Below are 144,179 nucleotides of genomic sequence, written 5' to 3' on the forward strand. Positions count from 1 at the left end.
GCAGTAAAACACTTCCTGCAAGAACCAATTGCTTTTGCTCCCATGATACCAACTCTGTAAACATGGCAACTAACCTTTAAAAATAAATCACTTCTCTGGTCCATTAAGTCCCCTCTTGAGAGGGCATAAGCCCTTGCTTGGGGTGGTTTTGTGGCCAGTAATGCTGGAGGAGTCATTATTTTGACCAATGAGGTGAAAATTGCTTCACTTATTTCCAGGTGACACAGACAAATGAGGTGAGCCTGATTCAATTGGGAACCACAATGTAGGCTGTCTAAGGCAAACCAATGGGTCAGAAAGAAGAGGGCAGAGGGACAACGCGTTCCTCCCCTTCTTGGGCAGCATCTGAATATACCAGATACTTCACAAGGTGGCCTCTGTCTTTGGAAAGACCTGGGAAATGTCCCCTGGGAACAGGGTGGGAAGCTGCAGAGGACATTTGTGTGTTTTTCCAGTCTTTGGGGAATTAGTTGGCAGTTTCTATACCTTGAGAATTTTGGGGGAAAGGGAGCAAAGATGGCCATTTCTCTTGCAATTATGCTTAGCCCTGGGAATAGGTTTGACCTCTTGGTGGAGGTCACACTTTTACCTAGAAAACAGAGATAACTTCTTGTGGGGAAATCAGCCTCCGGGGTGTCAGCTCAAATCCAGGCCCAGAAGGTGAAGCTGTTGATGTGGAAGCAGCAGTTTTCAAACCTAGGTGCACAAGAGTCACCTGGGGCTTTTATTAAAATTGCAGTTTCCCGGATCCCACCTGGTAACATTTTGGTTTATTAGGTTGGAGGTAGTGCCTAGGAATCTGCATTTTAACAAGTACCAGGTAATTCTGTTGCAAGTGCTCTTCAGATCACACTTTTGCAGAACTCCAGCTCAGTCTTTCCCAGAAGCCACTTCATAAATTTTTTTCAACTAGTAAGAAAAGTGCTTAAGGATTTATGAGTATGTCCTCAAAGCGTGGACTTCAGCACTGCTTCAACAGACAGGCTTATTATTGTGAATTTAACACAATGGAATTATAAATTATTCATCCGCGGTTGAAAAAAGGAACTTGACTCAACATCTGGGAGCTGAATGCAGCGTGGTGCAAATCACTTATGCTATTTCTATAAAAATAAAATTGTTTCAATCAAGGCACATGTACGACTCCCTTTTCCCTTACCTTGCAGGTTGCTCTGCTCTCTGAGTGCCCGCAGAGGGGCTGTTATATGGGGGGAGACTGGCAATCGAGGTTCCCATCGGCTTCTTCCAGCCATTCCTACTTTCCCTGTCCAGGGGCCCTAGATCATGGATTCCCAAATGCTGAAATGCAAGCAATCCTCTGGGGAGCTTGTAGAAAAAAAAAAAAAACACATAGATTCCTGAGAAGCACCACCAAAAATTCTAGTTCACGAGGTGTAGGATGAAGCCTGAGAATCTGCATTTTAATCAGCATCCCTGGTAGGCACTGCTCTACACATCTCTAAGGGCACTCTTGGGGCACCTAGTAACCTAGGCATTCTAGGCAGAGTATCTGGGGCCTACAAGCTTTTCTGAGGCTGACAGAAATATTTGAGACCTGAAAAATTGTGTTGGCTCCAAACTAGGAATAGACAACTGCAAAATCAAAACCGTCTACCAAACATAACATGCCAGCTCTATCCATTATTAAATGTAGTATTCATAAAGATTTCATTACATTTGAAAATAATTGGTAGGCTAGATTTTTTTTGCACTTCCCAAGAGTTTCTGAATATGTACGATAATCATTAGAAAACCATAATCAATTGTATCCAGATTTCAAAGACAAAGTTATAAAGTTGTGCTTCAAGATATTTTTACAGTGAATACTTATTTATATTCACATGTATATTTGTATCTATTATGGGATGTAGCTATGATTTAATATGTTTGATGCCATGTTGGGGTAGGTGTTTGGGCCTTATGAACTGAAGGTGTTTGGGGCTTATGAGGGATTTAAAATGCCCCTCAGGGAACATTTAAGATTTTCTTGGTCCTCGGTCAATGAGTTCATAGTACTCCATTTACCTGTGAAGTAGAGGGTGTTGTAATTCCTATTTTACAGAGGAGGAAGCTGAGTAGTTTATTGATTTACCAAAGAACCAGCAGCCAGTAAATAACAGAGTCAGAATTCAAACTCAAGTCTTAGGACTTGAAATGTGTTATATCGTGTACTTCTGTGTCAGGAACCGTACCAACAAAGACCACATGTATACTGATACCTTGGGTGGGCCAGATCTTTGTAACAGCCATGAATCATTCATATTAGTATGAGGAAATTTGAAGATTTTTGATCAGAGTAGAAATAATTTTCATATTTTGGGTCAAAAAGCAACATATTGACAATAATCATCATGTGAAGGTAAAGCCAGCTAGCAGAGAGCCGGCTTCTGGGTCTGCAAAGACAGCACAGCTATTTTAGCTGAAGATATGGAGGGCAGGGAGTGGACTAGTGCTTGATCTATCTCTAGTTCTGCTTCTCCAGCACATTAAAATCCCAGCGATATTGAGGGGTTATTCCAATAAAGCCTGAGCAAGATATTAATAGTATATGGGCCTTGTCACAAAGGCACACCTGTGCTCAGAGGACATAGGGGTCTGAAAACACAAAAGACCCATCCAGGCTGTGTCTGGAGAGCTTTTTCTTCTGAGCAGACCACAGACTCTGCCTGAGAGCCTGGGCTCTTCATGTTAACCCACGGTGACCTGCCTACAATTACTGCTCATGTGTGTCCTACTACCATTCCCTCAGGGCTACGAAAACTTTTAAAAAGCGGCTGAGGGAAGACCTATTGAACAGGTTATTTTTCTCTACCTGTGAACAACAAGAAATACATATTCATTGCAGAAAAATGAGGAAACACAGGTAAGCCAAAAGGGAGAAAAAAAATCTCTGAAATTCCCCCATCCAGAACATATACTATTAATTTCTTTGCATAGATCATTCTGATATATTTTTTTCTAAGTAAAATATCTTAAATGCTCCCTGAGAAGTCATCCTGGCCAGTCCCCTGCCTTCACATCCAGTACATTTTCCACTGATTGTTCCCTTACCAGTGCCAGTTTGTGAGATGTCGTGCCAGGTCACACTTCAGGAATAATAAAGAATGAGAACACATCTTACTCCCAAACATACAATATCAGTGCTGAGATTATTCTTAAACTTGGTCCAGCAGTGAAGTCTCTGAATTTATTGTATTCTTTGGAACACCATGAAATACACCATTTTGTGATATATTAAGCCTGGTAAGTCAGGTATCTTAAAGTCGTAAAAGGTACCCATGGCTTAAGAAATTTAATGGGAAAAATATCATTAATTGAGAAAAGACCATACATTAACTTAATCTTACATAACCTGGAAGACTGTCATTTGGTTTTAGTAGAGGAATACCACTATGTACTCATGGAATATTGGTGCCCCATGGGTCCTTAGTTTGAGAAACTCTGATTCTTGGGATCATCTCTGGCAATTTACTTCTTCTTTCTGGGCTCCAGTGTTCTCATCTGTGTCAGCGTGCCACCTTGATTAAGACTTAGGTCCCTGACTCCCAGTGCAGCACAGTAATGCAGGTGTCAGGCTCCTGAGAGGATCCCCAATCCGTCTCCATCACCCCTTCTCATATGAAAATTCTTATTTCTCTCAGTTAATCACTTAAGTCTTAGCAAAGTTTTTTTTTTTCCTCTAGGATTATAGGATGAAACCTTCCTTGCATAGAACTATACACACAAACACACACCCAGACTATTTTTGTGATGTTTTTCTCTTTAAAGCTGAAGATTCATGACACTTGCATACTTACATGACTCTCTCTTCCTCCTTCCTTCCCTCCCTCCTTTCCTCCCTTTCTCCCTGACCCTCCCCTCCCTCTCATTGTGGGTGGTACATCTTTTGATTAAATGCAGTCTTATGTTTTTGGAAACTGTCTTTCCGTGATTTTTTTCTCTTGAGTTTTCTTTTTGAATTTTATTTCAGATTCAGGGCGTACATGTGCAGGTTTGTTACATGGATATTTTGTGTAATGATGAGGTTTGGGCTTCTAGTGAACCCATTATCCAAATAGTGAACACTGTACCTGATAAATAGTTTTTCAACCCTCATTCCCGTCCCATTCTTCCCTCTTTTGAAGTTCCAAGTATCTATTATTTCCATCTTTATGTCTATCTTTATGTCCATGTGTACCAGTTGTTTAGCTTTCACTTACAATTGAGAATATATAGTGTTTGATTTTCTGTCTCTGAGTTATTTCAGTTAGAATAACGGCCTCCAGCTCCATCCATGTTGCTGCAAATGACATGATTTCATTATTTTTATGGTTGCATAGTATTTTACGGTGTATATATATATAAAGTGGTACAGTATTTATACATATAATGTGATATATAATCACATTTTCTTTATCCAATCAACCACTAATAAACATTTGGGTTGATTACATGACTTTGCTAGTGCAAATAGTGCTGTGATGAACATATGAGTGCAGGTGTCTTTTGATAAAATGGTTTTTTTTCCTTTGGGTAGATACCTAGTAGTGGGATTCCTGATTCCCTAGTAGTGGGATTAATGGTAGTTCTAATTTTAGTTCTTTGAGAAGTCTCCAAACTGTTTCCTTAGGGGTTGAACTAATTTACATTGCTGCCAACAGTGTATAAGCGTTCCCTGTTCCCTTTTCTCCACATCCTTGCCAACATCTGTTATTTTTTGACTTTTTAATAAAGCCATTCTGACTTATTTTAGATGGCATCTCACTGTGATTTTAATTTGCATTTCTCTTATGATTAGCAATGTTGAGCATTTTTTCATAAGCTTATTGGCTGTGTGTATGGTTTCTTTTGAGAAGTGTCTATTCATGTCCTTTTCCCACCTTTTAGTGGATTATTTTTTTCCTTGTTGATTTAATTTCCTTATAGACTTTGGATATTAGTACTTTGTTAGATGCATAGTTTACAAATATTTCCTCCCATTCTTTAGGTTGTCTGTTTACTCTGTTGATTGTTTCTTTTCCTGTGCAGAAGCTCTTTAGTTTAATTAAGACCCATTTGTTGATTTTCATTTTTACTGTATTTGCTTTTAAGGTCTTAGTCATAAATTCCTTGCCCAGATCAATGTCCAGAAAAGTTTGTCTTAGGTTTTCCTCTATGATTTTTATAGTTTTGGGTCTTACATTTAAGTCTGTACTCCATCTTGAGTTAATTTTTATATGTGGTGATAGATAGGAGTCCAATTTCATTCTTCTGCATATGGCTAGCCAGTTTTCCCAGTACCATTTATTGAATAGAAAGTCCTTTCCCCATTGTCTGTTGACTTTATTGAATATCAATTAGTTGTAGATATGTGTATTTATTTCTGGATTCTCTATTCTGTTTCACTTAGCTATGTGTCTATTTTTTTATACTGATACCATGTTGTTTTGGTTGCTATAGTTAAGACTTCTTTTGGTTTCTGCCTCTGTGGGAGAAAGATTTATTTATGCCCATTAGATTCCTTGGATTTGGTCCCATATCTCTTCAGATGGGTAATAAACTTTTCATAAACTATTCAAGGAGTCTTTTCATTCCAAATTCTTCATCTTTGTTGCTGACTGCACATTTGGCAATAAATGCTATTAGAAGCTTTAAAACATGGTTGCAAATCTTGTGACACCTTTCTGATTGAGAGTCTGTGTCCCTTCTCAAATATGGGCATGTCTGCTTAGACAATAGAATACACTGGAAGTGAAGCTGTGGGACTTCTGAGGCTAGGTCATAACAGGCTTTAATTGCTGGGAATACTTGTTCTTGAAGTTTTGAACTGCCATGGAAAAGGTCCAGCATCCTTGAGACTGTCATGCTGGAGATGTCACAAGTGGGTTTTCTGGTAGACAGTCCCAGTCAAGTCTGCCTTCCATTATTCCAGACCGACAGCCAATCATTTGAGTGAGAAAGCTCTCTTGGAATTGGATTCTCCAAACCAGCTGTTCTAGCCTTCAGCTTCCTGAGTCATGTGAGTCATCCCAGCTAAGGGCTCAGACACTGGAGCAGAGAAAATCCAGCCCTACTGTGCCATTTCCCCATTCCTGACCCACAGTATCCACAGGCATAAAAAATTAGTGTTGTTTGACACCAGTAAGTTTTAAGGTGGTTTGTTATGCAACAATAATTATAACTTAATATGATACCTGGAATTGGAGTGTTACCATTGCAAAACCTAAAACAAATAGCTCTGGCTTTGGGACAGGATAGTAGGTGGACACAGAAAGCAGTATTTAGGAGGCTGCTGTGAGGGCTTGAAGAGAAATGAGGGCAGTGTTGTCAGAAGCTAGAGAAAAGGCGAATTCTGTTTTGTAGTGGTGGGACATTGGTTAATACTGTGACCTACAGGGAAATCAAGAATATGTTTAATGGAATGAATGATATAACTGAAAATGTCATACACAGTGTAGAATAAGGCATGGTGCTGAAAGGGCCACTTGGCATCTCCATTATGCCCCTGATCAAATGTGAGTAAAGAAACACACATTAAAGAATATATTGTTTGATTATTATTATTATTATTATTATTTTTGAGACAGAGTCTCACTCTGGTCTCCCAGGCTGGAGTGCAGTGGTACAATCTCGGCTCACTGCAACCTCCACCTCCCAGGTTCAAGAGATTCTCCTGCTTCAGCCTCCCAGTAGCTGGGATTACTGGTGTGCAGCACCATGCCTAGCTTTTTTTTTTTTTTTTTTTTTGTATTTTTAGTAGAGATGGGGTTTCACCATGTTGGTCAGGCTGGTCTCGAGCTCCTGACCTCAGGTGATCCACCCACCTCAGCCTCCCAAAGTGTTGGGATTGCAGGCATGAACCACCATGCCTGGCCCTGTTTGACTTTTTGAATGGAATTTGGAGCAAACATAAAGATCTCTGGACAGTCATTTACCCATTAAAATATTCTCATACTAACAAAGAGCCTCAGGGGAAAAATTAAATCAAGGGCACTGTCAGGAAAAAGTGGTCTCAAGGTAGAGATGAAGGCAGGGATGTGACTGTAACCCTGGCCTCCCTACCTTTTTCTTTTTTCTTTTTTCTTTTTTTTTTTTTTGAGACAGAGTCTCACTCTGTTGCCCAGGCTGGAGTGCAGTGGTGCGATCTCGCTCACTGCAAGCAAGCTCCGCCTCCCAGGTTCAAGCCATTCTCCTGCCTCAGCCTCCTGAGTAGCTGGGACTACAGGCGCCCACCACCATGCCCGGCTAATTTTTTTTTTGTATTTTTAGTAGAGACAGGGTTTCACCGTGTTAGCCAGGATGGTCTCGATCTCCTGACCTCGAGATCTGCCCGCCTCAGCCTCCCAAAGTGCTGGGATTACATGCGCGAGCCACCGCGCCCGGCCCCTACCCTTTTCTTTGGTAAAACCTCAGAATGGTTTAAGATGATGCCTCATAGACACTTTCAAATAGACAAAAATCTAAGAATCCTAAGAATGTGCCTCACAGACCCTAAGAATCTTAATGGTTTTGTCCCATAGTGACCTCATAGGGAGCCCAGGGAAGAGGAAGAGAGGGTTTATCTTGAAAAGATTTGTGGGTGTAGCTTCTGTCTAAAGGAGTAGATTTTAAATTGATCATAAGAGGCCCACAAAGTTCTTAAAGGAACTATAACAGATTGAACGGAATGGGAAAGAGACAGTACAAAATGAAAAGAGGTCTTTGAAATCTCCCCAACTCTCCCAGGAGGCAGGTGGAGAAACTACTCAGCTGCAGACAGGGGCTGCCTTAGTGAAAAAGGATGACTCAGAGGGCAGAGCCCAGAGCTCTCTAGAAAATCACTCCCAAAGGGCAGAAATAAGCCTTAAAGAAGAGACTGGTATGTCCCAGCTGGATTTCAGAACAGCCATGATCCATGACTGCTGTGTGTCTCTGGTTTCCCCAACTTTGAACGAGAACATCTATATTCATTATCTTATGCCTGTTCCACCAGTCTAAATTGTGTGTGTTTTGCCAGGTGGTACAGAAAAATAGTGTTTTTTGTTAACAGGTTTTCAAATCAAGAGAAACTATAGACTGGGAACTGAACTTGAAGAGCCTCATTTTGCACCTTGCCCTGATTTAGAAGATGATATTCAGAACCTTGGGCCTGAGCCTGATGCTGTAATGGGATGAAACTCTGAGAGAGTCTTGGAAGGGGGCTGAGTGTATTTTGCCTGTGGGAAGGATGTAAATGATTTGTGGCCACAGCAAGGACTGCAGTAGTTTTTAAGTGGCTGCAAATTCTTTGTCACTTTTATTCCTTTCTCTGAATCTGGGTGGACTGTGACAGCTTTGACAAATAGAGTACAGAAGAAGTTGTGGCTTCTGAGGTCAGGTCATAAGTGTCCATGCAGTTTCCTCCTCGTGCTGCTGGGAACACTTGCTTTTGGAGCCGTCAGCTTCTACATAAAACTTCCAATTACCCTGAGATGTCTGGCCATGCTGGTAAGGCCACATATGGGTGCTCTGATCAACAGCTCAGCTAAGTGAGCCATTCCACCATGCCAGCCCAGGTTTCAGATGTGTGAATGAAAAAGCCATCATGGAGGGGGATCCTCCTGCTCCAACTGGTCTAGTCCTGACTGTTCCAGACTCCTCTAGCCATGAGAGTCATCCCAGCTTAAGGCTCAAATGTTATGGAGCGAGAAGAGCTTTTTTCTCTGTTCCCTTTCTGAATTCCCAACTCACAGAATCTGTGAGAGTCATATAATTATTATTGTCTGCCACTAAACTTTGGTGTGATTTATTATGCAGCAATAGAGAACTGGAACAATGCTGTATCATTTAATTTCTTGCTCCGATTCCTGAAACATATCAGAGGCATAAGAGTCCAAGTGTTTTACTTGAAGAGAAGGGGTCTGACCACAGAAATTTCTTGGAGGAAGTTAGAGCAAAATCCTTTGCTTGGCTCATGGATGGATAAAAAGATGTGCCCATCCAGAGGGATTGCAAAGTACCAAAGGAGAGGAGAGAGTCTCTATATTGTGGGCAAAGAGCGGTGATATGGTTTGGTTTTGTGTCCCCACCCAAATCTCATCTCCAATGGTAACCCCCACATGTTGAGTGAAGGACCTAGTGAGAGGTGACTGGATCATGAGGGTGGTTTCCCCTGATGCTGTTCTCATGATAGTGAGTGAGTTCTCATGAGATCTGATGGTTTAACAGTGTGGCATTTCCACTCCACCCTCTGCCACCATGTAAGACATGCCTTGGTTCCTTAGCCCTCCCCAGCTGTGCGGAACTGAGTCAGTGAAACTTCTGTTTTTATAAATTACCCAGTCTCAGGTAGTTCTTTATAGCAGTGTGAAAATGGACTATTACTAGCATTGAGCCAGGAAAGGCTTAGTGCTACCTTCAACTCCAGATTTAGTGTGATGCTGAGGAGGAGGAGGAGAACAGGTTTTTGGGTGAATGGTGGCCTTAGCAGAGAAATTCTTTAATGTGGGACTGAGAGGGACAGTTCATGGTAGGAAACCTGGTGCTAAGATTTTGCTGGGGCACAAGTAGTGTGGGCAAAGTTCTTGATCCTGAACAGAAAAGAGATCATGAGGACAATAAGCCCAGACCTTCCTTATCAGGAATCTGGGACATTTGTTTGTTGGATCCATGTCTTCGTATATCTTTAATTTTTTTCACAGTGACTTAAATGTCCTTAAGTAGAATGACTTTTGGTGTCACTGTTGAAAGTCTACTATTCTCAGATATAAAAGTGTCCTCTTCTGAATTTCTTGGAACATTAAATGGGCATCTCAGTATTTTAGGCTTGATGGTATGCAGCCATTCCTACAGGACAGCTGGATGTGTTAGGCTTTCCTTGATTGCTGAATGTTCTAGAAATCTTTTGGAACAAATGTATTATCTCTGGATTTCAGAGTAGGGACTTGTTCTTGAGTTGTTTGATGGGATAGTTTGAACAGACATTTGATTAGACAAAGGGCATGGGGAAATTGGTTCTATTACATTGACTTGGCCAATATTTGAGAAGCTTTTATTCTATGTTAGGCATTGTGCAAGACTCTGCCTTAAAAAAAGAAGTGGTTTGAATCCTAGTTAAACCATTACATCATAGAAATTTTAAAATATTTCTCTAAGCTTTGCTTCTGATTTGTTTGTAATAATATCCCTTTTATAGGTTTGTTGTAAAGATCACTTGAAATCAAAGGAGGATAAATGGCATAAGATTCACAAAATGCTTTCACATTTCTTAACTCATCAGGATCAGGGTGGTATCTCATTCAGTCATTTATTAATTCAGTAAACCTTTGTTGTGGCCTACCTTGTACCTAGCACAGAGCAGAAGCTCAGTTGACATTTGCTAAATGAATGAATGAATACAAGAGTAATAACTATTATTATTTACCTGTAAGATTTAATTCCATACCTTGCAGTCCTAATGGGCTGATATGTTTTGACTCTGTGTCTCTAACCAAATCTTATCTTGTAGCTCTCATAATTCACACGTGTTGTGAGAGGGACCTGGTGGGAGATGATTGAATTATAGGGGTGTGTCTTTCCCGTGCTGTTCTCATGGTAGTGAATGGTCTCTGATGGTCTTAAAAATGGGAGTTTCTCTGCACAAGCTCTCTCCCTTTACCTGCTGCCATCCAGGTAAGACGTAACTTGCTCTTCCTTGCCTTCCACCATGATTGTGAGGCTTCCCCAGCCAGGTGGAACTGTGAGACCAATTAAACGTCTTTATTTTGTAAATTGCCCAGTCTCAGGTATGTCTTTATCAGCAGTGTGAAAATGGACTAATACACGGGGTTAGCCAGTCTCTCAATTATTTCCCTGTTGAGGGTTTTCCGGCTGGAATAGTGGCCAGTTTGAGATTTCTTTGCTGTTGTTGCAGTGCTGAGGTGAGTGAAATGATTGGGGACCGTGATGCCTTCCTGTGTTGTCAGGGTTCTTTAGAGAGATGGAACCAATAGGATATAGCTATATATATCTAGATATAGATACATAGACATATAGATGTGTATACACACACACACACACACACACAGATGTAGATATATGAGAGGGGATTTATTAGGGGAATTGTCTCATGTGATTATGGAGGCTGAGGAGTCTCATGATGGTCTGTCTACAAGCTGAGGACCCTGAAATGCTGATAGCATGGCTCAATCCAAGTCCAAAGGCCTAAGAACCAAGGAAGCCAATGGTATAACTCTCAGTCTAAGGCCAAAGTCCCTGAGAACCCAGTAATAGGGCAGGGGCACTGATGTAAAAATAGAAAGGGGACATATGTTGGGGAAGGAAAAGAGAAGGTGAGAGTTTTGCTCAAGGGAGTGTGTGATTCAAGTAATCTTGAAGTTGGCTGTTGCCCTCAGTCTCTCAGAGATCTGGGTAAACATTAGCCCCAAGGTAGCTAAAACCATTCCTTTGGATTTTTGAGAGCCTGATATGGTTGTAGTTTTTGTCCCCACCCAAATCTCATCTTGAATTGTAATCCCCATGTGTCAAAGGAGAGACCGGGTGGAGGTAATTGAATCATGAGGGCAGTTTCTCCCATGCTGTTCTCATGATAGTGATTGCATTCTCATGAGATCTGATGGTTTTATAAGGAGCTTATCCTTCCTGCTGTCTTGTGAAGAATGTGCCTTGCTTCCCCTTTGCCTTCTGCCATGATTGTAAGTTTCCTGAGGTGTCTCCTGCAATGCTGAACTGTGAGTCAATTAAGCCTCTTTCCTTTAGAAATTACACAGTCTTGGGCAGTTCTTTACAGCAGTGTGAAAATGGACTAACACAGAGCCCCACTCCTTGCTTCTGCAGGCTTCCCTCTGCTGTGCAGCATCTGTTCCCAAATACACAGACTCATCTTGGTGCCTGCAAATTCCCATTTTTACCACATGCCGCAGGTGGAGGTGCTGCCTTCTGGCCTGTTCCGAGCATCCTAGAACATCACAGGTAGAACATCTCACAGTGCCATATACCAAGGCCCTGCCACTCCCTGGTTGCGTCCGCCTCTGCCTCACTGCTCCATGCCCCTTCCAAAGCCCGCATTCTGACCAAGTTAACTTCCCTGCTGCTCCCACCTCTGCATGAGGGAGTTAGGCCTCTAATTGAAATGCCTCTCTTGTAGAAAACAGCCCCACAGTCTGCCTTCCCTGTCTCCCCTTGTGAATCTGGAAAATGTAATCATCTCCAGAACTGGGATTAGTCAAATCAAGAGGGAGATTTGGTGTCATTAAGTATAGCTCTATGCTAGTAATAGCAAATTCTGTCTTTCCTTTTTAATACCTGGAGCATGGTGGGCCCCAGGAAAGCCACCCTACTCCACCCCCAGGCTTCATTGAGCACTTCCTCTGGGACAGACTCCAGGGACAAAGAGAAGTTAGGACGGGACACACATGTCAAGTGAGTTAATGCTGCAGACCCCAGAGTGCCATTTCCAGGGGTCCCTGCAAGCCTGAGAAGCTTGCCCCAGAATCTTCTGCCACCTCCTCCCCATGTGGTTGCCCCCTCTTTGCTGGGCAGATATGGCTAAAGAAATCTCCAGCTGGGGCCAGGAGGGCCTCATAGTCATCAAAGGCCTCAAGTTTAGACATTGATGTTATTGCGACCCTTTCATCCTTTCATGGAGTCCCTGAGAGCCTCTGACAAGATTGAAAGAAAAAATCATCATATGATATTAAACTGTGTCTCTTTATTAGATGACAGTTTGTGAAATTTAAGCATTTAAAATATGTTATAATTTTGAAACAATGATACAGCTTTTCTTCATTTTTCAACTTTCTGGGGGCAGCAAACAAAACAAAACAAAAAATAGACATGGATTAGTCCTCTCTTGTCTCTGAAAGACCCTGGTAAGTGGCAACCTCTGTGTGTTCAGAGTCTTAAGAGGAGCCTAAGAAGGTCTCAGGGCAAGTAATTTGCTTTAAGTTAATCTGCTCAGTGGTTGTGCCTACAGCAGCCACAAAAGCAAAGGCAGACCTAGTGTCTCTGAAATGAAGTTTGTAAGGGCTCATCGGTGTATCAAAAAGGCTGAAACGGCAGGCAAGTAGTGCTTTGATATTATTTTTGGCTATCACCATGGCAGCCCCTTTAGGGACTGCTGGAAATGAAAACCAAGCTGAGAGAATGTGGGGGATAAGTGGTCAGCTCCTGTTGCCTGGGTCTGGCTTGAGAACAGAGACATGGCTGCCCTTTAACGGTCATTCCACTCAGGATGTCATGTTCTTGTAGTCTTGGCCAATGGTCCCCTTGTTGTTGTAATTTCTGCTTTAAGAGGCCACTCTGCAACCTTGTTTTTTTCTTCCTTTTCCAAGTTTTGCAAGCTGTACCAACCCACCATTGCAAAACCATTTATACACTTTGCCTTATATCTGCAAATAAAAAAAAAATGCCTGACAGGAAAAGTAGGATGGTAAATGATCTGGTCCTCTCAGTGTGACCAAAAGAGGAATTAATAAAACCCTAAAAGTTTGCATGTTGACAAAGCCAAAGGTGAAACAGATACCACCAAGCATGGGCAGCTCCGTGTTACCCCATTATTAATGCTCCCCCATCAGAGAAGTACATCTTACCAACAGTACATCCCTTTTGGTGACACCAGGAGGAAAAATGATTTTAAAAAATCATGTTCAAGTTTCTCTAAAGGGGGGAGTGTAAAAGTGTCTACTGAAATTGCCCTTTCTTCCAATATGTGCTGGCCACTGCTCAAATGGACATGTGCCTTCCCGCTGGAGTTGGCAGTGATGATGCCTCTGCCCCACTCTGCTAGGGGTTCCCTTGGGGCAGTGGCTGCATCTATTTCTTTACATCCCCAGTGCCTAGCACAGTTCCTGGAGTTTGGTAAGCACTCACTTCCATGTTTGTGGATTGGATGAGTGACTAAATAGAAGGAAGACATAAATGCATGCTGTTTAGGGCAAAAGAAAGCATGGCCTGCTCCTCATTCCTCCAAAGCTGACCAGCTGTCTCCTGATTTTTCCAATGAGGTCATTTAAGTCAAACATTCAGCAGATGCTACTTGATCAAGTTTTTTGTGCTTGTTGAACAGATGTAGAGCTGTAGTCAATGGCATCAGTCAGCCTTCCTGGGAGATAATGCAGAACAATGAACGTGTGTGGTTCCTTTGAAGTGTATAACCAATGGCTTCATTAGCCATAGGCATTTGAAGCCTTACCTGGAACAGTCTCGGAAGTTAATTTGTTTCTGCAGAACATTTGAGAGTTTACTACATGTCAAGTACTCGTCTAAGCATTCTGGCCACAAATGCTTATTTCATCCTTGTGTTTGTATGAGGTAGAGTCTAATGTTATTCTCAGTTGTACCAATGAGGCTAAGGGATTTGTCCCAGCTGACAGGTTTTGTAAATGGCACAGCTGGGATTTGAACCAACTTATGGTGTCTCAAAACCTCAGGCTGTGCTGGAAAGAGCTATTATGCCACGAAATATTCTAGGACATTCCCATCAAAGATGGCGAGTGAGCGGAATAGAGAGAGGCTTGTCAGTGTGTGGTCCTGGGGGTTCTGAGGTTCTGGGAAGGCTTTGTTCATTCATTGAACTTAGTAAGTAAAGTGCAAATAATGGTGAGCCTTCTGGAATAGACCACTTTGGTTGAAAAAGGGGAACTCTAGGGTGAAGCAGAAGAAGTGAAAGTTTAAGAGGACTCATCAAATGAGAAAAATCAGATCCCAGAAAGAACACTATATAATATAAGGTCTTGAAGGGATGCCTGAGATCATCTAGTTCAGTGGTTCCTAGACATTTTGATTTCATAGGCCATAGAAATATTTGGGCTGAGTGAGTTGACAGCTTTTTGTTTGGTAGGTAAGTACATTTTTACAAAGCAACCATTGACTAGTACCAGCATTTCTTAAATAGAAATATACTTTAACAATAAAAAAAATAGAAAGGGATAGAGATTCAGAATAAAACAGTCTCTATTTAGAAAAGACAAGTTGGAAACTTTACATTGGTATTTAAAAAGAAATGCTATTCAGTATTTCCTCAGTTCTAAGGTGCTCTGTTATAAAGCATATCGTCAATTCAAATGACAGTCACCTTAAATCTATGTAGTTGAAGATGTATCCTGATTTTAGAAACACTAAAGTATGTTTTGGATTTTCTGTATTTGAAAAAAATGGTATATTTTCTTAATTATTGGAAATTATATGACATGTATTTGTTTTCTTGATGTAGGTATGCTGTGTATTGGGGGAGGGGCAGGTGGGAGGTGTTCTATGTTCATTGATGTCCTGGGGAAGTGGATCTTGAATGCCAACTTATTTAGGTACCTTGTTGAAATCCAGTTTCACATACGGATAGTTCGGAATGTTCTGAGTGATGTGCAGCAGCCACAGGCCTCCCTCCAGTCTGTCTGTCCTTCCCTTGCAGGTGTGTAGAGGGAGTCTCTGTGCAGGACTTCTGGACTGTGGGAAGGTCTGCAGAGGTGGGGACTGTCTTGCTCACAATCCTGCTGGCCAGCATGGCATAGTCCGAAATTGATCTTAGATACCATTGACCAGGGACTTATTTTATTTTAATTGACTAATTAATGTCTTAATATCCAGAATGGGCAATGGGAACCACAAATTCGATCTAATCCCCTTTTATCAATACAGAAGCCGAGGCCAGAGAGCCTCACTGAGGCCTATGGTGACCCAGAGCATGCTTGGTTGGTCATCCTGGTTCTTTAACCATCTCGCGCAGTCACTGTACTGAAAACGTTTGTATTTCAGGTCCAGGAGGCAACTTTCTGTGGGTGCAGCTTTTTGTTTCCCAGGTGATGGGCACCGCTATGCTTTGCACCCAAACACATCCATAACTGAAGACAGACCCAAATATTCCTGGGAAACAGGCAGGCAGAGGACAGGAGGTGACCAGGTCACACATGTCTGTCGAAGCCACCACCTTCTCCTGAGCTCTGGCCTATTGCTGCCAAGAGGAAAAGGGGGGCCCTGTATTCTCAGACCTTCTGATCATTTAAGAGAAATAGGAAGTCCAGATTTGAAATGAAATTTCTCACTTTTTAGATTTTGGCAATTCAAAAAAAAAAAAAACAAACAAACACACACACAGAAAACAAAAGCATTGTGCAAACCAAAGAAAACATGTCTGATTTGATGCCTGATTTGACATCTGCTTCCAATGTGCAACCTCTGTTCTACAGAATCATTGAGAGTTGTGGTCTTGACCTTCTGAGGTTTGGCTTGTAGAAGGCTTTGGAGGAGTAAATTGCGTTTAGCCATACGGCAGAAGGTTGTCGTGCCATTATTTAAGAACAGTTTACAATGATGAGAAAATAGGTAAGGCATAATTAGTGGATAAAGCAGCATACAGCATTTTTGATATACCACAGTCCCCATCCATACAAAACTGTGCCTCAGAGACCTATGACAAATGGTCAAAAGCTGCTATGTAACTCTTCTCCTCCTTCTTCATACTCTAAACTTTCCAAGTTGCCCATAATAAATATGTGTTCCTTTTTAAACCAGAAACAAAATAAACAAAAATGTTAATTTATAGTTATGCCACTCTCAGGAACATATCCTAAGATGATTGAATAAATATACAAAGGATTTTATGCACAAAGTTACTCTGGTGATTTTATTTATAATAGTGAAAAATTGGTAGCATGTCCAATAATCGGGCAATATTTGAGTAATATATGGAATCCTTATGCAATGGAGTATTTTGCAATCATTGTTTCTGATATTATTAAGTATCAAATAGAGTACTGATTATAATATAAAGTGAAAAAATAGGACATAAAATTGCATAAGCACTTGGATTAAAATGGAGCTTAAAGACACCTCATACGCAGGAAAAAGGCTAAAGAAAAATGCCAAAATGTATGATAATAAGGTTTGTGACTGGCTGTTAGGTTCATGGGTAACATTTTATTTTTGGATTTTTACTTTTTTTGGTCTTTTCCAGATTTTCTTTATTAAGTGTAATTCTTCAAAAAAAAAAAAAAAAAAAGAAAAAGCAGGGTGGGGGGTGCTGCCATTAACTCACCTTAGATATGCACTAATATATTAAATACACAAAAAAGTTATCTTTCCAATACAGTTATAGATATTTTTTTCTAATGTGATTATATACTTTATTCTCTAGAAATATACTTCAAATTATTACCTTTATGTCTTGGCTGACAGGAAGCTCAGAGTTTAATTTATTGTTTGATCAAAGTAATTATATTTGGCATGGGTTTTTATTAATTTATGTTTCTTCTCTCTTCTAGTTTTAAAAGTTATATGTAATGATCTAAATATTATTTTTTCTATTTATACGATGGTACTATTTTATTATAAACTACTTCAAATTCTCTTGCAAAGTAGATTGAGTGTCCATTTTAATAAAGAATAAGTCTACAATCTTCCTATGATTTTACAGCAGTGAGGGAAGTGTTAAACTTTTAAATCTCTATATAAATACATATGTATAAATATATGTGTATCTGTCTGTATACATCTGTGTACATATACATATGTAAGAATTCTCGAATGCCTATGAATCTTCAATAATCCAAATGTGTTGACTACTTTTCTTTTTATTACTTTAAAACATTGTTTTAATAGCTTGGGCCCTTATAAATCATAGACAGTATTAATGAGAGACTTCAACTCTTCAGTATTTAAAATAAGCTTTACAGAAATAGTCTGTAAAATCTGTGGATAAAGATTCAAACTAAAATTTTTCTTTGCTTTTCACTGAAATCATATCAACTCAGTGTGGTAATACTTCCGTCTCATGCTGAGTAGATTGTTTACTTTGAATTCAGAAATGTTTTTTATGCATAAAAACCCAGAAAATAAATTGTTAATTTATAATTACAGTATATTTGGAAATTTAAACTCTCAAAGCCTACTGTTTAGGGAGGGAAAAAATGGAAGGGTCTTGTTGCAGTGGAGAGATTGGGCATGTGGGTGTTTGCTCTGCCTCTGGTCATCGTGGGAGCACCTGGTGATATCACTGAATGGATTCCTCCTTGGTGGCTCCTACGGAAGCTGCTTCGATTATCAGTCTAAATTGAAATCATTTTTATTTTAAATGCTGCAGCAGTTTTGTCCCTTAATCTAATGGAGCTCCCCATTTTTGAGATTTATTATTCTGCCTTCCTACTGTTTTCTTACTCCTCAGCGTTGCCAATGGTGTTGGAGCTATTATTAATACATTAGGCCGATGGATCCCATTCATTAGCACGAGGGCCTGGGGCTGGAGGACAGCATGATGCTGGCCATGTGCATCGGCCATTGGCTAAGAGGCTGCATCAGCTGCCGCTCTTCTTTCTACAGAGCAACTGTTATTGGACTGAACAACTGCCTCCTCATCCCAGGACTCTCTTTAGGGGGAAGAGCACTGGACATAGATTTGGATAGGTTCGATTTGAGCCCTGGCTTGGCACATAATTACTCTGAGACCTTAGGAAAGACTAGAAACCTCTCAGCCCCAGTTTCGTTATTAGTAAAAGCAGAATAATATTTGATCTTGTAACATCATTGGACCATTGTGAAAATTCAACCAAAATATATACCAATTGTAAAGTGCTGTAGAATGATAGTAGGCATTTATTTGTCCTCCCAGACCCACCCTCCTTGCTTTAGGGATAACATCACCCTTCTTCTGGGGGAGTCGCCTTGCCTTGTTCCTCATTCTCACCTGGGCTCAATGGGACCTGACATCTTGGAAGACAATCTTGCCCTTCTGGGCACAGTAATTGGTCTAAATTAAATTTTCCCTGTATCTGTTTTTACAGCTTTGCTATGTAAAAAACCACCCCATAACTTAGTGACTTAAAACAGTAATGACATTATTTTCATGGTTCTTTGGTCACTGGGTGGTTCTTGTGATGCTTTCAGATGTGTTCCTTTATGTTGCTGCAGTCAGCTGATGGCTTGAGTGGGGCTGGAGCATCTGGGATGTCCTCACTGACATATTTAGGGCCTTGGTGTTGGTCTAGGCCTCTCTTTCCATGTAAATTCACCCTGGGCTCTTGTCACACAGTGGACGCACACCATGATGGCAAAAATAGAAGTGCGAGGCCTCTTAGGCTGAGGGTTAGATGTCAAAAAACATGACTTCTATTACATTTTGGTTAAAATAAAACACAAGGTCAGCTCGGATTTAAGACAAAGAGGAATATACTGCACCTCTTGATGGAGGGAGCAGCAAAATCACATTTCAAAAGGTCACATGTGTGGAGACAGAAGGAATTACTGCATTAATATTTGCAAATAATCTGCCATATTACTAATGCTGGAAAGCTTTTGGGCCGAGATCCATTAGCAGCCCTTGTTCCAGCCTTGTGGAAGGAGTTGGTGTGCAGTACAAGAGAATGCAACTGACTTCTGGAGAGAATCAAGGACAAGTGCTAGAGAGCTCTGAATCAGCCTTTAAAGCAGCTCTGTGCCTGCTCTTATTGCAGTTTGAATTATGCCAGCAAGTTTTCCTGCCCCTTCTCCCATAATCTAGCTTAAGTGTGATTTCTGTCACGTGCTCTCCAGGAGCAAGCTCAATATATGCTTATTACTTTTCCCTTTGTTTGCCTTTCCTGGAGAATGGATGAAAGGATTGGGAGTAGAGATCTATGAGTTTTAAATTAGTTATGTAGACTGGCACAGCAGCCCTGTCTTTCTCCATCTCATCCTCAGCCAGCTCAAAACTGAATAGGCTGGCAACTTCCTTGCTACCATTATTCACTCTTATTCTGAGGGTAAAAATGACTATGAGCTCCCAGTGTGCAGCATCTTGTGAAAGATCAGAACTTGAATGATAGCATCAGAAGAATATGAGAGTATGCACGTGCAAGTTCCTTCATTTCTTCTCAAGAACATTTTTAAAGTTTGCACCTGGAGAAGCTCCTGAAACATCTGTCAGCAGTTTGGTAGAATCTACAGTCTTGTTACCATTTTAGATTAATTTGTTATGGCAATGAATACATCAGACTTGATCTCCAAGGGCTCTCTGTAAATCATTTCTAAACCCTCATTCTCTGGGGTCATCTTTTTGGGATAAATGGGATCAAGAGAGGTTGGTAGTCTTTTGAGACTGTAGACTTTAAAACCTTGAAATTCAGTGCTTCAGAAATAAAAAGCAAACTCTAAAATATTTAAAAATCAAAAGAGGAGATGATAATCATTTTCTGCAGTTAGCCACTCAGGCTGTCACCCATGCCTTTTATCTTCAGATTTCTCTAGTTTTATGTAGAATGTCATTATGCAATTATCTTAGAAAACTTCTTCCCAAGAATTTGACTTTTTCAGTATTCTGTCATTTAATTCTCTAACTGCATTACCTTCCCAAAGCATTTCTTTAGTCCAACTCACAAACAATAAATGTTTTTAAGGATAGGTCCTACACCCACCCTTGGAATGTGCTCCTTTTGTTGGAAGAAAATAGAGAATTTGGCCTGGATTAGGGTCACCCTTTGGTGATCATCTCCAGTGCAGTGGAGTTGACGCTGATGCTGATGCCGCCTCTTGGGTTGCCCTTTGGGAAGCCCTTTTCTGGGGCCCTTCTCTTAGGAAGACAGAGGAAAATGGTCATGTAGGATGTTTTATATTCCCGTTTATGAGCCTTTTCTTGTGAACACTTTTTTTCTATGCTACTTCCTGCTGGATTAGAAGACACAAAATGTGGTTGGGGAAGAAATGTAGTGGTTAAGAGTTTAATCTCTGGAATCAGACAGACTCAAGTTTGAGTTCTAATCTTGTCTTTTACTGTTCTTGTAACAATAAGCAAGTTGCTTAGCTTCTCGGATCCCATTTCTTCATCTGTAAAGTGGGGATAACAATAACCTCCTAGGCTTGTTGTGAGAATTAAATGACAAAATATAAGTAAAGTATCCAGCACTGTGCCTGGAACATAGTAAGTGTTCAATAAATGTTATCTGTTATTACAGTATTTATGTAACTTAACTAACTGCAATTTAATTTATCTATGGGGGTTGGAATACTGTTGTCCTAGTCAATGTGGGCTGCTATAACAAAGTACCATAGACTGGGCAGCTTAACAACAGCAGAACTTTATTTCTTACAGCTCTGGAGACTGGAAGTTGAATCAGGATAGCAGCATACTCAGGTCCTGGTGAGGGCCCTCTTCTGGGATCCAAGAATGAGGACTCCTTGGATCCTCCCATGGTGGAAAGCAGGTAAGAGAGCTCTCTGGGGTCCTTTTTGTAAGCACGATCTAATTACCTTCCAAAGGCCCCTATCCCAATACCATCACATTGAGGGTTTGGATGTCAACATTTGAATTTCTGGGCATGTAAACGCTTCATGCATTGCAGCAGTCATGGGGCAGAAGAATCACCTTGGATTTTAAGTGTAATTCCTAAATCTTAAGGCAGTCTCTCCTTTCCCAGAATGGGTTGCAATGTGACTCTCAGAAGCAATGTATTTGCAGGATCTTCACATTGAGAAACTGAAGACAATTGCCCTAATGTTGAGATTTAAACCTGGAGAAAAGTGTTTCTAAATCTCTTCAAGAGGAAATGGCACTTGAGAAAGGCCCAGCCATTTTTTACTTTAAATCAAAATAGACAGGGATATTTATGCGTTCCTGATTAGGTATCTGGAGTCACCTGAATTGGCCTTCACGCTGGATAGACATCTGTATTCTTAAGATGACTATTTAAGAACAAATAAAACTTCTCTGTCTTCTGAGGTAAGGGTCTAAAAGGTTTTTATGGGAAGTATAGCAGTGCTTCTGGAGTTTGCAGCTAACTTTGAGAATGTCTCTGGAAAGGAAATATCATGTGCTGTGGAGCTCAATTGGACCCAACATTATCACATGCCCAAGAGCTGGGCTAGCATATTATCGCAGTTTTCCTGCGATAATGGGACCAACATCATTGTCCCAACATCATTATTAATAGTACCTCATTTTACTCAAAAGTGTCCTGGTTTAGGTGACAAATTATATGGTCACCCTGTCTAAAACCTCGTGTTCTATCTTTATTTAAAAATTTTAAAATATTTAGGGCCGGGCATGGTGGCTCACACCTATAATACCAGCACTTTGGGATGGAGGGCAGATCACTTGAGGCCAGAAGTTTGAGACCAGCCTGGCCAACATAGTGAAACCAGATTTCTACTAAAAATACAAAACATTAACTGGGTGTCGGGGTGCTCATGTATGTAATCCCAGCTAGTCAGGAGGCTGAAGCAAGAGAATCTCTTGAACCTGGGAGGTGGAGGTTGCAGTCAGCTGAGATCGCGCCACTGCACTCCAGCCTGGGTGACAGAGCGAGACTTTGTCTCAAAAAAATAAAAATATTTATTTGTAATAGACCATTTATTACAAATAAAATATTTATTTGTAATAGAGTATTATCACAGTAACATTCTCAGCTCTTAGTGGTAGAAAAATGTTCCTCTATCTCAATGAAGTGGAGTTTGTCCTTTTATGAGACACTGCAGACAATGAGAAATACATAAGCCATTGGGTTTCCCTTTTTGCTTTGGCTGCCAGGAAGCTCAAGGCTAATTTGGAGCTCAATTACAGGATCATCTATAGTTTCAGATTTCTAAAGCAAATTATTTCCTTACCTGTCATTGTTACTTGGTTTCTGTTTCAATTTTTATTGTGAGATCATTTTCCTGGGATGATTTCAAATTATTTTTAAAAATAAGTAGAATATAAAAATGGAAAAGGTTGTGAATATTTTAGTTTTAGCATCTAAAGCCAACGAACTGACCAAACACAAGGTATTTCTTGTGGATATCTAGAGATCCCTCTTCTACATGGTCACTCTTGATAATGATGCGATGGTTAATTCTGGTGCTGTGGTAGGCTACATCATTTGGCCTCCCTCTATTCATGACCAGATAACTTTGTAGTGCCACTGGGTGTGGGACAATTGTCTTGGCTCAGTCATTCTTAGACTGGTTGATTTTTTTTCTCTGGGTATGGACAAAACTGAATAGTAAAAGCTACAAACTTGGAAATCTTGACCATGTTTAGCTGTGAGGCAGGGATTTCTCCTCTTTCAGAGAACCACAACAGCCTGTCTGGAATGTCTACCACAGCACCTTAGCAGCATTGGGCAAGTACTGGACTGCATAGGTCTAGTTTCCATCAAGGACTTCTTGTGGCAACAAGCCATGAAAAATAGTGGCTCAAATAGATTTCAGTGGTCGACATTTAGACAAAGACTCTAGGAAGATCATCTTTGTGTATGAAGAAGAGCTGGTACCATTCCTACTAAAACTATTTCAAAAAATTCAGAAAAAGGGAATCCTCCCTAATTCATTCTATGAGGCCAGCATCACCCTAATAGCAAAACCTGGCAGAGATACAGCAAAAAAGAAAACTACAGGCCAATATCCTTGATGAACATAGATGCAAAAATCCTAACAAAATACTAGCAAAATGAACCTAGCAGCACATCAAAAAGCTAATCCACCAGGATCAAGTAAGCTATATGCCTGGGATTCAAGGTTGGTTCAACGTATGCAAATTGATAAATGTGATTCACCACATAAATAGAACTTAAGGACCACATGATCATCTCAATAGATGCAGAAAAGGCTCTTGATAAAGTTCAGCACCCCTTCATGTTAAAACCTGCAACAAGCTAGGCACTGAAGGAACATACCTCAAAGTAATTAAGAACCATCTGTCAAAAATCCACAGCTGACATCATATTGATTGGGCAAAAGCTAGAGAACCCCTTGAGAACCAGAACAAGACAAAGATGCCCTCTCTTACCACTCTTATTTAACATACTACTGGCAGTCCCAGCCAGAGCAATCAGGCAAGAGAAAGAAAGGAAAGACATCCAAATAGGAAGAGAAGAAGTCAAGCTATCTGCTCGCAGATGATATGATTCTATACATAGGAAACCCTGTAGTACCTGCCGAAAAGCTCCTAGATCTGATAAACAACTTCAGCAAAGTTTCAGGAACAAAATCAATGTACAAAAATCAGTAGCATTTCTATACACCAACAACATCCAGGTTGAGAGACAAATGAAGAATGTAATCCCATTCACAACAGCCACAAATTGAATAAAATGCCTAGGAATGCAGCTAACCAAGGAGATGAAAGATTTCTACAATGAGAATTACAAAATGCTGCTCAAAAAAATCAGAGATGACAAAAACAAATGGTAAAAAATTTCATGCTCATGGATAGAAGAATCAATATTAGTTAAAATGGCCATACTGCCCAAAGCAATTTATAGATTAAATGCTATTCCTATCAAACTACCAATGACATTCTTCACAGAATTAGAAAAAAAAAAAAGATTCTGAAATTCATACGAAACCAGAACAAAGAGCTCAAATAGCCAAGGTAATCCTAAACAAAAAGAACAAAGCTGGAGGCATTACATTACTAGACTTCAAACTATACTGCAGGGCTACAGTAACCAACACAGCATGGCACTTATACAAAAACAGACACATAGACCAATGGATCAGAATAGAGAGCCCAGAAATAATGCTGCACACTTACAACCATCTGATTTTCAACACAATTGACAAAAATAAGCAATGGGGAGAGGACTCCTTATTCAATAAATGGTGCTGGGATAACTAGTTAACTATGTATGCAGAAAATTTAAACTGGACCACTTCCTTACACTAGATACAAAAATCAAGTCAAGATGAATTAAAGACTTAAATGTAAAACCTAAAACTATAAAAACCCTGGAAGATAACTTAGAAAATACCATTCTGAGCATAGGGCTATGCAAAGATTTTGTGATGAAGACTTCAAAAGCAATTGCAATAAAAACAAAAACTGACAAATGGGAGTTAAACTAAGGAGCTTCTACACAGCAAAATAAACTATCAACAGAGTAAACAGACAACTTACAGAACGGGAGTAAATGTTTGCAAACTATGCATCTGACAAAGGTCTAGTATCCAGAATTGATAAGAAACCTAAACGAATTTACAAGGAAAAACAACCAACTCTATTAAAAAGTGGGCAGAGGACATGAACAGATACTTTTCAAAAGAAAACATACGCATGGCCAACAAGCATATGAAAAACTGCTCAATATCACTAATTATTATATAAATGCAAATCAAAACCACAATGAGTTACCATCTCACACCAGTTAGGATGGCCGTTTTTAAAATTTTTTTCTTTCATCTTTTTGTTTTTTAACTTTTACTTTAGATTCAGGGGTACACGTGCAGGGTTGTTATATAGGTAAATGCATGTCATAGGGGTTTGTTGTACAGATTATTTCATCACCCAGGTACTAAACCTAGTACCCAATAGTTATTTTTTCTGCTCCTCTCCCTCCTCCCCCACTTCATTGTCAAGTAGGCCCCAGTGTCTGTTGTTCCCTTCTTTGTGTTCATGAGTTCTCATCATTTAGCTCCCATTTGTAAGTCAGAACACGCAGTATTTGGTTTTCTGTTCTTGTGTTAATTTCCTAAGGATAATGGCCTCCAGCTCTATCCATGTTCCTGCAAAAGACGTGATCTTATTGTTTTTCATGGCTGCATAGTTTTTTATGATGTGTATGTACTGCATTTTCTTTATCCCAAGTGTCATTGATGAGCGTATAAGTTAATTCTATGCCTTTGCTATGGTGAATAGTGCTGCAATGAACATTTGTGTGCATGTGTCTTTATAGCAGAGCAATTTATATTGCTCTGTAAAATCACAGCACCGTAATTTTTGGACTTTAACAATAGCTATCATTTTAATAGCCATTCTATTATTAAAAAGTCAAAAAATGACAGATGCTGGCAAGGTTGTGAAGAAAAGGAACTTCTTACACACTGCTGGTGGGAGTGTAAATTCATTCAGCCATTGTGGAAAGCAGTTTGGTGATTTCTTAAAGAACTTAGAACTACCATTGACCAAACAATCCCATTATTAGGTATATACCCAGAGGAGTATAAGTCATCCTGCCATAAAGACATGTCACTGCAGCACTATTCACAATAGCAAAGACATGGAATCAATCTAAATACCATCAGAAATAGACTGGATAAAGAAAATGTTTTGTAGTACATATACACCATGGAATACTATGCAGCCATAAAAAGAATGAGATCATGTCCTTTGCAGCAACATGGATGGATCTGGAGGCCATTATCCTTAGCCAACTAACACAGGAACAGAAAACTAAATATTGCATGTTCTCATTTATGAGTGGAAGCTAAACTCTGAGTATGCATGGACACCAAGAGGGGTACAATAGACACCAGGGCCTACGTGAGGGTGGACAGTGGAAGGAGATTGAGGATTGAAAAACTACCTATCAGGTACTATGCTTATTACCTGAGTGATGAAATAATCTTTACACCAAACCCCCATGAGATGCAATTTACCTATATAACAAACCTGCACATGTACCCCCTGAGCCTAAAACAAAGGTTAAAAACAAACAATTTGAGAACTACAAAAAAAAAAAAAAAAAAAAGGAAGATCATCTTTGGGTTGTGTGAATGCCAAAGGGGCACATCTTAATGGAAGAAGACATGCACATCTTATCTCCTGTTAATAAGACAGGTAGGGGGTCAAATTGTTAATTGTAAAAATGAGAGCCACGTGATACCTGCCTGCTTGTGGAGCAGTTCAGTCGTCACTTTCAATGTGTAGGAGATGGAGAAGGACATGGAGGGAATGTGCCTCTCCATTTATGATACGCATTGGAGACTAGATGGGGTCCATAAGGAGGTGCTTTAGGAAAGGGGTGACCTCTGACTTCCTATGTAGGGTCCTAAGTTGAGAATGAATGTAATCTAGACCCAGGTGACATTTATGAAGGTGCCCAGCCTGCTGTGCTGACTTGCACAATGAGTTGCAGTGGCTGGAGCTGCCTAATGAGGCGTGAAATGGAGTGTAATGCAAAGGGGGAGACAGTAACAAATTAGTCACGCAGATGGCTTTGAAAGGTGACCTGCAGCCACACAAACTCACAGCCTGGATTTCTGGCCCGAAGTGTTGTGTTGCAAAGCAGTTGCCTTCCATGTATTCTTTAAAAAAGAAAAAAGAAACAGTTATCCCCTAGAGGGCATTTCAGATTCTTGCTTCTTGTTTCACTTGCCAGAAAATAGAGATACAGAGGAAAAATTCCCTGGGAGGAAAATATAATTTGAGGGGTGATCGTCATTTATTTGCTTCACTTAAGATTCAGCAAAACCAGGACTAATCCAGCTCTTCCCTGTCCTCCAGCAAATTTGCTTTCCTTCTATTGCTGCATCAATTTCCCCATGTTTTCCTTCTGCAGTAGAGAAAGCACTAAGTTTGCTTTCGTTTTTTTGCTGTCTTATGCTTTGCGCTGACATCAATCATGCGCTCGACGGAATATTTATTTTACCAGTTTTCTCTGAGCTGAGCATCTTCTTTTTCTTTACTTTTTTCAGTTTAATGGCATCTCAAAGCCATTGTGAATTTATCTACTCCGACATAAACTGAACACTGGAAAAGCTGCTCTTTGGCAATCTGTTAAGAACAACAGTTATCTATGTCCAATATCTAGTTTCTTAAAGAAACATTTCTCTATAATTTCAATGTCTGACGTCAATTCCAGGCCCCTTGGAAAGCATCTCTAGCTATAATAATCATTAATGGAGAAAAATTGGCATGCAAATACAATACTGAAGCACCAATGAAACCAAATGTATCTCTACGGTTACACTTACTGATCAACAACAGTAACAGCAAACATAGCTTTTGTGCAATATCAGTTTTCCTTCAGCAAGGAAGGAGACTGTGTATGTAGTAGTTAATTTCACTGTTGCTCTACTGTTTACTAAATGAGTGACCTTGGACAAATTCCTTAGCCTTTCTTGTGCCTCAAGTATAATGGGGAGCCACTAATGATGGTTCACATTTATTGGGCTCTTTACCAAGTGTCAGGCTATGTTTCAAGCTCTTTATCTTTAACTTACTAATTCTCCCAACAACACCTGAATTATGTGTAATTGCATCCATCCCCATGTTACCAAAGGAAAAACTAAGGGACAAAAAAAGCTAACCAACTTGCCTAGTGTCACAGAGCTGGAAAGTGGTAGAACCGGGGTCTCAGGCCAGGAGGTCTGACTCTGGGGTTGTGCTTTTTACCTCTACACTGGACTGCTTTGATGATCATTGTAATAATATATCCTCATTGGATTGTTGAGAGGAGTTAGAGACTGGTTCACTAAAGTACATAGCACTATGTCCAGCATGTGGCACAATCTCATTGAAATGTTCACCAGTGTTGTTAAGGCTTAATCACTCAAACTCTTAAAGAATGACCGGTTGCCCAAATTTAAACTTGAACTTTTGAACTTGAGGTTAGTTCAAATGGCTCTGATTATTCCAGTCATTTCTATTACTATCCTTTAGAAAAATAATTTTGGAACAAAACCAGAATTACCTAATGTAATCCCAACATCATGGCAACTGGTATGAACAAGAGTAGGATGACTATCAAGGTTAGTTCATAAGCAATGGTCAGCTTCTGGACCACTTTGTGACTTTCAGGAAGTGGACTTCTACTTCTCTTCCCAATATTTGAACTCATGCCCACCCCTCCTTTGCCCTGTTTGTCTTGATAGTCCTTTCTACTCTATTCATGGTGTCTACTTCACATTGATGGAGTGCTGGAAATCATACTTTATTTCATTTTGTCCTCTGGTGCTCTTTTTGCAAGGAAGCACTGCAGCCCCAGCAGAGAGGTAATTTAATTCGTTTTTATTAACAAAGTCAAGTCATATGCAAACGAATTTGTTCAAGAGCTGTTTAATTAGAAAAGGGTTTTTTCCTTCCATTAGGTGATTCCCTGATGGAGGAAGATCTCACTCAAAGATGTACCATACCTCTATTAAATGTCCCAAATGTTAGATTTAGGAGTGTCTCCATTTTGGAATGAAAATTGCAATTTGGGTTTGGCGTAATTCCACACAAGTGAGTCTGTCTGAATGAGATAGAAGATTAGAGCTGAAGGGACTTTTGAGGTCAGTTATTCTAACTTCCTTAATATGGCAGATGTGGAAAGTGAGGCACATGTCTTCTGAGAAGATTCCTCACCAATGTTTGTCTCTGGCATTGTTAGTCTTAAGGAATTGATGTAAAGGTTTATTAATTTGATGCAATTTGCCATCTTCTTTTTCTCTCTCTCTCTCCCCCTGTTTCTCTCTCTGTCTCTCTCTCTCTCTCTGTGTGTGTGTGTGTTTGTGTTTGCAGGTATTTCAGGCTACTGGTACTTGATGAATAGGATGAATTTATTATTGACTTAACATGTCTTAAAAGTGTTGTTATTACAGAAACTCTTTGTAGGCAACAATGATTGCCTTATGTGCCTAGCACTCGTGGACTCCATTTCTCCTGACTAGTGGTCCTCTCATCCCCCAGACACCCACTATTCTCCCATTTTATCTGCATAATTCCCACAGGAGCTGTCATTTTCTTAGCTGGTTGCATCCTTCCATGCACAGCTTATTGATCTAGTGGTGGACACAATAACCCAAGTTGGTCCAATAAATTATTTCCTTGGGACTTTTAATGTTAAGACTGGAAAGAGCAACAAAATAGGGTCTGTTGTAGTTAGAATTATGTGTAAAACATTTGGATGCCATTGGCTTCATGTATTCCATCAGGTGCAGAAAGTTGATCTGAAGGAAAGAGAAGAAGCCGAGACGTAACAGAGAGAAGCAAAAAGCAGAGATGGTCATGAGGATGTAGGATTCCAACTCCGGACTGTCTTAGGTCCTAGCTGCATTCCTGTTCTTCTGTCACGTAGCTCACTGCCTGTGGATTCCTTGAGGCAACCAGTCCTCTCTTTTTGGCTTGATTTAATTTAACAACACTGTGAACAAAAGAATACTAAAATTCCCAGAGAAGCAAGGGCGAGTGTCATTTTATCCAGTGTGCACCAGCTAGGCCAGATGCTGGAGGAGAAGTATTGAGGGGACAGGAAAATAACTCCCAGAAGAAATAGCCTTTGAATGATGTAGAACAGGCATTTATCCAGCTCAGCACAGAAGAGATCCTAATGCTTACCCAGGAAGGAGGATTAGAACCCCACCCCACTAGTACAGGGCAGAGGGCATTCAAAGGCATCTCCAGAGGAAAGTGATGTCTCTGGATGTGCAGGCACAGTTCCTTACAACAAATCCTTATTTCTCATAAAATTCCAAAGAAAATGCTTTGTGTATTGCTCAGGAATGTTGTCCATAGTGGATGGGCCCCACATTGTTACTGTCACTCTCTGAATTTCCACATTAGGCCAACCACATAAGCATACATTTATACCAAAATATTGTATCTGAACAAGGCTAGTGGATGTTTGGAAAAGTGCTACTATGTAAAGATTGATTTTAAGTTTAATTCCCAAACCCAACTTGCTCATTTCTAGATCTTCAGTACCTACATAACCAGTATAGGTCACAAGTCTTGGAAAGATTCTGAGAACCATAGAATTTAAGATTATAATTTTTTTTTCCTAAAGCAACTTCAGTCCAACTCTTCTACTGAATTTCCCTCTGTACCAAAGCTGGTAGAGTGGAGATTTATTCATTCATCCAGTTTCTACCCCTTTCCTGAGGATATGTAGGAATCTAGGAGACTTGGTGCCTTTGGACGAGGGTGGATCCCCTAATCTTGATCCATCGGGCTCACTCTTGATTTCCTTATTGTCCCAGCTTGCCTAACTCTCTGAGGCCCCACAACTTGTAATTTCTAGGCCAGGTCAAGTATTCAGGAAGCCTTGTAAAGCTGAGAATCTAGGATCCTGGAACCAACCTCCTTAGATAGACTACAGGACCCTTTCCCCTCTGAAGTCTTACCAGCTCCACCAGGAAGCAGCAGGAGGGATTCTGCTGTTCCTGGGATCCATGTTCTCTTCCCACTTTCCAGTCTGGGGAAAGCATTTCTCTCTCCCTTTCTGTTGGTCTCCTTCCTCACCTCTCTGTCCATGCACTCACTTTTCTTCAATGGATTTAGGCTTTTACAAAAGATATGAACAACTGACTTTACGTATCTTACACTTTTTCCCCAGGAAATACATTTTCCAGAAATATTGGAAGAGGACTTAATGACTGACTTGAAATGTAAAATGAGGCGGGATAGGAAATATGGGAAGAGCAAACAGTAACTCATATCTTAAATAATCTATCCAATGATACATGTTTATCAAATAATTGAAAGTATGAGAGAGAGCACTTCAGCCCTAAATGAAAAACTGTTGAGTGTTGAGATTTTTTTCTGGCATGCTGTTAAGTCACTTGTGGATCAGCTTGATGTTTACAAGGTTGGCTTTTAAGCTTTCTTAAGATATATCCTGAGGGGTCTTTTGGGTTAATGTAGCCCCACTACTAAGGTGTGATGAAGAGTGTCTAATCTATAACATAATAGTTACAGACTCAATGATTTCTCTCTAAATTTGAGAATAAGAGAAGTGTCAACTCTTACCATATCTATTCAGTATTTTACTGGAGCTCTTGACCAGCACAATAAGTCAAGAAAAATAAATAAGGTCATATCTATTGGAAAGGGAGAAGTAAAACTGCTTTTATCCCCACAGTTGTCTGTGTAGAAAATGCGAAGGTATTTACAAACAATAAATAAAACAGAAGTACTAGAACTAATAAGTGAGTTTAGCAAGGTCACAGAAAGCAATAGAAAAAAATCAATTACATTTCTATATTCTAATAATGAAAAAACTGGATATTGAAATTTTAAAAATAGCAGCATTTGTAATATCCAAACCATAAAATACTTGGGAAATTTTTTAATAAAATACGTATAAGAGCTGTTTGCTAATAACTCTAAAGTGTTAATGAAATTAAAGAAGACCTAAACAAATCTGGCATATGAACATGATGAATCTCCATAAGTCTCAACGTTGTTATGGTGTCATCTCTACTAAATTAGTGTATGGACTCAACACAATTATAATAGAAATATCAACAGGATTTTTATCTGTGTAGGAATTAACAAAATGATTCAAAAACTAAATGGAAACTCAGAACAGACAAAATAATTTTGAAAAAGAACAAAGCTATAGGATACACACTACCAGATTTTAAGACTTACCAATAGTTAAAGTAATTAAGTCAATGTCAAATTGACAAATAGATATATAGCACAATGGACCAGAAGAGAATCAGATGATTAACCCCCATATGTAGATAGCTGACAGGTTTGTGACAAAGGTGCTGAAGTATATTCAAAAGGGGAGGAGCAGGTTTTCAACAAATAATTGAAATAGTTGAAAAAATTGGATATTCATATGGAAAAATCAGCATCAACCTTTCTCTCACACTATACACAAAGTTTAACACAAAGTGTATTATAAACATAACAGCTAAAAGCTGTTAGGTTTATTATTAAAAGCTAAAATCATAAAACTTCAAGAAGAAAATCTGTGGCTTTGAGTCAGGTAAAGATTTCTTAGATATGATATAAAAAGTACAAACTATAAAATAATTGCTAAATTTTATTTCAACAAAACTAAAAACAGATGGTTTTTGAGGGAATGGTTTAAAATATGCAGTGCTCCCTCTAGGAATCAAAATGGCACTGAGGGGAACCTGGAGCAGTCCCAGAGCCTGAGCCACTGATGGGAGAGGAGAGGGCCTTGGCAGCAGCAGTAGGAGGATGGCTGTGGATGCAGGTGCTGGTGTGGACAGTGGTGCTTCTGGTGGCAGCAGTGGAGGCATGGCCATGGGGGTGATGGTAGTGGTCCTAATAGTGGCAGCAGGAGCAGCAGCAGTGAGAGGAGCCTCCAGGAAATGGATGAAAAAACACTGGACCCAAGGTTGAAGGTTTGTAAAGACCTCTGGGATTACACTCCGAAGAAACCGCAGATGGAATGCCTCATTGACTGAAGAAAATGGGTGTGAGTGCATCTAACTATCCTCATTCATGTTCCCTGAGAATAGGAGGAAATTCACATGTCCACGAGACTTTTATAGAAACATCATTCTATTCTCAGCAAGGCTATGGTTGTGAATCAAAATTGTATAGCCTCGCCCAAGGCCATGAGAAACCGTGACAGGAGAAAAAAAAAAAGGAATTTCTGAACTTGCCACCCTCAAAAAAAAGTTTATTAAATGCTAAAAATCTAATTGATCTGCTGATCAAGAAGAACTGATCAGCCAAGAACTGTTGCAAGAATTGTTTTCTGTTTGGGATGTTACAGATGTCAATGCATTAGTAGAGGAATATGAGAGAACTTCAGCCTTAAAGGAGTTTTCTCTATAAGTCAATTTGACTAGACCAGAAGCTGAGACATTGCAGAATAATATGGCTGATCTTTATGCGAAGCTATATGTACTGATATAGACCTGATATTTCATGAAACTTGTTTTACTGTTCATTGTGCCATTTTTGGCAGCAAGATTTCCATTTTTAAAAACACTGCTTTGTTTCTCACCTAAATGTGGGGCAAAAATAATAATGGACATCAATACAGTTTGTATTAATATGCCCATGTTTTCTGCTTTATTACTGGAAGAGATTAGGGGCTCATTTTTAAACTCCTTAAAGGAGAAAAAAAGCTAGGCAAGAAGTTGCCTTTCCCAGACAAACACTAAGGGAATTCATCACCACTAGACCTGTCCTACAAGAAATACTCAAAGGAGTTCTAAACACGGAAATGAGAGGACAATATTCATCATCATTACGTACGTACAAAGCTCACGGATCTTATAAAGCAATTACACAATTGAAACTCCAAGGCAACTAGCTATCAACACTATGACAGGAACAAAACCTCACATATCCATATTAACCTTGAATGTAAATGGCCTAAATGCTCCACTTAAAAGATACAGAGTGGCAAATGGGATTAAAAAGTCTCTTACTGACTACAAGAGACCCACCTACTGGCTAAAGACAGCTATAGACTCAAAGGAGTAGAAAAGATATATCACACAAATGGAAAACAAAAATGAGCAGGAATAGCCATCTTCATGTCAGATAAGACAGACTTCAAACTAACGATGGTTAAAAAAAAGCAAAGAAGGGCATTATATAATGATTAAAGGTTCAATACAACAAGAAAATTGGATTGTTGTAAATGTATATATACCCAACACTGGAGCACCCAGATTCATAAAACAAGTACTACTAGACCTAAGAAAACAGATGATAGCAAAACAATAATAGTGGGGCACTTCACCTCTTCACTAACATCACTAGACAGATCACTGAGGCAGAAAATCAAAGAAACTCAAGTTAAACTGGACTATAGTCTAAATGGACCAATAGACATTTATAGAACATTTCATCCAACAACTACAGAATTCTACAACTAAGAATGCTTGACCACAAAGCAAGTCTCAATAAATTCAAATATATTGAAATGATAAGAAGGATATTCTCAGAGAACAGTGGAATAAAATTATAAATTAATACCCAGAAGAAATCTCAAAACTACACAAGTACATGGAAACTAAACAATTTGCTCCTGAATGGCCTTTAGGTAAAAGACAAAATTAAGGAAAAAAAACCAAACCATTTGATACAAATAAAAATAGCAATACAACATACCAAAGTCTCTGGAATTTAGCAAAAGCAGTGGTTAGAGGACAGTTTATAGCATTAAATGTCCACATCATAAAGATTAAAAGATCTCAAATTAACTACCTAATGTTATTCCTCAAGAAACTAGAAAAATAAGAACAAACCAAATCCAAAACTAGCAGAAGAAAAGGGATAAAAATCAGAGAATAATGAGATTGAGACAAAAAAAAAATACAAAGGATCAATGAAATAAGAAGTTTGTTCTTTGAAAGGATAAACAAAACTGACAGACCACAAGCTAGTTTAACCAAGAAAAAAAGAGAAAAGATTCCAAATAAGTACAATCATAAATGATAAATGTGACATTACAACTGATACTACAGAAATGCAAAAGACCATCAGATACTATGAACATCTCTAGCCACACAAATTAGAAAACCTAGAGGAAATGGATAAATCCTGGAAACAAACAACTGCCCAAGATTGAACCAGGAAAAAAAAGAAATCCTGAACAAACCAATAATGATTAATGAAATCAAATCAGTAGTAAAAAAATCATCAACAATAACAGCAAAAGCCCAGGACTAGATGGATTCACAGATGAATTTTACCAGACATACAAAGACGAGCTGATGCCAGTGTTACTGAAACCATTCCAGAAAATCAAGAAGGATGGATTCCTTCCTAACTCATTCTATGAAACCAGTATCAGCTTAGTACCAAAATCAGGGAAGGACATAACAACAACAACAAAAAACTAAGGCCAATATCCTTGATAAACATAGCTGCAAAAATTCTCAACAGAATACCAGCAAACTGAATGCAACAGCACATTAAAAAGATCACAATCAAGTGGGTTTTACTCCACGCTTGCAAGGATGGTTCAACATATGCAAATTAATAAACATGATTCACTGCATAAACAGAACTAGAAACAAAAATCATATCCCAATAAATTCAGAAGACATTCAGTAAAATCCAACATCTCTTTATAACAAAAAAATCCTCGGCCAGGCGCGGTGGCTCACACCTGTAATCCCAGCACTTTGGGAGGCTGAGGCAGATGGATCATGAGGTCAGGAGATCGAGACCATCCTGGGTAACACAGTGAAACCCTGTCTCTACTAAGAATACAAAAAATTAGCCAGGCATGGTGGCGGGTGCCTATAGTCCCAGCTACTCGGGAGGCTGAGGCAGGAGAATGGCGTGAACCCGGGAGGCAGAGCTTGCAGTGAGCCGAGGTTGTGCCACTGTACTCCAGCCTGGGCAACAGTGCAAGACTCCGTCTCAAAAAAAAAAAAATCCTCAACAAACTAGGCATCAAAGGAACATACTTCAGAGTAATAAACCCACAGCCAACATCATACTGATGGGTAAAAGTTGAAAGCATTCTCCCTAAGAATTCAAACAAGACAAGGATGTCCTCTTTGACCACTGCTATTCAACATGGTACAGAGGTATTGAAAATCTTAGCTAGAGCAATCAGTCAAAAGAAAGAAATAAAAGGCATCCAAATTGGAAAAGAGGAAGTCAAATGATCTCTGTTTGTTGATGATATAATTGTATACCTAGAAAACCCTAAAGACTCCCAAAAGATCCCCAAATTTGATAAGCAACTTAAGTAAAGTTGCAGGATATAAAATGAACATAGGAAAGTCAGTAACATTTCTATACATCAATAACATTCAAGCTGAGAAACAAATTAAGAACTCAGTTTCATTTATGACAGCCATAAAAAATGTAAAACCTAAGAATATATTTAACCAACTAGGTAAAAGTTCTCCACAAAGAAAACTATGTAACACTAATGAAAGAAATGGTAGATGGCATGAAAAAATGGAAAAACATCCCATACTCATGGATTGGGAGAATTAATATTGTTAAAATGACCATAATGTCCAAAGCAATCTACAGACTCACTGTAATACCTATCAAATTACCAGCATTGTTTTCCACGGAATTAGAAAAAACAATCCTACAGTTCATATGGAACCAAAAAAGAACCTGAATAGAGAAAGCAATCCTAAGCAATAAGAACAAAACTGGAAGCATCAAGTTGCCTGACTTCAAATTATACTACAAGCTTATAGTAACTAAAATACAGTATTGGTACAAAAATTGACACATATATCAATGGAACAGAACAGAGAACCTAGAAATAAAGCTACATACCTACAACCAACTGATCTTGTACCCAGCATTTCTTTATGTGTTTACTGGATGCTTGTGTGTTGTATTTTGAGAAATATCTGTTCATATCCTTTGTCCAGTTTTTAATGGAGTTGTTTGCTTTTTGTTTGAAAATTTAAGTTTCTTACAGATTCTGGATATTAAACCCTTGTCAGATGCATAGTTTGCAAATATTTTGTTTACAAAATAAAATACCGAGAAAGGACAAAAAAAAAAAAAAAAAAAAAAACAGAAAGGAAACCCTGTTCAATAAATGGTGCTGGGAAAATTGGCTAGCCAAACGCAAAAGAATGAAACTGGACTCCTATCTCTTAGTATATATGAAAATTAAGATGGATAAAAGACTTACATGTATGACCTGAAACTATAAAAATCATAGAGATAAGCCTAGGAAAAACTCTTCTGGACATTGGCCTAGGCAAAGAAGTTATGATGAAGACCCCAAAAGCAAATACAACAAAACAAAAATATACAAACAGGACTTAATTAAATTTCAAAGCTTCTGCACAGCAAAAGAAACAATCAACAGAACAGACAGAATGGTAGAAAATATTTACAAACTATGCATCTGACAAGGGTCTAATATCCAGAATGTATAAGAAACTTAAACAAATTTTCAAGCAAAAAGCAAACTCCATTAAAAACTGTGCAAAGGATATGAATAGATATTTCTCAAAAGAAGACACACAAGCAGCCAACAAACACGTAAAGAAATGCCCAACATCACTAATCATTAGAAAAAAGGCAAATTATAGCCACAATGAGATATCTTACACCAGTCAGAATGGCTATTATTAAAAAGTCAAAAAACAACAGATGTTGGTGAGGATGTGGAGAAAAGAGAACACTGATACACTATTGGTGGAAATGTAAATTAGTTTAACCTCTATGGAAAACAGTATGGAGATTTCTCAATGAACTAAAAATAGAACTACCATTCTACCTGGCAATCCTACTACCAGGTGTCTACCCAAAGGAAAAGAAATCATTGTATCAAAAAGACACCCGCACTTGTATGTTCACCCCAACACTACTCACAATGGTACAGTCATATAACCAACTTAAGTGTCCATCAAGAGTTGACTGGATAAAGAAAAGGTGGAGGCCACGCGTGGTGGTTCACACCTGTAATCCCAGCACTTTGGGAGGCCGAGGCGGGAGGATCACTTGAAGTCAGGAGTTTGAGACCAGCTTGGCCAACATGGTGAAACGCTGTCTGTACTAAAAATACAAAAATTAGCTGGGTGTGGTGGTGCATGCCTGTAATCCCAGCTACTTGGGAGGCTGAGGCAGAAGAATCACTTGAACCTGGGAGGTGGAGGTTGCAGTGAGCCAAGATTGTACCACTGCACTCCACCCTGGGAGACCAGAGTGAGACTCTGTCTCAAAAAAAAAAAAAAGTGTGTGTGTGTGTGTGTGTGTGTGTGTATTTATATATATATTTTTTTATGTATATATTTATGTGTATATATATATTTATATAATGGAATATTACACAGCCATAAAAAATGAATTAATGACATTTGCAGCAATGTGGATGCAGCTGGAGGCCATTATCCTAAGTAAACTAACGCAGAAACAGAAAATCAAGTACTGCAAGTTGTCACTTATAAGTGGGAGCTAAACAATAGGTACATATGAACATAAAGATGGAAATAGTAGACACTGGAGACTCCAAAGGGAGTGGGGAGAGCTGAAAAAATATCTACTGTGTACTGTGTTCACTATTTGAGTAATGGTTACACCAGAAGCCAAATTGCCACCAGTATGGAATGTACCCATGTAAAAAACCTGCACTTGTACCCCCAAATCTACAATAAAATAAAATTAAAGGAAAACAAAGTACATGTAACTGAAAGGTATCAATATTCATTTTAATGTGGGCTTCATGTTCCCAGGAGCAGATGACTCATGGAAAATAATAATTAAAAAACCTTTCCCTCGCTCTCAAAAAAAAAATTAAAAAAAAACACTTTCCCTTTTGTTACAGAATGTAAAGCATAGATTATGTTTTATTAACACTCATAAATATTTTAAGAAACTGCTTGAGCAATAACAGCAACCTGAAACCAATTACTTGCAATATTCATTTTGCAAACTATCTTTGTTAAGTGTTCCAAATTCCTACTGTACAAGGTGGTCAGGGCCTCGGTTGATAATAGTCCCAGACTTTGCTGTACTATAAGTCCCAAATAAGCATGACTTCTGCAGTGGATAATGCATGGCCAACCCTCATTAACAGTAATAATATGAATGACCATAAGTCATTAATTTTGATAAGATGAAATTTGTATCACCTCAAAGATTCAATGGAAGTCACAGAAGACATAGAAGTATTCCAACTTTGGTTTCTTTAATGAATAAAAATGTTAACACACTTACAGTCCAGCTGACAACCAGGCACCACAGACCTAAGAAAAAAATAATAAAATATTCAAATTTCAAGCCATAGATAGGGAGAAAATGCTTGAAAACATACATCTGATAAAGAACTGTGTCTAAAATATATAGAGATCTTTTACAACTCATTAATGAAATGGAAAACAACTGTATTGAAATGGGAATACAATAACAGAAATTTCCTCAAAAGACTGTATATGAAAGTCTAAGAAGCGCATGAAAAGATGCTCAACATCATAAGTCATTGCAGAAAGGCATTGTGAATCCATGTTGAGGCACTATTATGCACTCACCAGGAGGGCTAAAATTTTAGCAGATGGACAATACCAAGTGTTAACTATGCTTTAGAGCAACTAGAACTCTCCTACATTGCTGGTGCTTATGGTACAGTAATTGCTTATGGTGTTTGTGGTACAGTTATTGGTACAGTAACCTTGAGAAAGAGTTTGGCAGTTTTTTTAAATAATACTAAACATATACATTTGTTACATGATCCAACAATCCTATGTCTATATATTCACCCAAGAGAAATAACAATATATGTCCATAGAAAGACTTTACTTAGATGTTCCTTGCAACTTTATTCATTATCATAAAAAACTGGAAAAACTAAAATATCCATTAATAGTTAAATGTATAGACAGATTATCATATACCCATACTGCGATATACTATTCAGCAATAAAAAGGGCAAAAAGTTATACATTTAACAACATAGATATCCCTTAATATTCATTATAAATTTAGAAAAAAATAGATAAAAAAGACTGTGTACCAAATGATCCCATTTATATGAATGTCTGTAAAAGGCAAAACTATACCAATAGAAAGAAAATCAATGGTTACCCGGGGCCTGGGTTGGCCTGAGAGAATTGATTCAAATGGGTATGACGGAGCTTCTTGGGGGTGATGGAACTCTTCTGTATCTTGACGATTCATAACTCTAGACACCTTTAAAAATTCATCAAACTATATACTAAAAATTTTGAATTTTAAATAAAGTACCTCAGTATATCCAATCTGAAATAAATTATTGGCGTTGCCTAAGTGGTGTCTGGTTTGGGGCCCTCTCTTCACAGTATTACCTTCTGACTCTTCTTTATCTCAGTTTTTCAGGAGAAATGCTGTAGTTTCCTTTCAGCCCTTGGCTTAAGTTTATGGAGACCTTCATTGTTTGTAGAATAAATTATTTAGGAGCATAAGTACCTGGGGGATGTGGGTGGTGAGTTCAGAAGTGTAAGAACAAAGACAGGAGTACATTTAAGAATATTCTTATATTTTATTTTAAATGTTTATTAAAATCCAATAATAATTGCACACTAAAGAATATATCAGTGACATTTTATATATCCTGAATGGTTAATGAATTTCCCTTCATTATCATTTGCTTAATAGGAACATATCAAGATCCTCTTCTCTTATAGTTTGACAAGATATTTGCAAAATTATCTTGCTTTGTTGCAGAAAACATTCATGTTATGTGATTTTTAGGAGTCTAGTTCTTCATGTGGTTGTGCATTTCTATAGGATCTTATGATTTGGAGGCATTAATTCCTACTTCTTAGAAGCTCCCTCCTAGAGTTCAACAGTCCCATGAAGACAGTCACATGGATTCTTGAGACAAAAAATCTTTGGCTATTTATGTCAGTTTTACTAGGTAGGTCTTTCTACAACTGCTCCCTAAAGCAGTTAGGGAGATTATTGAGATCTTTTTGTCTTAGTTTTTCTTATTCATTTATTTTTCCATCCATTTATTCTTTTAAAATACATCAAGTGCCTACCTTGAGTCAGGCACTGAGCTAGGACTATGGTGGTGAGTGAAACAGACAAGGACCATGACTTCATGAAAGTCACATGGCAAGAAGAAAATCACACCTTAAATAACGATTTGCACAATTTAAAAAATGTGGCAAGAATGACAACAAAGATGCTTTGAGATCACACCAGGGAATTGGACCAAGTCTGGGGTGCCATGAAAGTCATGGATAGGATGTTAAATTTGAGATAAAATGTGGAAGAAGGAAAGGATCTGCTCCCTTTCCTTCTTCCCTTCTTCCCTTCCTACCTCCCGTTAGGCCCCACAGCCCAACAATTGGGGATCAAATTTAACATGAGTTTTGGCAGTGACAAATCACAGCCAAACCACAGCGCCAACCAAAACTCAGGGGTCTTTTTCAGAGTGAAAATGTTTCTGCTAAAATATAGACATACCTTGTTTTATTTAGCTTTGTTTTATTTTGCTTTGGAGATACTGCAATTTTTGCAAATTGAAGGTTTGTGGCAACCCTGCGTCCAGCCTATCAGCACCATTTTTCTAACAGCATGTGCGCATTTCATGTCTCTGCCACATTTTGATAACTCTCACAATATTTTAAACTTTTTCATTACTGTTATATCTTTTATAGTAATCTGAATCTTTAATGTTAGTATTGTGATTGTTTTGGGGCACCATGAACTACACCCATATAAGACAGTGAACTTAATGGATAAATGTGTGTGTCTGACTGCTCCATCAACGAGCTGTTCCCCTGTCTCCCTCCATCTCCTCAGACCTTGCTATTCCCAGAGACACAGAATATTGAAATTAGGTCAACTAATAATCCTACAATGGCCTCTGAGTGTTCAAGTGAAAGGAAGAATTGCACATCTCTTTAAATCAAAAGCTAAAAATGATTAAGCTTAGTGAGGAAGGTATGTTGAAAGCTGAGACAGGCCAAAAGCAAGGCCTCTTGTGCCAAACAGCCAAGTTGTGAATACAAAGGAGAAGTTCCTGAAGGAAATTTCAAGTGCTGCTGCGGTGAATACACCAATGATAAGAAAGAAAATCAGCCTTAATGTTGATAAGGAGAAAGTTTGAGTGGTCTGGATAAAAGATCAAACTAGTCCCAACATTCCCTTAAGACAAAGCCTAATCCAGAGTAAGACCCTGACTCTTTCCAATTCTATGAAGGCTGAGAGAGGTAGGAAGCTGAGAAAGGAAAGAATGAAGTTAGCAGAGGTTGTTTCATGGGGCTAAGGGAAAGAAGTCATCTTCATAACATAAAAGTACAAGGTGAAGTAGCAAGTGCTAATATAGAAGCTGCAGCAAGTTATCCAGAGGATTGAGCTAAAATAATTGATGGAGGTGGCTACAATAAACAACAGATGTTCAACATATGTGAAACAGTCTTCCGTTGGAAGAAGAGGATTTTCCCAGCTAGAGATAAGTAAATGTCTGACAGCAAAGCTTCAAAGGACAGGCTGACTCTTGTTAGGGGCTAATGCAGCTGGTGACTTTGAGTTAAAGCCATTGTTCATTTACCATTTCAAAAATCCTAGGGCCCTTGAACATTATGCTAAATCTTCCCTGCCTGTGCTCTATAAATGGAACAACAAAGCCTGGATGACAGCACATCTGTTTATAGCATGGTTTACTGAATATTTTAAGTCCTACTCAGAAAAAAAAGATTCCTCTCAAAATATTACTTCTCATTGACAATGTGCCTGGTCACCCAAGAGCTCTGATGAAGATGTACAAGGAGATGAATGTTGTTTTCATGCCTGTTAATACAACATCCATTCTGCAGTCTATGGATCAAGGAGTAATTTTGACTTTCAAGTCTTAATGAAAAAACACATTTTGTAAGGCTATAGCTGCCACAGATAGTCCTTTGATGGATCTGGGCAAAGAAAATTGAAAACCTTCTGAAAAGGATTCTCTGTCCTAGATGACATTATAAACATTCATGATTTATGGGAGGAGGTCAAATGGTCAATGTTAACAGAAGTTTGGAAGAATTTTGATTCCAGCCCTAATGGATGACTCCAAGGGGTTTAAGACTTCAGTAGAGAAAGTAATTGTAGATGTGGTGGAAATAGAGGGAGATAGAGAAATAGAAGTGAAGCCTGAAATTGTGACTGAATTGCTACAATCTCATGACAAAACTTGAACAGACGAGGTGTTGCTTTTTAAGAATGAGCAAAGAAAGTAGTTTCTTGAAAGTGAGTCTACTCCTGGTGAAGATGCTGTGAATATTGAAATGACAGCAAAAGACATGGAATATAACATAAACTTACTTGATAAAGCAGTGGCAGGATTTAAGAGGATTGACTTCAGTTTTGAAACAAGTTCTACGGTGGGTCAAATGTTATCAAACAGAATCAGTTGCTACAGAGAAATCTTTCATGAAAGGAAGAGTCAATCAGTGTTTCAGATTTTATTTTTGTCTTATTTTAAGGACTTTCCACAGCTATAGCAACCTTGGCAATGACCACCCCAATCAGTCCGTAGTCATCAACCTTGATGCAAGATGCTCCACTGGAAAAAGATTATGACTCAATGAAGGCTCAAATAATCTTTAGAATTTTTTAACATTTAAAGTACTTTGAAAATTAATGTATATATGGCTTTTTTTTTTAGACGTAATGCTATTGAACATTTACTAGACTACAGTATAATACAAATGTTACTTTTATATCCACTGGAGAACCAAAAAACTTGTGTGATTTGCTTTATTGCAATCTTCACTTTATTGCAGTGGTCTGGAACAGAACTCACAATATCATCGAGGTATGCCTGTATCTACTCAGACTCCCTTGCAGCTAGAGATTGCCATGTGACACGGATCTGACCAATGAGACATAAGCTGAAATATGCTAAAGATTTCTGATCAAGTTTTGCCTCTCCTAATGTAGATGCCACCTATTCTTTCTTTATGTCCCCCTTTTTTTGTGAATAAAAGAACATGACTAAGACTATAGGTAGAGCAAGCATCTTACATCCACAATGGAGCAAGAACAAAGAAAAATCCCCACATGGAAGCACCCAGAGGGTTCCTGGAGCACTGAGAACATTGCAGTTTGTGTCTCACCCTACACAGCTTACCTCTAGACTCCTTATTTATTGGAAAATACAGACCTTTGTTTGGTTAAGCCACATAGTTGTGTTTCTGTGGCAAGGAACCAAATGCTGTAGGTTAAAGCAGTTTAGGAGAGAGAAAATGGTATCCTGGGGTAGGATGGCCACTGTGGAGATGGGGAGAAGCAAAGAAGTTCCACAGCTATTCAGGAGACAAAATTCACACCTTCACAGGAGACCTCTGCTTTGCTCCTTCACTTATAGAAATTTCTGGAAGGCTAGTTTAGGGCCCGCTTCACTCTCCCCACCTTAATTGATTTCTCACAAGGCTTTATTTCCCAAACTTCTACATCTGCTATGCTTCATTTTCTTTTTTGATTCCCAATCCCTAATTCCCTCTTTTTCTAAATATCTCCAACAGGGATATTTACATACTTCCACTGGGGACAGATATCTAAATACCTCCAGAGCAAAAAGACTCTGGTTTGCATCTTTTTTTTTATGTTACTCACATAGTAGGTGAATAACTTTGGAAAAATATCTTAACCATCAATATATTAGCTTCTCATCTGTAAATTGGGATTTAGAATATTTACCTTATATGATTTGAATGAGATAACAACATTTTTCCTGATGCCAAGGCCATACCCCAGATTCGTTAAGTCAGAGTCTTTGAAGGTGAGATCCAGTCATCAGTATTTTAAAAGCTCCCAGGTAATTCAAAAGTGCAACTGGAATTAAGATCCACTGGTCCATAGAGGGTTTGGTTCATGACAGACCTTGTGTAAGCATTTTATACATATAATTATTATTCATTTGGACTGGCAGTTCACATAGCCTGAATCCAAAATCCTCCTAAAATATTCATAAGTGAAACCACATGTGCTCAGATTTCCTTTACCTGCACAGACACTACCAGATTGCCACTCTTCTTTTGAATTTAACTGTCACATGAAATATTTCCTTGGTTTTTCCCTTCTTCCCTTGGTATGGAGATCTGTTAGGACAGCTTTCAAGGAGAAATCATTTTCCTGCCATTTTTCATGAGTTAGTTGTGACGCGAACCTCAAAGCAAAAAAGAGAGAGTGGTTTGATCCAGTGAATTGATGGAGACTTAGAAGACGGCTGCTGGAGACCTCGGGAGTCATCTTGGCATCCCTCTAAACTTCTCTGCCTCTCCCAGAGCCTGTGGAGAACTTCCACTGTTGTTCCCACCATTACATGAGCCTCCTGGGGACTTCTCTCATTTAAAGCCAAAACCCAAGAGGCACTCCATACAGCAGCAAACCAACGGTGGCATCTGCTAACCACAGACTTGCCCTATGGGGCTTCCACTTGGCCTCTGGCTTGGCTATCATGTTCCTAGTGCAAATGTTTTCTTAGCTGCAGGCTCAGGGACTGACCTTTCCCATATCACAGGACATCTTCATCAAAGCGATGAGACTGGGGACTTGAATGTTTAAATTGGTGGAAATGAGAACGGAGGCTGGGGGAGATGTTTTCTTGTTTCCTTATGATGACAGGTCCTCTGGTTTGTTTTATTTGCTTTATTAAGAGAAACACTTCTAAGTTACCCTTATGGTGCTTGGCCTTTTTACATGACCTTCTCAGATCATTCTTGGCAGTAGTCCTCTTGCATGAAGAAGCACTCGTGCGTGGATGGTCACAAACGTGGTCTGAGGACCATTAGCATCAGAATTACTGGCATGGGCAGGAAGCTTGTTAAAAATGCAGATTCTTAGGGTAGACCCCAGGCATACAGATGCAGAACTTCTGTGTGTAGGTCAGGGGAGGCCCAGGAGTTTCAATTTTTAATCATCACCCTGAGTGATTCTGAAGTACAATACAGCTTTGGAACCATTGGTTTTAAACTCAATATTCTGACCTTGGTGAGGAATTTTACCTCTTGGGTTAATATCATCTTTCATTGTTTTCTCTTTGGAGAAAAGTATTCCAGGCATGAGGCAAGAAGTGGATAAAGTTCTTGAGGGCTTGTATCTCGCACTGCCCCCAGCTCATCACCAACCCATGAAAGATGCTAGATGGATACTCTCCTGCGTTGACTATAGGTGCAGCCTATCTCACACATGCTTAGTGCCAGTTTCCACTTGGGAGCCTAGTGTTTGTAAAGTGCTGGGCTGAGGCCAGGTCAAGGGACTGGCACAATCTAATGATGCCAAGAACAAAGTTTCCTTTGAAAAGGAGATTTTTAAAAAACAGATTAAGGGCATCAGGCCTATTGGGCTGCAGCCAAGGTCTAGCTTAGCCTTATTTTAGCTGAAATGGTTGAATTATTTCTCATAATTTTTGATACATTTTAAACAGTGAATGGTAATAAGGGGCTCTTTTTTTCCTTCTTTTTCTCTGCTGACTTTGAATTCAAATTACCGCAAATAAAAATAGCTTCAGTTGTCCTGAGATGGAAAAAGAAATCTATTTGCTCAGAAGATTTTCTTGGTATTTGTTGTTGACCGTGATAAGTTACAGCTTATAGTCAAGGCAAAGTTCTAGTTCTGGGCTTGTCAGCTGGATGAATATGGGGCTAATGGTAGCAGAAGACTGTCCTGTGTGGCTGTGTGCACTGCTGCCTGATTCATTCACCAGATTCTGCTCTGTGACTGCCCAGGGTGGATGGGGCAAAAGGCCTTGTTTTACCCAAATCTTTGACTGATTTTGAATATCGCCTCTTCTTGCCAGCTATAACCTCTGCAGCTGGGTCCCTTGAAAGTTGAGCTCTGACCTCTCCCAGGAGTCGTTAATCCCTTTGAGCCTCTGTTGTGCAAGACAAAGCCCATCTGAAAAGATTTCCATACGGTTTTTTTGAGTATGGCTTCTTTCACCTGGCATGATGCATCTGAGATTCATCCATGCTGTTATGTGTATCAGTACTGCCTGCCTTCTTACTGCTGAGTAGGATTCCATGGTAAGGATGTAATGTAGTGTACTTTTTCACCAGTTCGAGCTAATTGGATTTCTTTTTTTATTTTTTTCTTTGACAGAGTCTCAATCTCACCCAGGCTGGAGTGCAATGGCACAATCTCAGCTCACTGCAACCTCCACTTCCTAGGTTCAGGTGGTTCTCCTGCCTCAGCCTCCCGAGTAGCTGGGATTATAGGCACACACCACGATGCCTGGCTAATTTTTTTCTTTTTTTTTTTTTGTATTTTTAGTAGAGACAGGGTTTCACCATGTTGGCCAGGCTGGTCTCGAACTCCTGACCTTAAGTGTTTTGCCTGCGTCAGCCTCCCAATGTGCTGGGATTACAGGCAAGAGCCATCGCTCCCAGCCTTTTTTGGTTTTTGTTGCTAAATATTTGTCATAAATTTTTTGTGAGCTGCATTTTCATTTGAGAGTAGGATTCCTGAGGAGCATTTGTGAGGATGTTCTTGATTGAGTGCTTCTTCCATTAACTGAAGTGGAAAGAAAGTAGGGCTTCAGCAGGACCAGTCGGAGAATTTGATATGTGTCTCTGTGGCTGGGGGAACACAGTGGTGTTTAGTGGAAGTAATTGGCTCATATATGGATGAGAAAAGATATGGTAAGGTCCTTTGGTTGTTAGTGTTTCTTAGAATGCCATTGCCCTCTTTCTGTGTGCAAAGCAAATTCTGGTTCAAATGGGAAGTGTAGGTTCTCAGGGTTGTCAGTGCCTCTGCTTACTTTGTTGTAGGTGCAGCAAACTTCCCTTGTGCTTGTTTTTATTCTTGCTAAACTACTGTACAGTCCACTGGAATCTGTGCTCATGAGGTCTGTGTGCATTGAGATGCTGCATTGAGATGCTGTATGTATGTGGGGCAGTAGGAATGGTGGATGAGTGTATTACACATGTCTCCTCTGCTCACTCGCATGCTCCTTGGTCCCATTGAATGGAAGAAACAGCATTTCCAACTCTGGGGATAGCCAATGCTGAGATAGGACTTTCTGGCTCCCGCAGCTGCCGTGTTTTAGAGGAAATAAATCAGGTTTGGGTACATGCTCTCAATATTTTTTTCTTCCATGTGTCTTTTACAATTTTCATTATAGACTTGACTAGAAGTTATAAAGTAGAGCATCCTCTTGGTTTCTTGGAACAAAAATGAAATTTCTGGCATAAATATGGTGTAGAAAACCCAAGATCTGAGCTCACACACTGCTCGTACATTGTGTGGTTTCAGGCAAATCACTTCACTCTGAGGCTCAGTTTTCTTCCCCTTAGTATAGAAATTAAACGGTATTTACTCACAGGGCAATTATGAGGATTCTGACAAGGTGAATGAACCTGGCACAGAGGAAACATGATGATTGTTAAAACCCTGGAGAAGCCTGCATGACACACTCCTGCCATCTGCTCCTTTATCTTGCCGGGATCTCCTTGCCTGCCTGTCCTCCCCAGTGGGCCTAGTACTTAGTGGTGCCTCAGGGTCCCATCCCCTATTGGATGTCATCTCCTCAGAAGGCTGGAGGTGGGTGTGTGGGTTCTTGACACAGCAGGTGCAAAACACTTCATCTACAATTAAAAAAACCTTTAGATCAGAGAAGTGTTGGTTGACATCATTTAGTGAGCTGAAGACCCACTCCCAAGCCCATGTCCCCTTTGGCTCTGCCATTACTGCCACCTCTAGGTACCAGGGGACCTGCTTCTGCTTTATCTCTGCACCAGCTTGTTTCATATCTCTGTGCAAGTCATATGACCCCTTTGAACTTCAATTTCCATATGTGTAAAATGTGAATAAATGGTACTTATTCTACCCACTTACCAGGGAATTTGGAAGCTACAATATACTATATCAACATAAAACATTATGATTACTATTATTGAACACTATGACTGTAGTGTTTCATTTCGTTGAAAATGACACCTCCTTCATCCTTTTAAAAATAGATTAGAGAAAATAAATCCAAAGGATTGAATTTCTAATTGTGAAATTTCTAGTGCTTCAGCACGAGGATAATCTAGCTACTTGAGAGTGGGGAGAACTTCTTGATTTCCTAAAAGGGTATAATTTAGACTGTTGAGTATTTTGCTTATGTCTCAGCCTGTCTCTGAATCACACTCCTGGAGGCTCGCTTCAGGCCTGTGGGCGGCTTAGAAATTTGTTTTAGAAATAAGGTTTATGTGTCGATTGCACTTCCTCTGTGGCTCTCGCATTGTCTATTTCTGACAATATTTGCATGAAACCAGATATTTGATTTTGAGAACATCTGTTCTCACAATTCATTTCCCACCTGAATCAACGCTCTTCCGCCTGGGCTGAAAGAGCTGCTTCACTCAGCAGTATTGGTGCTGCAGGGCAGAGAGAGGGGAGTGGCATGGTAGGACAAGAGGCTTTGTGAATACAAACAATTTTGCTGGGGCTTGGAGTCTTAGAGGAAGGCTGACAAGTGTGGAAGCCTTGGGGAATAAGTGTTGTTTGGCCAAAATTTTAAAATAGGCTTTTATTCTTTTGAACATCCAGACTTAAGATGATTTAGCTGTTTTGATTAAAAACCTTTCTGAAATGTGGCATTCTTCCTGGCTCCCTAAATGAGAGTGTATGAAATTTATTGAGTGCCTTTTGTATGCCAGGCTTTGTTTTTATTTTTTGCCTTCTGAAAAGGAAGCTTGGGAACACAGAGGCTGATACCTAAACTTGAACACTTGTACTGCATTATGCTGTTTGTGATGCTTTTGGGGTTTGTCAAGGGCAAGTAGCTTTATCCTAATACTCAATGTCCTGTCCCAAGGCCCTTAACTACAGGGAGCTGGCTATGGAGGAGTAGCTGAAAAAGAGGCACTCTGGCATTTGCTGGGCCATACACAGGCTGGGGCATTCCTCACAGGGTTCCATAGCCTGGACAGAAGTCCCCACAGCAATAGGAAATCACTCAAGGGTTTTAAGCAGCAGTGTGACATGATCAGATATACATTTTGAAGGATCACTCAGACTGCGGGTAAAGAAGGTGGGGGTGGGGGGATACAGAGGTGGCTGCTGCTGCTCTGACGTAGCCAGGAGGATGCGTGAACGTCCTTGTGACCTTGTGTCTGCCCTGTCCGGCTTTCATAATTATTGTTTGCCCTTTTTCCCCTGGTGGCTGACTATGTGTGTGCCTGTCCAGGCCCTGCTGAGACCTTTCAGTCAGATGCTGGTCTTCTGCTTTTCCATGGAAACTCCCTTTTACCTTTATGAGGCACTTTCCCATCTTGCTTTGAGTCAGGGTCAGTAGTTGACAATCCCGCGTTCCCAGTGGATTACCGTTTCCTCGAGGGGATGGGGGCAGTCTGACTTATCTTTGTCTTTCCCATAGAAGTCACAAGTATGTGGCAGTATTAATTAGATTGTGAATGGTTCTATAGATGTCGAGTGGCATTTTAAAACACAGGAGTCAATGGGTAAATTTGGGGTGTGTAATTAGTCCATTTTCACTGCTATAAAAAACTACCTGAGATTGAGTAATTTATGAAGAAAAGAGGTTTAATTGAGTCACAGTTCTGCATGGTTGGGGAGGCCTCAGGAAACTTGCAATCACAGAGGAGGGTGAAGGGGAAACAAGGCACATCTTACATGGTGGCAGGAGTGAGAGTAGTGAGGGGGAACTGCCAAACACTTTTAACCCATCGGATCTTGTGAGAACTCACTATCATGAGAACAGCATGGAGGAAATTGTCCCCATGATCCAATCACCTCCCATCAGTTCCCTCTCTCGACATGTGGGGATTGCAATTTAAGATGAGATTTGGGTGGGGACACAGAGCCAAACCATATCAGGGTGAAATGAATAAATGTGTGAATATATGATAAACGAATGGGTAAAGTTAATGAGAACTTTTTTTTGTAAATTAGTTATTAATAAGATACTATAAGCCAGATAGAATTGTGTGTAAATTTAGAGTAAATTGCCTAGATGTAACTTCCTTATACTCTAGCATATTGGATTAGTAATACCAGTTTGTAGCTCCCTGGAAGTCTTGGTTTACCTCCTGCCTTTTAGCTATGTTCTTGGTTAATGAAACTGTTAGATAACTGCATGCTTCCATTTTGGGGGTAGACTGGTGAGATATTGAAGGACACCTGTTAGTAAGTTACTGCTAGGACTGATCTTGTATGCAGAATTAAAGCAGCCATCTGCATGACATAACATGAGGGGAACCCTGGAGGGAACTCTACCTTCTCTGCAAAACAATACCTCCACCTTTTTACTACTGCATTCTTTAGGGAGGTCTCTGATTTTAAAGGCATGGCCTAATTTTTTCCTGGAAGAGGTCACACTGCACCTCAAATGTTTCCCATCAAGGTACAAATGACTGATGGAAAATCATTTCTTGACAGAACTGAGGGCCCACTGGAGGGGGGAGTATCGGGGGAAACAGCCCCCAATATTTCAGCGTTGGTTCTTTCTATTTTCCCTAAGTGTCAGCCGGTCTGAGAAATAAAGAGAAAGAGTAAAAAGAGAGGAATTTTACAGCTGGGCCTCCAGGGGTGACATCGCATGTTGGTAGGACCGTGATGCCCCTGAGCCGCAAAACCAGCAAGCTTTTATTAGGGATTTTAAAAGGGGAGGGGCTTTATGAACAGGGAGTAGGTCACAAAGTCCACATGCTTCAAAGGGCAATAAAGATCACAAGGCAAAGGCAAAATTAGAACTACTGATGAGGGTCTATGTCCCGCTGTGCATGTATTGTCTTGATAAACATCTTAACAGGAAACAGGGTTCGAGAGCAGAGAACCAGTCTGACCAAAATTTACCAGGCTGGAATTTCCCAATCCTAGTAAGCCTGAGAGTACTGGAGGAGACCAGGGCGTATTTCAGTCCTTATCTCAACCACATAAGACAGACACTTCCAGAGCGGCCATTTATAGACCTCCCCCCAGGAATGCATTCCTTCCCCAGGGTATTCCTTGCTGGGAAAAGAATTCAGCAATATCTCTCTTACTTGCACGTCTGTTTATAGGCTCTCTGCAAGAAGAAAAATATGGCTCTATTCTGCCTGACCCCACAGGCAGTCAGACCTTATGGTTGTCTTCCCTTGTTCCCTGAAAATCACTGTTGTTCTGTTCTTTTTCAAGGTGCATTAATTTCATATTGTTCAAACACACATGTTTTACAATCAATTTATACAATAGCGGTCCTGAGGTGATGTATATTCTCAGTTTATGAAGATAATGGGATTCAGAGATTAAAGTAAAGACAGGCATAGAATTTATAAGAGTATCATTAGGGAAGTGATAAATGTCCATGAAATCTTCACAATTTATGTTCAGAGATTGCAGTAAAGACAGGCATAAGAAATTATAAAAGTATTAATTTTGGGAACTGATAAATGTCCATGAAATCGTCACAATTTATGTTCTGCCATGGTTCCAGCCAGTCCCTCCATTCGGGGTCCCTGACTTCCCACAGCAGGGGAGCATAGACAGAAGGAGATTAGGGAGTGTGGATGATGACTCTTCAAATGGATCATCCTGCATGACTTCCCAGTTTGAGTAGTTTCAGTTAGGATTGTCTAGGTCAGGGGTCAGGAAATATTTTCTGTAAAGGGCAAAGTAGTGAATATTTTTAGCCTATGTTAACCATGTGGTCTCTATCACAACTACTCAACACTGCCCTTGTCATGTGAAAGAAGCCATGGACAATATATAAATGAATGTAGGTAGTCGTGTTCCAATACAGATTTATTTATCAATACAAAAGCAGGCTATGCGCTGGATTTGGCCTGATAGCAGTAGTTTGTTCACCCTGGTCTAAGTTGTTCTTCATTAAAAAACAACAACAACAACAACAACAAGAAACAAACCTCATCTCTCACAGATTAACCCCCAAAAGTGTTATTTTTGGCTGTACTAAATGTCTACTTTTAAGTCAAAAGAATGACTCTTCTCTCATGGCCACTCAGGGCCTCAGGCTGACAGGGCCTCCATGTCAACAGTGCTCCCATAATCACCTTGCAGAGAGAAGAGAGGTGGTTACATTGCACAATGGCTCTTAAATTCCCACTTGGAAGTGACACATGCCACTTTCATTCACTTTTCATTGGGCAATGCAAGTCAGAGGGTCACATAGAATTTAGAATTTCAAGGAGTGGGGTGCAGGGAAGGGTAGTCTTACTGTGTGCACAGAGGGAGAACCAATATTCTAGGGTAGGTGAATTGTATTAATTACCACCACAGATGGGAACCCCCAAATTCACAGGAACACCCATATTCTCTTCTTGCTCCAAATGAGGGGACAATGGTTTCTTCCTGTCCTTTATTCAGCATCCTTAGGTCAGCTTATCTTCCCCAGGCCTGGCAAGAGTTAGCATTTCCAAAACATTCCCACTGCTTTCAGAATGCTTAGATATTCAGGATAATATCTGACCGTACTCAGGTATTATCCAAGCCAGAGCTTGCCTGGCATTCTCAATTCCCAGAGCCCATTAGAATTAGAGAATAAGTTACCCCACTGTTGAAGGCACTAAACTTTAAAAAATCTTCACTTCCCAGTTTCTTAAATGGTGCCTCGCAACTCAAATTTCAGACTCTTAGGAAGGACTAGGGTAGAGGGGTTTTTTGGCCTTGGTTGGCCTTTCAGTATGTCTCCAGTGAAAAGTCTGAGATCGATCTATATCTGTATCTATGTATATGTATACTATATCTATATCTATATAGCAATGTTTGGGCAAGACCTTTAATGATCAGGCCCCAGACTCCCTCTCCTTGTGTTTCACTGTGTCCCATACTTTACTGCACACTTCAGCCAAGCCATGCTGTGAAATACACAATGCCCTACATGTCTTCATGTTATTGCCCCTGATGTTCCTTCTGCCTAGAAAGCCACCCTTTCCTGGTGAACTCATGCTCACCAGACCTAGGTCAGCTGTGTTAATAATGTTTCAGATTTTGGGTGGGTGGTGAGTTTATTAGTGTTCATTGTATTATTAAATTAACACCGATAAAAGATGGCCATTGTCAACCAATGATGATAGCATATTATGAATTAAGCGTTATGATTAATTCTTGGAACTTGAGGTCAAATAAAAAATACATGAATAAAATCCTATAGAGCTGGGATTGGCAAACTGTTGCCTGAGGATCAAGTTACACACACACACACACACACACACACACACACACACACACCCCCCGAGAGAAAGAGAGAAGAAGAAGGAATTAGCTCACATGATTATGGAGGTCCCATGATCTGCCATCTACAAACCTAGAGACCCAGGAAGGCTGGAGATATAGTTCCAGTCTGAATTCAGAGGCCTGAGAACTGGGAGAGGTGTTGGTGTAAGTCTTAGTCCAAAGGCAGGGTAAGACTGATGTTCCAGCTCAGCAGTCATGCAGAGAGAGTGGTCTCCCTTCCTCCATCTTTTTCTTCTATTCAGGCCCTCGATGGGATTGGATGACACCTACCATGTTGTGGAGGGCAATGTGATTTACCCGGTCTACCTATTTAAATGCTAATCTTGTCTAGAAACACCCTCACAGACACACCTAGTAGTGTTTAAATATCTGGGCACCCTGTGATTCAATCAAATTGACACATGAAATTAATCATCAGATACTGAAGGTAAGGTGCCTAAAGTTCACAAGGAGAAGGCAGGAGGGGAACTCCCAGGTTAAACAACAAAGGTCATTGCAGCAAGCACACAGATCCAACTCTCCCAATAACACTCCCTCTGATCTTCCCTGCTCTCATCCTGTCTTATGGTGATGTGTGAGGAGGGGGTAGAAATTTAGTAGGATACTGAGGAAATTTAGCTGAGAGAGCAATTTTCAATGTTTTGTGAGTGAAGCTTGAAACAGTATACCTGTGGGCTCTCATAGTTAAGCCAAATATTACTTCTTAAATCATTTGCTTTCTCTCTCTATCCTAAGTAATCCCAGAACTCCAGAATGATTGCAATCACTTGGAAAATAGGACCTACATAACGGATAACTCCAACATTAAAAAGATGCCAGAAGTAGGTGAGATTTTTACAATCCTCTTTCCTTTACCTGTAAACGCATTTTTACTAATATGGGAAATTACCCTCAAATGCTGAAGCTTGAATTGCCATAAGTCCAATGACTTGCACACAGCACATCAAGAGAGGAAAGGACGGGCCTTGATCTTGCCAGCTCTTGTTTTTTTCAGCGATGCAATGGTCCTCCCAGAGGAGATACCCGTGCCCTTGCAGCTAAACAGAATTATGCTCCTATAGCTTGATCTACTCCCTCTCACACAGAAAGCCTGCCCCTGCTGGCCTCCAGAGCAATAATCCACGACCTTCTAACAGAGATGACAGTGAAAGGTTTTATTAAACAAATAAAATCCTGTACCCAAGAATGAGTATAAGTATGTGGGTTAAAGGATGAAAGAGAAGAGGTAGTGATTTAACTGCAAAGCTTGAATTTAATATAGAGATGAGTTTTCTTCCTCCATAAGAGTATCACCCTGTGTACAGTAATCTGTCTTCATTTCCAGCACAGAACCTGCTACACACTTTTAAGTTGCCATCAGGGACAGGAACTAAAGTGGAACATGAATCAGAAACTAGAATGAATATACTCATTTGCTAAATCCCACAGCAAATCCAAATATTAACTTTCTAATTGAATTGAACAATCATTTCAAACCAGTGAACCAGCTCAAACTGGATCTGAACTTATGTGTTTTCTAAAACTACTAAATGGAGAAAAAGCTACTAAAAGGAAAAAGAGAGGAAACTGAAGAAGTCTTAGAGACATCTACCCCAAAGAAATAAAAATGTATGTCCACACAAAGACCTCCAGGCAAATGTTCACAGCAGCGTTAATCAGAATAGCCAAAAACGAGAAAAAAAAGCACTCAAATATTCATCAATTGCTGAAGGGGTAAACAAAATGCAGTATTTTAATAAAGTGCAATATTCTTTAATAATAAAGAGAAACAAAATGTTGATATATGCTACAACATGTATGAACTTCAGAAACATTTTGTTGAAGTCCTGTTTTGTTACCTTGTTTAAGAAATCTTTGCCTACTCCAGGGTGATAAGGACTTCTTCCCTCCTATAATTTTTCTAGAAGTTCTATACATTTTTTCCATTAGGCCTGTTCTTTTTTTTTATTATTATACTTTAAGTTTTAGGGTACATGTGCACAATGTACAGGTTTGTTACATATGTATACATGTGCCATGTTGGTGTACCGCACCTATTAACTCGTCATTTAGCATTAGGTATATCTCCTAATGCTATCCCTCCCCCCTGCCCCCACCCCACAACAGTCCCCGGAGTGTGATGTTCCCCTTCCTGTGTCCATGTGTTCTCGTTGTTCAATTCCCACCTATGAGTGAGAACATGCGGTGTTTGGTTTTTTGACCTTGCGATAGTTTGCTGAGAATGACGATTTCCAGTTTCATCCATGTCCCTACAAAGGACATGAACTCATCATTTTTTAAGGCTGCATAGTATTCCATGGTGTATATGTGCCACATTTTCTTAATCCAGTCTATCATTGTTGGACATTTGGGTTGGTTCCAAGTCTTTGCTATTGTGAATAGTGCCACAATAAACATACGTGTGCATGTGTCTTTATAGCAGCATGATTTATAGCCCTTTGGGTATATACACAGTAATGGGATCCATTAGGCCTGTTCTTGAATAAATATTTATTCATGGCATGGACAGGGAGTAAGGTTAAAGGTGTTTATTTCCCATATGGATACCTATTCATTATAAAACACCAACCTTTCTCCCATTGCACTGCAGTTATTTCTTTACTGCGAAGCAAGTGACTATATATGTATGGTCTGTTTCTGGACTGTCTATTCTGACTCATGGGTTCATTTGTCTATCTTACACTAATAGCACATTGATATAATAGCATTTTAAGAAATCTTGCAATTAGGTAGTGTAAGTCTTTCAAATTTTTTCTTTAAAATTATTTAGCTTATTTTAGATTCTATGCATTTTTCTGTAAACTTTATAACAAGCTTGTCAGTTTTCTCAAAACCTTGAGATTTTGATTGGAATTAAATCTATAGATGTATCTGGGAATAACTGACATTTCAATAGTATTGACTGTTACAAATCATGAGAATAGTATATTTCTCTATTTGTCTTTAATTTCTCTTAGCAATGTTTTCAGTGTAGAGAATTATATATGTTTCTTTAATTTATTCTGAGATATTTGACATTTTTAAATGCTACCGGAAAGGATATTTTTTAAAATTTTATTTCCCCAATTTTTCTTGTTAACATATACTAACAGTTTATTTTTGTATAGTGACCTCAGTCTTGCAACATCGTTAATTTTCTTATTAATTGTAATGCTGTGTTTTTAGATTCTTTGGAACTTTTACATACCCAATCATGTCTTTTGCACAAAGCGACGGACATTTATACTTATTTCTTTCCATATTTTCATACCTTTCATGACTTTCTGTTTGCTTTATTCGCTAGCTAGGACTTCTAGCACAATCATAAATATAAAGGATGTGGAGTAAGCCAGATCCTTAACTTGCTTCTGACATCAAGGGGAATGTTTTACATACTTAATCCTTAAATATGATGAGGTGAAATTTTTAAACTTTAATTGAGGTATAAACTACACCTATTTGAAGTGTACAATTCAATGAGTTTGACCATTATGTACACTGATAAAACTATCACTACAATCAAGATAATCACCATTTCTATCATCTCCAAAAGATTTGGTGGTAGGCAGAGTTCTAAGAATGATCCCTAGTGGAGCTTATCCATGTATAATCCCCTCTTTGTTGAGTATAAATGGAACCTGCAACATTATGAGATGCTACTCCCATGACTATATGATATTACGCTGTACAACAAAAGGGTGACTGTTCAGCTTGACCTGACCTAAACAGTCACATGAGCCCTTAAAAAAAAAAAAAAGACAGCATTTTATCAGGTTGGGAGCATCAGAAGAAATCAGAGAAATTCGAAGCATCTGAAGGACACAACGTACCTTTGTTGGTTTGAAGTGGAGGAGGCCATGTGAAAAGGAACTGCAGGTGAATTTCCTGATAAAGCCTAGAGAGATTCCTGGCTGACAGCCAGCAAGGAAACAGAAATCTTAGTTCTACAAATAAAAGGCAGTCCCAACAACCTGAATGAGCTGGAAGCAGATTCTTTCCCAGGACTTGCAGATAAAAGCCCAACTTAGCCAAAACCTTGATTTCGACCTCAAAAAACCCTAAACAAAGGATTCAATGGGAAGTTTAACCTATAGAACTGTGATATACTAAAAGCCACTCTATTTGTGGTAATTTCTAATGTAGCATAAAAAACTAATATACATTTGATACCTGGATGTGAGTGTTGCCATAACAAATAAGTGAAATGTGTAAGTGACTTTGGAGTTGGGCAGATGTTGGAAGAATTTGGAGGAGCGTGACAGCAAAAGCCTAGATCACCTTGGAAAGGCTTAGTAGCAATACAGACTTTGAGAATGTTGAGGGTGTGGAAGGAAGTAAGGAACATGCTGGAAGCTAGAGGAACCATATTCTACTCTACAGTGGCAGAGAGCTTAGCAATTGTCTCCAACACTTAAATAGAAAGCGAACTTATACAGTATGAACTCGGATATTTAGCTGAGAGGATTTTCCAGCAAAATGTCGAAGATGCAGCCTAGTTTCTTCTTGCTGCTTCTAATAAAATGTGAGAGGAGAGAGATAAATTGTGTGAAAAACTGTTAATTCTCCTTTGCTATGGGTTATGAAGATGAAGCTGGCTGAGATCAGAGCTTGGGTTAAGAAAGAAGTACTCACTAACGTTTAGAGTGTTTTTGGCTGCATTGGATGGTCCTGCAGTCAATGTCAAATTGCCTTACTACTTATATTTTCCAAACATCAAGTCTTTAAGAACTAGTAGTAGTTCTTAGCTGTCTTCTACTGTATCAGGCAGTGGGAGAAAGTGTAAAAGGTTGGTTGAAGCACCTCTCCAGGTTCTCTCTTCTAATTATTCCCTTTCTTCAGACCCCATCTCTATTCTCAGGGATGATTCTCCTGACTACCTTAGTAAACTACCACCAATCTCAAACAATCTCTGATTTTTATCGGACATTTATTATTCAGCACTCAATTAGGTATGACCTTTTGCATTATAGTTTTGATCCCTGGTTTATTCCTCCAGATATAATAAAAACTAGTTAATTACTGAGATCAAGTCTCTAGAGATAGTGATTTCTATTGAATGAGTAAATGTACCAAAATTTGAGCTGTTGGGCTGGGTAAAATTTTTGTGTAGGTGCTGTATGTGAAAAGCTGTCTGCAATATTTGGTTTAGATATTTTGATAGTAATAAATAGAATTTCTTAAATTTTCAAATTATTTACTACACTACAAAGAAGATAATTTAACTTGAATATATTCCAGAAAAATCAGGGCACAAGATTTTTTTGATATATTTTTTCCCATATTTGCCCTAGAATAAAGCATTTGTTCATGCTAACACATTTTGGTTTTCCAATTTTTATTACAGTTGATCTTTGAGTTAGGGGACATGGTAGCTGCTGATTCAACTATCATTGAACCTCCTTATTGAAGAATGACATTGCCAAGATAGCACCAAGTCTCAGAATCTGAAAACTTAATACAGTGATTTCTAATTCAGCTAGTCATCAAAATCACCTGCAGAACTTTACAAAAATTTAAATCATCCTGCCCAGAGATTCTATTCAACAAGTTTTGGAGCAAACCCGGAAACTGAATTTTGAAATGTTCCCAGATAATTCTGTCGATCAGCCAAGTCTGGGAATCTCCAGCTGAAATGCCAAGGACTTGGTCCATCTGCAGGCTCATCTCATGACTACAGCCTAGCCAAGGTAAGCATGGCAGTTGCCTTTGCTGGGTACTGAGTCCCTTATGTGAAGAGAAGCAGTGTGGAGATGTGGAGAAGCCTATTGGAGAGGAATCATTTCTTTTTTGGTGTTTGCACAGCTAAGGATGCAGAATTTGCTTGTGTTAAAAATTTTACCTGCGTGGTCGATTCTATAAGACATCAGTGCTAGGCTTCATCTCATATTCCAAGGCTTTGCAGCTCTTAATGCAAGAGTAAAAAAGAATTCCAATAAAAATTTCTAATAAAAAAGGCAACAGAGCAAAAAACATTTCAAAACAGACTTTTATGTGAGTACATAAGAAGATGAATAAGAGCTCATTTGAATGTGTTACCTGGGACAGTTAAGAAAAAGAGTAAGCATTATTATTTTTAAAAGGACATTTTCTGTGACCCTTTGCCAATTATCTCGGTTAATTCAGGCCTCTATCCTTGGAATGGTTGGCTGTCCTCATCTTCTTTAGCCCTAGACACTGGTACGCAGGTTGAAAAAGAACTAGAAGTGTTGGTTGGTTCCATTCTCATTGGGCGTGCAGTGCCTAAACAATTCTTCCTGCTTTGTTTCAAGCTTCCACAATTGACTGAAGCACCCTTTTGGGCTGCAGAAGAGAGGTAATCTGATATGCCAATCAGATGAAGAGTTTTAGGAGTATTGGTATCTGACTATTGTGAAATGGACAAATAATAATCATTTGAGCTGGGCCCGGAGAGATAGATGGGCATTACCTTGAAGGATAGACATGCTGGGTTGTTATAAGGTTTTTTTTTGTAGCATTGGTTTATACATCATAGAGTATATGGGTCATTTTAAACTATATTCAATAGCGTTCTTCAATGAGTCTTATGAAACACAAACCCTACATGCTGCTTTCAGTTAAAATGATCATGAGGTCCCATTTCAAGGGGCTGCAAGTGCATTACCCCCAGTTAATCTCCCCCACTAACTTGTAAACAGAAAGTTGTACACAGCATTCGTATTCCAGAATTTAACACAGTGCCTTAGAGAAGCAGCTCAATGAACCAGTCCAGTGGTTCTCAGCCAGATACGATTGATTTTGCTCCCCAGGGGACATTTGGCAATGTCTGGAGTCATTTCTGGTTGTCATATCTGGGGAGTGAGGAAATGGGAGTGTGTTACTGACATACAGTAGACAGAGGCAGGGATGTTCATACACATGTTACAATGCACAGATGGCCACTCACGGCAAATAATTATCCAGAATTTCAATAGTGCTGAGGTTGAGAAGCACTGCACTAGATTAAGTATATAGTTAATCCCAATCTACTCCTTTGGATGCCGATAAATTATTGTCTATTTCCATGGGCCATTTGTCTCCAACAATGGGAATTCACTGTGTAATTCTATCAAAAGCTGGAAAGAAATGTGATGGAAAGAGAGGGTGGGCAGAGTAGGGAACTGAGAAAGAAGGTAGTGTATTTCAAAGTTGAAGTAACAGCGTTTTTCAATTATTCATGGTTTTTAATGATCTATACCTTGTTTACCTCCAATAGTATGGATGAATGAGAGTGATTCCCATGGTAAATTGAATATTATGTTATTCCTTATACAATGTGAGTATACTGGAGACCTAGAAGAAGAAAGCTTTGTAGTTGCCAAAAATGCAGTTATTAGTTTTTAATACAATGTTTACATGATCTGAGCTTGGTGTCATAATTGGTGTCTTACCCAATCATTATTAACTGATAAGTTTTGAGTGCTTTCTAGGGGCTAGGTCCTGTGCTTAGCATTTACATGCAATATTGCCCTGAAGCCTCCTAATTACTCACTGAAAGTGTATAGTAAACTAAGGCTCAGAGAGGTTTGGTGTTTTGCAATTATTCACAAAGTTAACCTCTACCACTTCTCAGAACAAGTGAGTAAGTGGAAGAAATAGAGAGTTTAGATCCTGACCTCCTCGTTCTACCTAAAGAATATTTTTAAAATAAAAAAAGTTCTCGAGGAATTTATTGAGATTTAATTCCATAACATTAATTACAATTTTAAACAGAAAGTTTAAAGATGTTAAAGACCAAGATTTTAAAAGATTACTGTCCAGAATAATTTTCTCTCCCTGGCCCCTATCCCCCACCATAAACTCTGATGAGCGCATTATAGTGGAGAACATATAGGAGGTCATGAGGTCATTTCGGAACATCGAGGTTACACTTGCTCCTGGAATTTCTGGCTCTGAAACTTGTGCACCTGTTTTCTCACCTGTAAAGAGGAGCACTTTACCATCTGCTTTGCCTCCCTCATTTAGCTTAGATGCAGATCAAATGAGATAATGTCCATAAATGTCCTTTGTAAGCTTCAGTGTATTGCACATACCTGTCAGAATGGTTTATTTCCATTAAATGCCTGTGGTGGATACTCTTACAAAACGGATGTGCTGGTTTCCATGGTGCAGCTAGGGATACATCAGGGACTCAAATCTGCCCCAACAAACTGTTGGCCACCTAGAAAAGGAGAAACCCAGGGACAGAGTTGCTGGGCTCTAGGAGTGTCTCAGGGCCTGAGCTTCCCTTTGAAAAGATCATATTATGACAGAGGCATCTGAGCACCTGGGGCAGCCCTTCAGAAATTTTGCTCTTTGAACTCTGGGCATTTTTAAGATTATTCTTTGGTGAAGTTCATCAACCCCTGCCAATATGTCAGATTTCTCCCTGTGCTGGTTCTTTGAAGACAACATTTTTTAAAAAAATTAGGAGAGAAAGGAGTACCTGAGAAATTCTGACAAACTTTGGAACTCTGCTCCCATACGTTTTATTGATTTATAAAAATGGTGAATTCCCTTTACAAAAGATTCAAATAATGCAGAAAAGTAAAAAAAAAAAAAAAAAAAACTATAAATATCCTCAAATCCCACCACCCAGAAATTACCACTGAGCATCATTACAGATGTAGCCTTCTGATTCTATGTGGAAATAGTGGGGTGAGCAAGAGAGAAAACATGAAAGAAAGAAGGGTAGGGAGATGGATGGATGGGGTCAGAGAAGTGAAGAGACCCCCTCTATGTGATGTAGGTGGTGCTGGTCCTGGTCACAGTGGGATCTAATCCAATGTGAAAGGCCACTAATTTAAAAAAAAGGAAAATCGTGATGAATGATTGAGATATAAGATGAACATGTGTTAAAGATTTTATTTAATTCACCCGTTAATGACAGAACTGATAACGTTGTTACAATCAGAAAATCCAAAGAACGTACGTATTTAAAGATCAGAAAAGTGAGAGAGGAAGAGATATGTCATTCTACTGGGAAAAATTCAATTGCATGTGTATAGTAAAAAATTATTTTGCATTGCTATCATTTATCTATAATGTAGAGAGTTTTAAAATTTCTCAAAGGCAATGAAAGGCTAGAATCAGTTAATCCTGAAGGGTATGAGCAAAACACTGCATAATTTTCCTTTGGAGACACTCAATAATATGTTTTGCCTACTCCAAATTTTCTTACACCCACATGTTCCTGCTGCAAGCCCAGGGCCCTTTTCTCACATCACACCGTGATTTTCTGAGGCTTCTGTTTCTTACCCTTGCCAGAAAAAGTTTCTGAGCACTGCAGGTACAACCTCAAGAGTCAGAAAGGGCGAAAAGATTTCATTGTGTGCTTTTTCCTTCTTTTTTTTTTTTTTTTTTAAATCATACAATTTAAGAAGTGAAAAAATATCCAAAAATATATAAGGGAAAGGTTGTAATTTCTACTGTACTCCCCTTCTTCTCCCATGTCTCCTGCCCCCAGGGGAAATCAATATGGTTTAAGATATGTCCATCTATACCTTCTGCATGTTCAACAATCACACATAAATATTTAAGCACATACATAGGGATTTTAGTCGTGAGAGTTTACATAAGTGGGAATTTGGGAATATACCATATATGTCTGTATCTTTTTTTCATTTAAAATAATGCATGGAGGCTATCTCAGGTGCACAGATACCGATTGAATGTATGTAATGGTATGCATGACATGGATACTCCTTCCCAGTCTAGTCCTGGGGATTCATTCTCATTAAGTAAGGAGCAAATGCACATAGTTGTGGAATAGGAAAGGAATTGTCCTTCTTGAAATAGCCATGGTGGGAAGGGGAGAAGGAGGACAAATTTTGCCATTTGAATTGGATTGTGGGGGTGGCACAGTTAAACATCTTTGTCCAGGTAGAACACACACCAGCACCCTCCAATCATTATGGTGTTTCAGAATCCATCATGCTGTGTGTAGGGAGCATTGCTCATTAGTTTTAAAGAAAACAACTCTTTCCTTGGTAATAAAAACCAAATAATTTTCAAAGAAAATTATATATTTACTAGTGGGAAAAGGAGTCTCCCTACCCGGTCTTCCAAGGAATACTGAAAATCTACCACAGCAGCCTTAGGAGGACATCAAAGAAATGCTTGCTGCATACAGCAAAGTAAACATTCATATCCTGGTGAAAGCCTCCCCTGCATCATTAAAAAAATAAAAACTGGAAGTTGTTTGGGGTATGTTGAAAATTAGTTATTAGAAAGGAACTTTCTCTTACTAATAGAAACTTAGGCTATCTGGAGCCAAGAAAAATTGTTAGGTGGAAGAATGGGAAGGAAGAGGAGTATAGGAAAACCATTCCTGAAAGATAATGCTATGAAAGTCGCTCCTTTTGTAATATTTTTTCCTAAGCCGAAGGGAGGCAAATGCTTAAACCATTATAATCTTGTTAACCTGGAGGGCGCAAATCAGAACCCCTGAGAGGAGGGAAGCAGCCAGCAAGAGGGGCCTTAAGCCAAAGGGCTCCTGAATTGCTAATTTCTACTCATCCACAGGCCTCAGAGCCCGAAGTTTTAAAGAACATGCTGCTTTACACTCTCAGTGGTACATTTCTGTTCTACTGGCCTTTTGTTTCAATCTGTCAATCAACACATGTTTTATTGATCATGTACTAAGTACCAAGAGCTACGGAGGTTATAGCTTCCAGATACAGTAAGCTCCTTAAGGGCAGAAATCATCTTGTCATAGACAAAGAGCATAAAAATAGAAATAATATACAAGGCAACATAAAAGGCATTTTTAATAGTGAACAAAGGCTTTCCACTTCTTGAAAATTTTGCAAGTTTTCAGCGAGGGGAATTCTGAGAGGTATAGAAAAGTGTTTTGCTTATAGCAGAAGCTTAATACATGTGTGAGGTTTAGAGGGAGAGACCTTTATGAAGCTGGGCTCTTCAAAAAGGTCATAGTGAAGCAGTATGGTGTCCTGGTGCCATAGTAATAAAAACAGTAGTAATGATACTGGCGGTGGTAATTATAATAAGAGCAGCTCACAGTTATTCATCTCATCATTTCATTTAATTCTCACAAGCAACCTATGAATTGGATATTTTTATTATTCCCATTTCAGAGATGAGAAAACAGAGCCCAGGCCATTCAGGGAGCAAGTGAGGATGTAGCAGAGTGATCAGAAACCACAGACTTTAGACCACAGAAACACACCTATAGTTGAAAAAGTTGGGTCAATTACTTCTTGCAATACACATGGGGAATACACATCATGTGAAACTGCAAGTTTTCTCAGTAACAGGATGTTAGAAAGAACATATAATAAGATTTAGGATTTGTATGGGTAATTTTGGGAGTGTCCAAGGAATTGGATATTCTCTCTGAATTCTGCAGTTCTATGATAAACTATCTTAATAAATCTTATCTATAGGGAGGGCAGACTAGAGTGAGAATAAAGTTGTAACTGGCAAAGAACTAGTAGCCACTCATTTAGCCAAGGGAAAAAGGGGGTTTTGTAATTTGTGTTGTGAAGTGACCCTGTCTGAGTGGATGTTTTGTGAGATTGTGACAAGCAGGAGAACAATATGATTTTACTGTAAGCAACAGCTATATTTGTACTATCATAGAGGGTCAGTTATGAGTTCCCTGATGTAAAGGGCTGCCTTTTTTCCCTTCTAACTTTACAGTGGTTTGTGCAGTTGACTTAACTGGCTCAGCCTGTTGCACAAACATCCGTACAGTAGACCTGTCATGAAAATTAGATGTCATGCAGACAAAGGACCTAGCACCTAGCATGCAGGGTACTCTCCATCACTGGGCTCTTCCTGGAGGAAGACCAGAGATCACGGGAGGACAGACAGATTTTCCATCACCCAGGTGATGGAGAGGGCATCTAGATGAACAGTGGGAGCAGAGGCAGGAATATGGAGAATATCTTATACCCAGAAATTCCCACTAATTGGCTAGACTCACATTTCAACTTCTTTTAGAGGTTGAGAGCTATGTTCGTAAGGTTTTTTTTTGTTTTGTTTTTCTTTTTTTTCTTTTCCTTTTCTTTTCCTAAAGGCAAAGACATCCTATGTGATTTCACCAGCAAATGTTCTCTTTGTCTCTTTGTTTTTCTTGGCACATCAAGTACAGTGCTAGCCTCTGGAGACTCATTGATTTTCAAGAAAAGGTGTTTTTTGTTTTTTGTTTTTTTTTTTCTTTCCATTGTCTACATTGGCAAAATAAAGCTGAGCTCAACATCTCATCTTTTCCTTTGATATGATTATAGACAACATTTATATCTCAGGATTGTAGAAAGCCCTGATAGAGCAAAAATCTTTGCTGCATAATTAATTTTTTCCAGCACATCAGGTGATGGTTGGAACTCAGCTGTCTCAAGTTCTGAAGTTCTCAAGTATCTGAAGATAGGAAGAAGTAGAAATAGTTGTTCAATTTTTAAGTGGATTTTATAGTTTTAAGTGAGTAAATCCAGTAAGTAACTGTTATATGGTTTGTTTGGAGCATTTTTAGTTAACAGTGAGCTCATGGTAGTAAATATCCTTCAAGTGATTGTTAGGTAGCTGGGGATGGGTCTCCTTCCATTCTTTGAAAGTGGGCACATTTCAGTAGAGCGACTGTTATTGTGTTGGGGAACATACAATGTTTTGCCATTTTAAGAACAATTACTGTTCTTATGAATAATATAATTAAAGGAAATGACAGTATTTAGCAACATCAGCAGTATAAGAACTGCAAAAAATGCAGTATGCTCCTGGATGACAAATACTTCCCTTCCAAAGATAAGGCAAACATCACTAAACATGAAAATACCTAAACCCTGGGAAGAAAACCTTAGACAAATACCTCACTGCTCCGTTAGCACTGATTTTCCACATCATAAAGTGACATCTAGACCAAGCCAAACAAGTGAAAAAAGAGGAAGTGAGGGGCGTTTCTGGAGGTTTTAGCTTCTCTTATACCAAGGAATTCAGGAATTGTTCAATATGATTTGTCTAAACTAATTTTGCGAAGAAACTTGCCCAAGGTCAGGTTCATTATCCATGAAATTGAGATATTAGGTTTGTAATCATGTTGTTGTCATCAGGGGAATCTGAGATTTGGGATCTATTTGTCTCTAAAAAAGTTTTATTAATATTTGGTTGCAGCCAGCACTTAATCCTCAAGGATTCACACACATTTTATTCTGTTTGAGCTCAGTGATTTACGCTGTGGCTGTGGAAATTAAAATCCAAAGAGATAACCAGATTAGCTAGGATTGACCACATAATATCTGTGTAGGATGCTGAAATTTATCCCTTCTGGCTTGCCATTTTTCTCTAGTTACATATCACGCTTATTAATGTTTATGTTACACATTTTAAGTTAGTTTTCCTATGGTTTATAGTTAGAACCTAGAGACAGAATCAATCTAATGATTACTGACTTACTTGGGACTTGATTTTCTTTGTTATTGTTTATGAAGTTTGAGCTTCTACTCCATTGGAGTCTCTGCACTAGAAAGATTTGAAGGATGGAGCACAGAGCACCATTAAATGGGTTTACAATCAGGTAGGGATGGATGAATACACATTAGCACCTCTATTAATTGGGCACTTTTAAGTTGCAAGTGACAGAATTCTAACTCTATTATTTCCATGTGACCCCAAACCCTATGGGAGACAGAAAGTACAATAGGGCTTCAAGGACCACTGGAGCCCAGATCCCAAATACGCTAGTGATAGCAGTGGAGGGACCATGAGCTTTGGAGGCAGTCTTGATTTAAATGCTGAATCTGCACCTGTGTGAGCTCATCTTGGTGAAGAAATGTGCCCATGTTCACTTTCCTCTGTAAAATGGAGGTTGTAGCTATGTCCTCATAAAGTAGGTATTTAATGATATAAAATTGGTTTCCTTTGTTAAGGATTGAGGGCTGGAGGGCTGGGAAGGCCAGGGATGGCAAGCAATGCCCAATTTTCCTGCAATGTGAAAACAGCACTGTTAGGAATGGAGAACAAAACTCAAGGTCAACTATCACTATACTTTATGTGGTTTTGATCTAGCTTCTCAACAGCCATGTGATTTTATTCTGATGTTGTAGGAGGAATGAATCCTTAACCTGAAGATTTCAGAAAATAGTAGGAGGAGGGGAAAAGCCATTTTCACAGCAAGTGAGGAACACTATCACACAAAGGTGGCTATGTGGAGGAAAAAATGCTGACTCCACAAGATAGCTGAAGAGCCTCAGGGCTTTGTGACAATTTTACTCCCAGATGGGAAAATAAATAAATGACCAAAAAAGACCCTAGGAGAGGTAGAAACTAAAATACCATGCAATCTAGTGTTAAACGTTGTGAAATTTGTAAAGGATTATTTTCCTTGCAAATACTTTCAACCTTTAGGAAACAAATCTACCTAGACTTTTAAGCATAAAAATAGAATAAAGTACTTCCAATTACTTTTATAAAAATATAGCATTAGCACTAACATAAGTCCAAAGAGCACATAAAAATATCATATGTATTATAGCTATTTTATTTGGGATTTGGACATCTATAATCATCAGCAAACAGAACCCAGCAGTACGTTAAGGGAAAAATCACCATGACGAGGAAGCGTTCTTTCTATGACTTCATTAATTGTTTAATATTAGGAAATCAATGGTTATAATTCAATTTACTAACAGCAAAAGAAAAAACATAATACAACTTGATATATGCTGAAAAGCATTTGATAAAAATTAACATCCATTCTTGATACAAAAACTTTCAATCAAATGTCAATAAATGAATATGCTCATAGCATTATAAGACATACATTTAAAATCCATGGCTAGCCTCAAGCTCAGTGTTAAAATTCCCGTTAAGATCAGAAACATGAAAAGAATGTTCATTGTCATAAACATTATCTGGTGGTGTTTTTTCTAGATGTGCCAATTCCATTAGAAAAAGAATTAAAATGAGTGGCGGAGACACCTTGATAATCTGCAGACTAAAACACTGTGAAGCTGTTAAAAAGAGAGTAGGATTCTCTATGTGCTGAATTATAACCATGCCCACTCCATATTGAGGAAAAATAGGATATGCAAGTCACTAGAATATTATATCCTTTCTGTAAAATCAGAGTACATAATTGTGTGTTGGGGAAAGCAAAATGCATTTTAAAAAAACATGATTTTTTTTTAACTCATGCTTGTATTTAGCAAGGTATTAACTGTTCTACTTCTGAATTATGGGTTTACAGGACACTGTTATTTCCTTCTCTGTGCCTTTTGAAAATTGCTTGACTCTTTTTTTTTTAAACAATACACATGAGGATAATAATTGTTAACTTTTATTTATCAAGCATGTGCTTTTGGATTATGCCTCATCTCACTCAATCTTCACATTATTTTCTATCTCTTTCTTTATTTTCCAGATGGGAAAACAGGCTTAAGGAATGATAAGTGACTTGTTCAAGGTAAAAGGCATTCTGACTTTAAATTCATGTGCTCTTAACCATTCCTCTATTGCTTTTATTATTAGAAAAAGAAATTGTCATTTCCAAAATACATATATATAGAGAGAGATATATACACACACACATACATACATAAATATATTCTGTGATAAATGGTATATATAAAGATATTTCATATCTTTATATCTAGAAATGATGTATATATATTTTAAAAAGATAGTTATATAAATCTATAAGTATATATGTATGCATACATATATATATACATATATGTGCACCCACAAATATATATAAAAAATATAAAAAGTTGATATAATACAGTGCCTAGAAAATGGTCATTAAATTGTATTTATTCATCTTCCTAAAGCCTCCATGCTTGGAATATGAGCAAAAACTATGTTTATTTAGCATTGTATCCCCTAGCAGCAAGCAGGTGTCTTTCACAGCATTAATATTAAACAAAGATCTTTTATACATGTAAATATAATAAACAATAGAAAATTGGATTATATTGCATGCCCAGCAATGAGCTCTTCCTGCGATACCCCCACTGCCTACTGTCCTCTGCAATGAGCACTGACCTTTCTCTGGGCTGTGGATGGAGTCACAGCAGGGGTCAATAGGGCCATGGTGTGGATTCAAAGCCTGGCACTGGCCAGCCTGCTCTATGATATGAGTAGGCAAAGCCTCTAGAGAGAGGTTCGCTTTTGGATATAGAAGGATGTGCCTTTCCTCTTCATAGAAATCTGGCCTTTGCAATAGCCTAAATGAAAACCTCATCCTTTCTGCTCAATGTCATTCTTCATGGATGCTCCGAGGAGGAGGCTGAGGATATAGCCAGGCCATGGAGTGGGTGAATGCTATTTATGGGTCCCAGGTGGTGCCCAGAGTCCTGAAAGCGCTAATTGAGTTTTCTGGAAAATACCACAGTTTAGCTTTGTTCAGCTAGAATACAGCCCCCACCATGTTTTTCCTCTAGTACTGGCTCCTGAACTCAGAGAAGATAAGGAGAGGATCATGCTGGCGTGAGCACTGACCACAGAGGGAACGAGATAGCAGAAATACCCTTTCCCTGTGGTGACAGGATGGAAACTGCCAATCTCTCTGCAGGCGCCCCTCTGGCTGGTAGGAGGCACCAGAACACACTGCATGCTCCAGTGTGTGATATGCTGCTGTTTCTTAAAAGCCTGTGTGAGAGGTCAGTGCCACCAAGTGGCTGAAAGGTGAGTGGGCAAACGGAAGGGTATCTGCAATACAGTGGCTTCCTAGTACTTCCCCTCCCCTTCCTCCTGCCTCTACCACCCACCCGTTACCCCATGTCTCTCAGGACTCTATGCTGTCCTAGGCAGACTATAGGATACTGGATTAATCTCCTCTTTTAAGTTAGCTCTCAGGTGTCCAACTCTCCCTTTACACCTCAATCTAGACTTTGGCCTCCTTCCCTGCTTTAATTGATTGATCTCATCGTGAGGAAGAACTCGGTGACTACAGACCAAAGACTCCTTCATTGGGTAGGAAAGACTGAGAATAAATCAGTGTGTTCCCTCTGTATCAGTGGATACTTTCATATTTGCTCTGAGGTCTGGCTTAACTCAAGGAACTAACTGGTAATGAAGGAAGTTCAGGCAGGCTTGTGGGAGAGATGGATGGATATACATTTTTTATTAGCACTTCTCTAATCAGTTGAGTTCAGATAAGTGACCACAGATGCAAGATACCACATTCTACAATATGAGGAAACACCCAATATATATGTCATATTTGTGCCCTCAAGGAAGTGGTAATTCAGTAAGGCACATAGATCATAAACACATGGATTAAAAAATACAGTCGTCCAAGTATTTAAAAATGATAGAATAGCATAAGATAGGCATAAAGTATGCAGAACCATCAAGGAAACAAAAGATGAACTGCAAATAATGGTCACTGAGTATCTGTGGCATGCCAGATACTATCAAGCACTCCCATAAATTTTATTTTATGTAATCCTCCGTAAACTCTGTCATATTTCATGGATCTCAAAAGAAAACACCCAAACTCTTTCTTTTTATCTTTCTTTTTAAAATTTATATAATTTTAAGGAGTACAAGTATGATTGTATTATATAGATATGCTGTGTAGTGACGAAGTCTGGGCTTTTCGTGTAACCATCACCTGAATCATGTAATTGATTTTTAAATGGTGCTTGAGTCAACATTTTGCAAAGTCGAAGGATCAACATTAGATCATTCTAATCCCCCCTACTCTCTAGAAGCCAACACTTTTCAAAGTGTGCCATGTGTGAATGGCATTGGGATAAATATGCATAATAAAATTTAACAATAATGCCCTTTAAAACTAACAGCCAAATTTGTGCTAATCTCCAACAGTCTAACCTTCTACTTAAAGTGTAGTCTGTAAATCAGCAGCATTAGCATGACCAGGGGCTTGTCAGAAATGCAGAATCTTCGGTCCCTTCTGAGACCAGCTAAATCAGAATCTGCATTTTACAAGAACTTAAAGTGACTTCAGTGCACATTAAAGTTTAGGAAGCACCCAGATGGAACACAGGAATAATTTTTCCTCAAGTATCTAATTATCTGTGTCCTGGTCTTCTTGACTGTTGTAGTACACAGTACTAAGTGGTTAACCAGTTGTCCAAGCCATTGAGATTAAAAGATACAAATTTGAAAGAAAAGATTCAGAGAGTAATTAGGATCAGGAATAAAAGAAAGAGAACGAGAGTAACAAAAGAGAAAGCTATGAATACAGAAGTAGGCATAAACACACACACACACACACACACACACACACACACCTGCATTATTAGAGTACTATAATGGAGCCCTAATTAGCATTCTGAATCAAGTACAGTGCCCTGTACATCATTATTCTAACAAATATTTATGAGCCCTTGCTGACTAAATCAAAAGTTTGCCTATGATTGTGATTCAGCCTCTTTTCTTTTCTTTTCTTTCTTTTTTTTTTTTGATGGAGTCTTACTCTGTCTCCCAGGGTGGAGTGCAGTGGCGGGATCTCGGCTCACTGCAACTTCCGCCTCCTGGGTTCAAACAATTCTCCTGCCTCAGCCTCCCAGGTAGCTGGGATTACAGGTGCCCACCACCACACCCTGTTAATTTTTTGTATTTTTAGAAGAGATGGGGTTTCACCGTGTTGCTCAGGCTGGTCTCAAACTCCGGTGCTCAGGCAATCCACCCACTTTGGCCTCCCAAAGTACTAGGATTACAGGCGTGAGCCACTGTGCCCGCCCCAATCTCATTTTAAAGGAGGTAGAGGAGTTTGTCTCAAAATGAAAAGTAATGTCAAACTTAGGATTCAAATACTTTGAAACATGTTAAATGTGTGCTAAATGAGCATGGCACATGTATACATATGTAACTAACCTGCACAATGTGCACATGTACCCTAAAACTTAAAGTATAATAAAAAAAAAATAATAAAAAAAGAAAAAAAAATTTTCTCAAAATCTAAGATTGGCCACTTTATTCTTAGATAACTGGCACCTTACAGCCCCACCCATGCCCACACACCCACCCCACCCCACACACAAATGAGTAATTAAAATTTTATTTTAATTGATCTGAAACCTTTTCAATGATCTTAGAAGAAATAAGGGAGACAAATAGGGGGAAGAAAAACAACAGAAAAATATTTCTTAAGATATTGTTATCAGTTTTTGCTGTTACTTGCTGATCTAAATTTATGGATGAATATGATAATTGTATTTCCTAAATAGCTGCATATTACAGACCATCTTGAGATAGTCTTCAGTATTCTGTGGCTTCCTTGTCTGAGGATCAGGAAGCCTTGAACAATCAATAGACACCAAGCATTGTGGTCCCACGTGTCCCTGGAAGACTTTCAAGACCTCAGTTCCTTGTGGCTTTGGGGTGCAGTCTGCAAGGTCTGTGTTAAAAGCTTAGAGATAGAGTGCTCCTGTACACATATACATAGACAATTCCACACAAAGAAGTGCCTCATTTGCCATTTTAATCTCCTTGCATAGCTAGTCACTTTGTCTCTTTGAGAGTGTGCCTTTGTAACTGGGGAACTAGCTCTATTTTTTTATTTCAGTATTACAGAGAAAATATCCTAGATAAAAGCTAAATAGTCCCAAAGGTTCAGGAAAGCTGCTAAATATAAAACCCAAGTTTAAAAATTGAGGATACAAGACCAATATGTAAAAATCAATTGTATTTCTGGGATTTATTCCATTCCATTGGTCTATGTGTCTGTTTTCATGCCGATACTAGACTTTTTTATTTTTTAAAATATATATAGCTTTGTAATATAGTTTAAAATCAGGAAGCGTAATGCCTCCAATTTTGTCCTTTCTCAAGATTGCCTTGGCTATTAGGGGTCTTTTTTGGTTCCATGTGAATTTTATGATTCTTCTTTCTGTTTGTGTGAAAATTGCCATTGGAATTTTGATTGAGATTGCATTGAATCTGTACATCTCTCTGGGTAGTATGGACATTTTAACAATATTCTTCCAGTCATAAACAAGATAAATATTTTCATTTATTTGTGTCTTTCTCAGTTTCTTTCATCAATGTCTTGTAGTTTTCAATATACAGACTTTTCACTTACTTGATCAAATTTATTCCTAGTAATTTTTATGCTATTGAAAATATGATTGCTTTCTGATTTCTTTTTCAGATAGGAAATTGATCTTAGCAATGATTTTTGGGGGGATATGACACCAAAAGCAGAAATTAACAAGTGGGACCACATCAAACTGAAAACCTGTGAGCAGCAAAGGAAACAATCAACAACAGGAGAAGGGAACCTAGTAAATGGGATAAACTCTGTGAATGAGATACATATGTGTAGAGGAAAATTGTGGGGACAAGAGAGAGTCCTCTGAACAAGAATATGGGACTAAGCTTGCCATCGGTCTACCAGCGGCAGGTTAGAAACAACTTACAACTTCAGGAGAATGTAACCATTTTGAAAACTCTCTCCTCAGTGCTTCAAGTGGTATAGGACATACTCTTGGTGTTACCTCTCTTTTAGACAGACTAGGGGAGAAAACCTTGTGGCTGTCTCTTTGGACTTTGTTTAGAGATTGAGAATTATGGGAATTACCCAGTATGCTTTGCAACCATTGCCCAATCTGTGGGAGGGTAGCTTTTCCCTTCACTTACACCTTCTCAGGCTTCTGTATTCCTTAAGGTGCTTCTGGCTTCCCTTCATCAAAGATACTTTACAGGAAGCTGATTTAAGCAAAGGATGACAATTAGGTATTATTTTTTTGCCAATTCAGATTGATTGATACTGGCTGAGGGATTAGTTTGTTAATTAAGAAGGATTCCCGGGTTTGATGTTATTTCATAAATAACATGTGTTTGCGGCATAGGCGTGAAGCATGTGTGTTAGATATTTACCATTCCTACTCTAGGCTTAGAAGGTGGAAGATCCCTTGACAGACTAGTGGGACACTGGTTTATTAGTCCTAAACCATATCACCACTAGAAGCAGCCCCACACACAGTTTTCCTCTTCCTCCCTTTGTTCAGCACCTCTATGTCACATTTGACAATGATGTGCAAGTTTTGGCCTCAACAGTTATTTCTAATTACCTCATCAGATATGATCTTGTTTGATGCCTTCTCATTCTTATCATCTATGCAGTGGGCATCTCTAAAAAGTCAGTGGTTTCCTAAGTAAGAAAAGAGCAAGATTTGTTAGTTTGCCTGGCTGGCTTTCTTTTGAAATAATCAGGTTGTCTCTTCCCTAAAGAGTCTCTTCCCAGCTGGGAAGTCATCACCTGTCACTTGAGTCAATTATTGAAAAACACTTTGTCCTGCTCATGTTGTGAACTGTGATATAACCCAAATTCCCGTGGTGTAGAGACTCTCCAACCTTTCAGTAAAATCCTCCTTTGAGATTGAAGCTATGGTCTCTAATTACCAGCTTGGGCCATTTTTGCAGGATTGTTTTACTTTGGCCTTAAGAAAAAGTGACAACCCTGTCTCTACTAAAAAAAAAAAAAAAAAAAAAAAAAACATATACAAAAAATTAACAGGGCGTGGTGGTGGGTGCCTGTAGTCCCAGCTACTCTGGAGGCTGAGGCAGGAGAATGGCATGAACCTGGGAGGTGGAGCTTGCAGTGAGCCGAGATCGCACCACTGCACTCCAGTCTGGGCGACAGAGCGAGACTCTGTCTCAAAAAAAAAAAAAAAAAAAAGAAAAAAAGTGACAAGACACAAAAAGATGAGTTAAAACCCTAATAAGTTACACAAGTCAACTCTAAAATGAGCTCCGGGTTTGCTGGCCTTCAGTGAATGGTTTTGTTTAGTGGGAATTGAACTGGTTCATCCAGATAGTCCTAGGTCAGAATTCTGTCACCAAGTGGTAACCTAGAGCAAGTCATTAGCCTCCCTAAGCCTTTATTTTCTCAGTTGTAAATTGGAAACAATAATAACTACTTCCTTGCGTTGGTGTAAATATTCCGGGTACTCAAGATCTCCCTTGATAGTTTTCAAACTCCTAATGCAATAGGTACCCAGCAAATGCCCTTTACCTTCTTCTTCCCTTGTGTTTGATGGAAGGTCTTATTATGTTTTATTTTGATTTGATTTTAATCCTAATAATTAAATTGTTCTCAGGTATTGTACTGTTGCCATGAGTTTTTCCAGGTAAAAATCAAGTGTTAATAAAACTGAGGAGAAAGTGAGGCCTTAGTGACACCAGGACCCAGAGATCAGTTGGACAGAGAGGTGGGTACAGTTCACAAGGCTCCAGGTTGCATGAATCTTTAAGGGATTGCCAGATTATTAGACTCAGGGCCTCATTTAGGCAGCTGAAATATGACAAGAGAAAAGGTACTTGGGAATGTTTAGAAATATGTCCTCCAAACAAGGTTGGATTCAAGCCAAATTGGGATATAGGTGATATTGCATTCATTCATTAATCTATTCAATCATTCATGTCCCAAATATTTACTTAATGTTTCCTGTGTGCTAGGCACTATATCAATTCTTGTGTCAAAGAGCTCGTGATAGAGCGATGGAAGGGTAATTAAAATACCATGTGGCATGTATCTCTATTTAACTAAAATGGTGAAGATAAAGCCACTTTTACTAAGTATTTTAGGGCTCTAAAACCAGCCTTCTCTTATTAGTATTTGCCTCCCACCACCATCTATTGTCTGTTTTTTTCTGGATGTAAAAAAAAAAAAAAAAAAAAGGGGGGGCATCCATAGAGAGATTGCATGTTCTGACAGTGCTTTCAGGTTGGTGTCACTGAGTTCTCCCTACTAGAGTTTGAGCAAATATGATGAGTGCAACTTCTGTGTCTTTTATTTAAAAGGAAATCCCTGGCTACAGATTTCCACTATTTATTCTCCACTGGCTGGAAAGGCAATGCCAAACAACCTTGGAAAGCATATGTTGAGAATAACAGGGACTTCCTATTTGCCTGTTTCCCTGGATAACTTCGTGGAGCAGAGTGGGCCAGCTGCCCTGGCACATGAGAAAACAATGACCTTCTAAGTACTTTAAGCCACTGAATTAGGGGGAATCTCTTAAATAGCTTCTACTGTAATAGATTAATCATAATTTTTTGAGGTAACGTGGTAACTTAGAAGAATATGAACATCATTTGACTAGTAGAAACTTAGATTTTTTTAACCACATCAAATTCCTGGGTATATAGATGTCAAACTCTGGGTCCAAGCTCCAACTCTAGAATGATTTTATATCTAAGACTTTATACATTCCAAAACTGAAATAACTTCTCAAGTCTCCAGGGTATAAAAGGGTCAAGGTTCAGTCTCTTTCTAAGGCTTTATCTCTTCACTAATCTAAGATTTGTAAAAGCAGTGAAGAAACAAGTGAGCATGGATTCTCTTGGAGGGTTGGGTATTGGAGACAAACAATTTAAGGATGACAATGGCAGCAACAAGAAAGCCAGGATCTGACAATTCAAAGTGATAGTTGAGAAGACAGTGCCAGTAAAAGAGGAAGGGGGAATCTCTTCAGGGTTCATCTTGTGTATTCAACCCAGGCAACCCAGGAACTACCACCTCTAGACATGAGCCTCATCCTAGCCCCATTCAGCTGAAGTCTCCTTGTTTGCACTATGTCATATCCTCAGAGTCAGCCTTTCTGTGACTGTCAAGAGTCAATGGCCATTGTAATCTGTATGAATGGGAGAAGATCCTTTCCCTTTATGCACCATTCATTTATCAAATAGTTACTGAGTGTGTATTTTATGTCAGGAATATTTAGATATCTGTTTTAAGAGGGGACATGACCAAGAAACCCTGTCCCAGAAATACATGACTAGAATGTGCAAGAAGCATAAAACCTAGGTACAAGGAAGGTAAGAAATACAGCAGTAACCAACAGGAACTATGCAGGAGTATGGAGGCACAGCACAAGGCAGGTGTCTGCAGTCAGTCAGCAGCTTGTATCTACTGTAATAAAGGCACATGATTAATTACACACGGAGACTGTATGTATGTTCCTTCACTTGCTAATTGCAATTAGCTGCAGAAGCAGTGAACATATTGCTCTTGGTGAATGTCAGGACATTTCACTGGATTTCCCTTGGTTCTCTGTGAAGCCACAATTAACTTCACTAATGATTCCCTTTACCACATGTGCTTCACTTAATGAAGAACCAAACTAATGAATGCTGATCTTTTTAAAAACTTTTTCTTTCCAAAAGCCAACTTGGCTACCATCCAACAATGGCTCCTTAGAAAAAATTATGAGTGTCAAATTCATCCAAAGCTGGGAGGAGAGAGGAAGCAATTTTCAGTTTCTAGAATTTTGTTTCTTCAGGGAAAGAGAGGCTCTCTGCACTCACAGTAAGCCATGTTGCACTTTTGGCTGGATGTGTTTTAGAAGTTAATGTAGCTGGCCAGGCCGTCATCTCTGCGGCAACCCATCCTTAGCAACTGGTAGTGGTGGGGAGTTGACACACCATAGATTGCCAGCATGCCAAGGAGTAGGTTAGGAATGCAGGCCCTCTACAAATGAACAAAAATCCTGCTCTGATGCCAGCAATACACCCATAGTTGAGCAGGGTGCCTTCCTGTCTCTTATGGTATAGATAACATTGATTTAAATGTTTTCCTCCTTGAACTTTTATGACTTTTCTTAAGATGGCTGCAAATCTCTTGACCTGCCTCGTTTCCCTCTGTATATGTGTGTGTGTGTGTGTTTGTGTGTATGTATGTGTATATATATGTAGCAAATGGCTTGGTGTTTGGGTTCTTATGTCCACATATCTTGCTTTTATCCCACATTATGCTGATTCAGATGTGAAACTCAGCACCCTTTATGACTTACATACACATGTGCATGTGTGCCTACACACACACACACACACACATTCTTACATTCCCAAAGCATTCATGAAAACCAGAATTTGGGAGCAAGAGAGTAGATGGATATATTAGTTCATTTGCACATTACTATAAAGAAATACCTGAGACTGGGTAATTTATAAGAAAAGTTTAATGGGCTCACGGCTCTGTAGGCTATACAGGAAGCATAGCAGCATCTGCTTCTAGGGAGGCCTCAGGAAGCTTCCAATCATGGCAGAAGGCAAAGAGGGAGCAGGTAAGTCACATAGTGAAAGCAGGAGCAAGAGAGTGAATGGGGAGGTGCTACATACTTTTAAAGGACTAGATCTCATGATAACTCACTATTGCGAGGATGGTACCAAGAGGGATGATACTAAACCATTCATGAGGAACCCACCCCATGATCCAGTCACCTCCCTCCAAGCACCACCCCCAGCATTGAGGAATACATTTCAATATGAGGTTTAGGTGGTGACATACATCCAAACTGTATCAATGGATTCATAACACATCATCCCAAACCAGCTCAAATGGAAATGTTGGCATCGCTACCTTAAGAAATCCTTCAGACTCCTCACTCCATGGTGCTCTTTATCCCACTGAGTTTCAACTGGGTCCACCTTGTAAGGAACAGCATATTTCCTTCTTTGTCTTCTGCAAAGCAATTTAATAATTCTCCTCTGAAACCTTGGTGATTCTGCACCTCAAGTGTATTCATCATTCCCCCCCACCCCACCCCACCCAGAGACAAGGAGGAAGAGAGAGAGGCAAGAGAACATTCTCTTCTTCAGAAATTCTTGTGCCAGTTGCTAGGACAATACTTCATTTAATCATTACTGCAGTGTATCCTCCTATTATTTAAAATCCCTGGAGCCCCAGAGAGTCTTCCAATACACCACCACCTCTGTTGAGTGTTGCGATAGCCTTGTGAGCCAGGCTGGGTAGCCACATTTTACAGATAAGGAAACTGAGCATTCAGATGATGAATACCCAAATGTGCATAGCTTATTTTTGGTAAAGTGTTCTTTCTCCCTTGTCTTGCTCTCAGATGGCTGTTTCTTGGGGGTGTTGGAGAGATCAGAAAGTGGTGACCCATCTAACTGGCCCCTTCTCTCCCTTGTTTTCCATCTTGCCTTGAAGCAATGCTCTGAAATATGATTTGTGAAGCAGAATGTGAAAGAAGCCAGCCTGCATTGGGTTATTTGCAATGCTTCTCAATCTTGACCCTATGGAAATTTTGTTGCCAGATGATTCTTTGTTATAGAAGCAGGAGGGTGTCGTATATGCCATGTAGATGTTTAGCAATATCCCTGGCCCCTACCCACTAGATGCCAGTATAACCCCTGCTCCCAACTCCATAGTTGTGACCATCAAAAATTTCTCTAGATTTTGCAAATGTCCCCTTGGTTGAGAGCCACTGGAGTATTGTTACACACTCATTGTGATGACTGTTTACTATCTTTATGACTTGGACTGTGGATAGTCAGTTATGTTGAACATCTCAGAAATGAGATGCCAACCATGTCCAGCATAGAGAGAAAAAAGGAAAGTTGGAATTTTGTGTTTCCTTTTCACTGGAAAGAGGTGACACGCTTTCACTTTGGTGGGGCAAGTAAAGAGAAATACAATGACTCTTTCCCATGGCATGCGCTGTTCTGATGGGTTATTGCTGCTGATAGCCCTTGTTTTTATAATGAATAGCCAAAGCAATGTCAAGCACCACCAATCAGTCCCTTGGGGGAAAGTTGGGGCATTTGAATAGCATACCACTGTGAAGGCATAAATTGTTGAAAGAGCAAATGTAAGCTGGACAGATTTATAAATGTGGCAGACAGTAATCCTGGTATTTCATGTTAATTGTTCTTCCCAGGCAGGAGGCCTCCTGTGATTTACATTCTGGAGCAGGATGGGGGACTGAGCCAGATAGCTCTTACCTCCAAAGAAGACCAGTGGGGATGTGACAGCTGCCTAGCAAATGAAAGGGGAAGAAGGGTGCTTTGCTGCCTTAGAAGCTCTCATTTATTCTAGAGCACTGGGGTGCTGTCACATGCCCTAGGGGAGGCCAGGGAGAAGAGAAGAGAGTGGATAGCTGAAGGAGGACTGAAGAATAGGTGGCAAAATCCCTTCCCATCCAAGTGCTCAAGAACAACTTGCAGGCAAAGAGCAGGGAGGTCACCAGATAAGCACTTGAGGTTTGGCTTCCCTGGCTCTTCCTGTAGCTGGGACCTGCCATACCTAGTGAGGACAGGATTAGGAATTAGGGAATTCAGAAAGTTATTTTTTTCTTTCTTAAGTTTTATTTTAGGTTCAGGATACATGTGCAGGTTTGTTGTAGGGGTAAATTGCATGTCACTGGGTTTTAGTGTACAGATGATTTTATCACCCAGGTAGTGAGCATGTTACTTGATAGGTAGTTTTTTGATCCTTGCCCTCCTCCTACCACCCACCCTCAAGTAGGCCCTGGCATCTATTGTACCTCTTTTGGTGTTCATGTGTACTCAATATTCAGCTCCTACTTATAAGTGAGAACATGAAGTGTTTGGTTTTCTGTTCCTGCGTGACCTCCAGCTGCATCCATGTTGGTGCAAAGGACATGATTTCATTCTTTTTTTTATGTCTGTATAGTATTTTATGGTGTATATGTATCACATTTTCTTTGTCTAGTTTATCACTGATGGACATCTAGGTTGATTTCATGTCTTTGCTATTGTGAACAGTGCTGCAGTGGACATACAAGTGCATGTGTGTCTTTTTGGTAGAATGATTTATATTCCTTCGGATATATACCCAGTAATAGGATTGCTGGGTCGAGTGGTCATTCTATTTTCAGTATTTTGAGGACTCTCCAACCTGCTTTCTACAGTAGCTGAGCTAATTTACATTCCCAACAGCAGTATATAAACATTCCCTTTTCTCTGCAACCTCACCAGTATCTGTTATATTCTGACTTTTCAATAATAGGGATTCTGATTGATGTGAGAGAAACAATGAAAAAAGAAAACTTCAGGTCAATATCTCTGATGAACATAGACACAAAAATCCTCAAAAAAATACTAATAAATCCAGCAGCACTTCAAAAAGCTAATCCACCATAATCAAGTAGGCTTTATTCCTAGGATGCAAGGTTGGTTCAACATATGCAAATAAATAAATGTCACTTGTCACATAACAGAACTAAAAAACCACACGATCATCTCAATAAAGGCAGAAAAGGCCTTTGATAAAATTCAACATCCCTTCATGTTAAAACCCCTCAACAAACTAAGCACTGAAGAAACATACCTAGAAATCATAAGAGCCATTGATGACAAACCCACAATCAACATCAAAGTGAATGGGCAAAAGCAGGAACCATTTCCCCTGAGACCCAGAATAAGACAAGGATGCTGACTGTCACCACTTCTGTTTGACATAGTACTGAAAGTCCTAGCCAGAGCAATCAGGCAAGAGAAAGAAATAAAAGGCAACCAGATAGAAAGGGAGGAAGTCAAACCTATCTCTTTTTGTAGATGATATGATTCTATACCTAGAAAATCCCATAGTCTCTGCCCAAAGACTCCTAGAATGGACAAACAACTTCAGTAAAGTTTCAGGATACAAAATAAATGTAAAAAATTTTCAGTAGCGTTTCTATACATCAAAAATTCCCAAGCTGAGAGCCAAATTAAGAATGCAATTCCATTCACAATAGCCACACAAAGAATAAAATATCTAGAAATAAAGCTAAGTAAGGGTGGGGAGAGGTAAAATGTCTCTACAATGAGAATTACAAAACACTTCTCAAAGAAATCAGTACACAAACAAATGGAAAAACAGGGCTTTTATACAGAACAGGGCAACTTTTGATCCATAAAGAGTGCGATTTTTACCCTTGCTTAGCTGGTACATCTAAGGGATAGTTGTGAAGAGGAAACAGGAAAAGATTGGTTGTCTCCCAAGTTATAGGTTCCTTTGTCTTTGTTTCAGTCTTCCTTGGGGCACTTTGTCCAGAAGCTATTCCTCCTTTCTCTAAACCACAGGGATGAGATAATCCACTTCTGCCCTTAGTGGGGCTCTGTCACTGGGTTACCTTTAAACTTAAGCAGAGAGGGACATGGTCAGAGGAGGCCCTGGCAGACAGTCATAGAAGGTAGGTAAAGAAGTTTATGTGTGGACAGGATTGGGCCAAGGAGCCATCAGTGTCAGCAGGACCCTTGGAGAAGCTGTAGCGTTGACAAGGCAAGGTTAGCTCATTAGGCAGTTTTGTGTCAGCTTGGCAAAAGCTAGAGCTATTTTCAGAAATCTCATCACTGTAGGGTTCTGGGTCAGAGTGGAACCAAAGATGGAAGCAAAGAGGACTTTGTGTGGATTCAGAAGATGGCAGTGAAACAGCTGCCATTCCTTGTGGAAAGTCATCATGGCCATCTGTAGTGACAGAGGGACCCTTGTGCTCATGGGTTGTGGCTTGGCTGTGCTGTCTTTCTCCCTGCTTGGCTCATCTTGCTGATGGCCAGCCCCTCTCATTGGTAGTGCCCCAGGCCCACGACCAGCCACTTGGTGTTGACCCCCAAAGGCAGCAGCTGCAGAGACTTCTCTATGAGCTTCTCCTTTGAGGCCTTTGAGCCACGCATGCTTGGCCTCTTGAACTCCCCTGTCAGCTCCAACTTGTTCACCTGCGTGAGGTAGACTAGGCAGGCTGGTTAGTAGCCATAACTTTGATTCTCTGAGTTCACTTTCCCAGCTCCTCCCATAGCTGCATAAGGCCTAATTCTGTTAAAAAGACCTTTTCTTTTGCATACTATGCAGAGTATTTTGTTTTCCCACTTGAGCCTGACTGGCCCAGTGGAGATGGCTCCTCAGGAGTTTGGTTCCCTGTTTGTTAGAATCAAATCTCATGTGGTCCAAGGAGAATAGGCTGCCTTAAAACTGGATATTGGGCAGCCCAGAAAAGAGTTCTGGAGAGTGAATGATCCCAGCATTCACTCACTCACTCATTCACTCACTCATTCCTTCACTCTTCAATTAATAGGAATTATTTCAATTAATAGGCTGTGCCAGGGAATGTACTAGAAATACAATTAATTGGTGACTAAAACAGACATGGCTATCTTCTTCAGAGAGTTTAGAGCTTAAAGCAGAGGATGGGAAGTTAACAAGTAATAAACATGATTATAAATTATTTTTATCCCATGGCACTTATCAGAAACAATAACGTAATAGAGAATAGTGTGGGTGAGGATGAGACCCCTTTAAATTGGGGTGCTGTAGAAGGCCCCTCTTAGGAGCTGATGTTTAAAGGAATGCTTGAATGGTGAGATGAATTCAGCTGCAGGAAGTGCTGATTCCAGGCTGATCAAACAGTGTGTGAGAAGGCCCTAAGGTAGGGCAGATACATCACAGCACACAGATGGAGAGCAGCAGGGATTTTTCTTGTGCAATGGTGACAAGCTCTTTCACTGGAAAAATAACAGCTTCCAGCCAAAATAGAGTAGGACCCAAGAACCCCAGAACTCCTGAAGCCAATTAGTATAGGACCACATGAAAGCAGAAAACAGACATAGAAGTCAGAGGAGACAATACTCAGGAAGAGAGGGTCAGGATTGTGTATAGGACCAGAGCTGTTGCTGGTGCGTATACTGCTATTGTGCAAAGCAAAATAGATGCCCTTTCCTCTAAGCAGTCGAAGCCTGAAGCCAACATTATTGGCTTACAGGTGAAGCCTGGGCTGAATTTCAGCTCCTACTAAGCACAGTCTAGCCTGCATTTTCATATGCAGTGCTTGGATCATAACTAGGAGATTATGTTAGGCGTGAAGCTGCCTGAGACCAGAGGAGTTTCTGAATGTCTTGCTAAGGAGAGATTTTGTGAGTGAATATACTGCATCTAGTTATGTGAAGGGCAGCTAGCTGTTGGTGTACCTAAGCTAACTTAAGTCAATTGGCGCTTCTGATCTGTTATTGTTCATCTTCACTTCTTTGGTTATTTTAAGGGTTTTTTTGGTTGCTATTAGCCAGGTGTGCAAAAACAAGATAATCCCCCTGGCCATCACCTCAGGATCTGGGTGCCAGGCCTCAAGGGGTGCACAGGTTACACAGCTGGGGCTATCTGAGGTTTGAGTGTAGCTGTCAGTTTTCTGTAGTGGGGAAGAGAGGGAAAGGGGAAGGACTCATATTTACTGAACTCTCACTGCATGTCAGGTTGTGCTGGATACTTTACCTACATTTGTCATTTAACTCATGTAACCATCCATGAGACGAGTGCTTGCAACCCTATTCTACATAGAAAGACTCTGAAGGTCAGATAAATTAAGTGACCTACCCAGAATCTCCAACAGTAAGTGCTAGAATGGAGTGTGGTCCCAGGTCTGTGGGTGTGGTCCCAGGTCATCAGGAGCCTGTGTGAGGAAATTAAGAGCACATGCCTTTGAAGTTGCTGTCACCGATGCAGTTTGGAAATAGACTCAGATGGTGGCCTTGGGCATTGGCTAGATTCCTTTTGCCACCTGTGCCAATGAAGTACCTGTCTTTATTTTTCTGGGATGAGTAATCCTGCACTGGAAATTGAGAGGAATTTTCTGCTGCAAGTAGCCTTCGTTTGTTCTCCCGTGAGTAGATCAATCCAACCATTCATCGTCAGGGGTCTCTGATGTGCTCTGAGGACATGGTTGCCTGTCGAGCAGCTGAGCCATGTAGGAATCCTAGTGTCACCTTGGGAACAATTCCTGGAGCTTCTCAATATAACATTTCCAATTGACATTGAACCTGGGCTTTGTATACCTCGCCTGAGACTAAATTCAGCTTCTTGGCTTTCCTGAGGAGAAAAGGGAGGCCATGTCTCTGAGCAGAAAATTCATCTTTGAGCAGGAAAGGCCCAGCCCTGCTGGATCCTCACCCTCTACACTATCAAGAGGAGAAGAGATACCTGTCTACAATACACACATACAAAACGCTCCAAGACAGGGGGCCCCCTCCCTGAGCAGGCCCAGAGCTGGCATTTTGACTTTATGTTGGTTTTGATTGCTTTATCAAGTTGTGGCAAAGAGTCTCTAGGGAAAGAATCTGAAAGTAGGGTTTCCTTGGTTCCAGGCAAACAAACTCAAGTCTGAGAAGTAAAATGTCAGAGAGAGAGAGAGAGAGAGAGTGTGTGTGTGTGTGTGTGTGTGTGTGTGTGTTTATGACAGTGGTGCATCCATGCAGGAGAGAACCATCTATATTTGATTTAAAAGAAGTCTGGCATTGGTACAAATCAAACACCCATAGGTTTCTTGTCCTTAATAATGATGCCTACCAGAGATCGGAAGCTTTAAAAGGCTGCCCAAGTTGTGAAGAGCCATGCTCTGTTTCTCATGGCTGCATATAGATGAGGCCAGGGATTCTCACTTTTCTTCTTCCTTTCCTAAGGTTTTGAAACAATGTCTACCTGTTGAGTGCCAGCTCCTCAGAGAGATCTTAAGCTGAAAGCAAGTATTCAGGCATGAGGAGAGCCTCATTTGCCCGGTCACTTGAAATGATAAGCTATGTGACCCGGGGAGAGCGTTGAGTCAGGTTACTGCCTTTTGGTGAATTGAAAACATGGCAGCAGAGAAGGAGTGATTAACACAAGTTATAGCAGGTTGGCAGGTACAGAGGAAGAGTCTGACTTGGGAGAAAAAACTGAAAAGTTGATTTTATCTTAGCTGTAATTGCTTATGGACATGGCAAAGCTTTTGCCTGGCACCTAATCAATGTTAGCAACCTTCTGCCTTCCTCCAAATTCTTCATCAGCTTGATGCTACTGACTCACAGAAACCTCTCCTTGCTACCTAAAATACCGTGGTTCCTCTACCTGTTTCTTTTCTTAACTCCTTGCTCCATTCCCTCCAAAGAGTATTGGTCACAGTGATAGAATCCAACTCAAACTAAACTGCTCAGTGAAGGGAACCCAAATCATGTAACTAGGAAATTCAGGGATGATTGGATTTAGAATTTAAGATAGCTCCATATCTACATCCCATTGGCTCCACAATCCTAGTGGAGTCCTCCTTCTCAATATTACAGCACCCATACCTGATGCCCTTGGCTCTGAACAGCCTGGCTTAGGTGATGTATATGCCTGGAGCCAGAAATAATCACTGTGGCCAGAAGAAGATGTTGATTAAGAGTCAAACTCTGTAAAATATTTGAAGAGATTTATTCTGAGCCAAATGTGAGTGACCACGGCCTGTGACACAGCCCTCAGGAGGTCCTGAGAACATGTGCCCAACGTGGTCGGGGTACAGCTTGCTTTTATATGTTTCAGGGAGGCATGAGATATCAAATACATTTAAGAAGTACATTGGTTTGGTTCAGAAAGGCAGGACAACTCAAAGCGGGGCTTCCAGGCTATAAGTAAATTTAAACATTTTCTGGTTGACAATTGGTTGAGTTTATCTGAAGAACTGGGATAAAGAGAAAGGATATGTTCAGGTTAAGATAAAGGATTGTGGAGAACAAGTTTTATTGTACAGGAGAAGCTCTCAGATAGCAGACTTCAGAGAGAGCAGGTTGTAAAATGTTTCTTATCAGACTTAAAAGGGTGCCCGGCTCTTAGTTGATTATCTCCTGCATCTGGAAATGGAGGAAGGAAAAAAAAGGGGGGGAAGGCGGATTCTCTATAGAAGGTGGATTTTTCCCAACAAGGGATGCCTTTGTAGGGTCATTTCAAGATAATGACAGAGAAACATGTTTTGGGGTAAAATAATTTTATTTACTTTCTTTTATGCCAGAGTCAGATTGGAAAGTAAGTCATGATATACAGGGTGAAATAAAAAACATCTGATGAGAATTTGTGGTTTGCAGGGCATGACTCCTCAGACCCCTTAGATAGGGATTTGGGCAAGATAAAAAAAAAAAATCAGAGCTTAGTCCTCAAGGCTAAACTCTTTTTGACCAATCCTGGGCTTTCTGCCTACTCCTAGAATCTGAGAATAGAAGCCTCCCCAAATGACAGGGACTGAGAATGGGAGAGGAATGCAATTATCTGAAGGAAAAATTGATTTCAGGCAAAGGAAAACAGTAAATATTTACTACAATATCATTTTCTTAACAATTTATCTTATATTAAAAAAACAGACAAAAATGTCTATGACGCTCAACAAGTCTATAAGTTCCATGGGGGTACAGAGTTTGTCCATTTTGTTCACCAATAGACAGTTAGTGTCTATCATGGTGTGTGACACATGGTAAATATTTAATAAACATCAGCTGGATACGTGGATGCATGAATGCACGCATGCTTGGGAACTTGGTATCCCTTGTCTGGTCTTAGAAGAGCACAATGATGAGCCTTATACAAAGAGGAGAAAGAGAAGGGTCAATCAAGTTTGTCACTTCTTTAAAGATTCTTTTGTAATTTTAAATTTTTGATGGATTTTCTTGGCTTGTATCCTTAAATGTTTAGAAGACTGGAATGTTCTTAAAGAGGCTCTTCAAGACAAGACTCTAGCTGAAAAACAGGAGACACCTGCCTACTTTTATTTTCATCTCTGCACATCTCTGGTTACTAGGGCTTCTTACACGTGTACTTCCCCTGCTCTCTCACTCCTTGGTAACTGTCTCTAGGGATTCTGTCCTTTCCAGCACAAAGGCCTGTAGAGAGGGGTGCAGTTAACAAAAATACCTCCTGTTGGCCCAGAAGGAAGCCCATAGGATCTTTTCTGATCAATGTAGGGGAGAGATGAGGTGTAACAAACTAATGAACCTGAGATATTCCAGACTTTTCCATGCTCTCAGACATGTGGTCTCTGAGCTGCACTTTTCAGGTTTTGAGAAGCTAAATGGCAATCAGAGTGTGCTCCACACTCCAGAAGTGGCTTCCTCGGGAATGCAAGTAAACTCATCTCCTCCTTCTGACTCTTCCTCTAAAAGAGCCCCTCTGCTCAGTCTGAAACCTCAATTAAGATGGTTTACTGGATGCTTTCTTGACCTCAGTGGGCATGTATATACCAAAGATCTTTCCACCAGGGTGACATTTTCCCACTGAGCCTCTCTACATGTAGAATAGAAGGTTCTGATTTAGGGGTTACTTCCCAGAAACTCCACATCCTCTCTCATAACACTCTTCTGTGTCTGCCAATCCTCATGGTCCTCAAGATATTCTTGAGGTCCTGCCTCAATTTTTCTTGCTCTCTGTTGACCTCATGTCCTCCCTTCCCATTGGAAATGGAGACACAAGCTGACAATAATGCTTCATTAGCTGGTACTCACATCTTTTTTTTTTTTTTTTTCCAGATGGAGTCTCACTCTGTTGCCCAGGCTAGAGTGTAGTGGCATGATCTCAGCTCACTGCAACCTCTGCCTCCCAGGTTCAAGCAATTCTCCTGCCTCAGCCTCCTGAGTAGCTGGGATTACAGGTGTGACCCACCATGCCCAGCTAATTTTTTTTTTTTTTTTTTTTTTTTAGTAGAGACGGGATTTCACCATGTGGCCAGGCTGGTCTCAAGCTCCTGACCTCATGATCTGCACACCTCAGCCACCCAAAGTGCTCGAATTACAGGTGTCAGCCACCACGCCCAGCCTGGTATGCAGATCTTAAAACCTTCCCTTTCCTCTAGATCTTTAGGTCTGATTCTGGGAACTATTTCACAGAAGAACTACAGTTTTTAATAGAGTAGTAAGGGAAGACTTCATGAGTAATTCACATTTGTACCAAGATTTGAAGACGGTATATTAGGCAGAGTCTCTGTAGGAAATGGTTGACTAACTCAAATGAGTGTCTCAATGGAGTTTAATGAAAAGATGGTTCCCCAAAAATAAGAATACCTAGGAAGGAAATGTAGGAAGCAAGGTGAAGCCCTCAAAAACTGTAGCCACCAAGGCTTGAAGGTACTCAATGACCTTATAGCCATTGGAGAGGGTTTGCTTGGCATGAGCTGTGCCTTCAATGGAGCAACACAGCCACTGCAAAATTGAGGCTGGAAGAGAGGGAGTTGAGGAGGAAATGCCCCAACCTTCTTTCTTCCTTATGCCTAATTGTTGTCAATGCTTCCCATTGGTTGAACTCAACCAGAAATCAGAAGGCAGAGGAGCTTGATGATGCTGTCCATAGAGGTCAGCCTCTTGAGACTGAGCAGTGGAAAGTGATACGGAGGGATAAAGAACAGAGAATATCTAGCACAGAACATGAGCAAGCTAGCTCTATCCAAGCACGGAGAACAATAAGTTCAATTGTTCTGAGATCTGAGTGTGCCCGGAGTGCTTGAGTAGCTGCAGGAAGGCGGATGTGCCTGGAGCAGAGTGAATGGAGGAGGAATTGTTTTTGAAGATTCAGAAGATATTCCTGGCTTTGACAGTGCCTTCAGTAAAAACTATTATGCAGCATGATTAATCTAGCCATTGCTACCTGGAATGTTATAATTAATAGAGATTTTGACTTACTGACAATTTTATTACATCATCCTTCATTTTCAAATTGCTAACTGCTGCATGTGAGTGTGGCAGGGTGAGAGGGCTGGGAGGCTTATAACTCCAGCTAGAATCACCTCCCTCTACTCAGCCTCAATTGATCAAAGGCAGAGGATCAAGGAGTGAGAAGTGGGCCATACCAAGGCACTATATAGTTGTTTCCAAACAAGTGAGCTAAGACCCCCCCACCCCCATGGAACAGAATGGGAAGAAAATGGTGTAGAGAGACAGTGCTTGGTACCTAAACTTTATATTTCTTTTGGTTTTTAATCCTTTGTGTTTCTGGTAACTCTTGCTTGTTAGTTTCTGATTGAAGCATTCTAGGAGCAATAATTTCCCTGGCATTTCTCTTGATTCTGTCCTCTTATTGTGACAAGGTATTTCTTCTCTTCCCAGGAAACACACAAAAACTTGGCACAATTCTGTGTCAGTGACTATTTAAACCTTTTGTTGTTTTGTGCACACAAATGTCCTGTGTGTGTGTGTGTGTGTGTGTGTGTTTCCCGCCTCCTTATAGACAGTGAGCTGCTCAAGAAAGAGGCAATGCTTGTTATAGACTAGAATCTACCCACTGTTTTCAGTTCTAGTTCTAGAAACCACTGGCTACTTAACAGAAAGCAACATGTTTTAGATGCATTTTTTAGGAAGTCAGTATCAGTAGGCTGAACATGGAGTTACTGGGAAGTAATTTGTGATGGAGGTTGGGATTAAGCTTCACTGTGAGGATAAATAAAATTTTGATAGATGAAGGGGAGGAAAGGGGGATGTTTTCAGCCAGTGAGATAGAATAGATTGAGCAATGGCTTGCAATTGGGTAGAATTGTGATTTATTGGAAGAAAGTGTGTGGCTGGAGTACCGGCCATGTGCTAATGAGAAGTAGGAGGTACGTCTGGAGAGAAGAGTTGAAGATTTTCTACTCCCCTTTTTAGTAAGTGAAGGACATCAGATCAGGAATGGGTTTGACGAGAACTAAATTAGAGGTGATTCATTATGGTAGTTTATAGCAAGAGGGCAACCCAAGTTGGTGTTAATAGAAAAGTTGAGAGCCAAGGAGGTGATCAGGACAAAATATGCAATCAAATGAGCTTCTGTAATGTGGATTCCATCCAGAGAACATCACAAAGAGGCCTCTGATCTTAGGGCAAAGGAAGAAATCTGTTTCTGAGGCAAAGAAGAGAAGGACAAGATTAAATGGGTAAAATGGGGAGTTGGAGGATAAGATTGGGGATCCACTTGAAAGGCAAACAGCAGGCAGAGTCAGGGTACATCTCTGAGGCTATGATTTCAGTCTGGGACTTTCTTTTATGGAGGACCTATTGATGCAAGATTTTTTTGGCACCTGCACCAGCTGGAGACTTCCATGGCTGGCTATGCCCCTGCCCAGGGCCTTACTCGGCTCTGGGCTTGCCACAGGAGGTACCCTGCCTACTTGGCCTGGTGGGTTGCCCTTGGCTTGCACTCCAGCCTGGATCTCATGCTGGCCACAGGATCCATGTTCAGCCTGCAGCTGGGGCAGGCGTGCTGCAACCTGCCTTTGCTTTGGGCACTGGCATCTGGATGAGGGGAATGCAGTGGTGCCAGAAAAACTTGGAGCCTCAAACGGGGTATTATTACCTGCAGCTCAGTGGACAGGGGCATGTTAATAGCTCTTTCAGACCCATTGCCCCACTCTGGCCCATGGCTCCTGGGCTCGCTTAGCCCCACCACTTCTTCCCATCATGTAGGGAAGCTACCTGGCACTGGTGGAAGATGGAAAGCTTCAGTGTTACAGCCTTTTCCATACCCACATTGGGCAAGTCTCAAGTTCTTGTCCTGTATCCAAGAAGAACAAGGTTACGCTGACAATCAGAGGGTAAGTAGAGTGCAGAGTTTTATTGAGCAATGGAATAGTTTTCAGCAGAGAGGGGACCTGAAGAGGGTAGCCCCCTACCTGAGGCTGGGTAGCTCTTTCAAGTGTGGCTGAGTCCAGGACTTTTATGGGCTCAGGACTAGGGAGTGTGTGCTGATTGGTTTGTGAGTATGCAAAAAAGGCCACAAAAAGGCAACATTTAATGATGGGCACAATAGTGTAAAAAAACAGTTAGGGGAGGGTAGGTAGGTATATGTAAAATAGGTGAAGGATGGGGATCAATCAGAGGAAACCATGCCAAACAGGAAGAGAGGTTCTCAATCTGGTTCATGGATTTATTAGAGACTTGTAGCTTGGTTTTCAGGCTTTAACCTCTTTGGTTTGAAGGTTGGATTTCACCAGAGACCTGCCCCCTGTCTGCCTTCTGACACTATCACTATGAATTTGCCCATGGGTAGTAAACAAGTAGCTGTTGAGGGTTCCTGGGCCTGGGTTACCCTGAATGTCAGGCTGAGATGTTTGATTATAAAACTCTTCTCCATTGAGCCATTTAGAAGCTCCAGAATCCTTACCAAGATAGAATTTCAGGAAACCATTGCCAATCGAACTTATCCGACACATAATCCATGTGCCTAGGCTCTGTACTGGCCACTATAAAGGACACAAAAATGGATGACTCATCTCTCATCTTTTAGAATTGTAATGCATTTTCTCATTCTCAGCTCACATCCATTCTGTGGTTACGGACTTTGCAGAACCGACTGCTTAATTCCCTTCAGATGTGTTAAGTCCTATGACTTAGATATGTGCATTTGGAAAGGTGTCCTTGTTTCTTTCCTGTCCTTATATGAGCATCCACCTTTCTGCAGTTGAAAGAGGAAAGTTGTAGATGTGGGTCCTGGCTCTGTCTCTTCTATTTCATATCATTTGGCAAATTACTTTAATCTCATCGCAACCTTGTGAAAGAGACATTATGATTACATTGAACATAGCTGGAAAAGGGGAGGTTGAGAGTTAACATAATCAAATGTGCCTGACATGAGGCCCAAAACATTGGTGCTCACTGTGTTAAGAGAAAAGAAGGTGGGAAGGAGACTAATTGAAGTAGACACTGTGCCTACATATAGGCAAAAATGAAACAAACAAAAAGTCTAAACCAAGCTCTATCAATCTAAACCAAATTAAACCAAACTGAAACAAACAATAACAAAAACCCTTGCAGCCAAGTCACTTTTCAGCTATCCATTATCCAATGAGACTAAACAGGACTTTTCCTGCTATTATCCTCCTCTGCCCCCATCACTAAATAGAAGACCTTCTGTTCTAGGTAGCTGTTCATTAATCAGCATGCAGCTTCTTCCCTTCAATTCTCTGTCTCCCAATTATCCAAACAAATAATTTGGCCGAGTGATGAAGGCCTGCATGTTTGCTAACAAAGGGATGCTTCTGCTTCTGTGGGATATAAATGAATATTCTGTGAAATAGCATGTAAGCAGTCGCTGTGGCAATTTGTGACCTGAAGCCCCTATGATTCTCAGTGAATCTCTGGTGCTCAATTATGCCAAGGGTTTCTAGAATCAGCCTCTAGCAGTTTCCTCTGAAAACACCATCAACTACTGTATGGAATCTAAGTAGATGGATCAGAGTAATAACAATTCAAAGAGCTGATTGGAGCCTGGGATAATGAGCCAAGACTGGACTCAGGACTCAGGGCTCAGTTTAAGTCCCATGGGCCACATAGATTACATTTCCATTAGCACCATGGAGTATTTGTTGTATGGAGAAAGAGCAACCACCTTGATGCCAGAAAATATACCTGATATGGTTTGGCTGTGTCCCAACCCAAATCTCACTTTGAATTTTATTAATCCCCATGTGTCAAGGGTGGGGTCAGATGGAGATAATTGAATGATGGGGGTGGTTTCTCCCATACTGTTCTCATGGTAGTGAATAAGTCTCACAAGATCTGATGCTTTTATGAATGGGAGTTCCCCTGCACAAGCTCTCTTGCCTGCCACCAGGTAAGACATGCCTTTGCTTCTCCTTTGCCTTCCATGATCATGAGGTCTCCCCAGCCATGTGGCACTATGAGTCCATTAAACATACTTTCTTTATAAATTACCCAGTCTCGGGTATGTCTTTATTAGCAGCATGAGAACAGACTAATACAGCACTCCAGAGCAGTGTTTCAACCTCTACAAAGAGGGTCTGGGCTTTTCGAAGACAGTTCCCTGGAAGGAGAAAACAGGCCCTTCCTAACTGGCCTAAAAATTTGTTGGGTAAGCGGAACACCCGAGTCAACTCTGAATAGTCCATCTGTAGCTCTGCTTTCTGTGATTCTGAGGAATGTCTTCTTGTGTATTAATGAAATTAATGGTAAAGATACCAATTACTGCTGGCCTCTATTGAACCTGTTGCAAAGTGCATGGCATGTGGAAAGAACTTTATATACATCATCTTCATAAATCCTTAAAAATGCTCTATGAAACATGTAAAATTTTTATCCATATGTCACAGATATTTGGGACTTGCAGCACCTGAACCAAAGCTTATGTAGGATAACCTGCTCAAGGCCTTATAGCTGGGAAGGTGTAGAGGTAGGATTCAAACCCAGGCTGTCTAACCCAAGTCTGTGTTCTTAACTATGAAGTCAAATTCCTTCATTTTAGACAAAGGGGAATTAATCTGTCTACCAACTATGTAAAGCCATGGGGGAGGGTAGCGTAACTGGGCCCTGACATGGCTTACATGCTTGCTTTTTCTACTAGTAATTGTCAGAAAACCTTTCAATCCACCATCATGACTTGGTAGGACAGGTCCTGAGGCTTCAAAATGTGTTTTTATGTCTCACTGCTCTGTGGCATGACTTTGTGTCATTTGGGGATAGGGGAAAATTATGATTTGTTTTGATGCCTAGTGCAACTTTCTATTTTACAACCACAATCAGTCTGAAGTGGGAAAGATATGAGAAACTGATTTCCTGAAGTTGAGGAAACTGTGGCACATGCCTTGACTAATGCCATACAGCTAAATATGGGCAGAGTTAAAACCAGAGCCAGCCTGGTCTGTTTAGAGCATTCCAATACTCTTTTTAGGATGTCTGATACCCTCTGCTCCTCTGAAGTGAAATGGTCACTCACAATATTATTTACTTTACTGTGGCAGCCTTAGAAAAAAAATAATTTGGTGTTTAGTAGAACCAGAGGGGTATAGGGAAGGCACGTGGTTAGTGAAGGGAAACTTGGAATGAGATGTTTGTTCATTTCTTCATTCATTCTTTCATTCATTTATTCACCTAACAAATACCGATTGGATATACTGATTATAGAACCTTTTTTAGTGCTAGTTGTTCCACTTATGTTGAGCTTCTATTTTCTCATCTGATAAATAAGGATATTGAAATACATCTAATAATTATAAATATGGAAAACTTGATCTCACTAGTAATCATAGTAATGCAATTATACATACTATGAGTCACCATTTTTGTTTTCACTTTTTAAAACAACAAACATTATAAAATAATGCCTAATGCTAATGAGGATATTATGAAAATGCAGTTTCAAATAAATATTTTGGAAAGGAGTGTAGTGGGTTAGTAAGAGCCATAAAAAGATCCATGCTCCTTGACCCAGGGATTCTGTTTCTGGGAATCAATTCTAAGTATATTTTAAGAAAGAATCTATGTACACAAAGATGTTTAATGACAGTTTTAATATTAGCAAAACATGGAAGCAATCTAACTGCTAAATCAAATGGACAATAGTAAATAAATTCTAGTGGATATGCCCAATGAAATGTTATGCAGCCAAAAGAGAAAATAACTATCATGAAGTTTCTATAGTAACATAAAAAATGGTTGATACAATGTTGATCATAAATAGAAAATATTCATTATTATCATAGAGATGAGGAGAGAGCCTCGTAGGAGAAAAGAATCAAATGCTCAAAAGTGTGGTGATAGGGTAGATTAATGGGTTGTTTTGTATTTCCTGTTTTCTGAAGTTTCTGAAATATGTTTATGTTGCTGTTTTCCAGAGCCAGGCCATGATGTCAGACCTGATTTGAATCCCAACATCAAACGCTTACAAGCAGTGTGACTGTAGAGTCTTCTTCTCTGTAAAACGGGATTAATAAATGAATACACTTCATTAGGTTGATGTGTAGATTAGAGAAAATAATGGATGTGGAGTGGTCCTACAGTGTCTGATTGGTTGAAATTTGTTAATGAATAGCAACTATTACCATCTTTATGAGGATTTTGAATGTATTGCTGAACATTAATGACAAAAATCTGAATAATATCTATGGATCTTTCTTGTTCTAAGTTTTAATATTTCTTATTTTTATTTTTTAAATTTTTTTATTATACTTTAAGTTCTAGGGTACATGTGCACAACGTGCAGGTTTGTTACATAGGTATACATGTGTCATGTTGGTTTGCTGCACCCATCAACTCATCGTTTACATTAGGTATCTCTCCTAATGCTATCCCTCCCCTAGCCCCCCAGCCCCCAATAGGCCCTGGTGTGTGATGTTGCCTACCCTGTGTCCGAGTGTTCTCATTGTTCAATTCCAACCTATGAGTGAAAACATGCAGTGTATGGTTTTCTGTCCTTGGGATAGTTTGCTGAGAATGATGGTTTCCATCTTCATCCATGTCCCTGCAAAGGACATGAATTCAGCCTTTTTATGGCTGCATGGTATTCCATGGTGTGTATGTGCCACATTTTCTTAATCCAGTCTATCACTGATGGACATTTGGGTTGGTTCCAAGTCTTTGCTATTGTGAATAGTGCCCCAATAAACATACGTGTGCATGTGCCTTTATAGCAGCATGATATATAATCCTTTGGGTATATACCCAGTAATGGGATTGCTGGGTCAAATGGTATTTCTAGTTCTGGATCCTTGAGGAATCGCCACACTGTCTTCCACAACAGTTGAACAAATTTACACTCCCACCAACAGTATAAAAGCATTCCTATTTCTCCACATCCTCTCCAGCATCTGTTGTTTCCTGACTTTTTAATGATCGCCATTCTAACTGGTGTGAGATGGTATCTCATTGTGGTTTTGATTTGCATTGTTCTGATGACCAGTGATGATGAGCTTTTTTTCATGTGTCTGTTGACTGCGTAAATGTCTTCCTTTGAGAAGTGTCTGTTCGTATCCTTTGCCCACTTTTTGATGGGGTTGTTTTTTTCTTGTAAATTTGTTTAAGTTCTTTGTAGATTCTGGATATTAGCCCTTTGTCAGATGGATAGATTGCAAAAATGTTCTTCCATTCTGTAGGTTGCCTGTTCACTCTGATGGTAGTTTCTTTTGCTGTGCAGAAGCTCTTTAGTTTAGTTAGATCTCATTTGTCAATTTTGGCTTTTGTTGCCACTGCTTTTGGTGTATTAGTCATGAATTCCTTGCCCATGCCTATGTCCTGAATGGTATGGCCAGGGCAATCAGGAAAGAGAAAGAAATAATGGGTATTCAATTAGGAAAAGAGGAAGTCAAATTGTCCCTGTTTGCAGATGACATGATTGTATATTTAGAAAACCCCATCGTCTCAGCCCAAAATCTCCTTAAGCTGATAAGCAACTGCAGCAAAGTCTCAGGATACAAAATCAGTGTGCAAAAATCACAAGCATTCCTATACACCAATAACAGACAAACAGAGAGCCAAATCATGAGTGGACTTCCATTCACAATTGCTACAAAGAGAATAAAATACCTAGGAATCCAACTTACAAGGGATGTGAAGGACCTCTTCAAGAAGAACTACAAACCACTGCTCAATGAAATAAAAGAGGACACAAACAAATGGAAGAACATTCCATGCTCATGGGTAGGAAGAATCAATATCATGAAAATGGCCATACTGCCTGAGGTAGTTTATAGATTCAATGCCATCCCCATCAAGCTACCAATGACTTTCTTCACAGAATTGGAAAAAACTACTTTAAAATTCATATGGAACCAAAAAGAGCCCACGTTGCCAAGACAATCCTAAGCAAAAAGAGCAAAGCTGGAGGCATCACGCTTCTTGACTTCAAACTATACTACAATGGTACAGTAACCAAAACAGCATGGTACTGGTACCAAAACAGAGAGACAGACCAATGGAACAGAACAGAGGCCTCAGAAATAACATCACACATCTACAACCATCTGATCTTTGACAAACCTGACAAAAACAAGAAGTGGGGAAAGGATTCCCTATTTAATAAATGGTGCTAGCAAAACTGGCTAGCCATATGTAGAAAGCTGAAACTGGATCCCTTCCTTACACCTTATACAAAAATTAATTCAAGATGAATTAAAGACTTAAATGTCAGACCTAAAACCATAAAAACCCTAGAAGAAAACCTAGGCAATCATATTTCTTGTTTTAAACATGGCGTTTAAGTAGGTTTCTCGTGACAGAAATGTATTCATACATTAATGTGAGGCCAAAATATTGTGCCAAAATGATAGAGTTTTGAAAATAAATTTACCTTGGGGAATAAAATGAGATTATTTCTGTCTATTTAAAATCTGAACTGGTTCCTTCTTAGGGATGTGAGCCAACATATAGTTTTATATTTAGGGGATTTGGGAAGCTTTTAGGTTAGAAACTAGTCACTTCCCTCATTTTTTTTTCTTCTAATAGCTGCCCTTGGTTCTACATAAAACTAAAAAGATGGGTCATTATTTATGCACTTAGGAGTAATAGAAGAATCTTTGTGATGCTGTATGTTTAGAGCAGTCCCAAATTTTGCATTTCCCAAAGCTTTTGATATGGGGGGAATTTGAATGGTCATTTTCTTGGTACAAGAAGACTTATAATATGCTTATGTATTTCTAGAAACTGATGTATAAAGGCTTCCTGGGAGTGAAATGGTTCTTTCAGAATGGCTTTTGGATGATACATATGTAAGTGAATCAGATGGGTATTGATTAAATGTCCTCCCAACACAAAACAAATTGACTGGATGTATGAAGGGTTTCGCCAGCCCCCAGTGTTTGATATCCCCCAACAACATTTGGCTTCTTATTTCCAGCTAAGAGTTGAAAGGTGGAAATCTTGCTTGAAAATGTATTAGTGGAGCAAGGAGCAAGGCAGAAAGACAAGGAGTAATCTCTGAGGCAAGAAGCTTCTGGACCTTTTCATCATATCCATGTAGCTATTATTCAATAAAAGAAAACAAAAAACTTGGAAAAAGTTCTGAATTATATGTGCTAATTTCCCTCCATTCTGGTGAGATAGCATGACAGCCTTGTGTCTTGATTAGACCTGATTATGGAAAGGTTGGAGAGAGGCCAAGAGAAGTGGTTCCCCAAGGTGGTGGTGGAGATGAATAGGCAGGCCACCTTAATGTTGGTCTTGGATTTGGCAGGCCACCTTAAGATTGATAACACTTGATTCAAGAATGAGTATTTATGAGAGTCTTTGAAGCTTGGGTAATATTTTAAAACATGTTGCAGGTGTGAGACTCAACATCACCTGTTTGGATAAATATTCATTATCACCTTCAAACTCTATCAATATCCAGACACATTGTTGAAGCTTGTCTTAGCCAGCAGCACCCAGTTTGGTAACAGAAGTCTAAGAAACTTCAGAAGTAATGCATGAATTTTCTGCTCTAATATGCTTTTGCTTGACCAAATAATGCTATTTATGAATTTATGCTGGTGGTGGGAATTAGAGGTTTGGAGACATAAGCGTATAATATATGTTGTTTTGTTTTGTCCTGTGTTTTGTTTCTAATGCTGGACAGAGACCATGTCAAAGTCCTCTGGAGACAAAACCCCATCTCTTCCACTGTCCCTGGCAAAGAATTGTCAATCTACTCCCCAGGATTTACGCCACTCAGCAGTATTTGGAGAACGTGGCAATGTTAGTCCTAATGGACTCCTCTTAAAACATTTTGGGTCAGGTGCCTCTGGTATTGAGTTTATTGTGAGGTTCTTGATTCCTGGTTTCAGTACTGGACCAAACACTCTAGGCCTCTATTATTTGGAATAATATAAGCATTTTGTTGTGAATTGCCAGCTGGGGAATTGACAGCACCCTTTTCAATCCCTTGTGAACATATTCACTGGTTGATCCAATATGAGCATGATTGGAAAATAGATGGCTTTTCTTTGAAGGTCTCCAACTAGGAAAACTATCTTTATATTGAATTGGTCCACAGATCTCTGATGACATAGAGAAACATGCACTGCCTCAGTTGGGATTAGAGGATCTGAGCAGTGGCTGGCCACTCCAATCACCATGCTGTGCTGCCTTCTTCCAAGCCCCATCTCACCAGATCATATGGTCACAGCAGAAGGTGAGTAAATGCTGGAACCTAGGGGAGCACAGTACACACAGGAAACTCTTCTCTCACTCCAACGATACAACTTTCCTAGGCCAGGTTGTTGCCCTTTTGATTGCCTATCTTGGCAGAGCCTATGCTTTTCTCTGATGAGGGACACAAAAGCTTCAAGAAGCACCAAGAAAACTTCTTATCTCTATTATTATTTTTTAGGGAGATTATGTGCCCACAATAGAATGGAGGTGAGTTCTGCTGCAGGAAGTAGATTGCACTAAGGATTTGCAGATAGATCAAAGGGTAGGAGATGAGGAAATGTTGCCCAGGGAACCAACTTGCAAAAGGAAGATTCCCTTAGTATTTCTTCTTCTTGTCTTCATTTTGATGATGAAGGAGCTGGCCAGGGAAAGCTGATTTAGAGCCTTCTTCTCTGTATATATAGCAGGGCATGGTTGGGTGGTTGCAGAATGAGGATATTGTAGTGATCCTATTTACCAAACATTTATATTCAATCTTATCTTCTATTTTATCCTCCCCTCTCCCCGCTGATCTATTTTCCAGTTTGTAAACTGAATAGCACACAATGCAAAAGGGCAGAGTGACATGAAAGGCACAAGCCCTCATGTGACACATAAATAACTGATCAGAGTGACATTTCAAGAACAGCATAATCCTTTATAAACATGGTTTCAAAGGTCAAAGCTAAAACACCTTGTGTACTGGCCATGTTACATTGGGCCTTTATATCTCATTGAACATGATTTATGTGCAATCTTCCCCAAATATTCGATAACTGGAATGTCTGATTTTATCAAACTCATAAAATACAATGTGGTGTCTATGATGCTGTGGACCAGAGAGGGCTGGTTGAGAGTCCTGATTTCACCAGTTACCAGCTGTGTGATCTAGGGTGAGTGACCTCACTCTGCTGTCTGCAAAATGAAGGGAATCCTCATAACCATTCACAGAGTAGACACCGCTGATAAGTAAGATAGGGTGGGCAACCACTTAGTTCTGTGCTTAGCCGAGTCGATGTCAATTTATGTTAAATGAGCAATTAGCAAATGCCTACTGTATCCAAGACTTGTGTCATGCACAAAACTCTCTGGGGTATCAAAGTCTGTCTTAAAAATACATAAGGCTTTTGTTGCCACTGTTGACCTGAGCAGCTAGCGAAAGAAACCAGACAAAAGCCTTTTAATATTTATAACAAATTCAAGCCAATTTTGTGGACAAAGTTCTTTGTGAGCAATTTCTCCAACATCTGTGAACGTTTTTAGTTCATTGAGTATTCCATGGATGCCTTTCCAAATGACTAATTTTGGTGTCAGAATTTCTGTTTATTGCTGGTGGGGTGAAGCTCCACACCCAACTCCCATCCAAAGGTGCCTCCATCTCTCTCTTCTCCTTGTGCTTCCTGTTTGCTTCTTAGTGATGCTTGCATTAAGATAATGGTTTATTTTTCTTTTTTTGCAAAATTGAACTTGTAATAGATGATGGAGTGAGAGATGGGTCACATAACAAAATTAGGCTCATTTTTGGTGCATTCAAGTGCTAGCCTCTACCTCAAATGGTAAATTACAAAAAATGAACAGGATACCCTGAAGAGTTGATGGATTTCCTTCCTCAAATTGCTAAACCGTAGATGGAGTAAGGGTGATTTTCCTAGTGTTAAAAACTATTCCCTGGGGGTAATTTTAAGCACCTTGGGAAGATGCATTAACTACTTTTGGTTACCAGACAGCCATTGCTAAGTAGAAACTTAAGTATTCACACGAACATAAAGAGGCACCCTAGTAAGAATAATTAGCAAATATCTTTGTGGGATGAAGACCTGGGTAGTTTTATTGGAAGAAATGTTCTGACTACAGTTTATAATGCTCTTGAACATGAACTTTTCCAAAAGTAAAGCTTGTAGGTAAGAAATGGCTTGGTGTTTGTGCTGATCTTTAAATTCCCCTTATAGAAAATAAGGCTTTATGAATTTCAAAGATGTTTTGTGAGCATGAACACATTGATTGTTCACAACAACACTGCCAAGCTGGGCTTGGTGAGGAGCTTAGGATGTTGACTTATTAGCAGAAGACTTTATTTAAAGAATGGTGAATTTAGAATCAAGGAAACCTGACCAATGACTGGACTTGGCTACTTCCTACTCGTGTGGCTTTAAGCAATTTATTTTCCCTCTTTGGGCTTCAGTTCTACTGCTTGTGAAACAGTGGGAGTGGATTAGATCAGGGATGGCACATTCTTGGCAAGTGTACTACCTCCTTCTCAACCAGCATCCTTAATGTACATTGTTAATTGGCCAGGGCATGTTTTCACACTGAGCACCAGAGGCTTTAGAACAACTTCACTTCTGTGCACATGTCAACCACAATGTTGACCTACGAGTGCAAGGCATGTGTAATGTGATCAAAGAAGGTTCGCTGAGATGCTGAAATGAGATACAGAATACAATGATCATATTCAGGTAATTTATGGGTTGAATTTTTCCATGTTTATGACTGAAATCTAACATGTATTATTTCACCAGGGGCAAAACGAGGTAGTGGGAAAGAGGGTGGATCCTGTGTTCACCTCCCAGCTTCGTATCTTATTAGCTGGGTCATTTAACTTCTCCACTCCTCTGTTTCTACCTCGTAGAATGGTTGTGAAGTTTAGCTAAGGTAAGGTATCTAAAACACTTAACAGAGCGACTGAGATATCTCAAAGATCTTAGTAATTGCTAGCTATGAATATTCAACTCTTGTTTTCTGGTGAGCCAATTAAGAGTTAATGAAGAAAACATTAGCTCAGATAATTGCAAATCCTTCCAAAGTGCTCCAGCATTGCTAATAACCTTGCATGCCAGAAATACCATTTTAAGAATAGCTCTTACAACACTCTGAGATTTTATTAGTGGCTATTAATTGACAAAATCCTAAGAAATGCTTTTTGTTTTATTTTTGGAAAGCAAACTTTTGGTGTAGCTTGTGGTAATTTGTAAAACTCTCTCCTCCACATTCTGCATCTTTTTTACATTCTAGGGTAGCATCTGCAAATTTTCACCCTGAATCATAAAACAGTCAAAATTTAAAAACAGGAAAAGGATGACTTGCACTTTAGGAGCCTGGATGGCCTTCTGCCTGTAGAATCCTTCGTTGTGCTGATGTAGTTTTTTCTAGCCCTTTTCTCAGTTTGACATGGGGTCCAAGATAGTGAGACAAAAAGCAGAATCTCTCCTACTTGTGGCTCTAAAAGTTCTTCCCCTAATTTCTTGCCTGGTAAAAAGAGTGTGTATAAATACACAAATTACTGTTCAAAAGCTATTTGTGAGCTATTTTCATGGACCTCATTGAGGGGACATTCTGAGAACACTTCTCACTGAGTTTGAGCATTTCCATCACATAGGGCAGACTTCATTGTACAAAAACAATGACCCAGACACAAAGCCAGTTGATGAGACTTGGACTTCCTCCCTTCTGCTCCCCACTGCCAACCCTGCTCACAGCCGGCCAGACCCCAGCAGCTCTGCACATTCTCCAATGCTCAGCACCTGCCTATCAGGCATCATTTGAAATAACAGAGATGCCTTCTGTTATATAGGAAAAGCTGACATCTTTCAGGGCAAAGGATTTACACTGGAGGCTCCCTTCTTAGGTGAAGAAATGCAGAGGAACTTAGGGAAAGCTGTGTTGCTGAGTTCTGGAGCCCACTAGGGAAGAGTCTTCTACAGTAAAGCTTTGACTCTAGGCTGCTGGTGCTGCAGTGGGGGAGCCCAGAGGAGCTCCCAGTTTTGACAGATTTATTCCCAAAGATGTGCTTGCCCACTGACTGAGCCTTTGTTGTCTTACTCCTGCTCAAGCTCCTTTCCCTTGAGTTCCAGCCTTCCTTTATGAAGCAACACTAAGGTTACCCCGAATATAACATCCTACAGATCGGATAATGAGAATGGCCACAGAGCAGCAGGGATTTGGGCTTTTATTTTCCCCCCAAGCAAGAGCCACAGTGCACTTGCTGGAGAGTAGAATAGTTCCACAGAGATGTGTTTGCCTGCTGTTCACAGTAAAGTTCCTGATGTCTTTACCCCAGAACTTGTGTAATTTTTATTTATTTATCACATAGTTTCTTTATTTATAGCTCTAAGTAGATTTATTTCACCTTGGATATAGTTCACTGTAGTGAACACCTCTTATGGCACATGCTTGATTTGGGAGTCTGATATGGTTTGGATCTGTCTCCCCACCCAAATCTCATGTTCAATTTTAATCCCCAGTGTTGGAGGTGGGGCCTGGTGAGAGGTGATTGGATCATGGGGGTAGATCCTTCATGAATGGTTTAGCACCATCCCTTTGGTGGTGGTCTCATGATAGAGTTCTCACGAGATCTGGTCGTTTAAAAGTGTGTAGCACCACCGTCCACCGACTCCCGTTCCTCTTGCTCTGGGCCATGTGAAGTGCTGCTCCCCCTTTGCCTTCAGCCATGACTGTAAGTCTCCTGAGGCCTCCCCAGAAGCCGAGCAGATACCAACATCATGCTTCCTGTACAGCCTGCGGAACCATGGCTGGTTAAACCTCTTTTCTTTATAAATTACCCAGTCTTAGGTGTTTCTTTATAGCAATGTGAGAACGGACTAATACAGGGTCTTTTTTGTTTTGTTTTGGTTTAAAAATGCACACTGAGATTTCCACCTACATCCTCCCATCTATCTTTCTGCCAATCCAAATTCTTTATTTTCTGACCCTGCATCTATTCAATACATATTTATTGAGTACCTACTATGTCCTAGGCACCACTTAAGTGCCAAGTATCCAGCAGAAAACAAAATAGAGAAATCAAAGGCAAAAGCTTTTCCCTCTGTTGTGGCCATTTGCAGATGGCTGATGGACTCCCAGTCAAATTTTGATTTGGATATAGAGACTAATGATAACATACACACAGCAGGAAGGTATGAAAAATTTGTTATTCACATAAAGAGACTTTCTGGGAACAGTGGGGAGGCACCCAAGCAGGTCCAAAAATGACATGAAAGAACCAGGAATGGGGACTGGCTCAGGTTTGGTTTCTTCTGGTAGAGCGTGGGTGGAGCTGGGATACTGATCCCCACGCTTGTGCAGGGGCTTGTGTGATTTGAAGCTCTCATCAGCACCACAGGAGGGAGCACCCAAGCTTTCTTATCATCTTGCCTAGACATGGAGCAGAAGAAGAGGGAGGGATGGTCAGCAATAAAATGTCAAAAATGGCTTACATTCTTTTTTTTTGAGATGGAGTCTCGCTCTGTTGCCCAGGCTGGAGTGCAGTAGCACAATCTCGGCTCACTGCAAGCTCCGCCTCCCGAGTTCACGGTATTCTCCTGCCTCAGCCTCCGGAGTAGCTGGGACTACAGGCGCACGCCACCACGCCCGGCTAATTTTTTGTATTTTTAGTAGAGATGGGGTTTCACCGTGTTAGCCAGGATGGTCTCGATCTCCTGACCTCGTGATCCGCCCGCCTCGGCCTCCCGAAGTGCTGGGATTATAGGCGTGAGCCACCGCGCCCGGCCGCTTACATTCTTTAAACGTTTTTATTAGTTGTAGTATAACACATGCACAGTAAGTAACAAATCTTAGGCATACAGCTTATGAGTTTTTAGACCCATGTCAACATAATCCAGGAAAGATATAGAATGATTCCAGCAGGCATATCGTTTGCTTGTGTCCTCCCATCCAGTCAATTCTTGCCACTCTAAGAAATAAGCACTATTCTGACTTCTATCATTAAAGATTAATTTTTCCTGTTCTTGCAATTTTTATAAATGGAATCATAGCATGTATGTCTGCAGTGGTGCCTTTGTATTAAGTCAGGTGAACACATGTATTTACATGGATCTGGGACTGGGCTTTCTATTCTGTTGTATCCTGGCACCAATCTGACACTGTCTTAATCACTAAAGCTTTATAGGAATTTCCATATTTGATAATGAAAATCCTCTAACTCCAACTTTGTTCTTCTTCAACACTGATTTTCCATATCCTTTGCATTTCAACACAAACGTTTTAGAATCAGCTCCTCAATTACACACACACACACATGCATGCACACATGCATACCCTCTCTGATGGGCCTTTTTTCGGAATTGCATTACATCTAAAGACCAATACAGACAGAATTGACACCATCCAATTCATATTGAGAATTTAAATCAATGTGAAATATTTTCTCATTTATGTCTTTTAAAATTTCTAACAACACTATTTTTCAGTTTTCACTCTAGAGCTTTCACCTCTACAACTGGATTTATTCCTACCTATTTGATGTTTTTAAATACTGTTGTAAATGATACTTCAAAATTTTATTTTCCAATTACTTGAAGCCAATGTATAGACACGATTTATTTTTGCTACTGACCTTGAGTCTTGCAGCCTTGATAAATCTATTTAATAATAATAGCTTGTATAACTTTTGGAATTTTTGATGTGCACAGTCATATCGTACATGAATGTAGCAATATGTCTTCTAACTAATCTTTATACTTCTATTTTTCTTGTTTTACAGTGTTGCTAAAAACCTGTACAGTGTCAAAAGATGTGGTCATGTGCATACCCTTTTCTTTGTTTCTAACCTCAGGGGGAGATTCTTCTATATTCTACCAATAAGTGTCTTTTATTGGCTACAGATTTTTTATAGCTATTCTTTAATAGATGAAATACTTTTCTTTCTATTCTTATTTGCTGAAAGCTTTTTTCCTTAATCAGGAACAGGTGGTGAATTTTATCAAAGGCTTTTTCTGCCTCTGTTAGGACAGTAGTGTTTGGCTCCTTTATTCTGTTAAGGTGGTGATTTATGTTGATTCATTTTCAAATACTAATGTACCCTTACATGTCTGTGATGAACTCACTATATCATGATGTATTATACTTTTAAATATTGCTGTAGTCAATTTGCTTATATTTTGTTTAGAATGTTTATGCCTGTGTTTATGAGAGATAATTTCCTATAATTTCCTATAATTTTCCTTGCTTGTAATGTCTTTGTCAAATTCTGTTATCAGGATTTCTCTGACCACAAAAACTAGTTGGAAAGAATTCTTTTATTTTTTTTAGAGGTCGTATTCAATTCTTATTATTTCTTCCTTAAATATTTTGTTTCATGTTCTTTATTACCAGAAAACCCTTGTGCATTTCCATGTTGTAAGAGATACCTCTGTTTATCCTGTCTCCAACTCATCCCTCAGAAATTGTTTTATCATTGCTGATGAGATGCTTCAATACAGCTGCTTTAGGATATGTGTGACATCTTTGAGTTTGGAACTAATAATTAGTTTTTGATGATAATCATCGTTCACATTTATTTAAAGCCTGTTACTAGGCGTTTTCTGACTTCTTTTCCTTCTACAAATACAAGAGCAGATTTGAGACAATTGATAACTCAATTTTACTTTCTTGAAATTTAAACGTTGAGAAAATGTTATTTAATTCAGGCTTGGAAGTTGCAAGCCCCACAATGGTCTAGATCCATCCCAATTAACGAATTCATAAATTAATGGAAGGAAGAGAGAAATGAAGGGAAGGTGAGAGGAGGAAGGGGAGGAGAAAGGAAAAGTAGGAGGGGTGGAAAGAAAAAGAGTAAAGTGAGTGAGAGGGAAGAAAAGGAAGAGCCTAGGGGTGAGGGAGGGTGGGAAGAAGGAAATAAGGTGGGCTTAGTATGGCAGTACGTTCTTTGGGCGTTACAAGAAAATTAAGCTAGATATTGTTTCTAAGGAATCTTTAGCTGAGAAGAGATAAATGATGAGAACATAAAATCCTGCATATTTTCAGAGCTAGCAGGGAGTTAGGAGCTGCCTGGTCTACCACTCATTTGCAGTTGAGGAGACAGAAGTTCAGGTAAGAGAATGCACCTGCCTCACGTCATGCTCTTCTTGGTCATTGGCAGAGCAGGGTCTAATACCACCATTTTCTAATTCTTATCAGGAAATAACAGGAAGGCATTTCAAGAGCAAACCAGCCAATGTGAGGAATTCAGAGAAACCCTCCAAAGGTCAGACCCTCCTGCCCTTTGGACTGTCCTTCCCTTTGTAGAGTGAAACAGGAAATCAGAGGGTTTGGGGAAGGAAGAGCTAGCCTCTCTCAGTGGGACATAGGCAAGACTAGCGCCATGTGACTGGATCTGACCCTCTGTGTTGACATGTGTGTGGTCTGCCTTCCTGTGGCCTCTGCTGCAAGACAGGCCGGAATATTTGTATGTCCATTCTATCTCGGGGCATGTAGGAGGCAGGAGGCCTGGTTACCAGACCAGATGACAGGAAGCAGATCCTAAGACCAAAGGGAAATGTGAGCCCAATCCTTCAGGTTGGTCACCCACACTGATTGACAAGTCCTGCTTCTGACCCTAAAATGGGAAATAGCTCATGCCCCTGCAAAGGTTACATATTGGTAGGCATCATCATGAATGATGAAAAGATAAGCAGCAAGCATTTTATTTTGTTTTTACTGTACACTAATAATGATGGTGTGAAATCAAAATCTAGGAGACTCGGAGACATTTATTAGTCTATGTTGCAGGAAAATGCCAATGTTATGAGCATTAAAAAAAGATCTGTATGCCAATATATTAGGATTAAGTTCTAGAGGGAAGTAAAATCGAAATATGAGTTTAAGAAGATAAATCAATGACAACATTTCTATTAAAAAAAAGAGATTGTTCATGCATTTTTAAAATAGACGGTGATGGGGCCTAAATCACTACGGTATTAAATCATCAAACTGATTTTTAAAAGGGATCTAGTGGTTTTACTAGAAAATTTCAATATTTGCAACATGCTGGAAAAGGCATTGTTACTATTTAAACACATAATGACAAATTTTAGAGGTAAAGTTAAATTTATGAAGTCTTTTTGCTTACAGGCCCTCTAGCAGAATTTTGAAAGAGTTTTGAACACTAGCCTAGACAAAATTGGGACTCCAAAGGGAAGTAATAAGTGAGGAAATGATGCTGGTGTTCCCCTAGTTGTTCACCACATCTCTCTAAGAGGCTCATGATCCATTACTGAAGAAGATCTCTCATTGCTTGATCTGTGTCCATACCAAATCTCATGTCGAATTGTAATCCCTAATGTTGGTGGTGGGGCCTGGTGGGAAGTGATTGGATCATGGGGGTGAATTTCTCAAGAGTGGTTTAGCACCATTCCCTTGGTACTGTGATTCCTTTGTGATTGCAGGTGAGTTCTCCTGAGATCTGGTCCTTTAAAAGTGTGTGCCACCTCCCCGTCCTCTCTCTCTTTTGGTACTGCTCTTGCCATGTGAGATGCCTCATTTCCCATTTGCCTTCCCCCATGATTGGAAACTTCCTGAGGCCTCCCCAGAAGCAGATGCTGCCATGCTTCCTGTACAGCCTGCAGAACTGTGAGCCAATTAAACAACTTTTTCTTTATAAATTACCCAGTCTCAGATATTTCTTTATAGCAATGCAATAATGCACAAATGCTCCGCACTGCTCCTGCCCGGTGGAGTTTTTGGTTCTGTGTCTGGATTCAATGTATTCACCTAACTCAAGTTGAATATAGTGTGTGTTCCAAAGAAGATCTTTAAAGATTTTCTGGTCCAATGTACTTCACAGTTCTGAGAGAAGAGAATGCTTATGTAAAAATTTCAAGATGTAATATTGTTGTTCAGTTAAAATGTATAAGAGAGAAAGAAAATCTTGTATGCATTTGAGGTTGTGAGTGTTTGTGCATAAAAATATTTGAAAAGCCACCATATCACCTCTAGTTTTCTCCGATTGATTTTTATTTACTTTTTTCTTATTAAATTTTTCTTATTAACCTACTGTAAAGTTAACTTAACTTGGTATATATTTTATGAATGTTAACCCATGTATACATGCATCTAACTACCACCACAGTCAAGATACAGAACAATTCTATCATCCCTGCAATTCCTTCCTGCTGCCCATTTGTGGACATACCCCTCCTCCAACCCTGACCCCTTGTAACCACTTCGTGTTCTCTGTCTTTATAGTTTTGCTTTCTCCAAAATATCATATAAGTAGAGTTATAAAGCATGTCACCTTTTGAGACTGGCTTTGTTCACTCAGCAGAGTGCCTTGAATATTCATCCTTGTCATTGTATTTATATTGTTTGTTTTCATTGCTGCATAATATTAATTGTATGGATGTACCAGAGTTTGTTTATCTGTTCACCCACTGAAGGACATTTTGGTTCTTTCCAGGTTTGGGCAATTGTGAATATCACTGCTGTAAACATTCATGCACAGGTTTTTATGTGAACATAAGTTTTCATTTCTCTGTGGAAGACAAGTAGGAACAGGATTCCTAGTTCATATGGTAAGTGTATACTTTACTTAATAAGCCACTGCCAAATGGCATTTAAAAGTGGCTGTGCAATTTTTGGTAGAGCAATGTATGAGAGTTCCAGTTGTTCAATATCATCTCCAGCACTTGGTATTGTCCATATTTTGCTTTTGTTTTTAGTTTTAAAAAAATTAACCTCTTCAAAGGTGATTTTAATGAGGCTTTAATTTGCATTTTCCTAATGGGTAATGATGTTGAACATCTCTTCATTGCTTATTTACCATCAGTATGTCTCCTTCGGTGAAGTGTCTATTAGTCAAATCCTCTACTCCTTTTAAAATCTGGGTTGTATGTTTTCTTATTGTTGAGTTATAAGAGTTCTTTATACATTGTACATGTAAATCTTTTTGCCTAAGATGTGATTTGAAAATATTTTCTTACTGTATGTGGCTTGTCTCTTTATTTTTCCTAGCAGTGTCTTTCAAAGAGCAGAAATTTTCAATTCTGATGAAGTCTGACATCAATTTTATCTTTTATAGATTGTGTTTTTGGTGCTGTATGTAACAAACTTTTTGCCTGACTCAAAGTCATGAACATTTTCTTCTGTTTTCTTCTAGAGGTTTTCTAATTTTAAATTAAGACCTATGATCCATATTGATTTTATTTTTGTGTAAGGTGTAAATTATAATTCAAGATTCACTTTTGGCATATAGATGTTCAGTTTTTCTGACACTGTATGTTAAAAGGCCATCCTTTCTTCATTGAATTGTCTTTGCTTCTTTGTCAAAATCACTTCACCACATCTGTGTGGGTTTATTTTCTGGACTGTCTGTTCCATCCCATTTGATGTATGTGTCTATTCTTTTACTGAGGATCACACTGTCTTGATTGCTGTGGTTTTATAGTAAGTATTTAAATCAGATAGTGTTAGTCCTCCAAATTTTATTCTTCCTCAAGATTGTTTGTATCCATTTTAATTCCTTTTCCTTTACATATAAATAATGAGTCAGCTTGTCTGTATCTACACAAAATTCTGTTTGGATTCTAACTGGAATTGTACACATTTATACATATGTTTAGGAAGTATTGACTTCTTAATTATTTTAGATATTCCAATTCATAAATTTGATATGTACGTGTATTTACTCAGGTCTTTGATTTCTTTTGTTACAATTTTGTGGTTTTCAGAACATAGACTTTGCATAAATTTTGTTAGATTTATGCTTAAGTATTTCATTTTTGGAACTATTGAAATTTCATAAAATTTTTGTTAAATTATTTTATTGAAATCTTAAATCAAGTTTCCAATTGTTGGTTGCTAATAAACAGAAATATACTCACTTTTAAAAAATTGATCTTTCTTGGCTTCATTGCTGGGCTCATTTATTAGTTTCAGGAGCTTTTAGGTAGTTTTCTTGGGATTTCTGTACACAGACAGAAGATAACATAATTTGTACATAGGAACAAGTTAATTTATTCTTTCTGAATCTGTATGTCTTTCCTTTTTCTTAACTTATAACAATGGCTAGGACTTCCAATATGCTGTTGAATAGGGGTGGTGAGAATGGGCATCCTTGCCTTGCTACCAGTCATAGGAGGAAAAACATTCAGTCTTTCACCATTAGGTATGATGTCAGCTGGAAGTTTTCACAGATGCTTTTTATGAGAGCAAGGAAGTTTTCTTCTAAATTTGCTGAGAGTTTTTATGATGAGCGAATGTTGAATTTTTTTAAAATATGTTTTATTTGTCTAGTGGTCACCCAAGAATGATCATGTGGTTTTGCTTTGTTAGTCTGTTAATATGGTGAATTACATAATTTGATTTGCAAATTTTAAGTGAGACTTGCATTTTTGAGATAAACCCAGTATTTCTAGTCATAATACATTTTTTAATATACAGCAATGCTTGAGGTGATAGATACCCCACTTACCCCGATGTGAATATTATGCATTGAATCCCTGTATCAAAATATCTCATAAACCTGTAAATATACACACTTACTATGTAGCATTACAAACATTAAAATAAAAAATTAAAAAATAAAAAATAAAATAAATTGTTCATGTTTTGTTGGAGACTCTCGCATATGTGTTCATGAGTTATATTGGTCTCTAACTTTCTTTTTTGTACTATATTTGTGTAGCTTTGGTATCAGGGTAGTGTGGCCTCATAAAATGAGTTAGGAAGTAATTCTTACTCTTTTATTTCTTGTTAAGATATTGTGTAGAAAAATATTCATGCTTCCTTGCATGTCTGGTATAATTTACCACTGGTACCATATGAGTCTGGAGTTTTGTTTTTTAATTGTTTTAACTATGAATTCAATTTATTAAATAACTATAAACTATTCGGATTATCTTTTTTGTTCCTTGAGTGAATTTTCGTAGTTTCTGGCTTTAAGAAATGGTCCATTTCATGTAAGTTTTCAAATATATGTGCACAGAGTTGTTTTAATATTTTCTTGTTTTCTTCTAATGTCTGTGATGTCTGTACTGATAACACACTTTCATACCCAACACTGATAATTTGTGTCTTCACTGTTTTATTTGTCAGTGTGCCCAGAGGTTTATTAACTTTTACTGATTTTTTTAAAAAGCAGCTTTTGATTTTATTTTACTTTTCTGTTTTCTAGTTCATTGATTTCTACTCTTACTGTATTATTTTTCCTTCTATTTGCTTTCCTATTTTATTCTTCTTTCTTAAGGTAGAAGCTTTTAGTAACTTAAGATCTTTCTTCTTTTCCAATATGAACATTTAATACTGTAGACTATTTTACAAACACTGTTTTACTTACCACAAATTTTGATACACTGTATTTTTATTTTCATTCAGTTCAGACTATGTTACATTTCACTTGATACTTTCTCTTTGAACAATAGATGTTAAGTAGTGTGTTGTTTAATTTGGATATTTTGGATTTTACAGAAACTTTTTTTTTTTTTTTTGAGGTGGAGTCTCCCTCTTGTTGCCCAGGCTGGAGTGCAGTGGTGCAACCTTGACTCACTGCAACCTCAGCCTCCCAGGTTCAAGCAATTCTCTGCCTCAGCCTCCCAAGTAGCTGGAATTACAGGCGCCCGTGACTACACCTGGCTAATTTTTCATATTTTTAGTAGAGACGGGGTTTCACTATCTTGGCCAGGCTGGTCCTGAACTCCTGGCCTCATGATCCACCTGCCTCTGCCTCCCAAAGTGCTGAGATTACAGGCGTGAGCCACCACGCCCAGCCTCCAGAACTTTTTCGTTACTTATTTCTAATTTAATTCCATTATGATCAGAAAATGTACTTTGTATGATTTCAATTGTTTTAAGTTTGTTAAGGTTTGTTTTATGACCCAGTATGTGATCTATCTTGGTGAACATTTGATGTGCACTTGAAAAGAATATGCATTCTGCTGTTGGTGAACATATTATAGAATAAATATTAATTATGTCCAGTTGATTGGTAGTGTTAAGTTTTTCTATGTTCTTGCTGATTCTTTCTCTCTCTCCCTCCCTCCCTCTCTCCCTCTCTCCTCCCTTCCCCCTCTCTCCCCCCTTCCCCCTCTCTCCCCCACTCCCCTTCTCTCCCCTACTCCCCCTCTCTCCCCCCACCCCCTCTTTCTCTTTCTCTCTCTCTCCCTCTCTCTCTCTCTCTCCCTTTGTCGCCAGTCTGGAGTGCAGTGGGGGGATCTCGGCTCACTGCAATCTCTGCCTGCCGGGTTCAAGCGATTCTCCTGCCTCATCCCCCGAGTAGCTGGGACTACAGGCGCGCACCACCATGCCTGGCTAATTTTTTGTATTATCATTATTTTTTTTAGTAGAGACGGGTTTCACCATGTTGGCCAGGATGGTCTCGATCTCCTGACTTTGTGATCCATCCGCCTTGGCCTCCCAAAGTGCTGGGATTACAGGCGTGAGCTACCATGCCTGGCTGCTGATTTTCTACTTGTTCTATTGTTTAGTGTGAGAGGAGCGTTGAAGTCTCCAACTATATTTGTGGGTTTGTCCATTTTTCCTTTCATTTGTCAGTTTTTGGTCTACATATTTTGAAATTTTGTTTTTAGGTGCATGCATATTTAAGATTCTTATGTCTTCTTGATTAATTGACTCGTTTATCCTTTTGTAATTTCTCTCTTTACCTCCAGTAATTTTTTCCTGCTTTGAAGTCTGCTTTGTCAGGTACTAATACAACTACATCAGCTCTTGCTTACTTATTGCTTGCTTTTACCACCTTTTTATATGTAACATATGTCTTCATATTAAAAGTGGGTTTATGGAGACAGCACAGAATTAGAGCTAGAGTTCAACAATTTGTCTTTTGCATTGGAGACTTGGGAGGGTGAGAGAGGGGTGAAGAATGAGAAATTACTTACAGGTACAGTGTAGACTATTCAGATGATGGCTGCACTAGAAGCCCGGACTTCACCACTAGGCAGTATACCCGTGCCACAAACCTGTGTGTATCCCCTAAAATCTATTTTTAAAAATAAAAAAGAGATTAAAAAATTGGTCTTTTAATCTGTGTGTTTAGGTCATTTCATTTAATAACCATTATGTTTGCATTTAAGTCTACCATTTAAAGTTTGTTTTCTGTTTATCCTTTCTGTTATTTGTTCCTCTGTTTCCCCTTTTTGCCTTCTTTTTGGATTATTTAAATACTTTATTATTCCATTTTTCATGTATCTATTGGGGTTTTGACTATGCTGTTTGTATAGCTTTATGTTTTCCTTTGTATATTTTTTACTTGTATTGTTTTATTTTTTTCCCAATGAATACGCATTATTTGGACAATGAAGAAAGGCAAACCACAAAAGACAAAAAGAGAAAGAAGGACCTCCAGAGTGGGAGAATAACTCCTCGCCTGTCAGGTAGGTTACACCCACTGTGTGCATCCCTGATATAAAATGGTGAAACATTTGCATAACCCATCCTCCCATGTACTTTACATCATCTCTAGATTTACTTATAATAGCTAACATAATGTAAATGCTATGTAAAATAGTTGTTATACTGTATTGTTTAGAAAATAATGACCAGGAAAAAATTCTGTACATGTTCAATATAGAAGCAACCATTCTTTTTTTTTTTTTCAAATATTTCTGATCTGTGGTTGTTTGAATGCACAAATGTGGGTAACCCACTCCTATGGAGAGCTGACTGTACTTGCTTTTCCAGACTCGTTCGCATGGAGGGCATGGACATGTGACCTAGATAAAGATGGCCTCAATGTTGAATTCGGGGCTAGTGGTGTGATGTAGTTGGTACTGCCCAGAATCCAATTTGTTGACAGGTAGTGACAGTGGCAGCCGCTGCTCCTGGTTTCTAGATGTAGGATGGATTCCAGTTCTGGGATCGACATCCAACATCCTATCACTGCTGTTGGCTGTACAAGCTTTGGTGACAGCCTGGCAGTGGTGATGACTGCCATCACAAAAATCATTCTGATGTGTGATTTGGGGCATTGTTAATATATGCCCGATTCATTATCACTTGTTCTGGAAATTCTGTGAGGTACTCATATTCTTTCCTTCTTTCTTTTCTACTGTTTAATGATACCTTTTAATGATGAAATAAAAACTTACCCTCCTCACAATGCTGAATAGGAGGAAGTTTCCAATACAAATTCACTTGCCTTGCAGTTTTTAATTTTTTAAGTAGCAAATTAAAATTGTATACATTTATGCTGTACAGCATGACACTTTTATATGTGTGTACATTGTGAAATGGTGAATTCCACCTAACCAATGTATCAATTACCTCACATACTTTTTATTTGCGGTGAGAAAACTTAAATCTCCTCTTTTAGCAATTTTTAAATATATAATACATTGTTATTATTAGTAATTATATAGTCACCATATTGTACAATAGATCTATGGAGCTTATTCCTCCAAACTAAAATTGTGTGTTCTTTGACCAGCATCTTCCAAGTCTCACCTCTCCCCTCAGCCCAGAGCTACCATTTTACTCTCTGTCCCTATGAGTTCAACTTTTTTAGATTCCACATATAAGTGAGATAATAAGGTATTTGTCTTTCTGTACCTGGCTTATTTCATTTATCCCATAGTTTTTCAAGGGATTTATTTCTACTTAAATCATCCAAACTCAGTTTCCAATTCTCGCAAATAAGGAAGCTGACTAATACAAAATAGATCAGATTTATAACGGAAATTAACTGGGTAATTGTGCATTTACTATGCACCTAATAGTGTGCTAAGCATTTTATTTGCATTATCTTGTTGAATCTTCCCACTCATACTATGAGATAGATACTACCCTATTTGTTTTACAAAGAAGATAACCAAAGGGCAAAGAAATTAATTACTGTGCCCAAGGTCATGACTTCATTGGGACCTGGACTGGACCTGATAAATACTGCTTTAATATTTAATAGTTGCATACAGTGGGCCTCTAGGGCCATTTCCCAAAGCCTGTCTTTGGGTATAGTGTGAATAGAGTTGATTTGCCTGATCCTTAGCATGCTTGGGGATAAGTCTTTGCCACCTCTAAAATCAGCCTTGAGTTGAGAGCATGAGAGACAGAAGGCTATGGGTAACCTTAAGTCACTGCAATGGCTAAAGGTGGCTCTGCACTCAGAAGTCAACTAGAGCACTAGAAGCCAACTATAACAACCTGGAAAGAGAAAACATGAACATGCAGCAAAGATAACCTTCTCAAAATAAAACAAATACAATTGTTTTCTTCTTAAACATCAAAGCCCTTTATCAAAGAGGAAGTTCACACCTTCTCATGAGGTTAGAACAAATGTGATGGCATAAACCACATTTATAAATGCTATGGGCCAGGCACAGTGGTTCATGCCTATAAACCCAGCACTTTGGGAGGCCGAGGTGGGCAGATCACTTGAGGTCAGGAGTTTAAGACCAGCCTGGCCAACATGGTGAAACCCTGCTGCTACTGAAAATACAAAATTAACTGGTTGTGGTGGTGCATGCCTGTAGTCCAAGGTATTCGGGAAGCTGAGGCAGGAGAATCGCTTAAACCTAGGAGGCGGAGGCTGCAGTGAGCTGAGATCGCATCATTGCACTCCAGCCTGGGTGACAGAGTGAGACTCCTTCTCCAATCAATCAATCAATCAATCAATCAATCAATGCATGCATGCATGCATGCATGCATACTATGAACACTAAGGCAGAGATTGCTTTGTGTCCACCACAGGCTATTCTGTTCCTTCTGTATACACCACTAGAGTTCCATCACTCCATCTCAGGTAAGAGACACCATGAAATTGAGTGTTGATCCATGAGACTTCTAAGTCTGACTCTTAAAGTGCATCTGATGCCATTCCACACTCTCTTTCCTCTGAAAAGAGAAACTCCAAAGATCCAGAGGAGGTGGAGCCACAGTTAGAGGGAGTCCGCATCCCTAATCTGTCACGCAAAAGAAAGTTACTCAGGAGAACCCCCGAACAAGGAATATTCATGATGGACTATTGTATAAATGAGAAAATAAAGTGTTATTGTGTTAAGTCACTGAAATTAGGTAGTTGCTTGTTACAGTGGTTAGCTTGCCTTACCTGATACAAATGCCTAGTGTCCAAAGTGTTGTTTTACGGGGGTAGCTCCCTTTTCTTAACTCTAAAGATGCCTTATCCTGAAAAGCAGAGTTTAAAACAAATGTAAATACCAAAGGAACTCTTGTTTTTGGAAGCCTTACTCCATAAAATATAAAAAATATTAAAATATGCCATCATTCTATATGAAATATAATTCTTATACAGTAAAGTTTACAGTAGTCCCTTCCATCTGAGGTTTCACTTTTCATGGTTTTAGCTCTCCACAGTCAACTGCAGTCCAAATATATTAAATGTAAACTCCAGAAATGAACAGCTCATAAATTTTAAAATATATGCTGTTCTGAGTAGTGTGATGAAATCTCATGCCTGAGACATGACATCTCCCTTTGTCTAGCATATCTGTGCTGTATACACTACCCATGTATGGGGCAGCCATAGCTAACTGTTTTAGTCCATTTTCTGTTGCTATAACAGAAGACCATAGCCTAGGCAGTTTATAAAGAATAGAGATTTATTTAGGTCATAGTTCTGGAGTCTGGGAAGTCCAATAGCATGGCACTGACCTTCTTGCTGCATCATAACATCGTGGAGGGCATCACATAGAGTAAGAGTGTGGTAGCTCAGATCTCTCTTCCTTTTCTGATAAAGCCACTAGTTCTGTCATGGAGACTCCACCTTGATCACCTTATCCAATCCCAGTTACTTCCCCAAAAGCACTACATCCAAATTCCATCAACATATAAATTTGGGGATTTATTTTCTAATACAAAAAAAATTGTGGGACACCTGCTCATATCTTGGACAGCCACCTGTTGATGGCATCAACAGTCACTATTGATGATAGTGGGAAACTAACAAGGCAATACAAAAATCCTCTGGGGTGAGAAGATGAAGGAAATTTGTGAGCTGACTGTTTAATCTCAGGCTGTCTCTCCTTAACTTCCTCCTCCCCTTGGCACCCTAGGCAAGGGTGTTAAAGTTGAAGAAGACACATACTGCTTGTCTCTGAGTTGAAAAATGAATCTATGATCAGAGGAATTGATTAATATAGAGGCAGCAAACGGAAAGGGCCCACATGAGTCTCCAGTGGTTGAGGCTCTCTATCTTCCCTCTCCTTTACTTTGTAGACTAGGCCTGAATTTCAGCCCTTCCCTTCTACACATTATTGGACACAGTAGTTGTTATTGAGGGGACATGAGCTCTCAAGCTGAAAAACTGATATCCATGAAGCATAGTCACTTAAAAAAATAGAAAATGGAATGTCATATATCAACCAAAGCAGAATCGTTAGAATTGATGATGCTCCACAGCCTGTCTCTGGGGCAAGTGCTCTTAACAGCTGTGTGTACTGCTCAGAGTCTGTCTACTGCACCCTGCAGATGCCAACTTTATGCCTGGATGCCTAGGTGCAGCTGAACCTAGATATCCCACCTCTGCCCCCCACTCCCTAACTGATACCCCAAAATTTTGTCTTAGATTCACTACCTTTTGTTTTGTTTTGTTTGAGATGGAGTTTCACTCTGTCGCCAGGCTGGAGTGCAGTGTGCAAACTCGGCTCACTGCAACCTCCACCTCCCTGGTTCAAGCGATTCTCCTGCCTCAGCCTCCCAAGTAACTGGGACTACGGGTGCATGCCACCATGCCTACTTAACTTTTGTATTTTTAGTAGAGACGGGGTTTCACCATGTTGGCCAGGATGGTCTCCACCTCTTAATCTCATGATCTGCCAGCCTCGGCCTCCCAAAGTGCTGAGATTACAGGCGTGAACCACTGCACCCAGCCGATTCACTACCTTTTATGGTGACTCTGCCCAGACTGATATATTTTAATAAAATGTTTCTTGCCCCCTGCATAGATGTGATGTCACTGTCAGTTGACATCCATCCAGGGGACAAGAAACATTTTATATAAGCCTAATCAAAGAAATTTTATAACAGCCTGAGCAGGTTCTCTTCACCTGCCCTGCCTTGAGGAGGAGTCTTGCCCCTGGAGGGCAAGGCTACTCTCTTCCTACTTCCTCCTATGCTTTGGCTGGCCTTGTTACCCCTCCTTGCCCTCCAATCAATCCCCTAGTCTTGAGAGACAACAGTCTTGTCTGCCAAGGACATGAGCTTCTTTTAAATCGGGTCAATGCCAGCTGAGATAAAGGCTGTTTTACACTAAATAAATCTGAAGCCACGCAGTGTCATGGTAAATAAAGAGAATTTCTCTTGCCTACCACGAAAACAGCCTCCACAGATGCTAAGACCGAGCATCATCCTATATATACTTCTCACAACAAAAGATCAGTGAACCCAAGCTGAGGATCGAGATTTCCCCTTTACTTTTCTTATCTGTTTTATGTGGTAGCTCTTGATTCAGAGGCTAGCCTGGTGGGTGAGCATAGAATATGGGGATACCTGATCAGCCTGGGCCAAGGGTCACTAAAAGACTGGTGAATGTGTGACAAAGTGCTGGGGGCTGCTATCAATGGGCAAGTGGATGACAGAAGAGGGTTACGTCAGGAAAGCCACACTCAGCTGTCCGGGCAGGCAGGAGTGTAAGGGGGGGTAGGGCAGCTGCACTTGCTCTGAGGGCCTTTTTAAAACCTTGCCCTGCTGAGAAACTTAGTTCCTGATTCCTCCTCAGCTGTAGGCTCTCAAAATGGGAATTCACTCTCTGAGGGCCTCTTTGCTGTCTGCAGAACTTAAACGGAGTTCATCTCATCAAATAATGTTTCCTGAATCGCTGAGATCTTTCACATGAAGAGTGGGTCGCTGTGATGAGAAAAGATGTTTAAAGGAGTCGTGGAGGAAATCAGCTGGTATGTACAGTGATAAATGACGAGGGTGAGTGCTGGGAACTCTGTAAAGCTTGTCACAAATTAATCCTTGGAGCTGGCACAGGATTAATGACATTTCCACAGAGCATAACTTGAAGTTGATTGGGCATCTCACATCCTTAGAAAGTAAGCTCTTCTCTTAAAACATTGAAAAATAAAATAGAAAGGATCTAACCAAGCGAGAGCTGCAGAAATGGTCTGGCTGCTGACACACCCATCTAGCATCACTCAGGATGAGCAATGTGTCTGTTCGAAGTGTTTTTGAGACACAGACAGTGAGATGGCCAAACCGGTAGCTGACAAACTGGATAAGCATGTGATTCTCCCTCTTGAGAGGGATGACATACATTTGAGTACATGTAAGACTTGTTTATTAAAATATTGAGCTGGCAGGGCTGCTGAAATTACTTAAACAGAAGATTCACTAAGCTATGGAGCAGCCAGTTCACCTCCCAACCCACCACCCCTTCGGCTACCAGAACCCTCTGCTGTGGGCCACCAGAGGCTCTGGGGCTGCCCAGTTGTCATGAGAAATCCTGACACATGCAGTCTATGGCTATTTCCAACCATGGTCTTCCTTCTTTGCTAAAGAGTGATAAAAGAGGTAGCCAGGACCATTTCAAGGGCAGATGCAGATTTTGTTGCTCCTGGGGCTAGGTAAACAAGAACAACAGTATCACCACTTACTACTCAGAATAACACTCCCAATGCCATGAGCCAGAATCAAATGTCAGTATTCACTTGCCCAATTGAGCATTTTCATGATGACAGCCTTTTATCATTCTTGTGAAGATTTTAATGTAGCCAATTTTAAAAGAGCCTTTTTTAAAAAAAGTTTTCATTTTGAAATAATGTTAGGTTTACAAAAAAAAGTTGTAAAGAGAGCACAGAGAGTTCCCGTATACCCATCACCCAGATTTTCCTAATGTAAACTTTTATATGACTGTAGTTCACTTGTCAAAACTAAGAGATAAATATTGTTACATTACTATTAGGGAAGCTCCAGACTATTTAGATTTCAGTTATTTGTCCACTATTTTTTGTTTGTTTCAGGACCCCATCCAGTACACCACATTGCCTTTATGTTGTATATTTTCATAATCTCTGGACTGTATCAGGTTCCCAGTCTCCCCTTGTTATTTTATGACTGACTTTGTCATTTTTGAAGAGTAATGTCAGATATTTTATAGGATGCCCCTCAATTTGGGTTTCTAGGATGTTTTCCTTATATATAAACTGGGATTATGAATTTGGAGAAGAATACCACAGAGATGAAGTGCCTTCTTGTCACAACCTATCAGGGGATACATGCTAACAACACGACTTACCACTGAGGGTAGTAAATATGCTTACTTAGTTAAGTTGGTGTCTGCCAACTTACTATTTTTCTATTTCCATATCCTGTTTTATAGAAGTGTCACTAAGTCCAGTCCATATTCAAGGTTGGAAGGGAATTAAACTTTATTTTCTGAATACGGGAATATCTACATATATTATTGTCAATTTTGTAAAGAAGATGTATGTCTCCCTCTGTTACAAAAATATGTAACATACATACACATATTAGTATGTGTATTTATTTTATACTTTGAGTTATGATCCAATGCTATGCTATTTATTTTGTTGCTCAAATTGTTCCAGCGTTAGCCATTGGAACCTCTTTCAGGTTGATGCCTGTGTCCTTTTGACAGCACCCCATCCTTTTGTTTTTTGGGGGCACTTCCTTGCCTTCTGGTATTATACAATGTTCCAAGATCATACTGTATTTTATCTTCCCTAGTTGTAGAATCAGTCTTTTCTCCAAGGAACCCTGGTTTCTTTTATTGGAGAATGATATTAGAAACCAAGACCTGGGCATGAGTATGCTTATGGCTATTGGGATGCCATTTCTTCCAGGCCTTCACAAGAACAGAGCTAAGAAGACTCATGCATGTATTCTAATGTATGTATACATAATATCTATACTTGTTTCTGTGTCTATCTGTATCCCTATGTCTGTTTCTACCAAGCTACATGTGAGTTCATACTGATGTCTAACTAATCAAGTAAGGTTCATTCTCACCTTTCCCCCTTGCTGGTTTGTAACATCATTCTCTGAAAGAAACCTGGTTTGGAAGATGAAAGATTCTGATATTCTCTTATTTTTGTTTGTGTATGGAATAATTGGATCCTTTTCCTTCTATCTGAGCATTCAGGATTATCCAAGATAAAGCTGTCAATGGTTTATCCAAAGGTGCTGACCCCATAAGAAAAGTATAATCTGTATACATATTGATGACTAGAGATACTAATGGAGTCCAATGTGCCCTCTGACACGTCATAGGAAATTTTATATTCTGTTCAATGTTATCTGCAACACTATTTTCTTGTTTCCAAATTCCCTGCAAATGAGTAAACTCTCAAAGGAGTGTGAAAATCTCAGTCCAGCATGGTAGGAAGCACGTATTAATATTGACTGAGCCTCTAAATATTTAAAAACAGTTTTATGGATATCCAGTAAACCATGCATATTTAAAGTGTAGAACTGAATAAATGTTTACATACATATACCTCTGTGAAACTGTAACCACAATCAACATTGTAGTTGAGTTCACACATTAATTAAGCCAAGATAAGCTCTTCCTTTCTATAAATGGGGTCCCACTGGGTAATGTGCCTATCTCTCTTTGAGAGACACAAGCCACTGGTATCTGTCACCTCTGTCCAGACACAGCTGTTTTCTGGCTACTTATGGGAGCTTCCTGGTATTCTCTAGAGGAAATATGTTTCATATCACAGTCAGATTGAAGCTTCAGAATAGAGAAGAAAATTGACTCTTAGATGAGGAAGCACTAAAACAGAAAAAGAAATTTAAGAATTGGAGCTTCTGGGGAGGAGAAGGACACAACAGGCAGTACGGATTCCATTCTTCAGTTTTTTAAGTGAATTCATATCTAGCCCAATATCTGTAGTTAAGAACTTATAATTTTAAAAGTAGATAAAAAGTATATTTCATTAACTCAGTCCCTGAATATTTGGGATTTATGAAACAGATGTGGAGTTTTAAAGCCATGTCTCCTTAGCTAAGATGCTACACATAGCCATTTTCTTCTTTGTTAGCCTATAAACCTATCAAGGTCAAAAATGGTAACAGTGTTTCATTCTCTAATATGCCAAAATAATGGATTGATCTTGGGAAATGATACAATTCTTCTAAGTTTTGATTCCTTCATTCTTAAAATGAGGACATTAATACCTGGCTAACATGGACTTTGTGGGCAGTGAATTAAATTACATGTGTAAGATTCAGCACTACATAAACATGAAGTAGTATAATATCAGTTGAAGGTAGACTACAATTAAAGAAACATACTATCAACCTAAAACAACCACTAAAATGACAACAAAAACTTACAGCTGATAAGTTAATAAAGGAATTTAAAAGGAACCATAAAAAATATTTAATTATTTTTCGTTTTTTTTTTTTTTGTTTTGAGACGGAGTCTCCCTCTTTCGCCCAGGCTGGAGTGCAATGGCGCTATCTGGGCTCACTTCAAGCTCCGCCTCCCGGGTTCATGCCATTCTCCTGCCTCAGGCTCCCAAGTAGCTGGGACTACAGGCGCCCGCCACCGCGCCTGGCTAATTTTTTGTATTTTTAGTAGAGACGGTGTTTCACTGTGTTAGCCAGGATGGTCTCGATCTCCTGACCTCGTGATCCGCCTGCCTCGGCCTCCCAAAGTGCTGGGATTACAGGCGTGAGCCACCGCGCCCGGCCTAATTAATTAAAAAGGAGGCAGAAAAAGAGAAAGGGGGAAACAAAGAACAAATGGGCAAATATAGGAAACAAAACAGTCAGACGATAGATTTAAACCTGACTACAACGATAATCACATTAAATGTGAATACTCAAAATGCCATGTTTAAAAGGTAGATTGTCAGACTGGATTTTTAAAATATCAAGGCTCAACTATAATCTGCCTATATGAAACAATTTCAAATATAGATACACAAATAGCTAATTTGGCATAGTAAAAAGGTGAGAGATAATATATACCATGCAAACACTAATCAAAAGAAAGCTGGCTTATCAGTATTAATATCAGACAAGGTAGATTTTACAGCAAATATTATCAGGAATAAATAAGGTCATTTCATAATGATAAAGAGATTGGTTCATCAGGAGTACATAATCATTATAAATATTAATGCAACTATCAAAACACATAAAACAAAAACTGATAGAACTGTAAGATAAAGTAGACAAATTTACAGTTTTAGTTGGCATAATTCAATATAAGAATGTGGGGTTTAATATATCTTTTTCATAATGAGTAGAATAAGACAAAATCAGGAAAGATGTAAAATATTTGAAAAACACTATCAATTAACTTGACTTCATTGATGTTTATAGAATTTTCTAACCAACAACAGCAGAAGAGCAGAATACACATTCTTCTTAAGTAAACATATAACATTTATCAGGATCAATCACACTCTGGGTTACACAAAAAAGTTTAAAAAATAAAGTATTTATTTAAGTCACCCAAAACATCTTCTGAACACAATGGAATTAGAGATCAGTAACAGAAAAAACTCTTGGAAAAAAATATTCAAATAGGCAGAAATAAAAAAGTGTACTTTGAAAAACACATAGGCAGAAAAAGAAAGCAAAAGGGAAGCTAAAAGTATTTTGTGCTGAGGGAAAATAAAATACAACATATAAAAATTTGTGGAATACTGCTAAGACAGTCCTTATGGGGAAATTTATAGCATTAAATGACTATACTAGAAAAGAAGAAACATCTCCAATTAATGGCTTCAGATTTCCCCTTTAAAAATTATTTAAAAGGACTGTAAAGTATGCAGAGAAAAGGAAATATTAATGATTGGACCAGAAAACAATTAAAATCAATGCCAAAAAAATAGACAAAATGATTTACAGGTTCAAGGTCATCCTAATCATAATTCCAACAGATTTTTTTGTAAACATTGATGAGCTGATCCTAAAATTCATATGTAAATTCAAAGGCCTTAAGATCGCAAAAAACTCTGAAGAGAACAAAGTAGAGAACTAACATTAACCTAATTTCAAGATTTAATATAAAGATGCAGCAATCAAGACAGTATGGTATTGGTATAAAAATAGACAAATATATTATCAATCTCATTTTTCACAGATTCTGTATTTACAAATTGGCCTACCTGCTAAAATTTACAAGGGACCATGAGGACGTTTTTGAGATAAAAGGTATTTTTATTATGTTGATTGTGGTTACAGTTTCATGGAGGTATATGTATGTCAAAACTTCAGTAAGAGTGGTTTCTATGTGAAGAGACATCCAGGACCACTGCTTTTATGAAAGAGTTTAACCATTTAACAATGGGAGGAAGTCTAACCAGTTGTTATTATTAACTTGGGGTTCTTAGAACCCCTAGAGGTCCATGGATGTGCTATAGGAGATTTGCAGGGAGATAAACAAGCAGTACATGGGCATACATACATTTTTTAGGGATGAAAGTCCATGATTTTCATCAGATTCTTAAGGGGGGCTGTAGGTCAAGAGAGCTTAAGAACTTTTACATAAATAAGCAATCTCTAATTATATAGGGGAAATATTCAAAATTTCTCAAGGTAACAAGATTTAGTCATTTAGTATAATTCAGGCACTGTTTCTAACATAGCCATTTGGGACACTAAAATGGCTGAATACGGACTTGGACTTGACTGATAAGGGTTTTTATATTAACCAGATTTATATAAGCCAGTGAAATAGAAAAAAATTGATTAATTAGAATATTTAAATAGCCAAATTGTTTCCTGGCACTCAGTTTTTCCTGTGTAAGATATAAGTGATAGGAAAGAAAAGTATTATTCATTAGACAAAACAACTCCTTGGGAATGTTATGAGGTCATGAGGCTTCTGTGTCTTTGGTTCCTCTTGCGCAGAGTTACAGGTGGTCAGAAAGGTGACTCTGAGGCATAATGTGGTCAAAGTCTTCAAAGATTAAACTTTCTAAGGCAGCAAGTTGGGCTGACGCATGTTAGAAAGATTGCAACAAGGATGGAAATAAAAAAGAGGTTTCTAGTTAACTATCAAAAAGTGAGAAGGTTTAGTCTTTCACTTCCTAGCAACATTAGCTGGTCAAGGTTTGACAATAAGAGGGTCTATTTCCATAGTGTTTGTAGCTCACAGGATTCTTCACTGTTTTTTCCAGGTCTCATGTTGGCCCCTTGAGGATAGATGGCATTCAGATGAGGAGGGGATGCTCATTTAAGGATCCAAGGCTAAAGATTCATGGTGGTCTCAATGCCAAGAGAGGGAGAAATGGTTCCTAAAAACAGCAGCAGCAGCAGTAACACAATAATGATTATTTCAACACAACCACCGTTTCTGAACCACTTACTCCATGCCAGATACCATGCTCTGCCCTTCTCCATCATTCCCGATAGGCAGCTAGGATGTCATCTCCTTCTGATAGAGGAACAGGGATTATCATCCCACACTTTTTAAAAAATGGGGAACACAGGATGTGTGCTGAGCAACTGGAGTCTCATATTTAATTACCAGTGTCCCCCTCAGATGCACATGTATAGCACAGAGTTTGCTGTATTTTCTTTTTCTTCTGAGCATTTCAAAATATGTTAGGCGAACAGAATCACAGCACCACTGTGAGATCATTTTGTCTCTGAAATTCTCCCTCGTGAACCAGATTAGGCCTGCTCACTCTTGCCTGCTGTCTGGACATGGAGTTCTCACAATCATAGTATAATAGCTAACATTTATTGAGCACTTGCTGTGTGCGTGACCAGTAAGGTTGGCTATTTGAAAGTGCAACAGTGAATGCACTCTCATTATGTATATATTTATTCTAGGAAGTAGGTTCTTTTTCTTTTACTAGCTTTTTTTTTTTTTTTTTTTTTTTTTTTTTTTTTTTTTTTTTAAGATGACAAAAGCCAAGACTTGGAGGCTTGGAGTGGTTCTTTGCCTTGCCAATTTAGTGGAGCCAAGATTTCTGATTCCAGGAACTTTGCTTTTTTTTTTATTTCTTTCTTTCATATCTTGTCTTCCTCTCTTCCTCCATCTTTCCCCTTTTTCCTTCTCTTTCTTTTTAACTTTCTGTTATGGTAAATGTTAAGCATTTACAAAAGTAGACAGAATTGTATAACAAACCCGTATGTACCCTTTACCCAGTTTAAGCAAGTATGAATTCTTGGCCACACTCGTTTCATCTATACCCTCATGCGTCCCCTCCACCTTACCAATCTCAGGCATAGAGTGTTTTGTCTGTAATTATTACAACATGAATCTGTAGTAGAAGTTCCTGTGTCACATTTGCTGGTTTATCTCTGATTTCACCTGCAGCTGTAGCAAAAGTTTCTGTAGAGGCCAGACTCTCTCTGACAGTGACAAAGTCACTCCTAAAATGTGTGCTATGGGCATTTTCACTTTCTGGCTCAGGGCTTTCTCTGAAATGTGGGGAGTTATCAACTCATCCTATGGGGGATGGGAGACAATGTCCCAGACTCTCATCCTTCAGATGGACAATTCTGGGAGCATTCTGTGTCCTTCTTAGAGGTATGCATGGAATCAGATCCCCGATGTCCACTGCTTTGACCTTGATGATGCACACTTTGATTGGCTTTTGCTCCTTCTCTGTCTTACTCTCCCTCATGCTTGACTCATGCTTCCTGGGATCATCTCACAAACTACCTGAATCCAAGTCTTTGTCTCAGGCTCTGCTTTTAGAAACATCCAAGCTAAATCAGTATCTATAAAAAAATAAGAGTTTAACTGCCAACCCCACCCCCATCCCGATATCATTATCATGGCAAAAATAATAATTTCTTAATATCAAATATCAAGTCAGTGTTAGTTGTATTAATATCATAAACTAAATTGGGGGTTTTCTTTTCTCGTTCTTTCTTTTTTAAAGACAGGGTCTCACTCTGTTGCTCAGGCTGGGGTACAGTGCAGCCTTGAACTCCTGGGTTCAAGTGATCAGCCCACCTCCGTCCTGTGAGTAGCTGGGACTACAGACGTGTGCTACCACGTTCATTCAATTAAACTTTTTTTTGTAGAGATGGTGTCTCACTATATTGTCCAGGCTGGTCTTGAACACCTGGCCTCAAGTGATCCTCCTGCCTCAGCATCCCAAAGAGCTGGGATTACAGGCATGAACCACTGTACCTGACCCCTAGTGAGTTTTGATGGTAAAAAAATCTATCTGGGTTGACAAGATGTTTCAGGTTCATCTTGTATATTTCATTCCCCTGATCTTGAATTAGCTCCTAGGACCTTTCATTTCCTTTGTGGGGAAAGAATATTTTAATACTAAAATCTAGGCACTGGAGATGCTCAATATTTCTAGACTTTTCTATGTCTTTTAATTGCATACAATTAGGAAATTTGTTCTGTTTCTTTTATATGTTTTAAAATAAAATACATAATGAATTCATAGTGATACTTCTTTAAATCTAGCACTAAATGTCTTTCTGTCTCACAACTTTATCTCCTTTTTCCCACACGGAGAATCCCAGTTTTCAAGGACACCTGGGATGAGAGAATTTGAAAATCACATAATTGCTTATTTGCTTTATCCCACAATACAAATACTAATCTTACATAAGAATATCAACATCATCACTAACACTATGATAACTGTAAACATTTTCAGATTTGGATTTTCATTTTTTGCCTTTCTTTTTGTCCTTAGGTTTTATCCCACCCAGGATGTACCTCATAAAAGGCACCTGGGTTTTTTCTGGATATGGGAACCTGTGGTAGAAGGAAGCCATCTGTCTCACCAGAAAACAGGTCTGTCACACACTGCCCTGTCCATTTGGAATTTAGGACCTTCTATTCACAGCAGTAACAATCCAGAGAATCTTATTATGATCTTGATCCAAGTTTAGGTTCCAAACTTCAACTCTGGCTGTCTCGTATTGAGCCTAAGGCATTCACTTCAGTGTTGTGGCCTCTCTGTCCTTCTCTTGAATTGACAACAGATGCCTAACTAAAAGAATTAACAAATTCCTTGTATCAGAAGGTGAGAGGATGTTCTCTCTTCATCTATTAGTGCAGAGAATATTCAGTCTGCCCTTGGAAAGAGAGAATCTTTGGTCGGAAAACAAGGTCCATGCCTCACACCATTATGCCCACTGTCCAGGCCCAACTTCTGGAATCAGGGAGTCTAGAGAAAGCTTCATCCATCAAGTGGCCAGACCTCCTGGCTGAGGTCTGTGCCACCAGCATCTCTGGTCTTCCTGTCTTCTTTATGGCCTCCAGGAACCAATCAGCTCTGCTGAAGTGGGTGAGATCCCAGATTCAAAGAAGTGGGCACAACTATTGGTCATCTGAACCTCTAAGGAAGAAGGAAGTGTGAATCACATGTCATTAGAAATAGCTCAAGCATCTGACAAAGAACTGTCTGACTGGGTGACTCAAAATGGCATGGGGCATGTGCCTAAATATCTCAACGGTATTCTTATCCCTGCATCCCCTGGTGTTCTGTTCTTCTCCTGCTATGGTGTCACTCTGAGCATCTCTGGAAAGTCCTGTGGAGGTTTATGCCCGTGACTCAGGCATCCAACATGGATACGGTGGTAAGAAAAAACATTGAGCTCAATTTGAGACATGACATTAGCTGGAGCAGATAATGGAAAGCAGGGAAAGAGAGGAAATATGTGTGAATTTAGGCACAAAAAGAAAGAATACAGGATTGGGATTTGATTTATCCTTCCCCTGTGGCTGGGCCAAGGGAAGGCCATGAGTGCATGCCGGGTGCCTGCAAATGCTTAGCTGTGGGCACAACTTCTCACATTCTGTGACATCCTCTGTTTCCTGGCCTGTTCCCATGGGACTCTTCTGTCCTGACTTTTCATCAGGGATGGTCTCTGGGTGACTATTGAAATGATTAAACCACTTCCTTAACTCTGATATAGACAGAGCCAAAGGACAGACTTGGATTTGCTGTCTTTCTCCTCCTCCCCGGCTTGTGCCTTTATCTTGTCCTGTATTAGCTCAAGAACCCATATGAGTCTCCAACTGCCAGAAATAGAAGTCCAGGCTCCGCAGTCAGGCACCCAAGACTGTCCCATCCTGACTGCCTTTGAGGGCCCTGTATGATCCTCCCAGGCCAGCCAAATGGTGAGTCTGCCACCCTAAGATTTCCTGCCCACATTTTCTTCTGCCACCACACCATGACCTTGGCAGTGCTCCTTCAGAGCCTAGTTTCATACTTACCTTTTCCCAATCTACAGGGATTTATTTTCCTTCTCAATCACAATAGCGACAGTCTACTCCATGCTCCTAGGACTCCCTAAGAACTTGTATCCTATTGACATATCTTGCTACCATTTCATGCACGTGTGTGTACATGTGTATGTGCAAGTGTATATCTTGACTCCCAACTGACAAGCTCTCAAAGGTCAAAAGCCATTATTATCCTTCTTTGGAAAATCTCTGAAGTCACTACCACTATGTTTGTTGTATAACAGAATGTTAAGGAACTTTTCCTATTGCTTGAGTATTGACAATCAGGATCTACAAATGAGGACAAAGTTCTGCACCCCAAATTTTGTGATGAGCCAAAAATATTTGGAAGGCAAGTGCCTATCTGGGTTTTTAATAGCTGTGCTACCATATTTACCACCTTATCGTCTCCCTCTGTTGCTTATTAATTTATGTAGATCTGACAATTGGGTGTGGGCTGAGGAGTGTGGGATGAGGAGAAGGATTGCTGGAAAATTATTTGAGTGGTGAGTTGTCAGCCTTTCTCATCTCAGTGGGGATGGAGAAGTCTTTGTTCCACAGGAAACATTCCTTAGATGAGGGTGGTTCCTATAAGAAAAGGGAGGGAGATATTACATTTCCCAGCTGGAGGTCTTAATTAGCACAATTGATTAGCTTAATTAGCACAATTGATGATCTACCACTTGTACCTATTTTGGTAGTGAAAAAGAAAGGTGAGTAGAGATGCAAGTGCGGAGATTGGCCTCAGCAGTGGAACATGGCCAAGTATGTATGCATTTCACATAAGTCAAGTAGACCTGGAAGGTTCCTGAGATTGAGCTATCTTGCTGGTACCTCCTGCTGTCTGATGGATGTGATGACACCTGGCATAAGAGACTGGATATGAAACCATTAAGAGGTTTGAGCACACCAGAGGAGAAAATGTCCCAAAAAAAGGAGGAATGAAAAGGTGGAATATGCTCCCTCCCTCTTCTGGCCATGGCTGGGTCTGAATCTGGGGAAGAGCAGGAAGTGAAATGGGAATTCATGTGGAAATGAGATTGAGGATTTAAATTGAGATTAGGAAGTTATAGAGCATATCCAACATATAAATAGGGGACAAGAGAAAGATTTGAGAGAACATCATTTAATACATCAATGGAAGAAAAATTGTTTTATATTTGAACTCTACTGAGTACAGATAATTTAATAAACATGTTCCATTGACTACATGACACTGATAAAATTAATTTAATTATAATCTACTGATCTTCTCTCCTGACCACCACTCCCCACCACTTATTTCCTTATGGAATGCAAAACTAGGGTAGTACTAGATTCCATTATATCATGAGGCAGGGCGTTGTGATGACAATGGGCTGAGCATCACCTGATGAGCTCATCAATCTCATCAATAGAGACGACATTGCATGAAAATATGTCTTCAGGGTCGTGACCTTTAAAAATTCTGTTACATGATGTTCAATATGTGTCTTGGAGCATCTTTAAGGGCTGTAGCAGTAGGTTAGAAGAGGCACTTGATGTATTTGGCTCTGGGCCCCAGTCCTGGCTTAATCAGAGGTTTCAAATATTATGTTTTTTGTATTTTTTGGGAAAAAAATACTCCTATGCTTAAAAATAATTAAAGTTCATTAAAATTCATTGGCCTAACATCTCCTAACTTAATGTGCACATCTACATTCCCATGGAGCTGTCATCATTCAAAAGACCTTCAGTGAAAAAAACAACTCCTATATGCCAGACTCTATGCTAGCCTCTGGATACAAAGAAGAACGCATAATTAGCAGGTTGATTTTTGGAGATTTTTCTCTTCTCCCTGCTTATTACCTGAAGTTACACAGGAAGTTCAGAGAAAGAAAATTATAAAAATGTTTGGTGCAGATTAATGATTCCATCTTCTACCCTTGATCTGCAACATGTATGCAACTAGGAGACAGGTGGAAGGAAAGCAGGAATATTTCAAATTATCCAGATGCTCCCGGATTCCTATCTTAGCTGTGCACTGATAAATAGCTTCATCAATAAATTGGCATCTCAACACATTGTGTAATACCTAGAGGGAGCAAATAATCAATATTTGCCATATTTGATACCAGATATGAGTTCTTGGAGGCTTTGGGGTTGCCTCAATGCTGCCCCAACTTTTTGTGTTCTCTCCAAACACTAAAAGTGCCTACAGTAAAGCTGCTCTGCTTGATAATGACAGAATTTCTTTTTGCTACTTGAAATTTATAGCAGGTGAGATTGCAGGACGTGGAAGACTTTATCAATTTAATTTCCCATGGAAAGGTAGCCTTGCATGGGTGAGCAAAAACCAGTCTTGAAAAGGATGAGCTTTGGATCATCAAAGGAAAAGTAAGATCCCCCAGCCATACATCTTGAGCTGTAAAACAAATGGGCTGAAAAGGAAATAGAGAGTCTCTACTGGGAACAAGAAATATTGATTCATTAGTGTGATTAAAAAAAGAAAAAAGACAAAACGAACAATCCAGTTTTCCCCTTTGGCACATAATCGTTACCTTGCCAAGGAGTAGGCAACAGGGAATTCAGGATTTGGGAAAATGCACAATGAACTTGCCAACATCATCTTGAATTCTTTCCTCTCTCCCCTTTCATGGCTTTGTTTACAGAAATTCAGAAAATGTCCCATGTCTACTTTGCTGTGCTTTTCTTCCACTCTTCCTTGCACTGAGGCCTACATTTTGGTCACATTAACTCCTTGAAGTGTCCCTGAAATTGTGCTGCTGTGTTGCTTGTCTCTGGGTCTTTGTTCCTGCTTTTCCCTCCTCCTGGAGCACCTGTCCTTACTTCTAACCTGGCTAATTCCCCCTTATCCTTCAGGTTTTTGCTCAGACATGATCCCCTCTGAGAAGATTTTTCTCGCTAGGCTGGATTGGCTGTCCTACTTGGCTCCCATCACAATGTTCCAACACAGTTAGATAAAGATCGGTTTAGGAGTCCATCCACCTCCTTCTCAAGACCACAAGCTCCTTGAGCACAGTCAGAGCCAAGTTTGATGCTCTATGTGTCTGGTCAAATCCTGCACCTGGAGCAGGAGTTGTTCAGTTCACAATATTTGAATGAAAGATGAATGATGAGATGAATTAGTGCATTTTAGTTTCAAAAAAGGCCTCCCTGGAAACAAACTTTGATGACTATGATTTAGCCATCTTCCTTGAACACCTGCCTATTGTCTTTTATACAATTCATCAGATAACTCAGTCAGCTAAGTGTCTGCCAGACAGTGGGAGTTCAGTGTTATCTGGCAAAGAGATGAACTGGTCAGACCTCACTTTTCTTCCCTGGATTTGTTGGCCAACCAGTCTCCCTGCCTTAAGCTGTCACCCATAGTGATCTTTCCAATACAACAATCTGGTCATGTCATGCACCAGCCTGTCATCCTCCCATGGCCCCTCACTTCCAGCTGATTCATGTCTCAATGCCTTAGCAAGATATCCAAGTCTTTTTGTGGTTGGAAACCAAGTGGTCTTCCAAACCCCATTTTGTGCCATAGCCTTTCTGTATTAATTAGTATTCTCCAGAGAAACAGAATCAGAGGTTTATTATGAGGAATTGGTGATCATGGAGGTTGAGAAGTCTCATGATCTGCCATCTGCAAGCTGGAGACCCAGGCAAACCAGTGCTATAATTCAGTCCACGTCCAAAGGTCTGAGAGGCAAGAAGCCCAGGATGTAATCTTAGTCCAAAGACCACAGAAGATGAGATGGGATGTTCCAGCTCAATGAGGAAGGCAGAGAGCAAAAAGGGAAAATTGCTCCTTCCTCCAGCTTTTGTACTAATCAGGCCTCCAGAAGGAATTAAGATGGAAAGGAGAAGAAGGGAGAGTGGAAAAAAATTGACATTAAAACAAATTTGGCTCCTTTTTATGATCTTAGACTTGGAATTGCAAGGTGGTCATATTAGGTACATATTATCAAGAAAATATGTGTTAGCTTAGTGAGATGGAGACGCAGATACTGTTCTTAACTAGCTACTAAGGCCCAGCTCAAATGTCACCTCCTCCATGGCCATCTCTGATCATTCCAGCCTTTGTTTTGCTTTTTCTAGTCTGAATAAAATTGGCATCTCTAGCTTGAGCCCTTAATTGATGACTATCTTAATTAGTGCCTTTTTTCATGTCTCTGCAGTAGGCTCTTTGCCCACTCTGGACAGATGTCCTGCCTTATGATAAATATAGCCTCACAGCAGATAGCACCAGGCTGGGCACCTCATGTGATGATTGACTGATAGCAAAGCATGTAGACACCCGTGGCAACAGTGTTATATATGTGATCTCATTTGATTCTTTCAACAGCCTTCTACACGTAGATATTATTTTTCAGGTGAGAAAATTGAGAGGTTAAATCACCTGCCCAAGGGCCACACCGTTCATTACAGAAAAAACTATAAGCCTATCAGGATTTAGCCTGTGCTATTTCTCCTGTACCCCTGACTTGAAGAATGTGTTCCTGGCAGAGGAATACTCAGAGCCAGGCTCAGTGGCCATTGATGGTGGACATGGAATCCTGCTTCTGAAACTGTTTGCATTCTCAGGCTCATACATATGATACTGCTTCAAACTGACTTCCAAGTATGAGCAGCAGGTGCTTCTTTGCCTCAGAGGTCATTAGGAGGTCATGATGGGGAACTCTGGGTCCCATAATTGCATCAAAGTTTACTGGATGGTAATAGGACAGGGTTTTTTGCTCTTCTGTGCTGTCTTTTAGGACACAGAACAGCTGGGGGAAAAACAGAAAGAAGGCAGGCAAGGAGTGTGATGTTCTCACCAGTGGTAGACCTGATGTCCCTTCCCTTGAGTTCATCGTGTGTGGCAGATTAGCATTCTAGAGCAAAAAATTGCATGTCCTCCTTGTTTAAGGAAAAACTATTTATTTCCATACATTTACATTTATTTATTTATTTGAGAGAGTCTCGCTGTGTCACCCAGGCTGGAGTGCAATGATGCGATCTTGGCTCACTACAATCTCTGCTTCCCAGGTTCAAATGATTCTCCTGCTTCAGCCTCCCGAGTAGCTAGGAATACAGGCACCCGCCATCATGCCTGGCTAATTTTCATATTTTTGTAGAAATGGGGTTTCACCGTGTTGACCAGGCTGGTCTTGAACTCCTGACCTCAGATGATCCACCTGCCTGGGACTCCCAAAGTGCTGGGATTACAGGCGTGAGCCACCGTTCCCAGCCCAGCCCAGATATTTACATTTAAAAGTTCTTTCTTGATGAAAAAGAACATCATGGTTTTTGAGATGGTTAATATTATGTGTCAACTTGACTGAGCTAAGAGATGCCCAGATGGGTGGTGAAACATTATTTCTGGGTATGTCTGTAAGGGTGTTTCTGGAAGAGGTGGGCATTTGAATTGGTGGACTGAATAAAGAAGACCCACCCTCACCAATGTGGGCAGGCATATTCCAATTCATTGAAGGCCCAGATAGAACAAAAAGAAAAAGAAACGGAAAATTCTCTCTCTTGTTGAGCTGGAATATCCATCAGCTCCTGCCCTCAGACATCATTGCCCCTTGTTCTTGGACCTTTATTTATTTATTTTTGTTGTTGTTTTCTTCTAAGTTTTTATTTTGAAGTGAGTCTAGACTTACATATGTGCAAAAATTGTAGAGAATTCCCTCACCCTCTTCACCCAGCATCCTGTAATGATAATCTTATGTAATCATAGCTTAATTATAGAAACCAGGAATTTAACCGTGATTCAATAGTGTTAACTAATTATCATTTAACCCTTGGCAGTCTTCTAACTAATATATTTTTTGTTTTTTTCCAAGTTTTATTTTAGGTTCGGGGTAAAAGTGCAGGTTTGTTACATAGGTAAACTTTTGTCATGGGGGTTGTTTATACAGATTATCTCATTACCCAGGTATTAATCCTAGTACCTATCAGTGATTTATCCTGATCCTGTCCCTCCTCCCACCTGCCACCTTCCAAAAGGCCCCAGTGTGTGTTGTTCCCCTCTATGAGGGTCTTTAGATTTAGGTTAGGGGTTATATCATCAATTCTCCTGGTTCTCAGGCCTTCAGACTCCCTCGAGAACACTGACTAATATAGTATTTATTTTTACATTATTTTTTCAACACAGAATTGTAAAGAAGATAAAAGCTGCTTATATAGAAAGAGGCTAGAGGAAACAAATGTTACTATGTAACTAGTGGTTATCTCTGTCAGAGAGGATTTTATCTTTTAAACATACCTGGGATCATGGTTTATTTGTATACAATTTTGGAACTTGTTTTATTCATTTAATACTTCATATACTTACTTCTTATGTCCTTAAGTATTCTTTGTGAGCATAATTTTTATTGACAAAATCATAATTACTTTGTGGACATGCCATCATTTGCTATCATTTCTTTCACATTGGACACTTAAATTGCTTACAGTGGTGTTTCACTGAGTGCCTAGTAGCTGTGGTGATGGTTTTTGCTCTCATGGTGGTTACTGGGAGGTTACCCAATGTCAGTCACCTAAGGCCATCTTGAATAGTCATTGCCCAATGGCATTCTGAGTTTCTGTGTATTTCTCATGCAATGATACCCCATGAGCTCTTGCAAATCTCCCCTGGGAGGTCATTATAGCTGAGCAAGAGTCCATGAGGATTTCAAACATAGTCTTCATTACATTTATGCTTTAAAGGAATCAATTGTCCTTCTCCAACTATGTTTTCTGAATTAATGCAGTTCTCCAGGCCTATGGGGAAGTGAGATCTCTTATTTAATGATGTGCCATCCTCATGTGCTGCTGCTTTCCACTTCACCCAACAGAGGTTTAATAATAATATTCTCTTTTGTGTGTTTTCTTGTAGATTGTACTTGTGGAATAATGATATGCAGACCTCCAGGACAGTTAATATCGAAGCCTGAAATGGAGGCTGCATTGTTGAAAACATTGTGACTATGTAAATTGAATCAAACTTTCCTCTCTGGCAAAGTTTGTTGCCATCCTTTTGCATTAATTCAGTGCCTTGTTCTTACCACCATCTCAGTAGAGTAGGCTGGTAAAGTTACTGCTATATTTTTATGAAATGAAATTGAGGCTGGGTGCGGTGACTCACGCCTGTAATCTCAGCACTTTGGGAGATCGAAGCAGGCGGATCACTTGAGGTCAGCAGTTTGAGATCAGCCTGGCCAACATGATGAATCCCTGTCTCTACTAAAAATACAAAAATTATTTGGGCATGGTGGCAGGCTCCTGTAATCCCAGCTACTTGGGAGGCTGAGGCAGGAGAATCTCTTGAACTTGGGAGGCAGAGGTTGCCGTGAGCTGAGATCATTCCATTGCACTCCTGCCTGGGCTACAGAGTGAGACTGCATCTCAAAAAAAAAAAAAAAAAAAAAAAAAAAAAAAAAAAGAAATTGAGACATGGCACAGAGGTGAGAAAGATTTTCAAGGAGACAGCTATGAAATCGTTCCGATTCAGTTGAGGTGCTCATCCACTTGGCTCTTTGGCCTTGAGAGCATCATATGCTGCTATCCTTCATGTGCTCCTCTGGTTTCCTGGGCTTGCCTTCCTTGGAGAAGTACTACATTCTCTGGGTCTTCTCTATGTCTCATAATCCAAAATGGAAATCATGAAACATTTAGAGACCTTGGAGCCAAAGATGGGCCTCAGTATTAGTAATACTATTGGTGAGAAAATAACAGCAATGATATGGACACATTGCATTTTCTTAGTCTGGTGGATAGCATCTTTGGAAAACTTTGCTATTCATATTGATCTGGATCATATGGTGTAAATCAAATGAATGTTCTTGCTGTGCAAACACAGCTTCAAGACAGTTGTTTGTCATCAGTATGCTGCCACTAAGCCCCTTCGGTGTGCAAATTCTGAATCTGCTTAAAGTAATGGCTTTTAATCAATTTTTGGATTATGGATCTCTTTGGGACTCAGTGGATCCTCTTTGAGGATATGGATCCTCTGGAAGAAAAAACTACATACACCCACATTTCTGTACACAATTTCATGGAGTTTACATAGCCCCTGAAGCCAGGTTAAAGCAAAGCAAAACACAACAGTAGAAACCCTTCTGAATAGGTCCAAATACTGTATAGAAAAGAACATCAAGGACCAGGAAAATAAGTGGTTCATTTAAGTCTAGTTAGCAAGATACCAACAGAGTTGAGACTAGAATTCAAGCTACTAAATATTGCTTTATCCCAATTTTAATGACTTGCTTTTTTAAGTGACATATAACCAGGGATTATATTCAAAATATTGACCAGTCAGTATAGCTCAGGAACATAGCAGATCTGATGAATCCACTGATGATCTCTGTCACTGGGGGTCCTTGATTGAAGGCACATGTTCCCTGAGATAGGAAAAGGCCTGGCAAATAGCCAAGACCTTAACTCCAAGGGGCAGATTTCTAAGCACAACAGCAGCAGCTGATGTGGCAGGCAGGGCCATGATCTGCCCAGGTCAGCAGTTTGCTTCTCCATCAACAAGATTGGGCATCCAAGCCTGAATCTGAAATGAGGCCCACTTGGTGCTGACAGCCTGACCATCAGCTACCCTGAGCTCAGAGATGTTTCTTTGAATAATGTGCAGTTTAAGGTTTGCTGGGAGACAGAGCAATTGATTCGGCTTTCCTAGGCAAAGACTTCAAATTAGGCAATTGAGTTTTGTATGTGGTTTAAACCACAGTCTCCAGAGAGTCATACGCAGCAACATTAGCCTTAAGAATCCAGCACGTAGACAATGCTGGCAGGGTCTGTTGTGTGGTTTGCAGAATCTCTTTCTCTGTCAGATGCTTCCCCCAAAGCAAGAATTCCCATCCTCTTAGGGTTAGTGAACATTAACCCTGTGATGAGACCTGGAACTCATCTAATACAAATCCAGTCCTATCTGCCCTGCTCATCTGCCCCCTTTCCCTCCATCTTATAGTTATGGAAACAGAATCTCAAGGAAGAAAAGTCAAGAACTCAAGGTGTTGCAGATTTTGTGTTGAAACTCAGTTCTATGGCTGCAAGCCCAGTGTTATTCACAACATTGCTTGGTTGGTGGGTGTGACGGTTAATATTGTCAACTTGACTGGATTAAAGGATGCAAAGTATTGTGCCTGGGTATGTCTGTGAGGGTGTTGCTAGATGAGATTAACATTTGAGTCAGTGGACTGGGAGGGGCAGAACCACCGTCATCTGGGAAGGCAACATCCAATTGGCTATCAGTGTGGCTAGAAAAAGCAACCAGAAGAAGGTGGAATGAGCTGACTTGCTGAGACTTCTGGCCATCTTTCTCCCATGCTGGATGCTTCCTTCCCTTCCTCCTGCCCTTGAACATCAGATTCCAGGTTCTTCGGCTTTTGGACTCTTGGATTTCTGCCAGTGGTTTGCCAGGGGCTCTTGGGCCTTCCACCACAGACTGAAGGCTGCACAATGTCGGCTTCCCTACTTTTAAGGTTTTGGGACTTAGACTGAGCCACTACTGGTGGCTGCTTGTCTTGCAGACGGCCTATCCTGGGACTTCACTTTGTGATCCTGAGGTCAATTCTCCTTAATAAACTCCCTTATGTATATATGTATATAAAATATATATGTAAATATATAATATATAAAAATATATTTATATATTATAAAATATAAAATATATATATTTATATATTATAAAATATAAAATATAAATATATATTATATATAATATAAATATATTATTATATATAATATATATTTATAATATATATTATATATAATATAAATATATTATATATAATATATATTTATAATATATATTTATATTATATTAATATATTTATATTTTATATAATATATATTTATATTATATATGATATATAATATAAATACATATAATATAAATATATATTATATATTATATATAATATAAATATATATTATATATAATATAAATATATAATATAAATATATATTATATATAATATAAATATGTATTATATATAATATAAATATATATAATATAAATATGTATTATATATAATATAAATATATTATATAAATATATATTATATATAATATAAATATATATAATATAAATATATATTATATATAATATAAATATTATATAATATAAATATATATAATATATATAAATATATATACACACACATATATACACACATACACACATACATGCATACATATATGCATATATCTCCTATTAGTTCTGTCTCTAGAGAACCCTGACTAATACAGTGGGTCTTTTTAAAAATACCATCTTTAAAAAGATATTTTTGTGGCAACTTTTTAAAATATATTCTTTTCTATTCCTTTATATATTTTATGGCAAAACATATTAAAAGTCTTGAGTCAGAGCAGATTCCCTTGCAGGGAAGTCAACACTGCCTCCTTGAAAATATACCCTTTAAAGTGAATTTTCCTGATTTTGCAATGGGCAAAATTGTTTGGGGTTGCATGTAAGCAAAGGTCCTGTGCCCTGGGGTCTTACCTCACCAATGCTGCAGAGGATCATTCTATGGCCAGGGCCATAATTTGTCCAGTGATGCATGCAACTCTGAGGGATTCTAAAACATTTTATTGTAGCCTTGTATTGCCCTAACCTTTTCAAGATGACAAAGGAGATATTTCCTGCACCTTAGTGTTTCTCAACACAAATATTAGCTTGGAGTGCTTTATTCTATTTCACCCTCCAAAGGAATCTCTTATTGAATTTTTGGAAACAGAGATGAACAAAACCATCCCCCCAATCCATTTATTGCAATTCCTAATTACCCCATGCTGTTTGTCTTTCTAGGGCACTTTTGTGTTCAAGTTGATGTCTGGAATAGGTGAAGTTCTCTGGGTTATGTCAACAGGATTATCACAAATCCTGTCTCTAATAGTCCTGCAGGGATTGGCATTTATCAAAGTACTGGTTTCAGCTGCCACAGTCTCCATATTCTCCATATTCATGATATCTGCGTATGAAAACTAGAGTTCTATTTGCATAGGGATTAAAACATGATATGAGTTTTCCTATAGCTTATGTTCCCCAGTGTAGAGGCAAAAATGGGCTACCTTTTCTATGTACTTTCAGTTTTATTTATGGTTTAAAATATAGCAAATTTTTATTTATATTTTTATGATTATAAAAGTGATATATACTCATTGTAAAAACTGGAAAATGGAAAATAAGAAAAACCTCTCCACAATCTTACCACCAATTGCATTTTGCTGTGCTTACATTCCTTCTATTTTCCCCCAGAAATTATCTGCATACAGCATATAAATTTTATCCTTTTCTTTAACATGACAATATATGCCTTTTACAGTGTTTTAAAGATAATGATTATATACCATTTTTAAGGGCTGCATAATCTGTAATGTGAGTACATCATAATCAGGAGCTACAGTGTTTCCTTTTATTGTTTTTGCTACTGTAGACATTACTGCCTTGAAGACTTTGTGTATACTAAATGTGGGCAATAGCCCTCAAATGCCTCCTCAGGAGTGGCATAACTAGTCCAAAAGGTTCTTGACATAAATGACTGGTACTCTCTAAGACAGTTGAATCAACTGATACTGTCACTAGCATATTACGAGAATGTTTATTACATGCCAGTTTCACCAGACCTGAGATATAGATACATACATATACCCATTCACATGCACACATATAGGTACACATTATATTTATTTCTTCTCAAATTTTACAGACAAGAGTCATCTCTCATTGTTATATAAATGTAAACATATTTGATTACAAATGGGGTCAAAGTTTTTCCATATAATTTTTTTTGTTTGTTTTGTTTTAGACAGAGTCTGGCTCTGCCGCCCAGGCTGGAGTGCAGTGGCGTGATCTCGGCTCACTGCAAGCTCTGCCTCCTGGGTTCACGCCATTCTCCTGCCTCAGCCTCCCAAGTAGCTGGGACTACAGGCACCCGCCACCACACCTGGCTAATTTTTTGTATTTTTAGCAGAGATGGGGTTTCACCATGTTAGCCAGGATGGTTTCGATCTCCTGACCTCATGATCCACCCGCGGCCTCCCGAAGTGCTAGGATTACAGGCATTAATTTTTAACCAACTGTATTTCTTTTACTGTGAACTACCTCTTCCAGTCATTTCATGGGTTGTATTTTAAGATCAAAGCTGAGCACCATGAGAACACCATTGTACCAGCTTGTTTGTCCAAAAGACAACAGAACTTCAAAGCCATGAGGTGCCTGCCTTTCTTCCAATCAAGTGGACTCTACTAGTCATCCGTAGAGATGCACAAGCTTGGAGCATTTCCTTGTATTTAAGCTGAGGTAAGTTTTCCCATGTATGACTGTAGAAAAATGTGGCTTAAAGGAACCCCTACAGAAATGCCAAATGTCCTGCTAGCCATGGGGTCTCATTTGGAACAACTGAAAGAATGCTCTGTCATTGGCCTGGAGGTCATTCTAAGAGGTGGGCAATCACAAGAGCTCATCTAGCACAGTGAAGGGGTTCTGCAAAGATCTTGCACCACAGATTCCTGTAATGAGAGGACTGTGCCTGAGGCCTTGGTTTAATTGGCATTTTCCTCCTCCTCCTCTGCTCCCATGGAAAAGCAAATCAACTTGGAACATTTAAATGGAGCTTTCTCTAAAGTCTCTTGCCCAGTGTTCTCTCTGAGAAATAAAAGATCCATCTTGAAGGGCTTAAGTAACTGGAAATATTTGACACTTGGCATTTCCAGCTTCATGGAAAGGAATCAAAGAGAAAGGAGGGTGGGAACGGCTGATTTTTGCACAGCCGTTGTCCCCTCTGTGGATCAGCACCCTTCCCAATCGTGCTTGCGTGCCCGTATGTGTATTTGTGTGTGTTGCGTGTGTTCTTGGTTGACAGAGTTCAACTGCTTTGTAAAGGACCAAAGAGTGAAATTAGTCAATATTAAATTTTAGAAAGTTAATGTGATCATTTCATTAATTCCTTGCATTTAATTTAAAAAACAAAAGTGCCTTCCTGTACTTACATGCTGCCAAGACTTTAAACAGACATTTACTGTCTTAAGACAACTAGGGTCTGGGAGAAGTCATTTACCAAGCTCTGAAGAGAAGTTGAACTATTGGTCTCTAAATTTCTTTGCAAATCGTATTTTGGATACTTTTAGACTTTATGACCCACCCTCAGAAGGAGACAGCCTTTGATATGTTTTTCCATATTAGGATCTCATCTGCTTATAATTTGTTGCCTAGTCTCCTTGCGACCCGGGATATTGCATATCTGAGATGGATGGCTGGGTTAGGGGTACAATCTGTGACTTGGTAGCAGTTTTTTCTCTTTA

Source organism: Pan paniscus, chromosome 8 (assembly GCF_029289425.2).
Source record: "Pan paniscus chromosome 8, NHGRI_mPanPan1-v2.0_pri, whole genome shotgun sequence".
NCBI lineage: Eukaryota > Metazoa > Chordata > Mammalia > Primates > Hominidae > Pan > Pan paniscus.